This window comes from Furipterus horrens, unplaced genomic scaffold, assembly GCF_987537825.1.
Source record: "Furipterus horrens unplaced genomic scaffold, mFurHor1.1.pri manual_scaffold_3, whole genome shotgun sequence".
Classification (NCBI taxonomy): domain Eukaryota; kingdom Metazoa; phylum Chordata; class Mammalia; order Chiroptera; family Furipteridae; genus Furipterus; species Furipterus horrens.
The window spans coordinates 171,125,594-171,269,555 of record NW_028327173.1 but is presented as its reverse complement, the minus strand read 5'-3'; the positions used below and the strand labels follow the sequence as shown (position 1 = coordinate 171,269,555).

The 143,962-nt window shown below is 38.1% G+C and overlaps 2 protein-coding genes and 2 pseudogenes across 2 annotated transcripts; 2 read left to right on the top strand and 2 right to left on the bottom strand.

Annotated features, from left to right (window-relative positions):
• Positions 1-22,592: 22,592 nt before the first annotated feature.
• On the bottom strand, positions 22,593-128,814 carry GLCE (glucuronic acid epimerase). Its single transcript, XM_090270835.1, has 4 exons — positions 128,633-128,814; positions 31,241-31,836; positions 28,979-29,224; positions 22,593-23,956 (listed from the first exon to the last, which is right to left on the bottom strand). Exons 2-4 carry the CDS (start codon positions 31,821-31,823, stop codon positions 22,932-22,934), a joined length of 1,854 nt encoding a protein of 617 aa, XP_090126961.1. The 5' UTR covers positions 31,824-31,836; positions 128,633-128,814; the 3' UTR covers positions 22,593-22,931.
• LOC150016718 (uncharacterized) lies at positions 64,208-65,971 on the bottom strand. Its single transcript, XM_090270834.1, has one exon. It carries the CDS (start codon positions 65,550-65,552, stop codon positions 64,884-64,886), a length of 669 nt encoding a protein of 222 aa, XP_090126960.1. The 5' UTR covers positions 65,553-65,971; the 3' UTR covers positions 64,208-64,883.
• Positions 71,487-72,699, top strand: LOC150016717 (glyceraldehyde-3-phosphate dehydrogenase-like; annotated as a pseudogene).
• Positions 93,594-94,699, top strand: LOC150016716 (COP9 signalosome complex subunit 4-like; annotated as a pseudogene).
• Positions 128,815-143,962: the final 15,148 nt, after the last annotated feature.

Genomic DNA, 143,962 nt, shown 5'->3' with positions numbered 1-143,962 from the left:
GAACTTGAAGTAACCTAAATGTCCAGCTCCAGAGCACTGATATGTAGCAACCCACCCATTTTAAAAGCTAATTATGAAGACCAGTGCAACATGGGAAAATGCTGATGAGTTGATTTTGGGTGCAAAATTGCATTGGGCAGGAGTCCAGCTGTGAAAAAAGTTATATATGTGCATATATAAGAACTGGAGGGGAATTGGGGAGAAAAAGAAAACCAAAATTCCCATTCACTAGGTCTGAGATTGTGAGTGATTCATTTTCTGATTTCTGGTATTGTGGTAATCGTCGGCAGCCGTCCGTCTCGAGAGACGATGGTGTAGCTTCTTAAGAGTCTATCTGCACCCCCGAGAATGGTTGTGCAGTCCGACTCGGGAGTGACACGGTATCTGTCTCCTCCCGTGTTGAATCGACATCTTGCGATGACGCTGGGGTGTCCTCTCCAGTGAAGCTGAAGCTACAGAGCCTGGGCAGGGTGATATGGAGGGTCTGCTGTTGCCCATGCAGCAGACCCCCCCTCTCTTCGCAGCTGAAGGGTCCAAGGGAAAGACGGAGTCAATACAGCTTGGCTTCAGGTGCGCCGCAGGAGTTGCCGGTGTTGACTACAACGTCAAACCGCCTTAGGGACTCCGGCTCCGGATTTTCTGTCGGGGTTTACTCCCTTAGCCTTTCCCCTGAAGAGGTATGCCGCAAGGCAGCGGAGGTTTTTTGGAGTCAGAGTTTTCCTTCTCTGATGTGCCCTGACTGGAAGATCGAACCAGCGACACTTAGCTCACAGGCCGACGCTCAATCCACTGAGCCAAACCAGCCAGGGCTAATATTGTGGTAATAAGTATGCAATAAGTAGTGTGTGATAGTAATTATTACTAGTCTTGCCTTCAGGGGAGGTTCTTGAACACACCTGTTCAAGCTCAGGTGTAAATGAGCACAGGTCCTCCTGTGGGCTGCCTCTGTGGAGTATTCACATTTGAAAGAAGCGAAAGGTTCGGACAAACTGTGGCACTCAGGCCAGGCTGGCAGAGCACCTTTACAGGTGGGGTAAGCCCTGTGGATGAGCCCTCCTCTCCATGCTCCCGCCCCCTTGGTCCTCAGGGCTCAGTGTGCCTACCTCATCCGGGCAGCAGAGGGAGAGCTCTCGGGTAACAGCCTCGGAGCCTCACTGGCCCTGCACATTATTTTATTGATTAAAAAGAGTATCTGTGGAGTCAGACAGGGACACTGACTAGGTAAGAAAGGTGCTGAGGGTCCACAGCTAGCACAGGCAAGGCTGACATCTGAACCCAGGTGGGATTTAGCCATGAGCAAGGACCTTCTCCCCTCTGTCTCTGGGGCTTCCCCCGAGGTGGGGGTTAGGGGGGGTGATCCTGTGCTATCCAGAGCCTCGTCAGCAGCAGCCTGTTTGTCCAAGGGCACTTCTAGAAACAGGGCTGAGACAGAGTGCTGACCCCAGGAAGAGGGGGCTGGCGCTGGGCCTAAGGCTTCCTTAAAGTCTGGGTGTGGACCTTTTGAAGTTGTGCTCTCAGGAAAGGCTGGAGGAAGTCTCGCTGTGCTCTGGGTCCACTCCCAGCGCAGGAGCGGTTAGCGGCTGAGGCAGGAGCGCTGCCTGCTGCTCTCCCGGGGCCTGGCTGGGAGGGCCGCTCAGGCTCCGATGGACACTGTGACATAGCCAGTCTGCTTGAGGTGTGGAAATCCAGATTTACACAAAACACGCAGCCGGGCAGGAAGGCTGCATTTTAACAAGAGGATTTAAAGGGATAATCACAACCAGTGTTTACCAAGCTCTTCTTAGAGGCTAGTCGCGGTATCGCTCTCAGTGCTCACCAGTCCCCATTGCCTGTCATTATCCCCGATTCATGGATGGAATGTTGAGGCAGTGACTCGTACAAGGTCACACAGTTGGGATTCATTTCAGAACCGGTCCAAAGTTCGTGCTCTCTACTGCTGTGCTGTACTGCCTTTCTTATTAATCAGAGGGCACATTTCAAAGTCCAAACATTAAATATGTATATAATTTTTCCTGGAACGTGTCTTTACCGCAACATGTGTTCTATAGCTAATGGTCAAAATATGACTCTAGTTCACATGAGCCAGCCAATCTTGAGGCGTTATCAGGATCAAGCCTTTCAGAAATTGTCCACTTACGGGAAATATGGAGAACTTATAGTCAATTTCATACGTTAGAATATAGGGAGGTAAAGATCTATTAACTATTCCAGGAAAATTAGATCCCAAAAGGGCAAGTGACTTGTCTGCCGTCATTCCATGAATTAAAGGCTGAAACTGCATTAGATTGCCAGCTGTTTTGCTGGGCTTTCTTCCTCCTCAAAAATTCTTGTGCAATCATTTTCGGGGTGGCTTCTGACATGTATACTAGAAAGTCCCTTCTGGTCCTGTCTGTGTTATATCAGCCTACACAGTTTATTTAGTTTGCCTTTGAAAGATCCAAGTGAAATGTCTTTCTTCCATCACAGAGTTCTGAGCAAGCCCAGTGGCTTGTCCTGCCTCCAGTGAAAGCCGCAGCAACTAGGAATCTGCTACAAACCGTGGTCACAGTCTTGCTCGCTGTCCAGTCCCTTTCTGACCTGTAGCTGGGTTTGACAATGCTTTTGAAATCCCTGCTAAATAGTTTAGCATGGGGAGGGAGTTGCTAAAGAGAGGGAGAAGATAGTTGAAGGCTGTGTAAATATTTAATTTAGCCCCAAGCTGGTATCCTTAATTATAGAACATTAATGTCTTGATCATAATATTCCTGAGTCCAACAATGGCAAACGGCCTTTCTCAGGCTCACGTCAAACCCCTGGTCAGAAGACCCCCAGACTGAGCCTCTTTTTGTTACTTGAACGCTCTGTTCCCTCCATCCTCCCAGCCCACACCCATGTTACCCTTCGCATCCCTGGCACGGTCCTCACCACCAAGGGCCGAGGGAGAGGTGGGACAGACTGTGTCATCCCTGCTTACGGATAAGGAAACTGAAGCTTCAAGGGTCAGGCAAGCTGGCACATGCTGAGCCCATGTTTCTTCCACCCAGATTCTGAGCATTTCCTGCCCACTTTGGGGTCCACAGGAAGGCCCCACCACCCACGGAACATGGGCCCCTATGACTCCTCTCTTCTTGGAGTTCAGTTCCTCTGTAATGAATGCTAAAAAGAGTCAGCAAATCACACAAAGGGCTATGTAAGACCTAAAGCCTAGTTCACGCCCAGGACTGTCAGGGCTGGCAGCAGGGGCCTCAGGGCGGGGGCTAATTCCTGGCTACGCAGTCAGAGTGAGTACCAGCCCCACCTCACCAGCCCAGGCCCCACTCCACCTCCCCCGTTCACCTCTTCATCCCTGGCCCCAACTACCACCCAGGGCCTAGACTTCATTCCTTTTCTCTAGTTCTCATGACACCCTGGTAAGGCTGATGTCAGCAGTCCACCTGGCAGATGAAGTCACTGAAAAGGAAGAGTTGCAGAGGGGTTAAAAGCCTTATTCAGGCTCATGAACTTGGCAAATGGCTGAACCAGGACTTGAATCCAAAGTGCATGTTCTCTTGACCCCAGATACCCAGTTCGCCCAGCTGGCACCCCAATGTTCCCCTCACAGCCAACCTTCGATCATCAATCAGCCTGCCCCAGCACTTGGTGAGTGCCACCTGCCAGGCTCTGTCCTGGCTCATAGAGCCTCAGTTTTGGGCCTACCTTTCTAGTGCACATGGCACCTGTCCACTTGAACTGAAGGGCCATTGTGGGGTCTCATCACCTCAGGACCAGGTCAAAAGCCCACAGGTGAGCCTGGGCTCATGGAGTGGGGAAGGGTAGGCTTCATCTGGCCCCTGACTTCTTTCTTCCTTCTCTCACTCATTCGTACTTTATAGAGATCCTTACTGAGCACCTGCTCTGTGACAGATGCTGTGGTAAGCTAAGAAATGTCATATGCTGACTTCAGATCCTGTGACTATGTTACCTACACGGTGAACAGGATTTTGCAGATGTGATTAACTGAAGGATCTTGAGATGAGATGATTATCCTGGATTATCAGAATGGGCCCTTTGTAGTGGCAAGGGTTCTTGTAAGAGAAAAGGCAGGAGGGCCAGAGGTCAGAGAAAGGAGTATGATGACGGAAACAGAGGTCAGAGTGATGCAGCCATGAGCAGGCTTTAGAAGCTGGAAAAGGCAAGGAAATGGATTCTCCCCTAGAGCTTCCAGAAGGAACGCAGCCCTACCAACACCTTGCTTTGGCCCAGTGACTCTGATTTTAGACTTCTGATCTCCAGAACTGAAAGATAATAAATTTGTGTTGTTTTAAGCCACTTTGTGCTAATTTGTTAGAGCTGCAATAGGAAACTAGTACAGGTATCAGGATAAATGGGATGTGGTCCCTAACCTTGAGGAGCCCTTTATGGGGCCATGTAAGATCCCCGAAGGGCTGTTAGACTCCAACCCTGGACCTCACCCACAGGCTTTCAGATTCAGTAGGTCTGAGCTGATAGTTTGCATTCTAATGAGCTCCCAGGAGTTGCCAGGGCTGCTGTCTGGGAGGCTACACTTTGAGAACCACTGGTGTAGAGTGGTGGTTCCGAAGTTTTAATGTGCACTCAATGTCCCAGGGATCTCGTTAACACATAAGTTCTGCAGTTATTTGCTCATTTGTTTGTTGCTGTGCTTATTGCCTGAACCCTGTGCTAGAATGTCAGGGCTGTGAAAGCAGTGCCTTTGCTGTTGCTGCTAGAGCTGCGCCTGGCAATAAGACAGATTCACAGTGAACATCTGATGAATGGATGGGTGAGTGAGCAAGGGTTTGGAGCTGGTGGGAACCGTTTAGGGGGGGATGCGGTGACCTGGGTGACCTGCGTGCCCTTGCTGATGCCACAGAGTGAGTGAAGTTCTACAGGGACAGAATGAAGATCAGTGAGGAAAAGGTGGTAGAGTGGGGCAGCAGGAGTATCCACAAAAGAGGAGCAGCTGGAGGAAAGTGGAGAATGGGGACAATGCTGGGGGCGGGGCTGTTCCCAGAAGGACAGGAAGTCAGCAATGCCAAGAGCAGAGCTCCAAAAAGGACCTCTGCATAAGATTGTCAGTGGTGGGGTGGCATCGTCTCTGTCAAGAACTGAATGATGAGGGACAGTTAGGGGTACAGACATATACCCAGTTTTTCCCTCTTGACTTAATTAGACAATTTATAAAAGCAACATGTATATGTAGGGAAATATTTTGAAGAATTCTGATAACTATAAGGAAGAGAACTGAAACCTATAATTGCCATACTCAGAAATAAGCTGGAGTTATATTTTTATGTATTTCAGTCTATCTAATGAAAGTATTTAACATGCATACACAGAAAATTATCCTTCAAATTGAGGTAACACTTTTTAATATCTTTAATGCTTACTTAATATATGGTTCTATAAGTATTTTTATGTTATTTTGAAGAGCAAAATATAATTTTTGAAAGGTAGATAATATATTTTTGTAGAAAAGTACCAAAGTTTAACTATATCCTTACAGCTATCTCCCCTCATCCATAGCTTTGCTTTCTGCAGTTTCAGTTAGCCATGGTCAACCTCAGTCTGAAACTATTAAATGGAAAATTCCAGAAATAAACAATTCAAAACTTTAAAGTTATGCACTGTTTTAATTAACATGATAAAATCTCGCACTGTCCTGCTACACTCAGGTTCCCCTCCCATTAGTCACTTAGTAACCTACTCAGTTATCAGAGAGAGAGAGAGAGAGACCACATCCAGGTAACTTTTATTACAGTATGTTGTTATAATTGTTCTACTTTCTTATTATTGTTGTTAATCTCTTACTGTGCCTACTTTATAAATGAAACCTTGTCATAGGTATGTATGCACAGGAGAAAACATAGTACAGTATATATATGGTCCAGTTAATATCTGTGGTTTTAGACATCCGCTGGGGGTATTGGAATGTATCCCCTGCATATAAGGGGAAACTATGGTATTTTTGAATATTTGAGCTCTTTCATTGTGGTTTTGATTTATGTTATGCTCAGACAAATGATGTTTGGCATTTTTCACATGCCATTCTTATTTCTTCTTTGGTAAGCTATCACTTGAAATCCTCTGCCTATTTTTAATTGGGTTATTTCTTATTGCTGACTTTTAAAAAAATAAATATTCTGAGTGTAAGTTCTTTGTCAGATATGATTTGTAAATATTTTCCCAGTCTGCTTTCCTTTCGCTTAGCAAAAGTTTTTAATATTGATAGAGCCTAATTTATTATCAATTTTTTCTTTTACAGATTATACTTTTGGTATCTAAGAATTTTTTGCTGAAAATGAAGTCTCAAATATTTTTCTCCTGTATTGTTTAGAAGTTTTTGTAAGTTTGTATCTTACATCTAAGACTGTGATCTCATCCTGACTGGTGTGGCTCCCTTGGTTGGGCAGCATTCTGGGCTGGTTCAATTCCCAGTCTGGGCACATGCCTGGGTTGTGGGTTTGGTCCCTGGTCTGGTGCATTTGGAAGACAACCAATTGATGTTTCTCTCTCACATCCATGTTTCTCTCCGTCTCTTTCTTCCTTTCCCTCCCTCTAAAAATAAATAAATGAATAAAAAATAAAGTCTTTAAAAAAAGACTATGATCTATTTTGGGCTAAATTTTTGTATAAGATGTGGGGTAGGAGAGAGGTCTATTTTTTGTCTTGCAAAAATGGGTCTAGTTGTCCCAGTTACTCATGTACTTGCGCAAAGCACGTGAGCGTGCACCCTGGGGCTAGATGCTCACATGAGCACAACCCCATTTACACACAGAATAGACACAGGAATTCACCTTTACACCACACTCCTTTCCCACAAGGGGAGACAGTGCTTGGTGAGTAGTGCCCTAGGCTTGGGATCAGATCTCTACTTGTTTCTGGCCTGTCCCTGATTCTCTAGAACAAGCCATGCCATCTGCCCAGGCCTCAGTTTCATCATCTGAAAATAGTGGTAATGATTTTGATCTCACCAAGTTATCCTGAAGGCTATGGAGGTGTAATCTTGTAGCAGGAGTCTAAATGCACACACAAACTGAGGAGACGGGCCAGATGCAGAGTTGTAGATGGAGGGGCCAGGTTGACTTGAGTGGGACAGGAACTCCTGATGCATTTCCACGGAGCTGTATCTCCTGAAACCATAGGAAGCAGCTGCAAAGACTGCTTAGTCTTGCTCTGTTTCTTTGCAGTGAAAGGCCTTCCTTATAAGGGATTGAAGTTAGACATTAGGAAGAACTTCCCTTCTGTCAGAGGAAGAAGTGAAAAGGGATAACTAAGTTAATGGTGGGGAGAATAGCGTGGGTCTTACCTGGCTGCATTTGTCTGAGCTTCCTTCCTTCTCACGGGGTCCACCGTGGGTCTGAACCAGCCAGGCCTCTTCATGCTCAGTTCTTGCTCTGATGCCAGCGGGCTTGCTTGGGAAGGGCCCCTACTGTTCTGTAGGTGGCGCCCTCGTGCCGGCTCAGGAGGTGGCACTGATTTGCTCTTGCTCTGCAGCAGCTGTGACCCGCGGCCAGATGTTTGGTCTCTAACCTTCACTACACAGAGCCTCAAGTTAGGGGCTGCAGGATTCCAGACCTCTGGCAGAAGGGGCCAAAAGTAGCTGCTGTGGCATTAGTGTGAAGGCAGAGAAAACTCTGGGTTTGGGGGCTGCCCATCTGCCCGAAACTGTTCAAGGGCCCTGTCCTCTGGGTTTTAGCTAGGGTGGTCCTCAGTGTGTGGTGAGTCAGGTCCGGGTGCTGCCCCTCACTGGCTGATGACACTGGACAAGTCCTAAATTTCTCTGTTTTCCCACCCTAAAAACATGAGTAACCCCTCCTACTTCCACACAATAAGCACTTAATAAATGTTAGCAATCCTGTTATTCAGCGCACGGGCTGCGTCAGAGTCAGCAAAGGATATATTATTGCCAATGAGGTGGACGTTGAATGCTAGGATCACGAGTGGTTTTATTTCTATAAACTAATTAAGGAATAATTATAATTTAAAAAATTAAATAGAGAATTCCAGGTTTAAGTCATTTTGATTTTGAGTTTTGATAGTCTACTTATAATTTGTATTTGGCCTCTAAAATTTAATAGATGCGTTTTAACATTTTAGAAAAAAAATTGTTTTTCACATACCTTTTATAAAAAGGTCATTTTTTTACAATAGATTTAATTTACACTGCTATGATGAAAACATTCACATTTTATACTCATGATGTAATTGATTTTATTGTTAATCCTATGGATCATTGAGAATGAGTGCAACTAGAGATCATGATAAAAAGAGCATTACGAACGTGGAGCTGAGATGAAAGAGGTGAAAAGAAATAGAAAACCTAAAAAATTTAAAACTGCCAACAGAAGTGAACAGATTTTACCTATTCCCCTAAAGGACATTCATACGATTACTTGAAACAAAAAAGGAGCTGACTAAGAAATAGCCAAGTGTGGACAGTTTTCAGCAAAAAAAGTAAACACCAGTAGGGAACATTGATGGGATGTTCTCAGAGAATCAAATGATATGCCCTGTATTTAGCCAAACAGAAAGTTGTGTTTGGGGTAGGGAGAGGCACTACTGATGGAATACATACAGAAAACAAAATAATGAAGCCTGGGTTTAGTAGAAATGACTTTAAATCTTCATGCTAAAATAGGCAGACATGTAAGATGGAATTTTAAGAAGTGAAGCATAATTATCTAGGATGCAGAGTTCAAAATGAGATAATTTGGAGGGTAAAAAGTGAGAGAAGAAATTGAACATAAAATTTAAAAAAACAAATATTACTCCATTAATTAAGTTGTATCAGAGACAAAAGCTACATCAGATGACTAATATTTATTCTATAAGCTTTGAACTACAGAAAAAAAAGTCAAAATTAAGGAGTATTTCATTTATTTTTTCCTTTATGAAAAGTATAGGTTTTGATTAAAGTGACAAACTGAATACAGTAACAGCTTTCAATTATAGGCATTACTTTTAAATATTTTCCAAGGGTAAACCTCTGATGATGCCACTAATGTGACCAAAAATGAAGACTCATCCTCTGTGCTGGGAACAAACAGCTCATGGTTTCTGTTCACACCAGGAGAGGTGGCTTCTGTGGTGCCGATGCGACAGCACTCTTCGGGTGTTCAGCAATTACATCTGGATCTGGTGTTTTCTGGATCTGTCCCAAGATAGAACATCTCTATGAAACACGTATCAAATCTGACCTTACAACCACTCACAGACACTTGTTGGAAGACCAGCAAATGCTCTTAAAGGAATCAGAAGTAATTTGGACAAGATACAATATGATTAGGAAACAGCAGAAGATCATCAAAGAGCAAATCATGGTGCTTGAGAGAAAATGAAATTAATTTAAAATTTGTGCTGCCCATAATTATTTGGTATAAACTGTTGGTTGTCAATAATGTTAGCAAAAGGTTATTAAAAAAGAACAAACTAAATTGTCTTAAAGGACTGAAAATACTTTTTTAATGTTTAGAGAAAATTTTTAAGTAAACAAAACAAACGTTCATATAAAATATGCAATAAAAGTGTTATACGAATAAAACATAAGGAAATTAGGAAACACAAATAAAATGCTCACATGACTATAAAGAAGATTCACATTCAAACAGTCCAAATATAGAGACTATTTTCTGGTCATTATAGGTGAAGGTAAAGTCTCAACTGAAGAGTGATTTGCACAAATGAACAAAATACTGGAATGTTTGGTTTTCTTTACAATAACTGTGTTGAAAAATGTGAAAGAACTTAAGAAATGCCACATGGAATCTTCATGCTAATTAAGAAATGTAAATCAACATACTGCTTTCTTCATCAGGAAGGTCTTTTTGTGATTTAAAGAGTGAGTCTTTCACAGCCTCCTTAGCTCATCACAGAGCAGCAACAAACATTTCAGACAATGGAGTCTGTATAGCACCAAGCTAGGCACTGCTTCAAGAGAGGCTGAATCTGTAAGTGATAGAAATTTGTGTGGAAAATTAGAATATTATGTAATGTTTCCTGTAATAATAAGTTATCATATAAAAGCTCATTACAGTGTTTGAACATGATGTGCAAAATTTATGGTTCACTTCAGAATCTAATTACTGCTTTTAGGAGTATATTGATAATTTCATTTCCTGTTGTTTCAGAAAACTGAAGTATCTCCATACAGAATTTAAAACAACACTGTCTGAGAACTCAAGAAAATTGTCTAATTTGGCATTTCTGCCAATTGAACAAAACCTTTATAAAAATCCTCATTGCAGCCCCTGGCTGCTGTGGCTCAGTGGATTGAGCGTCGGCCTGCGAGCCAAGTGTTGCTGGTTTGATTCCCAGTCAGGGCACATGACCAGGTTGCATGTCAGGTCCCCAGTTGGGGGTGCGAGTGAGAGGCAACCACACAGTGATGTTTTTCTCCCTCTCTTTCTCCTTTCCCCTCTCTATACAAATAAATAAACAAACATCAATTAATTTAAAAAAATCCTCATCGCAACAATGTAATTAGTAATTTTGTTGGAATAAAGAGAAAAATGTTATGAAATAAATAATGATAACTTATGTTATTTTATTATTCTTTCAAACATTGCTAGCTCATCAACAGAACACTCAGACATACCTAGTACTGATGAAATGCTGTCATCTTTGATATTTTACTAATTTTACTAACTTTCAGCCATATAAAAGCCAGTCTTCAGTCATATGAAAAACACTATTTTTCTTAAAATTTTTTAAAAATCCTCACCTAAGGACACATTTTTATTGATTTTAAGAAGGGGTGTATATATATGTGTGTGTTTATATATATATATATATATATATATATAGAGAGAGAGAGAGAGAGAGAGAGAGAGAGAGACATATCAGTTGGCTGTCTCCTACATGCACCCCGGGGATTGAACCTGCAACCCAGATATGTGCCCTGACTGGGGATTGAACCCACAGCCCACAGCCCTTTGGCACACGGAACAGCGCTCCAACCACCTTGAGCCACCCAGCCAGGGCCAAAACCCCCTATTTTTCAATTTTGTGATTATTAAGGTATTATTTGTCAAGGTAAGAGGAGGAAAAAAATTTCTTTTAAGGGCTTGTGAGCCTGATTAATAACTTTTACATATTTAGACATAAGATAGGGGGCCTCCAATTGTACTCTTCGGGCCCCAGAAGTGTCAGGAGCCAGCCTGAAGACCTCTGCAGATTGTGATGTGTTATGCAGATGACTCACTCATCTTCTTTTCACGGGCTGTGAGGCATAATGGGGAGTCCTGGGTTTGAAACCAGGGGACCCACCTTACTCGCCTTATTTTCCTTCATCATCTGTAAATCAAAGGTGATACTGCCTGCCCCACGCGCTGTTTAGAAATCATGTGAAATAACACATGAGGAAGTGCTCCGTGACATGGACAGAGAGAACTGTCCAAACGGAAACTCTTCTGCCGGCAGCCCGAGCCCCCTGGTTACTCTGCCTCACCTCCTGCATCACCCTTTCTCTGCATCTCCTAGATGGAGTCACTATTTTCTTGTGGTTTAAGCTGAGGAATAGTTATAAACTCTAAAGTCTTTTATCCAATGCACAGAAAATCTTAGATGGCTCAATAAGGTGATTATCTACTAGAATTCATGAAAGAATCAAATGTTCTTGACAACATTTAGATTGAAATGCAACCCCAGAATATGGACTTGGTAACAGTAAAGGTTACAAGAGAAAAAAACCTGCTGTGACAGAAGCTATCATCAGTGAAATTTGATATTGACAAAAGTTTCATCTATGAACCAAATTTCTGATATAAAATTTAAGTGAAAAAAGAATTGGTCCCAATGAAAATAGTTTCAGTCAACTCAAAATGAAAAAGTGAAAAAATTGAAAATAGCTTAACTGAGCTTTATAGAAAATTGATCAGGGAATTAAATTGACTTAATGCAGTCCATTCCGGAAAACCCTTTTCCAAGGAAAATTAATCAAAGTCAGTGTACTTCCTAGTTACATGTTTGTATTCAGAATGTCCACAGTTGATTCTCTGTGGGGTTTTCATTAGGAAACAAGGGGCAGTGGTCCGTGGTAGGAGTTGCCCCTAAGAGGTCACAGTGTAGAGGCACTGGGAGGGGGTGATGGGCGGTGCCTTTGGGAGTGGCCCCCATCTTTTTATAAAAATATAGTATTACATGTCATGTGACTGCACTGGTATAGAGATTAATATAATCCAGGCTAGATTCATTATTTTATATTCATTATTGTTATATTCTTTGTTCTTCTGATTTTAAAAGAAATTAAAATTAAAACATTTTTTGTGGACCCTAGGCACTTTGACTAACAAATAAGTTGACCCTGATAGGAACGCAGGTCAAAGGTAAGCAGGATCCTCTAGATCAGTGGTTCTCAACCTGTGGGTCGCGACCCCTTTGGGTGTTGAACGACCCTTTTACAGGGGTCACCTAAGACCATCGGAAAACACATATATAATTACATATTGTTTTTGTGATTAACCACTATGCTTTAATTATGTTCAATTTGTAACAATGAAAATACATCCTGCATAACAGATATTTACATTATGATTCATAACAGTAGCAAAAGTACAGTTATGAAGTAGCAACAAAAATAATTTTATGGTTTGGGGTCACCACAACATGAGGAACTGTATTAAAGGGTCGCGGCATTAGGAAGGTTGAGAACCACTGCTCTAGATGGAGCTGGGGGAGAGGTGGGGTGGGATGAAGAGAAGAGACATGGCAGCTTTATCTGTGTCCTCTGAATGGAAGTTGCCAAGGTGACAGCTCCCAGCCCAGCCTTCCTGTGGCCACCCTGCTTTGTCCAAGGCCTGGGCTTCCATTCACATCTCTCTTCACAGTGAGTGCTCCACCGCTCAAGGAGCCCTGGGTGTAATCTGCTCTTGCAACCTAAAGCACCCAATTAAACACACAATTCTAATGCTCCCTCCCCAAACTCATGAAACCCCTCTCAGCAAACTCACTTCATGGTTGTCAGCCTTGGTGGAGTTGTCTGTGTAGAGGAGAGCCATGTGCACGGGTCCGCCTTCCCGACTCAGCTGTGTGCTATTTGGGCTGAGCTGGGATCTTTCTCTGTCTGAGGCCCACCCCCTAGGTGTTCCGCCTCATCAGCAGGCCTGAGTTGAGTTCCTACTGTGTGCCAGATGCTGTGTCATCAGCCCCAGGAGCATGGCATTAACCCAAGACCCAGTCCTGCCCTCAAGGAGCTCATTCAGGGCCGCTCACAACCAGGTTTCTCAACCTCAGCAGTGTTGACATTTGGACCAAATAATCTTTGTTGCGGGGCTGTCCTGTGCACTGTAGAATGTTTAGCAGTATCCCTGGCCTCTCCTTACTAGATGCCAGCAGTACCTCTCCCCAAACAGCAACCATTGAAAATGTCTCCAGACATTACCAAATGTGCCCTAGGGGTCAAAACTCCCCTGGTTGAGGACCACTGGCTTTGGGAAGCGGGGTTTACCACTGAGTCAGACAGGACTCAGGAAGCACACTGTAGCTCTGGCTGTCTGGCTGCTCCACAGCTGAGGTGCTGTTGAACTTGGGCCTTGGAACTGAACAGAGGCCTGAAAGAACTGGCAACTGCACAGAGGAAAACGGAGAACTCTTACCAGGTAAGACTGGGGAAAAAGAGGTTAGATAATGGGTAGATTCCATTATCAGTTGGAGGGGAAGGTAGGTATAAACACCTGAAAAATCCTAAAACAATACAAAGTTTATCCATGAGTTAAATCTAAAGATAGATTTGGTCCATCTAGTAATAATTTAATTTTTGAAATTCAATTTGAGGTTTTAAATGCTTAATTTTAGCCACAGTCCCCACCATTCCTTATCACACACTGACCCAGTTATTCATTTACAATATTTTAACTGCCAGGTTTCTGAAGGCCTGTGAGTTTATATTTTTAAATATAAAAAAATACAGTGATTTTCCAATTGGGTTTCATGAATCCTCTCCAGATCTTTGTATAAAATTCAGGGCACTGGGAGGCTCCACAATTGTGAGCAGGAACCATGAGGCCTGAAATGTATCTAAGATTCTTTGAGGATTTTTCTGATGAGAGAGTCCCTGGTTACCGAAGGGTCTCCCGCTTTTTCCTGAAAGAGGCCTCGCTAGGTTGGGGTGGGGAGGTCTCTGTGGTCCCTGGAGAAATTTTGTGCCATCAGCAAAGGAGACACCCAGGGCTGAGTTCTGCTCACCTTTTCCTCTCAGTGGGTTTTAACTCAGCTGGTAATTAAAAATATTAATGCACTGTGAGATCTGCTTAGAGCACAGGCAGGCACTGTGGCTGTCACCAGAGGGCTGGGCACACTGATTTAAGGCAGCCAGGCAAAGTGTGTGACTGTGAACCAGAGAGAAAGCCTTCAGTTAATGACTTCCTCCCCCCATTAAAAAGGCTGCTTTGAAGGACACAGAGCCTGAGAAGGAGACGGGCATTGTAGCTTGGAGGCCGCAGTCAGCCAGGGACAAGGCCAGGCCAGGCCGTGTGGGCCACACTAGGTCTCTCCCACCCTGGCCCCAGGGCCCCCTGGCTGTGCTGCCTCCCAGCAAACCACTCTTAAAAAAGGACCCAGTTACTCCATTTACACCTGCAGGTAGATGTTGAAGACAGTTTACTCTGCATTTTGAATGGAGTCATAGTTCAGCCACAGGGCTGAGTCTGATTTCCCAGAGGCTTGCTGGGGTTGAGGTAGGGTGGAGGACAACTTTGGATGGAGCCTGTGAGGTGGACCTGGGGGAGGGACAGAAGTCCCCATCCTCACACCCAAATCCCTTTTCTTCATCTGAGAACTGGAATTGTTCTTTGAGACCTGAGCACAGCCCGGCATTTTTTCATGGGTGGTTCTAGCATGGCACAGACTCTCCTTTCCATTGAAATGACAGCCGTTGGGTGGGATTTTTCTGATTTCTCCTGGTTTTCTGTAAATCCAGCCTCCTTGAAACTTTTGACCAGAGGATCTGTGGGTGGAGCTCTGGATGCCCCAAGAAGATTGGCAGAGTGCTTGCTGTGTGCACATGCCCGTGTATCCACACGTGGGTCTGGGGCTCACCCTATTCCTGACCCACCAGAGGACTCTGTGCTGAGAACTCAGGGGAACTGGCTTGTTTAAGGGGGTTGGAGAAAATGAAAAGCCTTAGGGAGGTCTCTCTCTGATCGGGGTTTGCACCCCTGCCTGGGTGATGCTCTAGTCTGATGTAGCAGCCACAGCCCTCTATTCAGAGACCTCCTTTCAGAGGAAGAAAGCAGGGCCCAGAGCAACTTAGGAACTGAGAGAAATGTGCACAAATATAACTAATAAGGCCAACACGTGCCCTGCCAAAGAGTGAGCCAAAGACAGGGAGGCAATCACACATTTCCCTTCCTCTTCCCACCCCATGGGATTCAAGCCTTACCCCTGCCTGTTACTCGAGCTTTGGAAAGGACACCAGACACTTGCTACTTTTCCACCTTGGCTGCACATTATAATCAGCAGCACAGTCCAGTCCACACCAAGACAGATGAGTTCAGAATCACTGAGGACAGGGGCCCAGGCATCAGTGTTTTGTATAACTCCCAGGGGATTCCAATGTGCCAGCAAGTCTGAGATCCCTGCACTAGGAAGTGCTTCTGAAACTTCAATGTGCACATCCAGTACCCGGGGACACTGATATAGTGCTGACCCCGATTCAGTGGGTTTGGGATGGAGCCTGAGGATTCTTCATTTCCAGGAAGCTCCTGGCTGATGCTCACGCTGATGCTGAAGGGCATAGAGAACTCTGTCAGAGTGCTGTGGCGAGAAAGCGAGCTCCCAGGCCCATTCTTTCTTTGGAAGCTTTCATTACCTAATTAATGAAACATCGGCCTTTTACTGAGCTCATTCTATGGGTGGAGCTCTGTGCTAGGTGCTAGGTATAAGGCAGGACCAGAGAGCAAAGCTCTTGCTCTCAAGGAGGTTGCATTCTGTGGGGAAGGCAGGGTTCCGCACAGGTAAACCGACACGGGAACAAGACCAGTTCTGTTGGGGAGAAAGACCAAGCAAACACAGAAAGCAAGGTACTGTGATAACAGGCCCCCAGGAGGCTGCCTTAGCTGGGTGTCCGAGGGGCCTCACCATGGGGCTGACATTGGAGTTGATGACTGAATGAGGAGAAGCCGGCCTCCTGAAAGATCAGGAAACAGAGTCCCAAGCAGAGGGAGTGGCAGTGCAGAGTCCCAGGGTGGAGCTTGGCTGTCCTCAGTGCTGAGCCCAGGGAGTGATGGGGAGAGGCTAGGAAGGAGGGCCAGGCTGGGTGAGGCAGTGCTGGCTTCCTGGGAGCTGCCAGCTTGCTGGTGAGATCGGATTCTGTTTTTGGGCAATGGAAAGCCATTGGAAAGTTTTAAGCATCTGATTTTTATTCTAAAAGTGTCTCTGCTTGCTACGTGAACACAGGATTAGAGAGAGGCAGGAATGAAATCCTATCAGTGAATAAGGAGATGCAGCGCGCGCACACACACACACACACACACACACACACACACACACACCCCTACATTCTCTTTCCTCCTCAAACCTTCAAATACCCTTGGAAAAGGCACTGCTGTTAGGCTCAGAAGGGGACCCAGTCTTTAGAAGACCCCTGTTCGAACATCCAGCCTTCCCGTCTCAGCCAGTGGCCCTTCTCGCCCTTGATCCCTTGTTATTCCTCGCCCTGCACAGCCAGCCCATAGCTCTGCCCTATAGCCTTAATGCAACCACATCTCACCACCTCACTTCAGTCCTGGCCGCCCGTCCTCTCACTGGAGCCCCTGCAACAATCACCCCACTTCCACTCCGGCCCCTGCAACCCTGTGTCCACTCACAGCTGGAAGAGTCACTGAGGTATGGAGAGGTATGGAGTGTTTCTTTTTCTCACCTGCCTCCAGACTCAGGCTTCAAGTCATGGTGAGTTATAAATGGGATTTAATTTGGGGAAACTCCTACAGTGGCCCTGGTTCCTTCTTCATATTCCCAAAGAAGCCCCAACCCAGAACCATAGTTTGCTCTACCCAGACACTAAGAACTCTGAATATTTATTCAAGCTTATAAAATTTTTTCTGGATAATATCTTGCAGTGGATATCTCCAGATGAAGCTAGTGCCTCTCTCGGTTGCCTTTTGGAGTTGAGATGATGCGCTCTTGTCCTGATTACCTTGCCGTGTCATTGATCGGATTTGAGAATTAGTTTGGGACTCCCACTCTCTATTCAACTGAATTGCACAGATTTAATTTCACCGGGGTTAAAAGAGACAGGATAACAGGTATTAAATTAAAAGCATGTACTTTTGCCAAGACCCTTACCCCTATCTAGGTATTTACTTTCTTCTCTAGACCCCAGAGATTAGCCCTCTTTACTAGCTTTTCTAAACTGAAAGGGGACAGCCATTTTTATCTCAGTGATTTCACTAGGCGCTGATGAGAACAGCACAGAATCCCAGAAAGGCACTGGACCTTCCAGGTGGTGATCCTGGATGCAGTGAACTTGGGGCTGCTGAATAATATCCTATCTAAAGTGTTTACCATTAGTTCATGAGCTGCTCTATTTCTCCTTCTCTCTCTCTCTCCCAGAGAGACACACACTTTACATATTTATTCATTCTTATATTTTTAGACATGAAAATATATTCCTAATACACATATACAAGGGCTGCTCTATTTCTGATTTTTCACAGGGCCTTTTTCTTCCCCTTTTGTTGTTCACTTTGCTACAGCTCCTTGACGATTTGCTTTGTGGTCCTGTCATTTCACAAGAGCCTGGAAAAGGATGAGCAGAATTACACAGTGTTGCTGCTACTTAACATTCAGGAAATGCAGTGTACACACACAAGTTACCAATCATGCTTACCAGATGGTAAATGTATGTCGTTTCATCAGAAAGTGAGCAGCAGCAAACATTCAATTTCATCACCAATACAATGTTTAAATTCACATCCATTTTCAATTTGATATCCCTAATGAGTTGGCAAAATAAAAATCAATATTTTATCTCTATATTAATAGTTTATCAGTTACAGTAACACAGCCTTGAGATTTAAAAAATTGTCATTACACAAATCTAACAACTTGCTATTTTGACATATCCTGTATCTCTATTTTTTTAATACCTCAGTTCTGTATTCAGAATGGACTAATGGAAATGGCACATGGACAGAAGAATGATGTTGGTGTCTGTATATATATTTTAGCACCACTGTTTAAGTTTAGAGGTTTCCTTTTGTTAGTTTATAAAGAAAAGTGTAAGATCAATTACCTCTCCCTATTGGACTGCCTGGTGAGGCAATGGAAGCCTGTGGGGTAGATGAAGTTCCCGATGCTATGATGGCAGAGCCAGGGAGCCCCATCTCCTGAGTCCCAAGTCTAGATTTCTGCCCACCAAATAGTCCCTAAATATCTGAGTTTTAGCCTTAACTGGTTATCAACAAATTGAATGGCAGCCCTGGCTAGTTCAGTTTCTGTGCACTTGAGAGTGAAGAGTGGTTATTATGGGCTTAATTGTGTCCCCCCAATCCATGTTGAAGCCCTGACTCCTAGGATCTCAGATTGTGACTGTATTTAGAGATAGGATTTTAAAGAGGTAAAATAAGGTTATATAAATGAGCCCCAATTCAGTATGACTGATGTCATTACGAGAAGAGATTAGGACAAAGACAACACATGAAGGACACAGGAAGAAGGTAGCCATCTGCAACCCAAAGGAAGAGGCCTCGGAAGGAATCAAACCTGCCAACACCTTGATTTTGGACTTTTAGCCTCTGGAACTGTGAGAAAATAAATTTTCTGTGATTTAAGCCACCCAGTCTGTGTTATTTTGTTATGGCAGCTCTAGAAGATACAGTGGTTCAGATAGAAGGAAAATGTAGAATTTACATAATATTTTTCTCCATAATGGAGATACTCATTAATTAGGGTTCATTAGTTATAAGTAACAGAAATCAAGTCCAGTCAACTTAGTGCACAGAGGAATTTACCCTAAGGATACAGTGGTATCTAGTGGCACCAGAGTGGGATGCTGCTGGCCTCAGAAATGCATTGGATCCAGGGTCTAGAGCACTGTCAAAATTCTCTTCTCATCTCTTCTTTTTCACTGTGAATCTTGTTCAGTTTTTTAAAAAAATCCACCCCAATTTTGGATTCTGGGGGAAGACACTCTTTGGCCCAGCTTGAGTTAGGGACTCACCCCTGGTTTAATAGTCATGCCCAGAAGAGGCAGGGTCACATAGCACACAGTGACCGTCAGAGCCCTGTGGATGTGAAGGAGGCGACTTCAGGAAAGGAGAACTCAACAGACTGTGAAATAAGTCCTCTGTGGCATGGAGTGTCTGTCCCCTCTCAAAGGCAGTGGGGAGACAGATTATGTGTTCAGTGTGCTATAGCAGAATGGCTAATGTATTAACAGTTTGGCTATAAATGGCAAAATCAAAGCAAGGGCAGCCTGACACCTCATCCAGACCACCAACTGCTTGCCCTCTTGTGGCTGTTTCCCAACTGAGGATGACAGAAAAGGAAGCGAGGAAGCCAAGAATGTGGTTGAGCAGCCTGTCAAACTAGATGTACCCATTATCTGGAAAATGCTGCTTGGTGATCAATTGGAATTTCATTATATAAATGCAGAGTGTTTGTAACCCCCCCAAATTATATGCAATGAAACATAATATGAAGCCAGACTGGTCTATGATTTTATATGTATTTGGGAGCCTAAATTACTTATTAATCTCTGATGGGGGGGTGGGGGGGGGTGGAGATTGAATAATGTTTATTGTTTTGGAGAAAAGACAACTATTAAAAACTAAAGGACCAACTTCCCAATAAATCTAAATCAGATATAAATAGTTACCAGCCTGAATTAGCCTGGGAAGGGCATCCTCCCAGGGCATGGCAGCCTGGTTTTGCCCATGTTACCTTATCCTCCTCTTCGACCTGGTACCCAGGCCTGGAGCCCCTGCTTAGACTCTGTCTCCTCCACAACACCTTCTCTGGCTGACCACACAACTCAGCATTTTATTTTTCTGAAACTGTTTTGCGGACATTGTGTACCCTCCATAAACTAGACCTCCCGGTTAAGGCCCATGTGATATACTCCTCCCCATATGTCTTAAAGGGTCTGATACACCTTTTAATAAACATTTGTTGTCCGACTAGCTGTCACAGGCTGAACAGAAAATGACGGTCAGCAATCTGCTTGCTGGGATCAAATAATCTTAGAATAATTAAAGAAGAAAGAGAAATGTCCAGGTATATTCCTTTTAAGATAAAAACTTTATTTTACAATTTTATAAAGCAGCTTTACATTAAGCACAAACAATCCATTTACTTTGTATAGAAACAAAATACCTTTCCATCTGCAAAAAATCAAGTTTTGCTGTATATAAAACTAACATGTGCACATTGTGCTTAAACTGCAAAGTCTGTACAGCTTTACAAAGGACTACCCTTCAGAAGGGCATCCAGTAAACACTTTATTGCATATTTAACACATGGTATATAACCCACATGTACAATGGAGGAAAACAAGAAAAACAATTTCAAGGAGGATGCAAATAGCAGCTTTCAGTGGAAGTTTGCACACTGACAAAGGAAAAGGACTGCCACATCTGGAGACTTGTGCTTGTGTGTCATTTTTGTATCTGCTCACATACACTGGATGGTTTTTGGACGAAGCCTTTATGTACAGTAACTGCTAAAGGGTCAAACTTGACCTGTATCTGAAACTTTTGGCTGGTTTTAAAACTGAAGTGGCAATAAGATTTAACATAACATCAAAGCTAATTCAAGATAAGCGTAAACTAATATCCATAATCTTGAAACAAAGACAAATTTAAAGAAATAAACTAAAACTTTAAAACACCTCCCCCATTCTAAGCTTAGAATAAGTAAACATTTTACAGGATTTAAAACCTTAGAAAACTCCATAGGTGTTTAGGAACAAAAAAGCAATGGATGGTCTTGGGCAGTGTTCCTCCATGTATGCCCCCAGATCACCTGCATCAGAATCATCTGAATGCCTGTTAAAAATTCAGGTTACCGTGGTTCACAGGCAGATTTACTGAATACCTGGAATATGTATTTAAATAAGTTTCCAAGTGGTTCTGAGATGTCCTAAAGTTTGAGAACCATTAGTTTGTAAAGACAGTGCTGCTACAGGTTTAATTCACTCTCTTAGAAAATTCTGGGATCACAAGACAATGTGGAAGGCAGTGTGAAACCAACAGCAGTGAAATAGCAATGCCATTTCTAGATCAAAATGTCTTTCCTTTTTCAGTGGAAAAGGACAGACACGTTGTTAAGGCACTGATATTTGTCACAGAAGCAGTACCGTACTGTTTTCATTGAGTCCCTTAATTTGAAATACCAGTATGCAAACACAAGGCAGAAGTCAGACTATTCTAAAATAATAAGAAATATGATGAAGTAAAAGGGTTCCAGACTGGAGAGTTTATTTTTGAGCACTGAAATAAAAAAATGAAGGCATCCAGATATTCTTGTTGAGATATTAATGTGTAAGAACTACAAAGGCCAAAAGCTATGGGGAAACCTAGTAACCCACAACTATTTTAATGTGCGCAAAATACAGTTGTGATGTGCATTTAATATAGGTCATAGACAAACTGCACTGTTTGTGTCTGGCCCCTGAGAATGTGGGGTCTCATATTCCCAATCTGTTAAGTTATAGTATTGCTTTAGTGCACTAAAGCAAAAGACAGCAAAATCAGCCTCCCTTGGTTCTGACCTAATGCTTGAAGCTCTACAGCAGACACTGCCCAGAATACGTGGGCTAAGAAACCTACAGGTACAGTGAGATATAAAAGCTAAATAAAGTCTGATTACACACATACAACAAATGCAGTAGCTTCACTTCTATCCAACAGCTCAAATAATTTAAAATTAAAATTGCAAAGGAAAAACAATTATGCGCAGTCAATGGTTTGAAAGGTAATGACCAAGAATGATATAAGTAGGAAAAAAACCTGCTGTGATTCTTGTATATAATATCTGACCTAGTATTCTTCCTTAAGGAGAAAAAAATTCTAAAAGGGTAGTGGTGGTGGACTTATCAAAATTACTAGCTCCTCCCCAAATTTAGGTTTATAATAAAATTTCCCAAATAATGTCCTCCCAAATGTCCCCTCAAATAGAAAACTCTTGAGTGTAGTCTGAAATGAAATACAAAATTCTAGATAGTGACAAAAGAAATCATCACAATGGGGATAGGGAAGGGATAGATTGATTATCAAACCTTTACTGATTGTAGATCAAGTTTCATAAAACAGGTAACATTTTTATAATTTCTTGTGCAGTCAGTATGTTTCATTTTAAGTTGTGCTTACATTACATAACTGAAGCCTGAACACTGACTGTGCTTTTAATTTACACACCAAGAAAACCATAAATTCAAAATATTCTCCATATATAACAAATTGAACAAATGCAACAAATGGTCATTTGCCCCCAAGAAGTTAATCTAGAAAAAAACAACAACATCATTTAAAAAATTTGCACACAGTTCACTATTCAGGCTACAAGTAAATATTTACTGTATTACAGCACATTTTTAAAAAGTCTGTTTTCAACATAAACATAAATAATCACATTTTAAAAGCACCCCATACCAAGTTTTCAGGTAAGTGATAGACAGACAGTTGGCCAGTTACAGCGACCTACCATTCATTTCCCCAAGCCAAGAAGGACTGGGCTACCTGTGGAACTGTACAGGGTGATAAGCAAGGCCAGGTTAAACATCTTTGTTCAGCCCACTGACTAAATGCTTTCCGGCTCTAAATGCCACCAACAATTTTAAACACCCAACCCATGGAATGCAGTTACCTCAGAAGACTGGTTTTAAGGATCATTTATCACTTTGATGTCATCCACAAAACCTAGCGTAGGACCTTTTAACATGCGCCTATGCTCTGCTGAGACAGGGCCCAGAGCTTTTGTGCACAGCAGAGGTTGAAATAGGATTTTGGTTGTGAGCTCTAGTTGTGCTTTGCCCTGCTGCCTTTAAGGTAGCTTTTCCACCTCTTGACAAATTCTTTGAAGATTGGGGACTCATCAATGGTGCTGAGGAGCTGCAGTTGATTGATATGAGTGGTGTGATAGTCCCAACGGGCCAGATTGGGGGCGATGCCAAGCATGAAGTGCCGGAGGTCATAGATGGTTCCTGAGCCAGTGTCATACAAGGGGAGCATGGCTTTCAGGGATTCCATGCCGTGCTCATACAGGGACTTCGCTTCTTTCCCAAGTTTTTCTCCTGCAGTTTCTTTTAAGTCATACAGCCCAATTAAAGAATACATAAAGCCATTTAAAACAAAAGAGCTAGGTGTGGTTGGGTACTCTTCATACCAGTCATGTTTATTCATAAACACAGCTTTAACTCCATGCTGCTCTGATAGAAACTTGTAAGGGGCTGTTGCCCTTAAAGCTGAATTGAGGAATATATGGTCTTTTGTTAATAGATAGGCCCTGACTAATGTAGAAATGGCTTGCCCCTGGGCCATGGCCGAGTACCACCCCGGCTCTAAAGACTTGAACCCTTCCCCTAACTTACGGGTTACCATGATTGGCCAGCCACCTTTCTCATCCTGGTTCCTTACCAGCCAATCACTGGCAGCGAAGAATGCGGCCATGTGCGCTGTTGTTGAGATGGTGATGTTATCAAGGAATCCTTTCCCTTTTGCAATCAGCCGCACCACCTTCTTGGGCATTATTTTGGTTGGCTTGACAGCTTTTGTGTTGGAAAGACCCACTCCTTTCCTGAGGTCAGTGACCAGGTCCCGGGTAATCGTGCTCCATGTAGTTCTGGGCCCAATGCCGTAGTATATATCTCTTTCTTTAAAAGCGATTAGCTGGGTATTCGAGACATAATGTACAGTGAAGAGCTGATTCTTTTCTGTAGTCTCCAGTACCACGGACACACTCCCATTTGTCAAGAACTTGAGGTCAAGTGAAATAATAAAATCTTTTGTGTTCCCCAGTTGCAAAGATACACCTTCACTGGTCTCTGTAGGGGATAAAATATACCAACAAAGACTGATTAGGATAAAACCTCTTTGTATTTAAAAGTTAACGGCTATTCATTCTTGACAACCACTGACTATACAAAATTAATACTTCAATATTTTGTGTCAGATCATTATTATTATTGTTGGTCTTATTATTATTTTTACTAAATTAACCACAAATGATATGTGAGTCCATGATGGCTTATGAGCATCAGGCTATAAAGCTCCTATCTTGTGGCCTGTGTGGTTTACATTAGAGGGTTAAGAGTAAATGGCTAAGGTATTGTTGATCAAACTACTCTTTATAGATCAAAAGCTCGCTGATCAACAGTCAGTGACTATTCTAGCATACCCATTCTACAAAAAGAAAAAAACAGCCAAAAGCTAGCTGAACCCCGTTGGTCAGGCTCCACAATACATGCTCTCAGTCACTGGTTGAGATTAAATATGATAGGTCTGCTTTCATATATTTGCTGGAATTGTGAATAAAATTTCTGGTAATTAAGGGATAGGTTCATGTAGTCAACAAAAAGTGAGGAATACAGAAGGAGGTAGAAGGGGAAGTACAGGCTTTGGAGTTAAAAAGAAAAAACTGCCTTGTATGATTTCTTACTCTACCACTTACTAGCTTTGAGATATTCAATAACTACACCTCTTTGAGTACTCAGTTTCTTCACAGGTTAAACAGAGATAATATTACTCTGCAAGTTAATTGTGAGAATTTAAAAAAGATTGTGGCTTTGACCGTAATAAAAAAAGATAGCAATTATTATTATTATTCTGAAGCCATTGGCTTCAGAAACTAATAAAATAGTAGAAGCTGTTCAATCTGGCAAATTATCAAGTAGAAAATTTCTCTTGAATATCTGTAGTACAATAATAACTGATTTCCCAAAAGATGACTTCCTGTATACTGCTGTGCTAGATCTACCACTTAAAGAAATTAAGCACATTAAGTCAGACAGCAGCAGCAATAGCAGCAGTAAGAAAAACAAACAAAAAAGTCATACAAATTTTATAATATTAAAGGTAAATATAAATATCTTGATCTTTATAGAGCTTTATATTCAAAACGCATTCACATGCATTATCTCATTTGATCCTTACAATAACCTACTGAGGCCGGTAAAGCAAGAATTACCACTTCTGTTTAGGAGATGAAGACATAGAGGCTTTGCAAGGTTAAAAGGTCTGCCCAAAGCCAAATGCTAATTAGTGGTGGAGTAGGGACTAGACACCAGGATTCCTGAACCCAAATTCAAAGACTTTGAAAGAGAAATGGTATTGGAAGTGGCATTCTCATGAGCATAATCAGTGGAAGAGTTATTTACCTTAAATATAACCAGAGAATCAGATCTGCTTTGAGTTGTCCTTCAGGAAATCTTTAGTGTGTCACCAGGAACAAAGATTAGAAATGTGAACTGATGACAGTGTAAGTGTGATTAGTTTGGAGAGTATTAACATGCTGAGTTCATCATTAACTCTCCTATCACTGAACTTTACCAGCGTGGATATAATTGACCCAAGGCTCTTAATTACTTCATTTGATGGACAATTATAAAAATTGTATTAAGAATGAGAACATCACGACAGACTTATGCATCAAATGATGCTCAGTGATTTTTTAAGAACTGATTTCAGAAGTCTACTTGTTTAGTAAAAATCCATTTAATCTGGAAAATGTCAACATGTACTCTCTCTTAACTAGCATTTTTTTGAATCAATAGTAAAATGGAATCTGATGCTCAGTACATCCCTGAAACATTACAGAATTCTGTTGACTTTGAATCACTCAAGATTGAATTATATTCAGCAAAGCAGACAATTCTGAGTGCTACTTATTTTTTCATTCTTAGGGTAATGCCTCATTAATTAGCCAAGAGTATTAATTATGATATCCACTTTCACCAAAATGGGTAACAATGACCCGTCTTTAGAAGTCCAAATAGGAGGAAACTGAAGAAGTACCCATTTTTCTCCCAGAATTCCATTTTGATTTTCACTTTATGTATACAAATACAGTGAAATGATATAGTTCAATCAATCACCTCATGTCTCAATATAACAGATTAGTTCAAAGAACTCAGTAATGAATGATGTCATGGTACGTAACCTTTAAAAAAAAAAACACTATTAATTTTCTTAAAACCTCACACCACCACAGCAGATTATTGAGCCATGCAGGAGAAGTGACAGAGAAGTCACAAGCCCCAATTTAAATCAATCTACCAACAATCATAATCTTTATGGCAATTTCATGAGATAGTTCTTTTAATTCCCATTTTACAGATGTACAGAAAAGTTAAATAACCTGCCGACATAATTCAGAAGGATGTGAATGGTAGAAAATGCAATGTGACTACGGTTGTGGCAACCACAGTGCTTTACATTTACTAATAGAAAGCTCTGAGTTTCCTAATTGTTTGAAAACCATGACCTCTTCTCTCTCTGAGCAATTACTCCCAGGAGTCCCAACAACTGTCTATTTTTAATATATGTGTACACATACTTTAGGCAACAAAGAATGATAAACATTTAAGAGTAGTCTTTAAATCAATGTTTTCACATAAAACACAAACTGTTATAACTCATTCATTTAATCAACAGGTTTACTATGTGGAATGAGAAGAGGCCCTTCTCAAAACCTCCAGGAACACTGACAAGTAAGGGTCAGGAAGAAGAAGAGATGCTCACAAGAAGCCAGAGAAAGAATGGCTACAGAGTGAGGGAAAAGTGAGGCCATGGAAATGAAGTAAAGAGGGTGCTTTCGGAAAGAAAAAGCTAATCAAATTTTTAAAAAAGATTTCATTTATTTAATTATAGAGTGAGAGGAAGGAAATGAGGAAGAAAGGGAGAAAAACATCAGTGTTAAAGAAAAACATCGATAAGTTGCCTCTGGCTCTAGCCAGGGTCCCTGGACCACAACCCAGGCATGCGCCCTGACCGGGAATTGAACTGGCGAGTTTTTACTTTGCAGGATGATGCTTGACCAACTGAGCCACAAGAGTCAGGACAAAAACTAATTTAATTTAATAGGTATAAAGTTTCAGTTCATTCCATTTTAAAATTAAGAAGAGAAACAAAACATTATTCAACAAATAAAACAATAAAAAAGATGCTGCAGACTCATGTTATGATTCTTTCCTCTAAATGATTTTGTATCTTTTCAGGTGAAAAAATCCCAGCAAGGTCAAAAAAGAAAAAATAAAAGGCCAACAGCATTCAGGCCGTGGTTCTCCAGAGCTTCATCTCACCTAGGCCTATGCTTTTATGTACAAGTCCCAATTTTTCCTCAACAGTGATTCTCTGAACGTCTCTCCCACGAGGCCTATATTTTCTAAAAAGCCTCATCTCCCATACCAATGCCTTACTAAAGCAGACTCGCCTCTGGGATTTCTCTCCTGCTCTAAGCAACAACTGCCATGTAACTCCAACACACTCTCCCTCCAACACTTGTATCCGATGCAACACCAGGCACACCCAGGCTATCAAAACAAGCACTCCACCCCCAGCAAGCACATTCTCACCATGAGGGAGTTCCAACTGTAGCTTGTGCCCTCCTGGCAGAGTTACTCTCACAGAGTTCCCTCCTCCACATGCTTAAAATCACCTTAGGAAGCACTTGTATTCCCAGCTACTGGCTGCAGAAAGAAGGGCTAAACTAATGGTCCCTCACTTTGTATAAGGGGACCTACCTTTTGTATTACCCAGGGCATCCAAAGTGCACTGTGAAATCTATTGCTCTAAATAGGATAGCTTTCAAAAGACTGTTCTAGAAAAATTCCCAGCACTTAAGGAGATCAAGATGAGAGCTGCTGTTTTCCACCTTTACCCAGACAACATTATTAATTAGTGCAAAAATAAGTGTCTTTGGTGCAGCCCAAACCAAGTATCCTTTTGCTTAGTCTAATCATTTCCTGCTGCAATAACCTCTTAGGTATCACAAGCTAAATATTCTTAAAACATTTCCACATACTTTCTCATCCAGCCAAACTTGCTGTTTTACAATAAGCAAAGATGTCCCATGTACTGGGATATCACCGAATGCCACAGGAGGAAAGAAGTTCTAGTCACAATAAAAATGAAAGGTCATTCATTATTTGCACTGCATTAAGCACTCATAAATCCATTACTTAAGGCCATTCAGAATGAGTAGATTTGTATTGTGGCTTTCAAGGTCTGTGAATTACACAGTCATCAATAAAGGACAAGGAAAGAATACAGAAGTCATATAATCTTTTCTCTTTCTGTTTCCCGACTGCAAAGTTGGCGGGACAGTGGAATGACTTCTGTTCTTGACGACATTTCCCCATAGAGAATTTAAGCCTGAGGTGCTAACTAAAATTATTTCATTGTCTTTTTAAATAATGGACTCATTAATTCTCATGGATATTGATTACTAGAGAAAAATGCATTACATCCTAATTAATGAGACTGTCTTAGTAAAAGGGGAAATGTTGCATAAAGTTAATTTGATTTTATAAATGATTTTATTAATGAGATGGCTTTATATAAAGTTTGAGACAATACAGTACATTAACAAAACTCAATATGGGAAGCAGGCCTAGTTGGTTATGCTGTCTTATCTTGAAAAAAATTAAAAGCTACTGGTAAAAAAATAGGCAAAGGAAAGAATGGCTTTTTCTATAAAGGGAAACTTCTACCTTAATGCAAAATAATAAAAAAATTAAAGAATAAATATTGTACTGAAATATTAAAATAAACAAGAAACTTCATTCTTATGGGATATAGATCCCTGGAAGGAAATGTGCACCATGCAGTAACCTGGGTCTAAATATTCAATCTATAGCTTGGCCCTTCGCACAGTAAATATGCCTTTTATAACCTTGAATTTTAAGCTGTTTCTTTATTAGGGATTTTTTTCACTTGAGTGACACCATTTGTTTCTTTATATACGTAATATAAAGTCTGATGCGTTTTTTAAAACAAAAAAAAATATTCAAGAGAGACTCATGTCATAAATCTACATAAAATTAGCAGACACACAATACATCACTTACCTGGAGCAATGAACTGTTTAACATTGGTGAATCTAGACTTATCAGCGACATTAGCCATAAAGCAGCCCTTGGGCACGGTCCAGTCACTGGGCTTGCTGGTTTTGTCCCTGTCTTCTGCTGTTTCATATACCTCTATGTGAGGAGGTTTCTCAGTTAGATTCTTGCTGTAATGACTTAACCCATACTGTGCAATTTGGATTGGGTAGAAATAGCCTTGAGGTCCCCATTGTGTAGATAAAGGTACACCTATAAAACAGAGAAACAAAATAAATAACCATGTCCAGATAGTTATAAGTTTGTTCTGAACACCACTCTGCACTGCTTTACTTCTGGGGATATTATAAGGTTATCAGCAAAATCTGAGCTTCCTTATTATACTGTCTTCATACTTAACTAAAAAATAGTACCAAATTACCAGATATGAAAAACAAAATTAAGTGTTCATTCACTTTCATTCATTATTCATGGACAGACAGCAATGTGATATTGTACATAATCTTTTAAGGACTGACTTTTCATGTAACTTTTGCTCATAGCTACAGATGTCCTGTTTCATATACTCAAGTTTTGCACAATTTAAATACATGTAGATAATGTTACCATAGTTTTATTATAGAATATCAATCCTAAAATTTTCTTAAACATTTATATTTAATAATCAATTTAATTGCATATTTTTCTCTCCCTCCAATGTCAAGATGTGTTCTCATAAGTATATAATTTGATGGTTAAAGCATTTGCTTAAGAACCCAGTTATGATTAGGCAACTTAAAGTATAAACAAGCTTGCAACTCTTTTTCATATCCTTCATATCAAAATGTAATTCTTGAGAAAAAGGAATGTTTTTTTAAGTGAATTAAAGATGTATGTGTAAACATAGATTCTTGAAATAATTCATTAATGGATTACCTCTTGTAAAGTTCTCGAAGTCAGTATTTACTTTAGTAATTCCTACATGGGAAAGACAATCATACCGCACTGCGCAGATTATTGTATTGTTGCATCATTGTGTATGTGGTGAGAGATAAACTCCTGTAGTTACAGTCCTAGGAGAAACTGGGAACCTATAAAACTGTATGTGTTCTGATGCAGTTTCAACACAGTTTAAGAAATTAGGGGCCAAAGAGGCTAAGAAACCTAGGCTAAAAATAAGCTTTTTAACTTCTGAATTCTTTCTCCAAGGGGAGGTTTACTTTTTCAAAATTCAAACAGAATTACTTTCATTAAATAAAAGGGCTTATACAATCCCATTAAAGATGGGTGATAACTATTTTTAATAATGTACAATTCGTCTAAGAACTGATAGACTTGATCAATAGAATACTGAGCCAGAAACATACTCTAGTATTCAAAATATTTTAGTATAATGATAAAACTTGCATCATGAATTAGTGAGGAAAAGAGAAGATTATTCAATACATGTTAGGAAAAAAAGTCTAAAGTAAGACCCAAACCTTTTACTGTTTACCGAAGCATTAAACAATTTAGTTGGATTAAAAAGTTAAATGTAAAAAAGCCAAACCATACAACTGTTTCAGAGAAAGTACAGAGGAATAGCTGATTATGGTGTGGCAAATGACTTTCTAAGCACAAAAGAAGTAAAAAAAAATAAAATAAAATCCCTAAATTTAGTAAATAGAACTGAAAACTTCTTAACATTAATAAATCAAATAAATGAAAAGTCAAATTCAATGTGTATTTCTGATCAATCCTAGGTTTGAAATATAAATTTCAAATTGTACTAATACACTGATAAGAAACACCCACTGCTCCAAGTTTGAAAGATAATATGCAATAGACTATAGCAGTTCAGAGTAAGTTGAGAGAAAATGGTATCTATCTACTGTCTAGTTCGGAGGACTTGAAACCTCCATCCAGAGATGATACCTGGCTAATCTGGTAACAAGACTATATTGGGATGTTGATGGGTTCATTCAATGGTCTCTGTCCTTTCCCATCTCCTCTCATAGGATAATTGTATATTTTAACCAAATTTTCTGGAGATCCCGTGCCTTGGCTTGACTGGTAAAAACTTTAAATTCTGAGGCAGATTAATGGAATAATCCTATTTGATCAGGCATAAATTACACCATCTAGAAAGCTGCCCTAGGTTCAGAATTGTTTCTTTCTGCTAAGTCAGAGTGATGAAAGGTCCCTTGATAGTAAGCTATGTATGTACTTGCTATATAATGAAAACCTACGGTTTCTTATTCCTCAACACAATCAGGATAGAAAAATGCAGTGCAGCAGAGATATACTAACCTTCAACCCCACTTATGCACTTGACTCTGTCTCGGACTTCCACATTGTAGCCTTCAAAGGACATAAACACACCATCAGGGTGATAAGGAGCTCTCTGTGCATAGACTTTGGAATAGCTATGAGAGAATTCAAACCTATCATAGCCATCATACTGAACCACCTTTCCATAAACGTCAAAATATTTCTCTACCCAAGTGAATGGAAGAAAGATTTCATTCCCCTCTCGTCTCCCTTTAATTGTGTGGTCATCATTTATGAGACAGTCAATTTCTTCATATTTGAGCCCTAACACCTTGCTTCCCCCATTGCTATTGAAGCCCCCAGAGACAGGGGGTGCTTTCTGCTGTTCTGGAGGAAATGCCTCCTCTGAATGTCTGGCCAGATGATTCACATAGTTGTTACTCTCAGATGCTGCTGCTCTTTTTTCTAATCCATCCGCTCTGAAGCCACTACTCAAGTGCCGTGGAAACTGGATCGCTTTGTCGCTGGAACACTTATTCCACAAAAGTACTGTAACCAAAGTGAAGAGTGCGCAGATGATGATCAAAGTCTTATAGTTGACCCGAGCCGCCAAGCAACGCATATTCAGACCATACCTATGGAGTCAAGAAGAAAAATTCATGCAAAGAGGTACTACCAACATTTCACAAGATCAGGTTGTATTTTTATGTTCAATAACCACACTTGGGAAATTTTATTAATTGCAAGTAATTTAATCAGATTTAAAATTACTAACTCAAACTTTTCACCAGAGACGAAGCCAAGACAAGGGGTGCTTTCCCCTCTCATTGGCTAGCCAAAACGTTTGTTTAGTTTTTTCCTTAAGATGGCTCTAGTAGTGTTTAGTTGTCTTTAGCTTCATTTGAAACAATTTTGTTATACTGTATTGTGATAGCTGTCATATCAGCGTTTGTTTAAAAAAAACATCAAAATTGGTGAATTTTTGTGCAGCCATTTTAGTACAAGGAGATGGAAGAAAATATGCAGTATTTTTGGCATATTATGCTTTATTATTTCAAGAAAGGTAAAAATGCAACTGAAATGCAAAAAATGATTTGTGCAGTGTATGGAGAAGGTGCTGGGACTGATCAAACATGTCAAAAGTGGTTTGCGAAGTTCCGTGCTGGAGGTTTCTTACCAGATGATGCTCCCTGGTCGGGTCGACCAGTTGAAGTTGATAGCGATCAAATTGAGGCATCATTTTAAAACAATGAATGTTCTACCATGCAGGAGATAGCCAACATACTCAAAAATATACAAATCAATAAAGTTATTGGTGAAAATGAAAAATGTGTCTTTTAGTTTACAGAAAAAACTAAACAGACTTTTTTGCTCAGTTGGCATGATCCTATAAAGCAGATTCCCAAACTTTCTCAGTTGGTGTCTCCATTTGTACCTTAGTAATTTTTTCACAACGCTCATAGGCTCAAAGAAACTTCTAATAGTTACATTTATTAAGTAGTTGGGCCTAAACAACTTAATACATATTTTTATCTTCACAACTTAGCAGCTGTTTAAAACAACATAACAGGTCTTGTTAAGGGAAACAGTGACACAAGCCCCCCAGTGAATGTTTAGTGCTCATCCTACTTGACCTCTTAGCAGTATAAAGTAGTCAATGACTCCTTGTTGAAACACTTTCTCCCCATGGCTTCTAGGGCACCATTCTGTCTTGGTTCTTCTCCTCAATCATCTTGGATCATCCCTTCTCATTTCCCTGAATCTCAAATAGTGGAGTACCACAGTCCTCAGACCTCTCGAGTTTTTATCTCTTTTATTTCCCAAAATTCTATCTCCAGGCCAGACTGTTCTTCAGAACTGCAGACACATATATCTAAGTGCCAATCCAAGGAACTGACATCTTTACTTAGAGGTCAGATGGACTTCTGAAATATAACACCCAAAACTTAACTCCTAATCTTTCCCCTCAACCTGTTTTTCATTTCTAACTGCTTAGACCAGAAATCTTGACTCCTTTCTTGCTCATCCCATGTCCAAGCAATTAGGAGATCCTATTGCTCTACCTTCCAATTATACTCAGAATCTGACCTCTTTTCTGTCACCTCTATTACCACCATATCAGAGCCACCGTCATCTTTCACTTGGAATGCAGCAATGATGTCCAAACTGATCCGTGCTTCTATCCTTGCACTACCATTCTACCCCCAAGTCTACTTTCAACACACCAGTCAGAATGATGCTTTTAAATATAAGTTAGATCATGCCATTCCAGTCTTGATGGGAGAAGAATTAGATGCTATTGTCCCTGCTGGGCCATATGATGTACCAGCCAGTGTGATTGCATGTAAGCAGTCCCAGTTGCCTGATGCTGGGGTCATCGAGAAATATGAAAAATTATGGGTTATATGTACAATATATGGAATATTTCATCCTGCTGAGAGGAAAGGGAATAGTCTCCCTGCTGTTTGCTATAGTAGCTCTATAATTTATTTTGTGCTATAAATCCACAATTACTTTTTGAAGATTTTATTTATTTATTGCTAAAGAGAGGGGAAAGGAAGGCGAAAGAGAGGGAGAGAAACATTGATGTTAGAGAGGAACATCGATCAGTTACCTCTTGTACATGGCCCCATTAAAGATTGAACCTATAACTCAGGCATCTGCCCTGACCAGGAATTGAACTGGCAACCTTTTGCTTTGCCGGAGGATGCCCGACCAAGTCACACCAGTTAGGGCAGCACAACTAATCTTATTATTTGTAACCCTCCTTCCCCATTTCCTCTCAATAATCCCTTTTAGCGCCAATAAGATTTTTTAAAAATCAAAGCCCAAATGAAAATGTTTAATGAAAAATTACACAATAATTTTTTTTTTCAAGAAGATCAATGATGATGTGTAATCCATTCATTTAATTCCAAGAGAAGGTAAACTTTGAGTCCTTGATTGCCTGAAAACAACTTTACTATGCTCTTACCTTTGAGTAATAGTTTGGTAGGATATAGGATCCTTGGATGCACAGTATTTTCTTTCAAAATGTTGTAGGCAATATTTTACTGTCTTAAAGATTTAAAGTTTCCTGATAAGATGTTTGATTTCAGACTGATACCTCTCACTTTGTACATGAATTTTCTCTGGATCTTTTATCCTAGGAATTCTGCAGTTTCACAAGTGCATTACAATATGATATCTGATTCGCTATTTCAGTACTTGGTGGATCCTTTCAATATGAAAACTTGTGTTCTCTCACTCTTGTTTAATGGATATAGTATCTTCTTGCAGCTCTGAGTATATTAAAGAGTTCCTTTTTTGTAAGGTTCTCTCTGGTTACCTCTGTTTTTTCCAGTGGCATTTTTTTCTTATTATTTTAGTATTTCATATCATTAGTTTTCCTCACATGCCTAGTAATCACTGGTTACTCATTCATATTTAGGCATGAATGACTCATTAGACAACATAGATTTTCTCTGTTACTATCAAGATGGTCTGTTTTTTTATTAGATTGCTCTCCTGAGGGGGCCTCTGTGTAGGCTAGGTATACAGTGTTCCTTTAGGGTGTGTAGGAGGGGAGCCAGCAGGCCCTCTAAATGCCAAAATAAAGATGGCTTTTCCTTTTGTTCTGGGGACATAACTTATACTCTAGAAGCCTTAGTTTTTCCCAATTTCTCTAAAGAAAATCTGCCTGCTGTTTTGCCTGGGTTCATTTCATGCCAGCTATCTGTAGTCCGAGTGTAGGGGTGAGAGAGGTATGGGGGAGGTGAGAAGAGGGTGCCTTCTAGTACTCAAAAAGAGATCCAGAAATCTGTTCCATTATTGCTCTTGGGTAATCTTCCTATTTATTGTTTTTGGCTTCTTCATTTCTTATCTCTATACATTTTATTTCAGTGGGGCACCAGGAGGAAAAGGAAGCAAAGACATGGATTTGGAAATCATACAGATTTTACGAGCTAGAATCCAATACCATTTTATCATCTGCATTATTACTATGAGAAAGTGTGTTGAATGCTAAAAAACCAAAGTGTGGTATAAGTAAACCTTCAGAGGATTTCCTTATATTATAATATTTTGTTGAGGATTTTAGCATCTATGTTAATCAGGGATACTGGCCTGCAATTTTCTTTTTTTATAGTGTCTTTATCTGGTTTTGGAATTAGGATAATGCTGGCCTCATAAAATGAGCTTGGGAGCCTTCCCTCCTCTTGAATTTTTTGAAATAGGCTGAGAAGGGGAGGTGTTAGTTCTTTTCAGAATGTTTGGTAAAATTGACCTGTGAAGCCATCTGGTCCAGGGGTTTTGTCTGTTGGGAGTTTTTTGATTACTGCTTCAATTTCACTAGGTATATTCTGCATATTCAGATTCTCTGATTCTTTCTGATTTATTTTTGGAAGAATGTATGTATCTAGGAACTTATCCATTTCATCCAGGTTGTCCAGTTTGTTGGCATATAGTTGTTCATAATATTTTCTTACAGTCCTTTGTATTTCTTTGGTGTCAATTGTTATTTCTCCTCTTTCATTTCTGATTTTATTTATTTGGGCTCTCTCTCTCTTTTTGTCCAGATAAGTTCGGTTAAAGTTTGTCAATCTTGCTTATCTTTTCAAAGAACCAGTTCTTGTATTCATTGATTCTTTGTATCATTTTTTTTAGACTCTGTTTCATTTATTTCTGCTCTGATCTGTATTATTTCCTTCTTTCTACTCACCTTGGGCTTTGTTGTTCTTTTTCAAGTTCCTTTAAGTGTAAAATTAGATTGCTTCTGAGATAGGCCTGTATTGCTATAAATTGCCCTCTTAGGACTGCTTTCCCTGTGTCTCACAGATTTTGGATTGCTATGTTCTCATTTTCATTTATTTCAAGGTATCTTTTGATTGATCTCATTGTCAACCCATTCATTGTTTAATAGTATGTCACTTAGCTTCCATATCTTTGTGTGTCTTTCGGTGTTCTTCTTGTGATTGATTTCTAGCTTTATCATATTGTGGTCAATCTTTTTAAATTTATTGAGACTTCCTTTGTGTCCTAACATGTTGTATATCCTAGAAAACATTCCACATGCACTTGAAAAGTATGTATATTCTGCTGCTTTAGGGTGAAATGCTCTGAAAATATTAATTAAATCCATTTGGCCTAGTGTATCATTTAAGGCCGCTGTCTCCTTATTGATTTTCTGTCTGGAAGAGTTATCCATTGAAGTCAAAGGGGTGTTAAACTCCTCGACTATGGCTGTATTTCTTTTGATCTCTCCCTTTATGTCCATCAAGATTTGTCTTACATATTTAGGTGCTCCTGTGTTGGGTTCATAAATGTTTACTAGAGTTATATCCTCTTATTGGACTGTTTCCTTTACCATTATGTAGTGTCCTTCTTTGTTTCTTACTACAGCTTTGGTTTTAAAGTCTATTTTTGTCAGATGTAAGTACTGTTGCCTTAGCCTTTTTTTCCTTTTCATTTGCATGAAGTATCTTGTTCCATCCTTTTACTTTTAGTCTGTGTGTATCTTTTGATCTGAGGTGGGTCTCTTGGAGACAGCATATATGTGGGTCTTGTTTTCTTATCCATTCAACTACCCTATGTCTTTTGGTTGGAGCATTTAAGCCATTTACATTTAAGGTGTTTATTGATAGATATGTATTTAGTGCCCTTTTATGTTAAGACTATTTTCCTGTTTTTTTTCCTTATTTTTTCTTTCTTTCTCTTTTTCTTCTTCTTGTTCTTCAAGCAAGTCCCTTAACATTTGTTGTAGTGCTGGTTTGGTATTAACAAACTCCTTTAGCTTTTTCTTGTCTGGAAAGCTCCCTATTTCTCCTCCGATTTTAAATGATAGCCTTGCTGAGCAAAGTAGCCTGGGTTGTAGGTCCTTGCTTTTCATCACCTTGAATATTTCATGCCACTCCCTTCTGGTCTGAAATGTTTTTGTTGAGAAATAAGATGACAGTCTAATTGGTGCTCCCCTGTATGTAACTACCTGTTCTTCTCTTGTGGCTTTTTGGATTCTCTCCTTGTCTTTAAGCCTTGACATTTTAATTATGATGTGTCTCTGTTTAGGCTTCTCTGGATCCAACTTGTTTGGGACTCCTGGACTTGTGTGTCTTTTTCCTTCACTAGATTGGGGAAGTTTTCAGTCATTATTTCTTCAAATAGGTTCTTGATCCCTTGCTCACTTTCTTCTCCTTCTGCTATTTCCGTGATGTGGATGTTATTATGCTTCATGTTGTCTAAAATGTTTCTTAAGCTCTCATTTAAAAAAATTCTTTAGTCTTTTTGCTGCTCTGCTTGGGTGCTTTTTCTACCTTGTCTTCCAAATCAGTGATTCGGTCCTCTGCTTCATCTAACCTACTGTTTATTCCTTCCAGTGTATTATTTATTTCAGATATTGCATTCTTTATTTCTAACAGCTTCTTTTTTATGGTTTATATGTTTTCTTTTTCATGCCATTGAGTATCCTTATAATCATTACTCTAAACTATCTATCTGATAAATTGCTTGCCTCTATTTCATCTAGTTCTTCTGGAGAATACACTTGTTCTTTCATTTGGGGTCTGTTTCTTTATCTTCCCATTTTGGCTGCTTTCTTTGTATTTGTTTCTATGTATTAGGTAGATCTGCAAGACTCCAGTGAACACCTACGTCAAACCCTGCCTATGACTGGCCTGGGCAACCTGTTTGGAGCTATCAGGATCCACAGTGTGTGTGGCTCCCTCTGCTGGGCCTGGGTGTGTGCAGAGACAATGAGGCTGTACACCAAGGCCGGCTTTTACCAGGCCTGGGGGCAGGTCAGCTGATTCCTCAGAACTCCCAGCAATCTGCCTCTGCCTGAAGATTTTCTGTAGGGTTAACCAGTGAATGTCTTCCAGCTGTACTCCTCAGAAGAGGGTTTAAGCACCACAGGGTAGGGCAGAGTAATTCCTGTGGGTGGGGCTATTGCTTCCCCTCAAGCTATGGCATTTAAAGAAGAATGCTCTGCCTGAGAAAGATGGCTCCCGCAGTATGGGGAATGACTTAGCACAGGGATCCTGGTACTGTTCCTTCAGCTCTCTCCCCAGAGCCACCAGCCCTAGACTCTCCTCAAGCACCTCTATTCCACTCTGTCCTTCCTCTGCCAGAGCCCAGGGTAAGCAGTAGTCACGTTGTAGTGATTTGGCTTCTTCCGTCTGTCTGTGATTATAAGGCTTCTCTCCATCTAGTGTTCAGTCGGTTATTCAGGATAATTTTTTTAAAATATATTTTTAAATAAGTTATTTATTTGTTGTTTTGTTCACTTATTTACTTTTAGAGAGAGGGGAAAGGAGAAAGAGAGGGCGAGAAACATCACTGTGTGGTTGTCTCTCACTTGCGCCCCTAACTGGGGACCTGACGTCCAACCGAGTCATGTGCCCTGACTGGGAATCGAACCAGCAACACTTGGCTCGCAGGCCGACGCTCAATCCACTGAGCCACAGCAGCCAGGGCTATTCAGGATGATTTTTCTATAATTTATTTGTAAGTCCACATTGGTCCTGGGAGGTGGGTGATGTAGCTTCTACTTATTCCTCCACCATCTTGGGTTTCAAAAATTTTTTTATAAAAAGTCAGAAAATTAGCATTATGGACTCCCTCATGAAGTTATTAATTTAGGCAAGTATTACAGTCAGGTACCTGTTTGATAGAGACCTAGAGATACATACTGTGCAAAGAAACACCAAATATATTATTTTCTAGTCATAGGGAGAAAAAGATAAAACTCTACAGTAAAAGAATTGAATGGCCATTACCCTAATTCAGTGGTCAAATTCAGTCTTATTAATGTTGACTCACCCAGATACTGTGTTTCTTGAAGAGATAAAATAAAAAGTACATAACCTATCACATAGCCCAACCCAAATTGTTTAACTTAAATCTCTAAGGCCTAAGATTTAACTTCTAGTTAACAGGAAATACAAGGTATAGAGGACCAACTTAAATGTGGGAGCAACCAGATACATTTAGAAGGTAAGACATCCAGCAGGAGATTTGGCCCTGTCTCCTCAATAATTGGTGGTATATAAAGAAAAAGGGGACTGGATGAGATTTTTAAAAAGAGATGTAAGGAATATAACAACCAGATGTGAAAATCTGTCCTACACTGGGAAATTTGACTATAGACTTGATAATAAGGGAAGATGGAAGTACATATGGAGATTGTTAATTTTAAAAAGGTAATAAAACAGTAATATAGTATGATCTCACTTTAGTAAACAATGCATACATATACAGGTCTTTTTTTTCTAAGTTTCATGATTATATTTGCTGTTTTTTAACCATAAAAATTGACAATTAAAAAAGTCAAAGTTAATGTTAAAATATTAAAAGAAAGAAATGTATATTTTAAGTTAAAAAATGTCTGTATGTGCTTAATTTTTAAAATAGACTCTGATATTTTCAGGGGTAAGGAGAGAGATCAGGGAGATAGAAAGATGATGGAGAAAAAGAAAACCCTGAATATTGGCACATGGTATTAACTACCAAATTAGGCTTATCTAAAGGTAAATGCAAATATTTTATTATAATATTGCTCAAATGGTAAAAAACTGACAATAGAAATTTTCAAATTTCAAAAGTAGATTGCATTGACACTTTGCTAAGTATAAATGATACTAACTTTAAGATCTAAAATGAGGGTTTTCTGCTGAGTGGTGATAAACTTCCCATTTACTTTAAAGCTTTTGTCACATCCATGAACTAGATTAACCTTTCAAGTTACAAAAAAAAAAAAAAAATAAAAGGTTAAAACCCCCCATAAATTCAAAAGCCTTGGAACTTCATCTATTGATGACCCTAAAAATCTATTGTGTTAGAAACATAATGCAATAAAAATTGGCTTTAGTAAGTTCGGAGATCTTAAACAGAAAATAACATTCAGTAAGATTGTATAGAAACTGGAAAACCTTTGCAGAAATAGATAAAAATTAGGAAAAGCAAAATATAACAAGTTTTTCTTTGGGAGAGCAAACTGTTCTCTTCTAAAATGACCTTCAATTCAAACAACTCTTCTGTGATATCTTTTTATTTTACTAACCAAATATTTCAAATGACCATTAGAGTAATTCAGTAAACATTAAAACTGTGAATATCACCATGAATTTATAAAATATGAAGGTAATATTTCAGTTAAGAACAATCTTTAAATAAATTTGTAAGATATTTCACTGAAAGAAATTATTGCTTTTTTCTGTCCTCTGAATAATGAAGACCAAGGCTGCTTGCTCATTCTTTTCTCTTACTTATTTATATTTCTAACAATTTAATTTGCTATAATTCTTTGGTACCAAGTAGTAGAAGGAACAGGAGTTGCTCAAAAATCAAACTGACTATATATATAGAAAATAATGTTATGAGACAAAAACTGTAAAAAGGTTACATAAATTTGGTATGAAACACAAAGAAGGAAGCCCATAACTCTCTCATAATTTTTTAAGATACTGAGGAAAGCTTCAAGGTGAAATGAGTAGAAGATTAACGGTCAAGTATGCTCACAACTCAGGGTATTTGCATTTGTTATTCCCTCTGTCTGGTACTGTTTCCCCAAGTATCCACTGGCTGGTTTCCTTCTTCATTCTTCAGGTCCTTGCTTAAAGGTCAATATATCAAAGGGGACTTTTCTGACCACCCTATCTAAAACAGCAGTTCTCACCCTGTCATTCTGCAGGTCCTTACTCATTTTTATTTTTCTTCCTTTTATTACCACTTGATATTATGTATACATATTTAGATTATTAGCCACCTCTAATCCACTAGAATTTAAATTCCACAACGACTGGGATTTCATTTCTCCTGGATCCCCAGTGGCTAAAAATGTGCCTGGTTCACAGTAGGCATTCACTATAGATTCGGTGAATGAACAAACAATGTTAAGTATGCAATTAAAATTAAAAAAAGACACTTAAAATAGACAACTTTGCTTTTTCCCCATATTTGGGTGTTCTGAAATCATAATCCAAATAAAAATGAACATAATGGATACAACAGAACATGGATTGTGATGCTGTGCACTGGTCAACTCTTTGAAACAGATTTACAATTTAACTATTGCTCTTAGTTATGTTCCTTCTATTTAATGTTTGATAGACCAAGATTTAAATTATACAGGCAAATAGTTGAGTATTCTGTGATAGCTCTAATTCAAGGAGAACTGCCTAATATTTCTGGTGGTCAGTCTCTTCCAGTAATGTGAATAAGCAATATTCTCTGGCAATTACAATAAAGGACAAATTGAGAAGATAATTTTGCTAGTCCAATTTTTAAAATAACAAAGTTAAAGTAATCTTTGACACATCTGGCTCAATGCATCAAATAACATTATATTTCTAAGTAAACATCCCAAAGAAACTGAGCAGGGGGTATATGGTATATTATATTATTTACATTTCAGAGGTGAAGAGAATAAGGTATAACAGTCCACAAGAGCGTCACTAAAGAAGAGGACAGGGACAAAGCCAAGATAAATGAGAATTTAAACTGATTAAAAATTGTATTTCCCCTATTTTACAGATGATAAAACTGAGACTATGTAATGTTAAGTAATTTATCCTACCTAGGTCACAAGATTATTTGATAGTTCACTTGAGATCTGAACTCAAGTTTATTTGTCTGACTCCAAACGTTGTGTTCTGACACATCATAGAGTATCTTTGAGCAGATATATATTCCATTTCTGAAGCTGAAATATCTTCCTCAGGAGATATTCTAATTTATAATAGGTTACCAGTTGTGAATTGAACTCAAACATTAACATATCTTATTCTAGACAAAGTTGAATTCTGATGCTGAATCAATAGTTTTGCAAAGGTAATAGTTTTGCAAAGGTAAAATACAATTTTAGGAAAAGTTATCTAGCTATTCTAAAATTTCATTAGTACTTCTGAATAAAGCTACTGGAATTTTTGAATTTTCTTCAAATTCAACAGTGTAATTATATGCCATATTAATATAAGAAAAGAGTTGAGGGACAACTGTAATTGAAAAACCAAAAAATAAAAAATAAATTAAAAAAACAAAAAAACAAACAGAAAAAGAGTTGAAATGAGCAATAATTATGAATATTTATGTATATACAGTACAATAAAGCCCTTGAAAATAGGATCCCCACTGGTCCCACAAATCCAGCAACAACTTACAAATGCATTACAAAGCTTCATTTCTGCTAATAATTATAATAATGTTCTAGGATAGCTTGTTAAAGCAAAACCTTTCTCCAGAGATAGAACGGGAGCATAATAACAGTTTCATCAGTTCGTGCTAATTTGAGGCTTTGAAAATAATGTGCTAGCGTTCTGAAAATCCCAAGGTGGCAGTATTTATAAGGAAAGTAACTAGCATTAGTATAAAAAGTTAGGGTGCAAAAAGTATAAATCTTAAGATAAAAATATTTTTATTTCATGATTGTCTTTAATTAGACATGACCAAGAAACAAAATAAAACAACAAAGAACACAACCAAGAATATAAATGTTTTAACCTTTTTGTCTATTTAGTTTAATTTCTGGCAAGAATATATAATCTTGGATATAGATTGCCTATATTACCTTCAGAATGAAAATTATCTGTGATATCAAAGCTCAGATTATCTGCTTAGTTTCTCAACACAAATCTGCTTTGAAGCAGCTTAACCCAATACCTTTGGTTTCTCTGCCATTCCCCTATAAACATATTCATTGTCACAAAAGGAAAAACAAAAACAAAAAACTTCTAACTACAGAAATAAAGGAGAATCATTTAATAAAGAATATGTTAACTGTATAAATAAACACTAAAAATGAAACTCAGGAGTTGATACACTTGTTGTCCTGTACTGTATCTGCAAGGAGAGCAGAGACCACCTGCTGTCTTCTATTACACCAGAGTGTGGACGCTCACTTTCTTTTTTCCCCCCCAATTAAAAAAATCTGTGGTACTATACACATAAAAATTATCATCTTAACCATTTTAAGTGTACAATTAAGTGGTATTAAATACATTTGTAATGTGCTACCATTACTACCATTTATCTCTGTAACTCTCTTCATTGTGTAAAACTGAAGCTCATCAACCAATAACTCCCGATTCCTCTCACCCCACCAGCCCATGGCAGCCACCAACCTACTTTCTGCATTTATGATTTTGACTAAGTATGTGATATAAGTGAAATCATATGTGTCTTTTTGTGATTGCCCTATTTCACTTAGTATAATGACCTCAAGTTTAATCCACCTTTTACAATGCCCAAATTTTCTTCCTTTTTAAAAGCTAATTAATATTTGATTGTATGTATATACCACATTTTGCTTATTTATTCATCAACTGATGGGTACTTGGATTGTTTCCATCTCTTGGCTATTGCAAATAATGCTGCTATAAACATGACTGTATAAATATCTTTTTGAGATTGTTTTCAATTCTTTTAGATATACAATAGTCCCTCTCTATATTGTGGTTCACTTATCACGGCCTCATTGTATCGCGGGATTTTAAAAAATACTATATTTAATTATTTATCGTGGATTTTTCGCTATATGGCAGAATTTTGCGGTACTGTATACATATGTTGTTAAAGTTACATAAGTTTAAGAGTGTAGAATATGTTTAAGAACATAAGTAGTGTTTATACAAGTGTGGAAAAGGTTAATAAGGGAGTGGGGAAGGTTAATAAGGGACTGGGAATGGTTTATAAGTGTGTGGGAAGGGTTTATAAAGCCTTAAAATATATATAAATACTAAAATAAATGTAAGGTTCGTACTTTGCGGATTTTCACCTATCGTGGGGGGGGGGGGGGTCTAGAACATAATACCCGTGATTAGTGAGGGAATACTGTACTGAAAGTGACACCCCCGTGAAGTAGGAACCTTACATTTATTCTACACTCTTAAACCTACGTAACTTTAACAACATACGTATACAGTACCGCAAAATCCTGCAATATAGTGAAAAATCCACAATAAATAATTAAATATAATATTTTAAAAAATCCCGCGATACAGTGAGGCCATGATAAGTGAACTGTGATATTGAGCGGGACTATTGAATACCCAGAAGTGAAATTGCTAGATCATATGGTAATTCTATTTTTAAGCTTTTGAGTAACCACCATTCTCTTTTTCATAGTGGCTGTAACATATTACGTTTCTGCCAAAAGTGCACATCCTCACCAACACTTGTTATTTTCTGTTTGTTTGTTTTTGTAATAATAGCCATCACAATGTATATGAGGTAGCATCTCATTGTGGTTATGATTTGCATTTCCCTAATGATTAGTGATGTTGGGCATCTTTCCACATACTTATTGGCCACTCATATATCTTCTTTGAAGAAATGCCTATTCAATTCCTTTGCCCACTTTCGAATTGGAGTGCTTTTTTTGTTTTTAAGTTTTAGGAGTTCTCCATATATTCTGAATGTTAATCCCTTATTAGATTTATGACATGTAAATATTTTCTCCCATTCTGTGGGTTGCCTTTTTACTGTTGATGTTGCTCTTTGATATATACAAAATTTAATTTTCATGAAGTACAGCTTGTCTATTTTTTCTTTTGTTGCCTATGCCTTTGGTGTCATATTCAAGAAATCATTGCCAATCTAATATAAAGCTTTTGTTCAATGTTTTCTTATAAGAATTTATAGTTTTAGGTCTTACATTTAGGTCTTTGATCCATTTTTGAGTTAATTTTTGCATGTATTGTGAGATAGGGGTCCAACTTTGTTCTTTTGCATGTGGACACCCAGTTTTCCCAGCAACAATTGTTGAAGAAAGCTGTCCTTCCTCTCTGACCCCCCATCCCCCCAGCCATGGCTTGGTACTTTTGTCAAAAATCATTGGACCATATATATCAGGGCTTATTTCTGGGTTCTCTATTCAATTTCACTTATTTGTATGTCTTGTTATGACAGTACCAGACTATTTTGATTACTGTGGTTTTTGTACTAGTAAGTTTTAAAATTAGAAATGTGAGTCTTCTGGTTTTTTTCTTCTTTTTAAAGATTGCTTTGGCTATTTGGGGTCCCTTAAGATATGAATTTTAGGTGGACTTTTCTATTTCCGTAAAAAGATACTGAAATTCTGATAGGGACTGCCTTGAATCTGTACACCACTTTGTGTAGCACTGACACCTTACTATTAAGTCTTCTAATCCATGAACATGGGATGTATTTCCATTTATTTATGCCTTCTTTAACATGGAAATTCGTATTCTAAGCCTACTCAGGTCTTCTACATGACACACTTACTTCTGTAGGAAAATCTTAGTGTGCCAATAAACCACTAAAGCAATTCCAGTTTTTAAGCATGCAACGACAAAATGTAAAATGTTTGAAATTATTAAAACATTTGTTAAATAATTTTAAGCAGCGAAGTACAGGCATTGATTAGTGCCATATTAGCCACCTGTCCATACTAATAAAAAGAAAGAAGCTCTTTTTACACAAAAACATTAAATTAATGAAGTAAAAAAGGAAACCCTTATCAATTCCTATAGCACTAGTTATGACAATGAGCTAGTGAATGGACTAAATTCAGTAAACTATTTTACCTAGTATTACTATGTATATAGTTTGACCTAAGATTTGACACTGAGGAAAATATAAAATGTTCATGTACAATCCCTGCTCTCAAATGATTTACAACCTCAAAGAGTCAAGACTTGAACATACATGAAACAAGTGAAAAAATCATGTTGAAAGGGTATAAAATAAACATAATAGTTGAATTTGCAAGTTAAGTAAAAAGTAATGTGGCAGGTAGTTAGGAAAGGAAAAGATGCCTTAAAGGTATGCATGGGGAAAACATTTACTGAACAGATGGTGTATATTGGTCTACAACAGAACATTAACAATCATTATGTGAGTCCCTTTTCAAAAACAGAATGATATACACTTATGGCTATGGATTTCCTTAGCTATACTGCAAAATACTTTTTTATTCATTTCTTCATTTAACTTCTGCAACAATCCAATGAAATGGGTAGGAAAATGAATTTTATTTTACAAGAGAGAAAACTGAGGCTCAGCAACAGTAAGTAGATTGTGGAGTGAAGTACAGAAATGAGGTCTTCTGATTTTAAGCTCACTTATACCATTGATTCCCAAACACAAAAAATTAAGTCTCATCTGGGCTGGGAAGAGATGTTTGAAGGTGTTCCCAGGTGATTCTGATGATTCATTAGGTATGAGTGACAATATACTATACCAGCAGTTCTTAAATTTTACTGGGCATCAGAATTATCTGAAAGGCTCATTCATACACAGATTGCTAGGCCCGACACCTAGGGCTTCTGATTCACTAAATCTGGGTAAAGACCCAATAATTTGGCATTTCAGGTGAGAAATATATGCTGTTGGACCACGCTTTGAGAATCACTATAATATACAGTATGCACTAAGTATATTTAACTAGTAGGCACTATTTACTGCCCGAACTCAGAATCATTTCTGGCAATTCTGTAGATGAAGGTCAATTAATGCAATGATTTTTACAAAATAATTAATCCATACTCCATTGAGAATTACTTCAGTTAATGTCCTTGCCTTCTAAATTAACAAAGCAATGATTCAATAGCGAGCCAAACCCGAAGCATGAAGTCATACTTAGAAAAAAGTTGCTAGTTGTGTCTTTCGCCTGTATGTTGAAGAATCTCTCAGTAAGCAAGAACATATTTTGAAATAATTTTTTCAGAAGGGTAAGTGGGTGGCATACACTTTGAAGCCTTGTGGAATTGTAAATATGTGTTGCTTCTTAGTCAAATAACTTGGCTGGATTTAGAATTTTGGGGTCTAAATTGTACACAGAACTCTGTAAACACTGCTCAATTGTTTCCTGATGTTTAATTGTAAGAGAATCTAAGGCTAGTTTGCCTTTTTTACCTTTGTGAGTAACTTTTGTGTGTTTGTTTTTCCCCTTCCCTAGAAGCCTGATTATTTTTAACAAGAAGCACAAAGTTTTACCAGAAAAGGTTTAGTTGTTAGTTTAATTAAATTTTCCTAGTATTTGGAAACAAGTCTGTTTGAATTATAGACTATGGTCATCCTTCAACTCAGGAAAATGCTTTTCCTACAGTGTGTTTAATAATTGCCGCTGTTCAATTGGTTCTGGTCTCTTATAAAATGTCAATTATCTCTATGTTGGATCTCTTTTACTCTTTTATTTATGTCTGTCATCTTTTTCTTCACATTTTCTTTTTCTCTCTCTTTTGTCCTGTTCCTTTGCATTCTGGTAAAGCTTCTCAAATTTGTATTCCATATCATTGAAGCAATTTTCTGGTTTCTTATCTGCTCTCTATGGTTTCTGCTGTATAATTTAATTTGGATGCTGCACATCTAGTTACAATTCTATTGTTTCTTATTTGGATACTGCATCTTTAGTTTTCAACCTACTGTTTCTTTTTTCACCCAATACCCTTTTAATTTATGTTTCCCAACATATTAGCTAGCCCCCTTTCATCTCAGTCTACTGTCTTATAACCTCATTTCCCATGTTTTACTCCAAGGACTCCACAATTTTTAAAAATTTCAAGTATTTTTTAAAATTTATTTGTTTGTTTATTTTATTTTTAGAGAGAAGGGAAAGGAGAAAGAGAGGGAGAGAAACATCACTGTGTGGTTGCCTCTCACTCGCACCCCCAACTGGGGACCTGACGTGCAACCTAGTCATGTGCCCTGACTAGGAATCGAAACAGCGACACTTGGCTCAAGTATTTTAAAAAGCTTCTGAACATTCTCTTGTTATTAAAAGTAATTTCTAGTACTGTGGACAAAAAAGGGGCCACATGCTAAATCTGATAAGCTCAGGGGAGGCCTGCATGGTGGGCCTTGCAAACTCAGAGACTGAGAGAAACCACTTTGGATGGTCTGAATATAAAGTTCGTAACTAAAAGCAGGACATGGTGGTAGTCACTTCCTAGGCCCGTCGCTTCCCTGACAAAGGTCAATCTTCACCTTAAGTGAGCCTGTCTATAGTTTTTTTTGCACCTACAATAACATACCTTTGAAGTGCCAGAGTAATCCCTTTTCCAGACCCATCAGGGCACAGCCTCTGCACGACAGCAGGAGACCATGGAACCTTGTTATCTTGTTCCCCATAGACCATCTCTATGTGCTATAAATGGTAATTATTAACTATCCTGTACCCACTAATATAAAAGAAATACATGTGTCTCCATTTTACTTGTTATCTAATCCCAGAATTTCCCCACTTTGCTTTTCCCTGCCCCCCTGAATCTATCATCAATGGATTTCATGTAACCCTCCTCACATCTCCTTTTATTCTAATGTATAAAAAATAAGCTGCAAAACTGCCATTCTCCAGAGCATGTTCTCAGTCCATTGAGATGTTGCTTTATGGTAATTGTCATCAGTTTGGCTCAAATAAACTCACAAAAATTCTCTACAGGTCTGGCTGTTTCTTCTGTCAACAGTATCAAGAGTATGCTTTTGCCCTGTATTAAGTGCCATATTCCTCCTTTTTAATGGCTGCAGAGTCTTATCTCAGGTTCCATTCTGAGTATTTTCTGTAAACAAGTAGCTGCATCCACAGCTTGATAAAAGTAGGGTTTGATTTTTCAGCATGACACTTTAAGGTAGAGGTGTGAACTTTCATCAGGAAGTATATAATATCTGATAGTTTCTCTTTTTGTTGTGCTAGGATTAATCTTGTATGTTTAGGTGTTGTTAGACTGATCTAGCCATTATAAAGTTCTCCATTAGCAGTCCATCTAATAGTTTTAGCTATCACTGATAATTGTTTCAGGCGTAACAAAATGGTGCTATTCTAATTCTATCAGCTCTTCTTCCTGTATTAGCTGAAATACTTCTACAAGTCAAATATTACCCTTGCCCTCTATTTGGTTATTCTGAGGTATATAGTTTGTATAGGAAATGCAGAATTAATGCTTGACTCTTTCCTTTTACTTACCAATTTAAAAAATAATGAATTGGCTCCCTAAAAACCTCCTCAAATAAGAATACATGGTTTTAGTAATATATGAACTCACAAATTTTAAACATATCCATTGCAGTTATTACTTTTTGATGCTCGAATTACCCCATCTTTCATCAGCGCAAATTTTTCAAGTTGGCTCCTAAGTCTTTTTGACACAACTCAGGTAGTTTCTGATAGCTTTCCTGCTTCCTTGTATGATAAGATATCCCAGGTTCATCATGTACACTTCCTGCCAAAGACTTGAAACAGCCGTTCTTCAGAGTTCTAGTTACTTTCAATAGAATATCTAGATTATTTCTAACAGAAATTTCTTGACATTTCTGTATTTCAGGTATACAAACAACTCCTTCCCATCTTTCAGTGCTGGTGTACTATTTTTAGATATATTAGTCATTTCAATAGTGACTAGAGGTGGGGTTACAGGGACTCAAATGCCTGTGCCTAAACTGCTACCTGAATCTGTTAGGATTAGGTTCTGCTGCTACTAGCAGACACCAGAAAAAAATCCTTATATATTCTAGCCATTGTTATTTTTCACAACAGTAAGAGAAGTTGTTGACCCTGAGAAGAATGTTACCTGTCAAAGAGGACTCCTCAGTTAACGGAACTTAAATTCATAACGGGAGTCTAACAGCCATTATTTACAGAGATTTCTCACACACACTGCATTTCAGGGAAAAGCCACGGACTGGGCTGTCAAGCCTCCGGCATCATGTACCTGCTTTCTGAGACAACCCTTATAAGAGAGCTTCTAGGATTGTGTTTCAACCAATAGGACTGAGACTTTCCCTGTCCAATGGGAGCTGTACAACTATATCTTCATTTGCATCTTCACCAACCAATCAGAGTCACTCCATTCTGACCAATTAGGACAGTGCTTTTGCACTACTATCTACCAAAGACTGTGTTTCCCCAGGTGGAGCTGTAACATCAGAGCTGGATCTGTCCTTGCCTGAGCTGTTGCACAGCCATGCTGTTCCAAACCGTGCTGTATCACTACTGAGCTGTCTCACAGCGGTGCTGTCCCACAGCTGAGCTATAGCACAGTTGAAATATTTGTGCTGAATAAAGTTTCTCTTCCTTCACTGCACTTCACACTGGGGACTCCTGTTGCTGTTGAACTGTCAACAACACTTTCAGTTGACGAAACTCAGGAGTAGTAGGCACTACTGCTAGAGCTAATACATACCTACATCATCAAGGCTCTAGGCACTTCCTATCTTTTTACATCACCCTATGGCCCAGGAAAGCTGCTGAAGCCTCAGCCATGATGTTTGTGTTGTAGCCCAAAAAGGAGCGACAGAGGGCATAATAGCAAATCATCTCTCAGTACAATGTCTTATCCATTGTAGGTACTCCTCAAATATTAAATTGGAATGTGCCTTATTCAGCCATACTGAAGTCTGTATCTAGTCACAATGTTTATAGTCATGTATATTTTTAAATTAACTTATTGGCTTGTGCTACCTAATATGGCAACCTAGTCTTCCCACAGTCCAGAGCTTGTGCTGCACATGGCCCCCAGCACTCCTTGCCTTTATCTGTCCTCAAACCTGCATGAGACGTATTTAGGTTTTTAAAAAACTACCTAATCACATTTGAATGATAACATTTTTTTCTGGAGGGGACAGGAGGAAAGTTACAAGGAAAGGAAACATTTAATGGGTAGTTTTACCACATGCCAGGTGCTATACATACTTTCAGTTACTGAAATCAAGCCCTAAGAAGGAGCTCTTATCACTAGCATGGCTGAAAAACTGAGTAGTTTTAACTCTGCTGGAAAAAAAAAAAAATTTAACAAGCACGCATTGGGATTCAAACCTAGTATTTATCTGGCTTCAAAGTATAGGTTTTTATTCAGACCACAATAGCATATTACCTGGCTCCAAGTCACCACTGACTTTCTCACCAACTAGACCAGAGCACAATGATTTGCCCTTGGTTTGGGCAGACATCTTAAACTACTAGCATAATACAGCAACTCCTGAAACTAAAATGTTTCTGAAAAGAGCTTCTAAATGTATTCAGCTTAATTCTCTCTCACATTGAAAGCAATAATATGAAGAACTAGGACAGGAATGTTTTTTAAAGAGCAGCTTTGTATCCAGAAAAGCTAAATAATAATAGTGTAGCTAAAATGTTCTTTGAAGTATTGTATAGTACTTAACTAAAAAAGGTTTTTGCTTCTTCTAAGCGACATGTCAAATTAAGCATATCGTCGGCAGCCGTCCGTCTCGAGAGACGATGGTGTAGCTTCTTAAGTGTCTATCTGCACCGCCGAGAATGGCTGTGCAGTCCGACTCGGGAGTGACACGGCATCTGTCTCCTCCCGTGTTGAATCGACATCTTGCGATGACGCTGGAGTGTCCTCTCCAGTGGAGCTGAAGCTACAGAGCCTGGGCAGGGTGATATGGAGGGTCTGCTGTTGCCCATGCAGCAGACCCCCCCTCTCTTCGCAGCTGAAGGATCCAAGGGAAAGACGGAGTCAATACAGCTTGGCTTCAGGTGCGCCGCAGGACTTGGCGGTGTTGACTACAACGTCAAACCGCCTTAGGGACTCCGGCTCCGGATTTTCTGTCGGGGTTTACTCCCTTAGCCTTTCCCCTGAAGAGGTATGCCGCAAGGCAGCGGAGGTTTTTTGGAGTCAGAGTTTTCCTTCTCTGCAAATTAAGCATATGCTAATGTAAATAAATCAGTTCAGAAAGGAGTTCAAGGCTTCTCCAGCTGCGTGAGATTTCTCCCCTCATTAGAAAAGTCAGGAGAAGGAAAACCTAATGATCTGTTTACTCTGCATGACTCATGGACTGGAGGATTTACAATACAAATTGGTAGAACCATCCTAAGAAATTCTACAAAATAGCTGCTGATAGTGTTTTATCAAGTTTGGTGCAATCCTGCAAAACAAGATTGACAAAAGGGGAAGGTCCATCAAGTTGCTCGCTTACAGTAATTTTAAACAATCATAAGGCATAAAGAGTCTTGGCCAGTGAGAGCTGTATGTGGAAGAAATCAGGGCTGATTTTTAAATGTGAGAAGTTAGTTACTGAGTTAATTTTTGACACAGAAGTAGTAGATGCAGTTCTAAGCTATTTCATAAAGCAATGCAGAAAGCATCACATTGGAAAAAAAATAACTGAGAATGTGCTAACAGAAATCACGTGAGAACAATCTGTCAGGTTGCTGGATTATACTGTGAAGTCTATTTGCTAGTTGACCTACTGTTTTTCTAATATTTATGATAAAAAGAAAATTCTAATATACCAGTCTTCTGATACTATATAATCTTTTGCAATTAAGAAGAGATAAGGTTAGCACCCACATTTTAGATTGCTCTTAATAACAATTAACAGAATAGGACAGGAGACAGAGAAAAAGGGACCTTTGTAAAAAGGAAAGGAAGAGACTACCAGTTCTGAGTCTTTATTAATGTAATCACATATAATTCTCATAACTATTCAGTGCGTATTACTGTAGTACCTCTAAATTTTGAAGTCAATATGTTTTTCATCCCCAATTTCTAATAGAGAGCTCAGAGCTCTCAGTGAGGAGTCTCGTTTTCGACTACCTAAGACTAAGGGATCTAGGATCTAGTCATTAAGGAGAATGCCCTACTAGCCTAGAAATTCTAAAACTAAACAGGCTATACACATAAATGTTTATAGTTTATTCATAATAATTCCAAACTGGAAAAAACCCAAATGTCCATCAACTGGTGACTGGATAAATAAACTGCGGTTGTTCATTCATACAATGAAATACAACTTAGCAATAAATTGATACCTGATATCTACAGCAACATGGATAAATCCTAAAAGGATTTTGCTAAGTGAAAGAAGCCAGACACAAAAGGTTACTTAACATGTGATTCCATTTATGTGATATTCTGGAAAAAGCAAAACTATAGGGATAAAAGATCAGTGGTGACAAGAAGGGATTGACTATAAAGGGGCACAAGGAACCTGGGTGGGGGAGAGTAATGAAAATGTTTCAGATTTTTATTGTTGTGGTACAGGTTACATGACTGTATATGCTTGTCAAAAGTCATCTAACTGTACACTTTAAAAGAAGTGCACTTTATTGTATGTAAATTATACCTCAATAAACCTGACTTTGAAAACAACTTGTAAAATTAGTCAAGAATAAATACATTTCTATAGGATTTGAGTAATAAAGGCGATGAAAATATAGAAGAAACTAATAAAACAGGTCACATAAACAAAAGGAGATAGTATATTCTAGAAAAAACTTGAGTTCTTGAGTTTGATAAACCTAAATTTGAATATTGGTGAGCTACACAATCTTGGACAAGTTAGGTTACCTTTCCAAATCTTGATTCCTCATCTGTAAAGCTGTGTAAGACCTTCTACTTTATAAAGTAGTTGTAAGATTAAATGAACACTTAATTTGGTTCCCACCACATAGTAGTCAAACAAAAGAAAGTGTCTATGGATGAAGTGATGTCTCTTTTTTTAAGTCAATAAAGGAGTAGTTATTTATCGGTATCAGTTAATTTAATCTATAGGGGTGGGCAAAAGTACATTTACAGTTGTGAGTAGGTAAAAATAGTTTATTCTTGTATCATTATTTATTACTGTGTTATTTTCCATACAAACAACTGTAAACCTACTTTTGCCCCAGCCCTGTATTATTTGCTACACACCTATTATATAAGGGGGGACTGCCCCCCCAAAAACTGGAATTATCTTCTGGAGGGTGGGCCTCTTGTAGTACAGGCTGCCCCCACTAGGTGAGTGTTCTAGGAACCCATCTGTATCAATGTACCAGCTGGCGTTGTTGTGAGAGGTTGTGTTCAGCTCCTGTAAAAATTTTTTGAAGACTCAGCATTTGCCCATTTCATGACGGGTGATTTACGAGCACACCTGCCCAAACCACACTGAGTGTTCAGCAGTTTTTGACCAAAAACTGCATGACCCCTGTGCCCCACCCTCCCCATTCATCTGAACTCACCCCAAGCAACTTTTTTTGGTTGTTGTTTCCCTGGATGAAAAAAGTCCTCAAAGAGAAACACTTTGCTGATGTGGAAGAGGTGAAACAAAAAAACAGCAGAAGCACTAAATGGCATCAAAATCGAAGAATTCAAAAACTGTTTTGAGCATTAGAAAAACGTCTTGATAGGTGTACTGCATAAAGTGAAGAGTACTTCGAGGTGACTGAAGTTTAAACATATAAGAATAAATACACATTTTTTAATAAATAAATTCTGTTTTTTGGGTCCCCCGCTTGTATGGTATGTTAACATTTTCCAATTAGGCAATCTGAAAAAAGAGAGAAGTACACTACCCACGTCTCCCTAAAAAAGAACACCTTTCTCTGAGCGTCTGTAATTTTTATTCTGTCATAAAAGTTGATAAGAACAGCAATCAAGAAACATACAATCTGCCTTTCCCAAGAATGATATATTGGTATGGAGCATAAACTTTATCAGCAATAAATGTAAATTAAGTAAGATTTAGGCTAAGATTTCCCAGATGTACAATTTCCTAAGCAAACAGGAAGGTTACTAAATTGAATTAACTTTAGCACTGTAAGAATTTTCATTTAACTCCTACTTAAGACCTTACTGCATGCTGAACAAAGGATATAGATACTTTTTGTTGGTTTTTAAATTTGAGACAAATGTAAATTATAACACAAATTCCATTTACCTAAACAAATAAGGTGACTGAAGTAGAAATGAAATTTATCCAAAACAGTATTTCTTAAAGTATAGAAATATATTTCTATATATTTTCTAAGGGTTGAAACTAAGTTTTCACCGACATTTACATAAACAGTCTCAGATCTTGGCACTGGGATTATTTACAAAGATGAGATTTTAATTATAAATATTTGGCAAAGAGAAAATTATGTCTTCTGTTTCTCTCCATAAAAGAATTTATGGAAATTCTTTTTTCCATAAATGTGTGTGTTATGTATGTTCCTGCAACAAGCCTCACCATACAGCCCACACACTGCTCCATGTTTTTTAAAAATTGCTCCTTCAAAATAGAATTTAAAAGCATTATCTCACATCTTAGAAGCTTTAGGCTTTGAACTGTGGAAAATATCGATTAAGGAATAATAAATTAAGATGATACACAAATCTTACCTTCTCTATTAAAAGCCAGCTACAAAGCAGCTAGGAGCTCCAAACAATCCAACAGGAATCTCTGTTATTAACTGAGTTTCTCTTATGCTCTATGACGCAAATTTGTAATAAAGGATAGAGATCATTTTTCTTTGTTAGTATTAAAACTCCATCTCTAGGAAGTAAAGTGAATTTAAAAAGAAGTTTAACATTATACATTGAATTTGAAGACATGACACTATTGTTTTCTACCTCCTTGCTACTGCCTGAGGTAGGGAAGGAAAAGGGTATTCAAGTGTGTTATTGTTTATTCTTTGACTGAAAATTAAATTCTTCTAGCAGTTTTTTGGTGTAAATGTACATAGCCTGAATGCAGAAATAAAACGAGGACTTTATTTATAGGCTAAACACAAGCAGGTCATAGGGAGGTTGGTGGTTTCAAGACTTTTGGGGTTCACATAGACGGTTTTCATGTACTTCAGACCTGACACTCTGGGAGGTTCTAGAGCACTCTAAAGTTAATTATGCATAACTTACACATACTTTTCTGCAAGGACCTCCTTAAGATGACTCATAAAATTCTAAGCCAGTATACCTTCCTTCAGCCTTTCCAGGCAAATGAGAAATCACCCTAAAATGCCCAAATATGGATATTCTATCATCTTTAGTAATGTCAAATAAGTTATTTCTTTACATTACTAGAAAATTATTTCTCATTTGTATATTCTCTGCCTCATTTCTTCTGGTTGCTGCTCTCCCCAAATAGCACATCCTCCACTCAAACACAAACACTCTCAATTAGTCTTAGGATTTAAACCTTGCAACTCTCCAAGGATGAATTTCTTACACCTCCTTGCTGTTGCGTTTATATTAGAAAATAAATTCCTTAAAGCGAGAAATCATGTGTAAATGGATTATTTACCCCCTCTCAAAATGCCTAGGGTAATGCAGTTTTGTTCTCCTTCCATATAATGGTCTAATTATTCCTGGAATACATTTGAATAAATTCCTATGAATATAATTTCCACTTCATATTCTGCTTTGCTATCTTAAACACTGAGTTGCATCTTCCCTGTAAGGAGGAGTAGCCAGTGAAACCCATCTTGGACTTCTGACTTCCAAAACTGTAAGATAATGAATTTGTCTGTTTTAAGCGACTAACTTTGTGGTAATTTGTTACAACAGCAATAGGAAGCTAATACACCTACCAATTAGTAAGCCCCAATATTTACTATTTTAACTGATCTTGGTTGTAGATACTTATATAGAATCTTCACCTTTAATACTACTTCTATAATCAGGTTTGGCAGGCTTAATCTTTTGGCTAATGAACTAATTAGGGAGAAAACATTAAAACTAAAATACAGTTTCCAACTATAATTGTGTATTTGTCTATTTCTCCTTTCAGTTCTACTAATTTTCCTTCATCTACTTTAAAGCTCTGTTATTAGATACCTACCCATTATGGACTAGCTCATATTTCTTCCTCTGAAATCCACATTTCTGATATCAATATAGGATGCATTGTATATCATTTCTCATCTGTTTACTTTTAACCTGTATATTTATGTTCAAAGTGTGTTTCTTGTAGACAGTACATAATTGAGTCTTTCTTTTTTAAAAATATCTAATCAAACAATCTCTTTTAATAAGGGTATTTAGGCCATTTATATTTAATATGATTATTGATATGGTTGGATTTAAATCTCTATCTTTCTATTTGTCTATTTATATTTCTTTTCTTTTCTTTTTCTCCTACCATCTACTGGTATTTTTTATAATTCTATTTTATCTCCACCACTGAATTATTAGCTATATGTTTTAATTTTTTTACTTCTACTTATGTTATAGATACAGTATATTTTTATTCTTATAAGCAATTCTCAAAAAAAAACCTTTTGTTTTAAATACTGAACTCATTAAAAAAATAATTTTAACAAGAGTTTATTATTTATTTCTATAGACGGGGAGGGAGGCAGAAAGAGGGGGAGAGAAACATTGATTGGTTGCTTCTAGCATGCCCCCAACCAGAGATCTGGTCTGTAACCCAGGCATGTGCACCGACAGGGAATTGAACTGGTGACCTTTTGGTTTGTAGCCTGGCATTCAATCCACTGAACCACACCAGCCAGGGCAAGAAAAAAATCTTAAATGAAGGAAAAATGGCGTTCATATCTACCCATACATTTACTGTTTCCAGTGCTCTTCATTTCTTTTTGTGGATGCAAATTTCTATCTGATACCATTTTCTTTTTGCCTGAAGAACTACTTTGAATATTTCTTGTAGTGCAGGTTTGCTGTTGACAAATTCTCTCGTTTTTTTTTTTTTTTTTTCTTTTTTTTTAAATTCAATAAGTCTTTATTTTTACCGTCGTTTTGGGAAGATCTTTCTTGCCAGGGACAGAGTTGTAGGTTGAGTGTTCTTCTTCTTACAGTACTTTTAAAATGTTACTTCACTGTCCTCTGACATGCATAGTTTCTGACAAGAAGTCTACATCAATTTTTACATATCTGTTCATCTGTTATTTAAGGTGATACTTTTTCCTCTGGCTACTTTTAAGATAATTTTCAAGATTTTTGTCATTTGGTTTTTACAATTTCTACAATTTGATTATCTTGCCTTGTTCTTCTGCTTGGAGATTTGTGAAATTCTATAATCTGTGGGTTTATAGTTTTTATCAAACTTGGTAAATCTCTGACCACTATTTCTTAAAATATTTTTTTCTGCTTTCCCATCTTCTTGTGAAACTTGCTTATCTTATGTAAACTGCGTAGTATTGTCTGTTGACTCACTGAAGTGTTTTTTTCCAAGGACTTTCCTCTTTTATCTTTTTAGATGGTTGTTACTGCTGTCTTCAGGTTTTAACTAATTTTCTTCTCTTTCAATGTCTAATCTGCTCATCTTATTTGCTGTATTTTCCATTTCAGATATTGTATTTTTCATTGGTAGAAGTTCTATTGGGGTCTCTCTCTTTTAAAAACAACTTCTATTTCTCTCCTTGGCACATTCATGTTTTCCTCTACCCTCCTGAACATATGGAGTATATCTGTAATTTCTGCCTTACTGTTCTTGTCTGCTAATTCAATCAGATGACATTTCTTTCTCTCCTTCTATTGGTTGATTTTTGTCCTGATGATGGGTCATATTTTCCTTCTTCTTTGCATGTTGGTGATTTTTAGGATGCAGAACATTTAAGAATTTTACATTGTTGGGTACTGGACATTTTTTTCCAATTTGTTATGGATATGTATTTATCTTTTGTTCTTAAGCTTCATTATACAAATATATTGCAAATTTTTTATTTTAAATATTTTTATATTGCATATTTTTTTAAAAAGCAGAAAATATTACTTATAAAAATAAGTGGGCAAATAAATTTGTACAATTTGTTTACCTTCCACAAATTTTTAAGTGTACAGTACAGTACTGTTAGCTGCAAGCACAATGTTATACAGCAAAGCTCTAGAACTTTTTCATCTTGCATAGCTGAAACTTTACACCCATTGAACAGAAACTCCTCATTCCTCCTTCCCTCTAGCACCTACCAACCACTATTCTTCTTTCTGCATCTATGAGTTTGACTGCTTTAGATACCTTAAAAAAGTGGAATCATGCAGTATTGGTTCTTTTTGTGACTACATTATTTTACTTAGTACAAGGTCCTCAAACTTCATTCATATTGTTGCATGACAGAATTCCTTCTTTTTCATTATATGTATATACCACATTTTCTTTATTCATTTACTTTGCTTCCACACTTCGGCTTTTTGAATAATGCTTTAATGAACAGAGAACTGCAAATATCTCTTCAAGATCCTGATTTTAATTATTTTGAATAGCTAGATGTGGGACTGCTGGATCATATGTTATGGGTTTTTGTATCACTTAAAGTGTTTCTGAGCTTTGTTCTCGGTGTCGTTAAGTTACCTGGCAACAGTTTGATCATGTCAAGGCTTACTTGTAAATTTTGTCAGGTGGGACCAGAGTAGATTTTAGTCTAGGGCAGTGATTTTCAATTGGTGTGCTGCAAGAATTTTTAAAACAGGCAACATCTGACTATTTTGTCAGGTGTACTGACCTCTTTTCCTTTAGACTGTCAAAAAAAAAAAAAAAAAAAAAAAGACAACAGCCAACACAATAGCCATCCAGTGTGGATGCCCTGTCTAGAACCATAAATCTATAAGCCATATAATAGAACTGCATCTTATTGGTTATGTTGAATAATAAGGTTGCCTCTGATCGATTAAATCTTGGTACCAGAAATCCTTATATGCAAGTACAGACACCTGATTTTTGAAAAAGTCACTTTGGACCCTGGCTGGGTAGCTCAGCTGGTTAGAGCATCATCCTGATACTCCAAGGTTGCAGGTTTGATCCTTGGTCTGGACACATAAGAATTAACCAATGAATTAATAATTAAGTGAAACAACAAATTGTTTTCTTTTTTTTCTCTCTCTTCCTCTCTCTAAAACCAGTAAGTGTTTAAAAAATTTAAAAAGTCACTTCGGAGCAAAATGGGTAGGTAATTACTATTTTTTTTTTTTTTTTTTTGGTAAATGAACTGTACCTATCTTTTGGTCAGATTGGCAAAATGTGTACTTTTTGGTGTGCCACAGAATTTTAGTTATTAGTTATGTGTGCCATGAGATGAAAAGGGTTGAAAATTGGTGGTCTAGGGCAATTTCCTTCTTAAGACTTTACCCAATGCCTCTCCATTAGGAGGTCTTTCCATTCTGATTGGGAGGACTCCCTACTCTCTGTGATCTCTAAGGCAGAAGGTCCCAACCCCCCAGGCCATGGACTGGGCTGCACAGCAGGAGGTGAGCGGTAGGAGGACTAGTGAGGCTTCATCTGTTATTTCCAGCAGCTCCCCATCACGGTATTAGCGCCTGAGCTCCGCCTTCTGTCAGATCAGCAGTGGCATTCGATTTTCATAGAAGCATAAATCCTACTGGAACTGTGCATGCGAGGGATCTAGGCTGCATGCTCCTTATGAGAACCTAACACCTGATGATCTGAGGCGAAGCTGACTGAGGTGGTGATGCCAGCGCTGGGGAGTGGCTGCAAATACAGATTATCATTAGCAGAGAGGTTTGACTGCATAGAGACCACAATAAATCAGTCGCCTGCAGACTCATATCAAAACCCTATCAGTGAGTGGCAAGTGACAATTAAGCTGCATCTGGTGGCAGGCTATAAAGCCATGCCCTCCTATCCCTGGTCCATGGAAAAATTGTCTTCCATGAAACCAGTCCCCTGTGCCAAAACGGTTGGGGACTGCTGCTCTAAGGACTTTTCTTCCTACTCCTGCCAGCGGTTCTTTTCCTTGTGCTGAGTAGTTACTTGATGTGTATGCACAGATTGATACTGAGGCAAGTACGTACTCGAACGTGCCCTCTGCAGGTCTCTGGAGCTCTCCATTTGTGCAGCCCTCTCCTTTCCAATATTGTGCCCTCAAAATTTAGGCTTCCTTCTCATCTGTGAACCCCAGACTCATTACTGTGAGACTCCTGGGATATTTACGTTTCTTCTCCCTGAGCTGTGGCTTAGAAACACAGTGGGCTCACTTCATTCATTTTTCTTCTCTCAGAGATCATTATCCTAGATTGACTTTTATCCAAGTCTGAAAATCCACAATTAGGGAAAGAGAAGTAAAGTTGAGGGTCAATTCTTACCATTAATAAGTTTCATTTTATTATTATGCTATTGTGTTGCTGCAACTTAAAAAGCCTTACTGACTTCACAGGGTTAATTACTGAACTGTCTCTAAAATTTTATTCTTTTACTGAGCTCATTCGAAGTCAAGCATGACTGAGGATATGCTTCTGTGGAAATTAAATTTTTCTTTGTATCTTCTTGTCCTATAAAACCAAACATGTAAATTTTTGACTAACTCTCAAATTATCCTTTTAATTCTTTTAAATTAAGAAATTTAAACAAATATTTTTATCACAGTATAATATACATAGTGTATACATTGATTAATTTTCACAAAGTGAACACACCTGAGTAACCAGTGCCCAGATCAATACTATAAGAACACAAGGTTGGTTTCACATTCAGAATTCAAAGTAACACAAAAAGAGAGAAAAATCACATACACTATCTCAATAGGTTTTATCTAATAGAAGCTTTTGATAAAATTTATTCCCCCCCCCGATTTTATTAAATGCTTCTAGCAAACTATCAGTAGAACAGAACTTCCTTAACCAGCCACACAAGATACATTCATGTTATTTCTCTGTCAAAACCCTTCCTACAAAGGACCAACTCTCCTGACTTTATTACAATAAATTGGTTTTGCCTGTTCTTAAACTTCATATAACTGAAATCATACAATTGGGTGTTTTTTTATGACTGGCTTTTTCCATGAACAATATCTTCCTGAGATTCATCTATGTGGTTAAGTACTGAAACAGTTCATTTATTCTCATTGCTGCATGGCATTACATAGTATATATAAATACATAACTACTTAGTTATCCAATTTGCTATTGTTGAACACTTTGGATTGTTTTCAGTTTTTGGCTCAGTGAATATTGCTCTGTGAACACTCTTACACATGTGTTTTAGTAAACAAATGTTTGCATTTCTGTTGGATATATGGGGAAGCAAAAATAGATTCACTGTGCCATTGTGGCATTCTTTTGAATTAATAAAGCTATTTATAATAATCATAACCTGTATGTCTTTTTCCATAGGAACAATTGTAAACCTCCTTTTGCCTACCTCTGTACACCGAAGACTAGAATTTTAAGATCATGTGGTATCTCATTATGGGTTTAACCTGTACTTTGCAGATTACTAATAAGACTGAGGATCTTTTAATATGTATTTGCTTTTTAAATATCTTCTGGGAAGTGACCATTTAAGTGTACTGCCCATTTTTCCATTGGGTTGTCTGTCTTCCTTATTGCTGAATAGGAATTTTTAAAATATTCTGGCTGAGTTCTTTGTCAGGTAAATGTAATGCAAATTGCAAATATCTTTTCCTCACTCTGTGGCTTGCCTTTTCATTCTTAATGGTGTCTGTTAATGAATGGCATTTCTTAATTTCAATGTAGTCCAAGTTATAATTTTTTCTTTTATTGTTAATGTTTTATGTATTCTGTTTAAGGATCTTTTCCTACCTCAGGGTCATGAAGATACTGTTTACTTCTAGAAGCTTTATTTTACTTTTCATATCTATAATTCACCTATAATTAATGTGTTTATATGGTTTGAGGTTGAGATCAAGATTCATCTTTTCTTTTCACATGGATATCTAATTGACCTAACACAATTTATTGAAAAGAATATCCTTTCTTCTCTGCACTACAATGTTATCTTCACTATAGATCAGGTAATTATGTATGTGTGCATCTGTTGGCTCTATTTTGTTTCCATGCTTTGTCTTTTCTTGTACCAGAACTATGCTGTCTTTATTACTACAGCTTTATAGTAAGTTTTGATATCTTGTAGTATAAATCCACTTGTTTTATTATTCTTCAAGACTATCTTAGCTATTGTTGGCCCTTTGATTTCCATAATAATTTAAGAAATCAGCCTGTCAATTTCAAAGAACAAACAAATCTTTTGTTTGAGATTGCACTGAATTTATATGAAGAGAAAGAACATCTTTATAACACTAAGTCTTTCAATCCATGAACTAACATATTCCTCTCTTTATATCTCTTCTAGTTTCTTTCAGTAATTTCTTAAAATGTTCAGTATTGCCCTGACTGGTGTGACTCAGTGGGTTGCACATTGTCCTGCAGAACTTTGCAAACCAAAAAGTTGCTGGTTTGATTCCCATTCATGGCACATGCCTGGGTTGGGGATGAGCAAGATGTTTCTCTGGCACATCGATGTTTCTCTTTCTCTCTTTCTCCCTCTCTTCCCCTCTCTCTAAAAATAAATTTAAAAAAAAATTTAAAGTTCAGTATAGAGGTCTTTTCTTAGAGCAATTTTGGGTATTTCATATTTTTGATATACTGATATCACTTTTTAAATTTCATTTTTTGTTTGTTGCTGGTGGTATACAAGCCTAAAATTGATTTATGTATATCAATTATGTACCTGGCAACATTGCTAAATTCACTTTTCAATTCTATTGTTTGTAGATTTTTAAAAAAAATTCTTTTTAACAATCATGTTATCTGTAAATAATTGCAGTTTTATTTCTCTCTTCCTAATCATTATGCTTCCTTCCTTACTGCTGTCCAAAAGAACTTTCTGTGATAATAGATATGTTCTACATTTGTAATATATGGTAGCCACTAGCCATATCATGTGCCTAGTGAGCACCTGATATGTGGCCAGAGTGACTGATGACCTATAATTTTAAAATCCTATACTTCTAGTTGATAAAAATCTATTAAGATAATGTTATTCTCTCTTTTTCTGTTAATTTGGTCAGTTACAATGACTGAGTTCTGAATGTTAAGCCAAACTTGTGCTCCTATAATAAAGGCAACTTGCTCATGACATCTACCTATATCTGTCTATCTAGATTTGATTTACTAATATTTTTGGAATCTATTCATCTATATTCACAAGTGAAATGGACTTGAAATTTTCCTCTTATAATGTCCTTACCAGGTGTTGATGTTAAGGTTATGCAAATCTCAAAACAGGTTGGGAAATAATTTCCTTTTGTTGTCTGAAAGAGTTTTAGTAATATTGATATTATTTCTTTTGAAAATTCTTGGAAGAATTTATTAGTGAAGCCATCTGGGCCTGGAAACTTCTTCACGGAAAAGTTCCAAACTATAGACTCAATTTCATTAGTTAAATATGGAACTATTCAGATTTTTTACATTCAAATTTGTCAAAATTTCCAAATCTATTGACGTAAATTTAAAAATCCTCTTATCTTTTAAAAAATGTCTGTATATCTAAGATATCCTTTTTTCATTCCTGAAATTGAAAATTTATGTCTTTTCCTTTTTTTTTTTTTTGAATTTTGAGATTTTTTTCATTTGAAGGTATATCTTAATTCTATTAAAGTCACAAATATGCTAATTTAAATACCCAATTCTATTTATCTAAAACACAATGCAAACATACAAGTATCTATTCTCTCCACATGTTAGAGCCCATTCATTTTATGGTTTGGAAACGGGGAGAATAGATTCCCCTTAAACTGCAAGTCAGCAGGTGTTTCTTTACAGTTAACTTTAGCAAAATTCATACAAAAGTGATTAACAATGATCTTCTTTACTTGTTAACTCACAAGGAAACACCTTCAAAACTGCATTTTGTTAAATTTTCTGTACTAAAATGTAGAAAAACTGAACTACACAAATATTGAAAAGTTAAAAATTCCTTAATTTTTTATTCCTGGTACCACTACCACAATTTACAGGGCAATATACCTGATGTAATGAAAAGAAAAAGAAAAAGACAAAGCTACAACAGATAAAAGACCTCAGGAATGTACATCTAATTGACACTACATTGCATTAATCAATAGCTGCACTTTTTGCAAACTGTGGCTATGACAGTCCTGAACAAGAAGGGTTTCCTGTTTAAGCTGCAGTAACTTTTCTGACTATGGATCATCGTTCCTTCTGTGGCAGATTTTTACAGTTCCTCTAATGCATTTGGGACGACTGTCTCAAAGTAACCTGCAGCTTTCCTGACAACTCCTCGCTCTCTCTCCTGCTAAGAACTGTAGCCCTTTTCTGCTGAGTTTTTAGAACCTTCTGCTACCATATCCACCACTTCCACCACCAGATCCATAACCACCACCATATGGGCTGCCCGAGCTTCTTCCACCAAAACTGCCCCCACCTTTCATGGGTCCATAATTTGATTGCTGTTGTCCACTGTAATTTCCAAAATCATTATAGTTCCCACCACCACCATAGTTACCACCAAAATTTCCCCCTTCATTGTAACCATCATATCCTCCTCCTCCACCACCACCGCCATATCCACCACCTTGGTTTCCGTATCCTGGTCCACCACCACCATAGCCTCCTCTACTACTATAACCAGGACCACCGCCATAGTTACCACCATCACCTCCAAATCCATTATATCCACCATCACCTCCTCCATAACTACCTCTGCTACCACCTCCACCATAGCCTCCTCTTCCACCAAAGTTTCCACCACGGCCAAAGTTACCACCACCACCTCCAAAGTTTCCTCCACGACCCATAAAGCTGCCAGATCCACCCCCACGGCCTCTTTGCGATCCAGCAGACTGCATTTCTTGTTTAGAAAGAGCCTTTTTCACTTCACAATTATGCCCATTAATAGTGTGGTATTTCTGAACGACAATTTTATCAACTGTATCATGATCATCAAAAGTTACAAAAGCAAATCCTCTTTTTTTCCCACTCTGCCTATCTTCCATAACTTCTATGGTTTCAATCTTGCCAAATTTTTCAAAGTAGTCTCTCAAATTATATTCTTCTGTATCTTCTTTAATACCACCAACAAAAATTTTCTTCACTGTTAGATGGGCACCAGGCTTTACAGAATCCTCTCTAGAAACAGCTCTCTTTGGTTCCACTACACGCCCATCAACCTTGTGTGGTCAAGCACACATTGCTGCATCCTCCTCTTCAACACAAGAGTAAGTCACAAAACCAAAGCCCCGGGAACGTTTTGTTTGGGGGTCTCTCATCACCACACAATCTGTGAGTGTGCCCCATTTCTCAAAATGTTCTCTTAAACTATCATCTGTAGTTTCAAAGCTCAAACCACCAATAAACAGTTTTCTCAACTGCTCTGGTTCCTTTGGATCATGGCCCTCCATTTTGAGACTGGACTCGCCTCTTCCACCTCGAGTTCAATCTGTCTTTTCCTTTTTTATTTCACCCATCCTCCTGGAGGTTTATTATTTTTATTAAATGTACTGATTTCGTTGAGTGTCTCTGTTTTTCACTTCATTAATTTTGGCTTTAACTTTTATTTTCCATCTTCTACATTTTTTGTAGAAGAATGTTTCTTGCAAGGCTTATGTCTGGGCCAAATCTTTGCTCAGAAAAGATTATCCCCCTTTTTTTACTGTTATGTAAAAAAATTATCTGATGACTCCTCTTAGTTATCTAACAGTTCACTCTCCTGAATGCTGTGTTTTTAAAAGCTTCCTCTGACATACCTACTCTAATATAATCTGTATAATGAGAAGATAATATTCAAGACTAGTGACCAAGGTTGTTATAGGGCTTCACTAATACCAATGTTATCTCTCCAAAGTATCCTTTTATATAAATAGGGGTCATCTCTAATGATTAATTGAATACCCTTACTGTAAAACATACAAATTAGTCTAGTCAGGATAATCAAAGCCTGGGGCAGTAACAAATATTCCCCACACTCTTAGTGACTTAGCAAACAAATTTATTTCTTGTTCACACATGATCCACTGCCTCAAATTCAAATTACATTTAAACAATTAATCACCATTGATTTAACTCACTATTGATTTAATTAGGCGATAATTTTGTGTGTGTGTTTCTACTGACATCTACTCAAGATTATACTACTTAGCAGGCTTATTCTGGCTGAAGACATAAAATCTATATTAAAAGCCCTGATTTACAGATTAGAAACAATATGAATTCACATGAAGTCCTTATAATGTTTCCATGCAGCCATGTTTTGATTTTCACTAAGAGGTTGGTATTCATTTTAGTATGAACTTTTCTGCTGAGCCATTCAGGATTACTCTGAAGACTCCATTCAGTATTCCTATGCTATTTTGCAATAAACACTTATGGACAAAGTAAAAATGCTACATTTAAAAAGTGAATAACTGGCTACATTATTGCCTCAGACTTTCCTATCTTCTGCATTTGTACATTTGTGAGACAGGCAGGGTTTATATAGACCAGGAAGTTTGTGAAATCTTTATAACAATATATCATTTGCATTGTCTACTCATCTTTAATAGAGTATCCAGCAGTGTTTGGAACTTTGCCAAAATCACGTTTATTAATTATAAAATAGTTCTAAATTGTTAATAATTTGGAACAAAAGTGATATCTGTGTCAAAGACCTAATCCTTTTCAACTCATCTAAAGACATGCAGTTTAGCAACAGAAAATTCTAGGATCATAAGACAGTCTAATCACTACATCTAATAAGAATTGAAATAGGTGTGTGCGTGCATGCACACACTTAGCAAGTGAGTTTGATGAATTTAGAGCCTCAGTCAACAAAAATATGAACCTTCACACATATAACTTTAGGAAGCTATACAGAATAGTAGTTAAGAATGTAGGCCTCTAACTGTTCCTTCTGGGTTTGAATCCTGGCTCTATCACTTATTAACTCTGTGTCTTTAAGACATTTATTTAACTTGTTTACACCTCAGTTTCCTCATAAACCTATGGGTTTCAAGAATAGGGTAGGAGTAAATGAGTTAAGTATGTAAGTTGTTTAGATCAATGCTAGGCATGTAGAAAGTACTTAATAAATGTCAGTAAATACCACTACCACTACCACATTTTTTAAAAAGTGAATCTTTAATGATTAAAAATATAAGCCAAAGTTAAAAATTTTTAATTTAAAAGTATTTCACAGGAAGTTGTATATACTTTCCCCTTCCTCACATACAGCGCCACAGCATAGTAAAATGGATCACCCTGTACTGATAAATACCTAAGGCTCCGTCCCTTACAACGTAAGAGGAGTGACAGTTCTACCTAAGACACAGAGGCAAACAAACACAGGAGCCTGTCAAGATGAGGAGACAGAGAAGTAGGGCCTAAAAGGGGGAACAAATCAAGGTTCCAGTGGGAGAACTAAGGGACAGGAAGATAGGCAACCTAACAGATGAAGAGCTCAAAACACTGGTGATAAAGATGCTCACAGGCTTGACAGATATACTTCAGTACAGCAAATGCATAAGGGAAGACAAGAACGCTATGCTAAATGAAACAAAGGAAAATCCACACAAAGCCAATGGTGAAGGGAAGGAAGCTGGGGTTCAAATCAATGATTTGGAACATAAGGAGGAAAACAACAGTCAACCAGTATAGAATGAGGAAATAAGAATTGAGAAAAATGAGAAGAGGCTTAGGAACCTCTGGGACAACTTTAAACATATCAACATCCGAACCATAGGAGTGCCAGAAGAAGAGGAAGAGCAAGAAATTGAAAACTTATGTGAGAAAATAATGAGGAAAAACTCCCCATATTTGGCGAAGGAAATAGACATACAAAGCCAGGAAGCACAGAGAGTTCCAAACAAGTTAGACCCAAAAAGAACCAAACCAAGACACATCATAATCAAAATGCCAAAGGTTAAAGATAAAGAAAAAATCTTAAAAGCAGCAAGAGAAAAGCAGATAGTTACCTACAAAGGGGGGCCATCAGACACCTAATTTCTCAAAAGAAACTCTGCAGGCAAGAAGTGACTGGCGAGAAGTATTCAAGGCGCTGAAGAGCAAGGACATACAATCAAGACTACCCTATCCATCAAAGCTATCGTTTAGTATGGAAGGGCAGAGAAAGTGCTTCCCAGACAAGGTAAAGTTAAAGGAGTTCATCATCACCAAGCCATTATTATATGAAATGTCAAAGGGACTTACTTAAGAAAAAGAAAATCAAAATTATGAACATTAAAATGACAACAAACTTACAACTATCATCAACAACTGAACCTAAAAAACAAGAACAAAATCCAACTAAGCAAACCAGAATAGGAACAGAATCATAGGTATGGGGATCATTTGAAGGGTTATCAGCTGGGAGGGGGAATGGGGAGAAATGGGGAAATGGCACAGGGATTAAGAAGCATAATTGGTAAATACAATATAGACAGGAGGAAGTTAAGAATAATATAGGAAAAGGTGAAGCCAAAGAACGTATATGCACAACCCACGGACATGGACTGGAGGGAAGGGGGTATTGGGCAGAGTGGAGCAAAGGGGGGAAAAATTGAAACTACTGTAACAACATAATCAATAAAATATACTTAAAAAACAAAAACAAAACAAAATATAAATAAATAAAAACTTCCTACTGGAGATGGAAAGTATGTCTATTTCTGTTTGGGGCAATTGAAAATAAATGGCAGTACATGAGAGATGCCACACAGACCCTCCCATCTCCAAATGAGGTTTTGTTTATTAATCTGCATAGTTTCTCCTTTTGATCAAGATTGTTTTCTGAAAACATCACTATTATGAGTCAGGTTTTTCCAGATTCGTGGCCTTTTGTCCCCTGATGCCAGGAAGGACCTTTGCTGAGTGTTTTGTCCCACATCAAACAAACAAACAAACAAACAAAAGACACAGATTGAAAACCTGTAGTGGTCATACATGAGTAACATGGAAGGGTGTGAACTCTCAAGCATTTCCCATCTAAAGTCTGTGTCTGAGAATAGCTAAAGATGGCAAAAGTACACTCAGGACTGAAAAAGTTAAACAAGCAGTTTGGGATGACACAATATAGGAATAAAACATGAAGCAATTAAATAGTGTTGTTATCTCAAAAGAAACTGGAACTGGGTGTCTTACTGATAATACAGCCTATAGGTTGCAAATTCAGAAAAAAATTTTTTTTACATTTAAACATATTTCACAGGAAGTTGTACATACTTTCAACCTAATATTTACCCAAATTTCAAAACCTTTACTACTCTACAAAACAATATTATTCCTTATACATGATGACCCAATAGACAAGTGTTTATTGAAAATCTACTAGGTTGACACTGGGATATAAAAACAAGAGGTAAAAGAACTGCCCCTCAGAACCTTATAATCATTATTAACAAATTATTTAGTACTACAGCCATACATAATTAATGCTGATCTTGTGGAAAAGAACATATATTTTATCTATAACAACAGGGAATTCCATCAGGGCTGATGCAAGAATGCCTAATGTATTGCAGGCATTTCCAGATCTAAGGCCTGACTCTGTATTATGCCAAGCCTAGAGAGAACCAAATAATCTAACCCTTCCCTACCTGGGGGGAAAGCTTTAAAAATATTTGACTAATGTTTTAGTCTTTTATTCCTAATGGCAAGAATCATACTTTTTTACATGTACTGTATTAGTGCAGGTATATATAGTACTATAAGCACTTAAATTCACCAGCACAGTTGCGTTGAGCTGCCAATTCTAAAAACAAGCACAAACAAAAAACTCACAAAAGTCCCTATTTATTGGTTAAGAACCAGAAAAGAAAAGTAGAACAACTGTGTCTTCTATGTCAGGTTTAGTACTGATGTAACTTTTGGCATAAGAATCATAGAACTGGGAATAATCTTGGAAACCATCGTCCAATTACTTTATTTATAGACAAAAAGTTAAAATCTAGAGAAGTTGAATGACTTGTCTGAAGTCACACAACTAGTATTGGCTGCACTAACATTAGACCTCAACTGTACTAATTTCTAAGGCTGTGCTTTCTATTTCAACTTATTTCCTTTATTGATTTACTTGCACCAAAATAAATAAATAATAAAGTAAATAAATAGACTCAGGTAATGCTTTAAAATTCTGAATTCTGAGCCCTGGCTGCTGTGACTCAGTGGATTGAGTGTCGGCCTGTAAGCCAAGTGTTGCTGGTTCGATTCCCAGGCAGGGCACATGACTAGGTTGCACGTCAGGTCCCCAGTTAGGGGCGCAAGTGAGAGGCAACTACACAGTGGTGTTTCTCTCCCTCTCTTTCTCCTTTGCCCTCTCTCTAAAAATAAATAAATAAACAAGCAAATAAATAAATAAATTATTTTTAAAAAATTCTGAATTCTGGACTTTTTCCTTATCAAATGCCAACTGACATTTAGCACTTTTAAACAAAAAGTCTATAGTTTGACTGCTTATATATACTGAAACAATTTCCCATAAAATTTTATCACATTTGAAATACTTTTTATATTTAGTCATTTGAGAATTTTAGTATGCTAGAAATAAATACTAAATAACTAGTAACAGGCCTATAGATAAATTAAGTGTACAATAAGATTACAAATGGAACGAAAACGTTAAGAAAAAACTCTTACAACCAACAATTCTACATGTAATCGTTAATTTTGACAGCATAACGTTACTACAGAATAAAATACCATTAAGATAAAGAAGGTCTAATCACTGTGCAAATGGAATCTATTGATCTACCATAAAATGAGTTTATTGACAAAACAATTGAAAGCATTATTTGCAGTTATACAAGAGTTTGTTTTGCAAATGTTACATCACGTATCATTCCTAGAGTTTAATTAGACTATTAAAAAGTTACTGCAAAGGCTCTCTGCTCCTTCTGTTGGACAGACAGCTGTATCTTCCTGCGCAGTGCCAGCCTCAACCCTGAGACATGATGGTGAAGGTTGGAATGAATGGATTTAGCTGTTTTGGGCACCTGGGCATCAGGGCTGCTTTAACTATGGCAAAGTGAATATTGTGGCCATCAATGATCCCTTCATTGTCCTCAACTACATGGTCTACATATTCTAGTATGACTCTAATCACGGCAAGTTCAAAGGGTGAGCCAAGGCTGAGAACGGGAAGCATTTCATCAACAGAAAATCCATCTCCATCTTCCAGGAGTGAAGTCCCGCCAACATCAAATGGGGTGAGGCTGCTGCTGAATATGTTGTGGAGTGCACTGGTGTCTTCACTACCTTGGAGAAGGTTGGGGCTCCCCTAAAGGGGGGAGCCAAGAGGGTCATCATCTCTGCCCCTTCTGTGGATGCCCCCATGTTTGTGATGGGTGTGAACCATGCCAAGTATGACAACTCCCTCAAGATTGTCAGCAATGCCTCCTGCACCACCAACTGCTCAGCCTCCCTGTCCAAGTTCCTCCATGACAACTTTGGCATGGTGGAGGGACTGATGCCCACAGTCCATGCCATCACTGCCACCCAGAAGACCATAGATGGCCCCTCTGGGAAGCTGTGGCGTGACGGCTGAGGGGCTGCCCAGAACATCATCCCTGCCTCTATTTGTGCTGCCAAGGCTGTGGGCAAGGTCATCCCTGAGTTGAATGGGAAGTTCTCTGGCATGGCTTTCCATGTCCCCACCCCCAATGTGTCAGTTATCGACCTGACCTGCCACCGGACAAAGCTGCCAAATACAATGACATCAAGAAAGTAGTGAATCCCTGGCCGGTGGTTAAGTTAGTTGGAGCATCATCCCATACACAAAAAGGTTGTGGGTTCAATTCCTGGTCAGGGCACATACCTAGGTAACAGGTTCAGCTCCTAGTCAGGGCACCTATGGGAGACAATTGATCAATGTTTCTCTCTCTTTCTTCCTCTCTCTAAAATCACTGGATATGTCCTCAGGTGAGGACTTAAAAAAAAAAGAGAGAGTAATGAAGTAGGCATCAGAGGGCCCCCTCAAGGACATTTTGGTCTATAATGAGGACCAGGTTGTCTCCTGCAACTTTTAACAGTGACACTTATTCCTCCACCTTCGACGCTGAGGCTGGCATAGCCCTCAATGACCACTATGGCAAGCTCATTTCCTGGTATGACAATGAATTTGGCTACAGCAGCCAGGGAGTGGACCTTATGGTTCACATGACCTCTAAGGAATAAGAGCTGCCTGGACCAGCCTCAGCAAGAGGAAGAGAGGCCCTCAGCAGCTGGGGAGTCCTTGTCCCAGATCAGTCCCCCAACACACTGAGAATCTCCTGACCTCCAGTTTCCATCCCAGACCCCCTGAAGAAGAAGAGTTTAGGGAGCCCTACCCTGTGATGCACCATCAATAAATTTCACTGTACTCCCCCCACCCACCCCAAAAAATTACTGCAAATGTGCTAAATTTTTTGGATATGTTGACTGCTAACAGGAACGTAGACATGTATGAGTTCTGAAAATAGATGACTTTTATTTTCAAGAAACCTACCAGTTATCACTAATATCATTAAAGAATCCTTTCTAAGACATCAATTGGAGACTCATATAATTAGTATTAATGAGTACTATGCTGGCTGTTCCCTCATATAACATGTATAAAATAGGTTTTCCAAAAGTGACACCCCTTAAAGGTGAAGAAAATACTACATGAGGTTGAGATAACCTCAGTCTTATCTAATTATTACTTTCCCTCCTAGGGGTTTAAAAGTTTAGAGATTTTCTAATGATTTTCATTACTTTTAAAATCTTAGGATAAGCAGTGTAGTATAGTAGATAAGAGTATACTTTTAGGTAAGAAAACAAAGATTCAGCCCTGACCAGTCTGGGTCAGTTGGTTGGGCATTGTTACACAAAGGGAAAGGTTGCTAGTTTGATTCCCAGTCAGGGCACATGCCTCGGTTATCGGTTCGGTCCCCGGTTGGGGGCGTAGGAGAGGCAATTGATCCATGTTTCTCTCTCACATCGATGTTTCTCTCCTTCTCTCTCTCCCTCTCTTCCCCTCTCTCTAAAATTACATAAATATTTAAAAATTCAGAAAAAAAGAAAACAAAGGTTCAAATCCTGGCTTTTGCCAATACTACTGTTACCTCGGATAAATTTTCTTGTAAAATGTGGGTAACTGTACATACCATGTAGGCTAATTGTGAGGATTATGTTAAATAACATGCAAAACAAAGTGCCCAACTTGGAGTTAATCAAAAAACAGTTGCTCAAAAGAAGTTAGACTTCATCCTTCTTCAATTCCCCAATTTTAGAAATGCTTGTTTCAACACTGTCAGGTAACACTGTCAACTGTCATACTAGCACAATTGTTTGTAACTGCCACTTTATTAGTCTTGGGCTCTACAGAATACTCAACTGAAGTCACAAACTCATCTTCCGAGTCTTCCACAAATAAGGAAGCAGGCTGCCATGAAGACCTTAAATAAAACCCCACACTTCCCTTTTTTATCCCTACTGTTCAGGAAAAGGGAAATAAAATATATATTTATAATATAAATATACATGTATATAGTCCCCTCCCCCTCCACAAGGCTAGGAAAACAGTCTTATTTATATCATATTTACAAAGAGAGCCTGACAAAGTAAGACAGTATAAGCTATGTTATGTACAGTGACCAGAACAGCCTGTACAGAAAGGTTTGCAACTTCCAATTTAAAACCTGCTGGCTTAAATTCAAAGACTGTCATCAGCATATCTACAACAAACCTGGGTTTAGCCACTAGAAATATCAGTGACATATCACACTATCAAATAGGATGCTAAAAGAGATATGCTCATTTTGAAGTACACAAGATATCTCTCCATTTGTAATGACTTCTATAGACATTAACATTTTCAGAATATGAATAACATTTTCAGAATCTGAGTATGTAAATAAAATAGTTTTGGCTTTCTCCTACTGAAATAAGGAATTAATGCACCTAATTAGCTAGAATCTGTATCAAGGGAATCAATCATAATTACCCAAAGGATGTAATAGGAATGCTATCCTTTATGCCATATAGTTTTCCAATTTAAGCATACATTTTATGTGATATATTAAGTTCTTGAAAGGACTTTATACAGCAAAAACAAAAAACAAAAGAGAAAAATCTATTTAAATAACGTGGTATCCCTACACATATTCTAACAGATTAAATATAGGTCTTCACACACACAAAAAGTAAAGTCGTCGGCAGCCGTCCGTCTCGAGAGACGATGGTGTAGCTTCTTAAGAGTCTATCTGCACCGCCGAGAATGGCTATGCAGTCCGACTTGGGAGTGACACGGTATCTGTCTCCTCCCGTGTTGAATCGACATCTTGCGATGACGCTGGAGTGTCCTCTCCAGTGAAGCTGAAGCTACAGAGCCTGGGCGGGGTGATATGGAGGGTCTGCTGTTGCCCATGCAGCAGACCCCCCCTCTCTTCGCAGCTGAAGGGTCCAAGGGAAAGACGGAGTCAATACAGCTTGGCTTCAGGTGCGCCGCAGGAGTTGCCGGTGATGACTACAACGTCAAACCGCCTTAGGGACTCTGGCTCCGGATTTTCTGTCGGGGTTTACTCCCCTAGCCTTTCCCCTGAAGAGGTATGCCGCAAAGCAGCGGAGGTTTTTTGGAGTCAGAGTTTTCCTTCTCTGATGTGCCCTGACTGGAAGATCGAACCAGCGACACTTAGCTCGCAGGCCGACGCTCAATCCACTGAGCCAAACCAGCCAGGGGGAAAAAGTAAAGTAGGTAATGAGTATTCCATACATTTTTGTTAATTCAGCTAAATGAAGCAATATAGTAAAGTGTTTTTAACCTGTCAGTCAATTTAAATGTTTACATAAAAAGGCCCAAGTTTAAAAACATTCATTTGTAATCTTTTTCATCTAATATTAACTGATTAGTTATAAGAGCATATCAAAGGCAGCATATATTGAATAGACATCAAAAGAAAGTATCAGGTTTCCTTTTTCATTTGATAGTCAAAGGGGAAAAGATCTTACCTAAGACCCTAAAATTTCTTTTTCTAAAGTGACATTTGTAAATTCAATGCCAACCTTTAGCACTAGCAGAATTTATTACATTTTACCTTGTCTTACATGTCTTTTCAGCCCAAGATGTAGTTTATGAATAGGTTCTTATAAAGCAATCAAGTTTTGGACAACAATGAAGTTATCATTCAAATAGTCAGCTATATAAAAACTATATATTCATTCTATTGCAATAAGCACAGAAAACTGAAACTCATATATGGAAACGCATATTCTTATTATAAAATATAGCCAAGCATTTAGAGATGATGGCCAACTTGTTTGATCAAAAAGATATTGAACAAAAAACCTTTATCTATTTAGTTGATCATAAAAGGAGAATATTAAGAGAAATAAAAGGGACCAGCTGCTCCTTCAGAAATATATAGATGGCATATCAACATCATCTTTGGGAAACGCAAGTTAAAACCACAAGATACCACTACACATATAGCAGAACAGCTAAAAGACAAAAATAAACTGACAAATGGTAAAAACTATGAAGGACAACAGAAACTCTCGTACAATGGGGGTAGGGAAAATTGTACAGCCACTTGGAAAAAAGTAAAGTTAAATGTACAGTTACAATTACACTAAGGTACATAATCTCACTGTAGGTATTTCCTCAAATGAAATAAAGACATAAATAAATAAATAAATAAATAAATAAATAAATAAAACACACACAAAAATACAAAACACCTTTATGTAAATGTTTGTAGTAGCTTATTCATAACTACCCAAAGCTGGAAACAATCCAGATGTCCCTCAAAAGGTAAATGGATAAACAAGCTGGTAATACAATGGAATGGTACTTGGCAATAAAAAAAAAAAAAAGGAACAAACTAATGACTTATGCAACAGATGGATGAATATTAAATGAATTTCATTAAGTGAAAGAAGCCAGTGATTCCATTTATATGAAATTCTGGAAAAAACTAACTAAAGGCATGGAAAATGCATCAGTGGTTGCTAGGGTTTGAGGAAGAAAGAGGAGCTGACTATAAAGGGGCAACACAAGGGAATTTAGGGGGTGATGGAATTGTTGGTAAAGACATGACTCTATGCATTTCTCAAAACCCACAACTGCAACAGAAAGAGTGAATTTTACAGGATACAACTTTAAACAAACCACAGTATCAGGGAAACCGAAGATGGAATGCAAACTGTGACAAATGAATCTGTGTTACAAGTGAGTGACATAGCGGACTGAAGGAGATATGGCAGAAAAGACCTGACTTAAGTAACTTTGGAAAAGAGTATTTTGGCTGGATAATGTGAGAATAAAGATAAAAAAGACTTTACAAACACTCTATTCTGTTTGGTAAATTTGATTCTCACAGAAGTATGGGCTAGGAATTTTAAAACTACTGTCTATACATGTATAGCAAATATGTAAATGTAGTTACAAATAAGCAAAAGAGAAGTGCTAGAATAATCCCTATGGCACTGGACTGGACTCAGAGGTATCAGTATAAAGTAACTTGTTTTTTGTATATACAGATAGATAGTGTATACAGACATAAACAAAGATGTGTATATATACAGAGTAAGGTAAAAACAGGTTTACAGTTGTGAGGCTGCAAAACACAGTTTATTCTTGTATTATTATTTATTAATTATTGTATTATTTTCCATACAAACAACTCCCTTTTCCCCACCCTGTATATGTATGGATTAGTATATAAGCATACATTTCCTAGCTCTGACTGCCAAAACACAACATACAAAACATGTTGAAAGGACACAGCAGCAAACTTCAAAGGGCTCCCTGTGGCCAAAACTCGAACAATCTGAGCAACAAAACAAATAACAGTAGCATCGACTCTACTCCAGAGAATAAAACAAATACCCAGCAGGGTGCACTGATATAAAAACAGGATTATACCTGAAGAATCCCAAAACCCCAATCCAAAAGAACTTATGCACCCCTACGTTCATAGCAGCGCTATTTACAATAGCCAAGTGCTGGAAACAGCCTAAGTGCCCATCTGTAGATGAGTGGGTCAAAAAACTATGGTACATTTACACAATGGAATACTATGCAGCAGAAGGAAAAAAGAAACTCCTACTATTTGCGATAACATGGATGGAACTAGAGAGAATTATGCTTAGCAAAATAAGCCAGGCAGTGAAAGAAAAATACCATATGATATCACATAATACAGAAAACTAATGAACAACACAAACAAATGAGCAAAATGGAACCAAAGGCATGTAAACAAGGAACAGACTAACAGTTACCAGGGGGGAGGGAGAGAAGGAGGGTAAGTAGGGGAAGGGTTTAGTAAAGGAACTAGCATAAATAACCCATGGACATGTACAATGAGGTGTGGATGACTGTGGGAGAAGTGGTGGGCTGAGTTGGGGGAGAGTCATGGGGGAAAAAGTGGGACAACTATAATAGAAAAACAATAAATAAATTAAAAAAAGATAAAAACATGATTAGATAAAATAAATGTGGGGAGGGACAATTCTTTCTTACAGATAAATTATAATTAATAAATGTAGAAGGAAGGCATGGAATAGAAAATCACCATTAGAATATCAGAGTAGTAATTACTGTAGGCAAGACCCACCAGTTAATGCTAAAATTAGTGGCCAAAAATTTAAGGAGAAACAAGATTATTTGTGTAACCACAAAGTATTGTCCCCAAATATTTATTAATTAAGGGAAACCAGTAACTTTACAGTGAGAAATCTGGCAGACATCACCAAAATCAAGTGATCAAGATTAATATCACTAGGAATGAGTCATACTGACATCATGTAATCCCTGATATCATGTGCTGAGAAGGACGCATCACTTTTCTGGTATTCTTTCCCAAAATCTGTGAGTTCAAGCTAACTATGAGAAAACAACAGAGAAAACCAAATTGAATGGCATTCTACAAAATATCTGACTAGCAGGCTTCCAAAGTGTGAAGGTAATGAAATATAAGGAAAGGCTGAGGAACTGTCATAATTGGAGGAGATGACGGAAATATGACAAATAAATGTAATGTGGGATCCTGGAAAAAGAACAATAGTGGAAAAATTGGTGAAATCCTAATAAAGTCTGTACTTTCGTAGTGATTTTTGATTCTTTAGTTCTGATCATTGTGCTAAGGTTATATAAGATGTTAACATTAGGGGAAGCTGAGTAAAGAATATACAAAAGCTCTGTACTTTAGAATTTATTTGTATATCTTTAGAGCTTATTTTTATATCTAAAAATATTCCAAAATGAAATTTTTTTAAAAGTAAGCTTTAAGCCAGCTGTGAAAGACAAATACCATGTGGTCTCACTTATAAGAGGACTCTAAATCTAATGAACAAAATAAACAAATGAGCAAAATAGAACCAAAGACATGGAAACATGGAACAGACTGACAGCAGCCAGAGGGGGAGGGGAGGGTAAAAATGGTGAAAAGAAGGGGAAAGGCCTAGTCAAAGAACATGTATGAATGACCCACGGACATGGACAACAGTTGGGGAATGCCTGTGGGAGCCGGGGACATACTGGGTGGAGAAGAGAAAGGGGGGGAAATTGGGACAACTGTAATACAATAACAATTAAAAGAAAGAAAAAATAAAGTAAGCTGTAAAAAATTAGACTTTATCACTCTCATTCAAATGTGTGTACATATACCTTTCTTGATAGTAAATTCTGTGAATAAAATTGTTTTTATTCTAAAAAATTTATTTTGGTAGAAAATGAAATGACTATGTATAAAGGAAAGCTGTAAAGAAGATACTACTTAAAGTTTTTAAAAGAAAACCCCATAGTGGTCAATTAAAGTTAGATGTTTTTACATTATCTCCTGTGGGGATAAAGCTTGGAGGTTCATTTCCAAACTAGTTTTTTCATTGACCTAAGGCAATACAATGGCATTGACCAAGGTCTAGAAAATTAAAAAGTTGACTGCTATAGACTGAATGTTGGTGTCACCCCCAAAATTCACATTAAATCCCAAACTCTCAATGTGATGGTATTTGAAGGAGGGACCTTAGGGAGGTGATTAGGTCCCTCCCTCATAAATGGAATTGGTGCCCTTGTAAAAGAGGCCGTAGAGAGCTCCCTCACCTCTTCCACCATGGGAGCACAAAGCAAAAGAACAGTCATCTATGAACCAGAAAGTGGGTCCTCACTAGACACCAAATTTGCTGGCACCTGATCTTGAACTTCCCAGTGTCCAAAACTGTGAGAAATAAATTTCCAAGGTTTTTAAGTTACCCAGTTATGCTATTTTGTTAGAGCAGCCTGAATAGACTACAACATTGATTCTTTCTTAGTCTGAAAAGCATCAAAGGTATGAACAGAAAAAATTCTAAAACAAGTCCACCCAAACCTTTTCTTACCAGTCATACAAACAACAAGCAGCCTATTCTATTTAAAGAAATTCTGCCCCTGTCTTTAACACACACTTATCTAATTTCAATGACACTGTCAAACTGGCAATGACTCAGTATTTTATTTTTAAAATAAAATAGTTTATGTTGACTTAGAAAAGTAAGATTGTATAGAGGATTAAATGGAAAAAAATATCAAATTGTGAACTTTTCTGTAAGTTTGTATTTACTTCTTTTACTTTTAAGTACAATACTGAAATATAAAATCAGGAACAATTTTTTAAAGATGTCTTAAGATATGATTTTGACAGAGGCAAAAATCTTTAGCAGTACTTTCTCATAACATCTATATCATTTATTATTTAAAATAAAATTCTTGCTCTGCCTGGGTGGCCCAGTTGGTTGGAGCATCATTCCATACACCAAAAGGCTGTGAGTTTAATCCCCAGACAGGGCACATACCTAGATTGTGGGTTTGATCCCCTACTGGGGCATGTACGGGAGGCAACCAATCAATGTTTCTCTCTCACATTGATGTTTCTTTCTCTTTCTCCCCCTTTCTCTCTCTCTAAAATCAATAAACATATGCTTGGGTAAGGATTTTAAAAATAAACTAAAAATAAAAATAAAAGGGAATTCTTATGCGTAAGTCTCAGTCTATGAATCAGATAGGTACTTTACAAATGCAATTCAGTTTAGACAATAACACACAAAATACTAAGGTGGCATCATTCACGTATTCACCCTATCAAGATTCCTATTGATTCTTTGGCAGCTTAATTTTATCCATCTTTCATAATTCATATGTATAAGTACTCTAATTCTAAATCTATACTGATTTAAATATAAAATGTATGATGGTATAAAACTATGCAAAAGATATTCTCACAGATAAATTCATACATTTCCCCCTTTTAAAAAGTAATTTTTAAAAAATTTAAAATTTGCTTTTTAGAACACAAGCAAAGATACCTCACAGGAGTCTGTTAGGAATCCAAATATATCTCAGCTTACACATGACATATTAGAGGGTGTTTTTCAAATCATTTGATTCTTAAAAGATGAGTATTTCAAAAACTTATTTTATTTTGTTAAAATTACCCAGAACTAGCAAAAAAATGCCTTTTAAAGATTTTGGTTTCCAAAACAAATGAAAAACAAGAGAAATTTATTTCACTTGATACTACACTTAATTTGATATTGCTTAGAAATTCTAACTTATATGTCATGTTTAAAAAATATGTTTTTTTCTTCAGCCAAGAGATTCCTGAGAAGCCAAGCAAACATTTTATAGATTCTCTAGGGTCAAATTTTAATTTCTCCTTCTATCTTATGTTTTTTTTTAAACACTGATACTCTTAGGAATCACAAATAGGTATAAATGATTCAATATAAACTTCAGAGATAAATATAATTACAACTTTAACCACTAAACACAGTTTTAAATCAGAATGTTTTCATTTAAAATTTCATATAATCTAAAGCATTATGTTACCAAAACAGATATTTAAAAACACATAATGATTATTCTCAAAATATTACTACTTCTGTTTAAATTTACCAGGAAAGACAAGCTATAATTAAATACAGTGGGGTGAAAAATTTTTTTAGTGTAGGAACAAGCTTGACGTTTTTCGTATAGACTTTTATTTTTAAAAATCTAAGCAAAATAAAGGCTTCTTTCTACTCAGAAACAAGCACTTGGCCTTTAGCTGCTCACGGCACTGTTTTATTTTTGAAATCAATTATTTCAGAAAATTAATTCCTCTTCCTAAGAAATAATACAGACCCTTCACTTCAAGAAGTATGGCTTGGGGTAGGAGCACATTTACTCATATGCGCATTCAAATCTTCAAGTAGTTTTCATATTTGACAGCACTTACTGACAAAAATTGGTTAGCTACACTTCACATATTATAATTATACAGTATAGAAAGACAACCTGATTTAATCATCTAGGCCAAGGGCCAGCAAAATTTTCTAAAAGGGCCAGATTTTAGGCTTACAGGCCGTACACCTGTTGTAACTAATAAATTCTAACCACTGTAATACTAAGGCAGCTATAGACAACATGTAATTAATGGGTGAACTATATTCCAATAAACCTTTATTTACCAAAACAGGTGACTGACCTGTAGGCCACAGCTTGCCAACTCCTGCACTAGGCAAACAGATCTGATTATCAACACACAACCCCTTCAGTAAACATATAATCACATGTTCCCCTCATACCTGAAAGTTGTTCCATGGAACATTAACTATTCAAATCATTAAGAAAACATGAAAATATTTTCTGAGGTCAGAATCTCAGATAGACTGAAGAGTTAAAATGTGTTAATAAAGCACACATTAAAACATAAGTTTGAAAATGTATAGTAAGGGTATGATTAAGTTTTATTAAACAATCTTATCTTAATCAAATAAAAGAATCTAAACTCTAATACATGTCTGGTTTCAAATTCAAAATATGTTTTGATCAAAACTTCAGTTTCTTGTCAAATTCCTAGAGAAACAAAATTAAAAACTTTTAAGTCAGATTCCAGTACTAGATAAAAATGGGGCAATCACACACCATTTTGTGAGTGTAGCTACAAGATCTGTAGACTACACGGAGCACCTACGTGAGGACTCTGAAAGGTAAACAGTAGTAAGCAGATTAGGTAAGAAGACCAGAATCTCTGGCCAAGATGGAGGCCTAGACTGACACACTCTGTCTCCTTCCACAACTAAGAAGGACCACAACTACTGCAAAACCAGAAATATTCAGAAGTTCCAGAAAATAAAGCTACATGGAAGTCCAACATATGATGTTATAAACAAGTGGTGCTCATCCAAATGGGTAGGAGGGGCAAAACTGGGGTAGAGATATCAAGCTGTGCTGCCGGTGGCAGCTGCAGTGACAAGCGGCGGGACTGTGATAAGCAGACAGCTGTATTTAAGGGGAGGCAAGAAGCGCCAGGGGATCATCCCCGGCTGCAGTCCAAACCTGTCAGCTCGCGACTCCAACGCTGGGGAAGGAAGACCGCCATTGCCTCGGACTGTGAGGCCCAAAGGGTGCAGCGACGGAGGAGGAGGCTCCCAGTCTCTCAGCAGAGAGTAACAGTAGTAATCCATCTTGGACCCTCACCGCCACACAAAATGCCACAGCGTGGTGAGAAGGGTCACTCAGTAGTGATGAGTGAACAGGGCTCCCCACCCCGGATAGCGTAAGAGGTGTGACAGCCCTGCCCAAGAAAGAAAGATAAACGAAAACGGTCAGGATGGCAGGAATCATGATTGAAATACCAATCGCGCAGCTGACCAAAAAGCAAATATGTGAATTAACCAATGAACAAATAGATAAATCGAGCTATAGTCATAACGCAGCTTACAGAATTAACAAAAGATATTGAACAAGATGGGGAAGGAATGAAGGCTAGTCATGCTGAAATGAATGAAAACATATATGAGACAAGCGGTGAGGAAAGGAAAACTAGGGATCAAATCAACAAATCAGAACATAGGGAAGGAACAGTCAACCAGTGCAGAAAGAGGAAATGAAAAGTGAGGAATATGAGGAGAGGCTCAGAAACCTCTGGGACAGCTATAAGCGAACAAACATCCAAATTACAGGGTTGCCAGAAGGTGAAGAAGAAGAACTAGAAATTGAAAAATTATGTGAAAAAATAATGAAGCAGAACTTCCCTAAGTTGGGGAAGAAAATAGACATACAGGTCCAGGAACCACAGAGAGTCCCAGAAAAACTGGACCCAGGGAGAGCCACACCAAGACACATTAGAATCAAAATGTCAAAAATTAAAGATAAAGAGAGAATCTTAAAAGCAGCAAGAGAGAAGAAAAGAATTATGTACAAAGGGGTCCCAATTAGACTATCAGCTGATTTCTCAAAGGAGACTCTGCAGGCAAGAAGGGACTGGCAAGAAATATTCAAAATAATGAAAAGCAAAACCTACAGCCACAATTACTCTATTCAGTGAAGCTGTCATTCAGAATAGAAGGGCCGAGAAAGTGCTTCCAGGACAAAGTAAAACGGAAGGAGTTCATTAGATCCAAACCACTGTTATATGAGATGTTAAAGGGACTTCTTTAGGAGAAAGAGGATCAAAACTATGTACATTAAAATGAAAACTATCACAACAACCAACAACAGAAGCTAGGGAATTGAAACAAAGGCAAACTAAGTAGGGAGGTCAGAGGAGAGGGGGAAGGGGGAAAAGGGAGGGAGATGGTGCAGGAATTAAGAAGCATAGTAGGAGGGAATGGAGTAAACAGGAAGATGTTGAGAAAAACTATATGAACAACCAATGGGCATGGACTAAGGATGGGCGGGGGGAACTGGAGGGAGGAGGAGTCGCTGGGTGGAGGGGAGCAGAGGGAAAAGAAATCGGGATAACTGTAACAGCATAATCAATAAAACATATTTAAAAAAAAACAAAAAGACCAGAATCTGAAGTATTATTGAAAGAGTATTTTCTTTCCCACTGATTTCTTCCAGCCTGAACTTAATATAACCCCACCCAGAAAGTGACCATTAGCACATAGAAAGCTTCAGAAGCCATCCAGTGGGGGTCTCTAGGAAAAGGAAAGGGATCTCTTAACAAGAAAGTGTGGAAATACCTCTCCACATTTTTCTCCATTCTCTTGAGCTTAGACACCTGTGGCAGCTGTGGTAATAGAAGCCATCAGGACCCTAAGACTGATGGAGAGGAACACCTTCCTCTCTGATCAGAGTGTCTGTGGCCCCAAAAGGTTGTGGTGAATCCCTGTTGCTTTTCTTCTCTCCCTCTGTCCTCCTGCCACTTGGCTCTAGATATGGGCACAGTTGTAGGTAATGCACATTAGAGAGGGATAAATAAATCCCTACCTTTCTGGTCAGAGAATGGAAAAGAGGAGCCCCAGGGAATCAGAAATTACTGGGAGACCCAAAGGAAGACCTTGGGAAAGTAATACTTCAAAGTTGTTTATGAACTCCTGGGCTTACCCTCAAGCAGCACATGTGTGGATCTGACCCAAACAAGCATACATAGACTTGGAGACTTGAACCAATGGGACAGACCACCACCAAGTTCCAGAATGGCTAATGGGTGGTGCACACATGGGACAGATCCAAATCCAAACAGCATGCCGAAGTCTTTGAAAATTGAACTTTGAAAATTAATGTTGTAACTATACGCACAGGAACTTGCAGTTTGAACCTAACAGGGCTGATTGCCTACTAAACAAATATGTATATCAACATTCTGCATAGGGTTTAAACAAGACCCAAAGTTTCACAACGTAAGGGTCAAAATGCCCAGGATATAATCCAAAATTACTTGATAAAAAAAGAACCACGAAAATTTCAACTTGCATGGGAAAAGATACTTACACCAAGAAAACACAGATACTGGGATTATCTGAGGAAGATATAAAAAATGCTAAACCAACTATTTAAAATATTTCACCAAGTAAGATCAAACATTCTTAAGACACGTGGAAAAACAGAAACGCTCAGAAAGGAAACTGAAGATATAAAGAACCAGATGTAAATCTTAGAACTAGAGAAATATCAAAAACCAAAATTAAAAACTCACTAGATGAGCTCAGTAGAATTAAGATGACAAAAGAAAAAGTCAGTGAACTTAATATAGATGAATAGAAACTATCTAATGTGAACAATAGAGAGAAAATGGCTGAAAAAAAGAAGAGTGACTTAGATTCACTCTGTGTGACACTAGACTCCTGGCAAGAGAGAAGAGTTCAGTGTAATAAAAATAGCTGAAAATATTTCCCAAACTTGTTGAAAGACATAACTTACAGATTCAAGAAGCTCAGCAGACCCCCAAACAGAATACATACAAAGGAATCCGTGATCAGACACATACTAATTAGACTTTAGAAAACTGAAGACAAAAAATTTGTGAAATGGAAGATGAAGATGCAATAAAAACAGTTTTAGATGAAAAAACAAACAAACAAGAAAATGTGTTGACAGCAGAAGTGCTTTAGAAAAATTGCTAGAGGAAGTTCTTCCAACAGATGATAAAGGGTATCATAAGGAAACCTTGATACACCAGGAATGAAGAAAGAGCAGCATAGTTGTTAAATATCTGAGTAAATATAATAGACTATTGTTATCTTCTTGAGGTCTTTAAAATAAGTTTGTAGTTGAAAGCAAAAATGTATAGTGTTGTCTGATGGGAGTTTCCAATGTATATATTTTAATATGTATGTAATACAATATAATATGTAAGACAACTACAGCATAAGAGGGTGAGTAAAGTGACTTCAATGGTGGTACACTTCTTTCTTTTTGTTCATCTTTATGGTAATTATCAGAGGTAAATAGGGTGGGGGAATGTAGAAGAGGGTATAGTGGGGATAAATGGTGATGGAAGGAGACTTGACTTGGGGTGGTGAACAAACAATACAGTATAGAGATTATATATTTTAGAATTATACATGTGAAACCTATATAATTTTTATTAACCAATGTCACTTCAATAAATTAAATAAAAAAGAATGATGATACATTTCTATGTGCCACTTGATGCAGTAAAATATTTACTCTAAGGAGACTGTGAAAAATTAAGTACATTTTACTTCTTAGAATTATGACTGAAAAAAACCCCACATAAGTATAGTTTAAAGCACAATCAATAAATTATAATGGAATACCCAACCAAAAACAAAACAAAAATACCCCTCAATCCAAATGAAGGCAGGGGAGGGAAAACATAGAAACAAAAAACAGAGGCAACAATAAGAAAGGAAGGAAGGAAGGAAGGAAGGAAGGAAGGAAGGAAGGAAGGAAGGAAGGAAATGGTAGGTACAGATCCAAATAAATTAATAATTACATAAATGTAAAAGATCTACAAACACCAATTCTTCAATTATAATGCCATAGGTAATGAGGCCATTGCTGAAAGGGGTCATGAGCCAAGGGAAAGTGAACACCTCTAGAAGGTGGAAAGGACAAAAAAATTCTCCTGTAGAGTCTCCAGAAAGAAATGCAGTCTTGCTGACACCTGGAATTTAGCCCAGTGAAACTGGTCTCAAACTTGACTTCCAGAACTGTAAGACAATAAATTTGGGCTGTTTAAGCCACTGTTTATAGTAGTTTTTAAAAATTTTCACACAGTTATAAAAACCAATACAATGGTGCATAAAACATACCTTTACAAACTGAAAAAAACTTAAATCACAGAAAGGATATTATCTGACCATAATAAAATCAGACTAGATATCAATAATAGAAAAATAACAGAACAGCCTCCAAAGAGTAGCAAATTAAAAAATCCACTTTTAAGCAATCCATGGGTCAAAGAGGAAGTTTCAAAGGGAAACAGAAAATATTTTTAACTAAAGAAAATGCACGACAACATATCAAAATCATGGCATGCAGCCAAAGCAGTATCTAGAGGATAATTATAGCATTAAATGCTTATATTAGAAAAATGAAAAGTCTAAAATTAATAAGCATTACTTTTAAGAAATTAGAAAGTGACCAAATTAAAAAGCAAGTAGAAGAAAATTATAAACAGGAGAAATCAATGAAATTGAAACAAGAAATATAATACAGAAAATCAGTAAAACCCAAACTGGCTCTTTGAAAAGTTCAATACAAGAAAGACTGACAAAAGCAAAAAGGGAGAAGACACCAATTCTCAATATCAGTATGCGTGAGAAGATTTTGCCATAGATCCTACAAACATTTAAGGAATAATAAGAAAATGCTGTGAACAACCTTATGCACATAAATCTGACAACTTAGATTATATGGACCAATTCTCTAAAACTGCAAACTACCAACATTCACCCACAGTGATATAGGTAAGTTACAGTCCCATAACTATTATATTACTTGAATAGAATTTGTAAAGACTTTCAAAAAAAAAAGGAACTCTCCAGTCCAAGATATTTCACTAACTTACCAAACATTTAAAAAAGAAGTAACTGTAGCGCCTGGCCGGCCAGTGGCTCGGCTGAAGCATCATCCCATACACCAAAAGGCTTTGGAATCCATCCCCTGTCAGGACACATACCAAGTTCGCAGGTTCAATCCCCAGTCGGAGCACAAATGGGAGGCAACCTACTGATCTCTCTCTCTCTCAAATCAATAAACATATCCTTGGGTAAGAATTTTTTTTAATTTAAAAAGAAATAACTGTAGACTAGTAAGACTAGTAAGAAATAAAACTGTCCCATCTTCAAGTGAGATGATTGTCTACATAGAAAATTCCAAGGAATACAAACAAAAAACCCTCCTGGAAGCAATATATGAATTTACTGACATAAAAACATATGGTCAATATCAATTATATTAATGTATACTTAACAATGGACAATTTGAAACCTAAAAATTTTTAAATAATGCCATTCAACATAGCTCCATAAAAACAAAATACTTAGGTATAAATCTGATAAAATACATATAGGATCTACATGCTAAAAACCACAAAATGCTGATGAAGTATGGCAAAGAAGACCTAAGTAAATAGAAAGATAGATTGTGATCACAGACTACAAAATTCAAAATAATAAAGATGCCAATTCTCTCCCAAAATGATCTACAGATTTAATGCAAATTCAATCAAAATCCCAGGATCTTTTGACATTATAGACAATCTAATTTAAAAAAAATTAATATAGAAAGGAAAAATAACAAAAGTAACCAAAACCATAAAAAATAAACTAAAAAAGAAAGAAAGATGGAGGAATCACCCTATTCAATTTTTTTTTAATTATTTATTTATTTATTTTATTTTTAGAGAGAGGGGAAAGGAGAAAGAGAGGGAGAGAAACATCACTGTGTGGTTGCCTCTCACTTGTGTCCCCAACTGGGGACCTGACATGCAACCTTGTAATGTGCCCTGACTGGGAATCGAACCAGCGATACTTGGCTCACGGGCCGATGCTTAATCCACTGAGCCACAGCAGCTAGGGCTACCCTATTCAATTTTAAGGGTTTAAGTTACTGTAGTTATCAAGGCAGTGTGATCCATATGCAAAGAAAATAAACTTTGACCTAAACCTCTCACTATATAAAAATTAACTCAAAAACAGATCATAAACCTAAATATAAAATATAAAACTTCAGCTAAGATGGAGGCCTAGAAAGACATGCTGCATCTCCCTCCACAGCTAAGAAGGAATACAACTACCTCAAAACTAGAGACAACCAGAAGTTCCAGGAAATCGAACTGCATGGAAGTCCAACCAACAAAGATATAAAGAAAAAATACTCATCCAGACAGATATGAAAACGCTACCTAAGACACAGAGGCAAACAATCCAGAAGCTTGCCAAGATGAGGAGACAGAGAAGTAAGGTCCAAAAGAGGGAACAGATCAATGTTCCAGTGGGAGAACTAAGTGACGAGGAGAGAGTCAACCTAATAGATAAGGAGACAGCCAACCTAACAGACATAGAGTTCAAAACACTGATAAAGATGCTCACAGTCTTGACAGATATGCTTAAGTACGGCAAATGCATAAGGGAAGAAGTAAAGGCTACGCTAACTGAAATGAAGGAAAATCCACACAAAACAAATGGTGAAGGGAAAGACACCGGGGTTCAAATCAATGATTTGGAACATAAAAAAGAAAAAAACAGTCAACCAGTACAGAATGAGGAAACAAGAATTGAAAAAGATGAGGAGAGACTTAGGAACCTCTGGGACAACTTTAAATGTTCCAACATCTGAATCACAGGGGTGCTAGAAGGAGAAGAGGAAGAGCAAGAAATTGAAAGCTTATGTGAAAAAATAATGAAGAAAAACTTCCCAAATTTGGTGAAGGAAATAGACATACAAGTCCTGGAAGCACAGAGTCCCAAATAAGCTAGACCCAAAGAGGAACACACCAAGACACATCATCATTAAAATGCCAGAGGTGAAAGATAAAGAGAGAATCTTAAAAGCAGCAAGAGAAAAGCAGAGTTACCTACAAAGGGGTGCCTATAAGACTTTCAGCTGATTTCTCAAAAGAAACTTTGCAGGCAAGAAGGGACTGGAAAGTATTCAATGCGATGAAAAGCAAGGACCTACAACCAAGATTACCCTATCCAGCAAAGCTATCATTTAGAATGGAAGGGCAGAGAAAGTGCTTCCCAGACAAGGTAAAGCTAAAGGAATTCATCATCACCAAGCCATTATTATATGAAATGTCAAAGGGACTTATTTAAGAAAAAGAAGATCAAAACTGTGAACATTAAAATGACAACAAACTCACAACTATCAACAACTGAATCTAAAAAATAAAAACAAAATCCAGCTAAGCAAACTAGAATAGGAACAGAATCATAGGTATGGGGATCATTTGGAGGGTTATCAACTGGGAAGGGGAATGGGGAGAAATGGGGAAATGGTGCAGGGATTAAGAAGCATAATTGGTTGGTACAAACTAGACAGGAGGGAGTTAAGAATAATATAGGAAAGGGTGAAGCCAAAGAACTTATATGTATGACCTATGGACATGAACTAACTACAGGGGGTGGGACTGCTGGAGGGAAGCGGGGTACTGGGCGAAGGGGAGCCAAGGGGAAAAAATTGGGACAACTTTAACAACATAATCAATAAAATATACTTTAAAACAAGAAAGAAAAAAAAGAAACAAAATCTTCGTTACCTAAGGATAGGCAAAGGGTTCTTAAATATGACACCAAAGTAAAAATTAAGAAGTGATGCATTGGACTTTATCAAAATTAAAAACTCTTGCTCTGTGGAGATAGCTAAGATAATATAAAGACAAGCTACAAATAGGGAGATAATATTTGCAGATTAGGTATCCAACAAAGGTCTTATACTCAGAATACGAGGGGGGACCCCAAAAGCCAGAAATATCTTCTGAAGGTCGGGCCTCTTATAGTACAGGCTTCCCCCACTAGGTTCTAGAAATCCAACTGTACCAGTGTACTAACTGGTGTTGTTGTGAGAGGCTGCGTCCGGCTTTGGTGAATTATTTTTTGAAGACTCTTTGAATATGTTTGCCCATTTAATGATGGGTGATTTATGAGCACACCTGACCACACAACAATGAATGTTTAGCAGTTTTTGACTGAAAAGGTATGACCCCCATGCCTCACCCTCCCAATTCACCTGATCTTGCCCCAGCAACATTTTTTTGTTTCCCTGAATGAATAAAGTCCTCAAAGGAAAACATTTTGCTGATGTGGGAGAGATGAAATAAAAAACAGCAGAAGCACGAAAAGCCATCGAAATGAGTATGTTCAAAAACTGTTTTGAGCAGTGGAAAAAATGCCTCGATAGGTGTATTGCATCAAATGGGGAGTATTTTGAAGTTGACTTAAGTTTAAACATATAAGAATAAATACACAATTTTTTATAAATAAATTCTAGGTTTTTTCTCTTTTTTTGATACCCCCTCCTATACAAAGAACTCCCAAAACTCAACAATAAGAAACAATCAATTTACATGAAAGGAAAAGCACACCAATTAAAATGGCTAGAATCCAAAACACTGGGTAATACCAAATGCTACCAAAGATGTAGGGCGATAGAACTCTCATTCATTGCTTGTGAGAATGAAAAAATTGCACAGGCACTTTGAAAAACAATTTGATAGTTTCTTATAAATATACACTTTCATACAACCCAACAAATGACCTCCTAGATATTTACTCAAGTGAACTAAAAACTTATATTGAAGCAAAAATCTGTACACGATTGTTTAACTGAAGCTTTACTCATAATTACCAAAACCTGGAAGGAACCAATTTGTCCTTCAACAGGTTGTTAAAACGACTAAAGAAAACAATGTATCTGATATAAACTTACTTAACACTTCATGAAGTGAACAGTTTCCATTCAGAGAACTGCAAAATAGGGCAGAAGACAGGAATTTTTTTTAAAGATAAAGAATAAAGAACAAGAAACAAATAGAAACTACCTGATTGGCTGCAGCCACACAGTTTGGGGTGAGAAGGCGCAGAGTTGACTTGGCATTTGGGGATTGGCTGAGTAGATTACTGCATTTCTGGTCAAGTGGAGTATTTACAAGCACACAGTAAGTTTTGGTTTTTCATTTCTGATAAAACAAAACTAAAATGACAGAGTGGTTGTCATGAATTATTGACAGGGTGGGGAAGGTACAACCACAAAGAGATTGGAATACCATGAGGAGTTTTATGAATTAATCCAACTCTCTGGATACTGACTGGAAGATGGTTACATGAATCTACAGACATGTTAAAATTCATCAACTGCACAGAAAGAGCCAATTGCATACCTCATGTTCATTTTAAAAATAAATGTATGATATAAAAACAAATAACCTTTAAATCAGCAAGGCTTTTCCAGGATATTTAGTTTGGATTTTATAGTCTATAAAAATTCTCTTGTTTATTTTGGCTACTTTTAAGATAGAGCAGTGACAAATATCACAGCTCAGCCCTGACATGTAGAATCACTGGGAGATCAATAGCCTAAATGTCAGTTCCTCTAGGTAGTGCATCACCTGCAAAGGAATCTAATCTGCTAACAATCACAATCCTACCTAATTGAAGAGTAAATCCTGACATCTACTTAATGGCATCATAAAAGAACTTCCATTAAAGTTGAAGAATACTGATTTATAGTTAGAGAATTCTAGGGAGGGGAAAATGTTTGTGTTTAATTCTACTTCAAATGCACAGAAAGCATTCTAAAAAACAATAATTTATTTCCAATTTTATTATCAGGGAAAAAAAGTAGTTGTTTTATTTGAATAAGTAGGACAAGGTGAAACAAAAATGTAAAACAGATAACATATATACTATAATTACATATCAGATAATGTATATATTATACATACACTTGGCACAAAACATTCAAATCCATATACTATAGGAATTAATCTAAATTTAAAAAGCGTAAGTATAAAGGTGCTACCTTTCCTAAACACCATTATCATATTATTTAATCTATTTGATTCCAATTTTTAAGAAGCATATTCAGCCAAATACTTGTATTTAAGTCAAACTCAATGAATAATTGTTTTTTAAGGATACAATCATTCTTAGTTGTGCTAGTAAATTCAGCAACAATTTCACACTGCTATACTTTATTTAAAAGAATCAGATTTTTAAAAAATAAAAAGGCCAATCTACAATTGTACTAACTTCAAATGAAAACCAAAACCTTCTGTAAGAAAGTTTTTGCTTTAAGGCCTTTTATTTTCCTAATATTACATTTGATTAGAAGTGAAATGGCTTGCTTCAAGATTTTAGGATTATTTTGCCCAGAAACACATTTCGAAAAATACATGACTTACATCTGGAACCTCATCCTTTCTAACTGAAGCCATTTGTGTATAGTCACTCTAATAGTTCACTAAGGCCATTTTAGTTTCAACACCCATTAAAACATGCTTATTCCTCCATGTAATCTTCTCAGATGTTCAATTTACTACACAAAGGCTGCTTTAATAATTCAAATATTACTTCTAAAGATGTAATGCACCTATCAGAAGACTTCAATAAGACAGTGAATTTCATGTCTCTCTGTGGCATTGCATGTATTTAAGTTACTCCTTTACTTTTATGTCCATAACCACAAAGAGGTTTTTCTCTCTCTTTTCAAAAGAATCGAGAACCTCAGTCATTTTTATCATTGTGCCACTCACTGATATATTATACTTCCAGATTCTTCAAAAGTTTCCATTGAATAAGAATTTTTACATATGAACTAAAAAAAGCAGGATGCTACACTTTCCTAGACACAGATATCAAAAAAATTCACAGAGCTCAGCTGAGTTGGAAGAAAGATGGTGGCAGCCATGTGACAAGATTTGGCCCAGCTCAGGAATTCGAACAGCTCTCATAAAGAACTGGTGGGCAAGTATAGTCAAGTCCTAGAAAATACCATTCAGTTATCTGGGGCAGAACTCGAAGCTTTGAAAGCTTTTGTGGAAGCAATGGTAAACGGAAACGTCAGCCTCATGATCTCTCGACAGTTGCTGACTGATTCCTGCACATATCTCCCTAATTTCCTTGATAGCACAGCCGAAGAAAAAAATTTTTTTTTCACTTTGGAAAAGATCCAGCCTAGAGTAATTTCATTTGAGGAGCAGGTTGCTTCCATAAGACAGCATCTTGCATCCACATATGAGAAAAAAGATTGGAGAAATGCAGCCCAAGTATTGGTAGGAATTCCTTTGGAAACAGTTAAAAAAAAAAAAAAAAAAAAGCACAGTGTGGATTATAAACTGGAGATATACCTGAAAATTGCTAGGCTACATCTATAGGATGATGATTCAGTCCAGGCAGAGGCTGACATAAATCAGGTATCATTGCTTCAGAATAAATCAACCAATGAACACTTACAGATACATTATAAGGTATGCTATGCATGTGTTTTAGATTATAGAAGAAAATTCATTGAAGCTACACAAAGAAAGGTACAGTGAGCTCTCTTGCACAAAAATGAAAGACTAGAGGGCTTATCACATGTTATGCGCTGCATCATCTTAGCTAGCTACTCTTCTTAAGGATGAAAGGTGCCAGCAACTTGCTGCTTATGGGATCCTAGAGAAAATTACCTGAACAGGATCATCAGAGGAAATCAACTTGAAGAATTTGCTGCCATGCTGACGTCTCACCAAAAAGGAACTACAGCTGATGGTTCCAGCATCTTGGGCAGAACTGTTAGTGAACACAATTTGTTGTCCACAAGTAGATGATGTAATACTTTTTAAGAACTTGGAGCTCTTTTAGAGATCCCTGCAGCTAAGCAGAATAGACAGCATCACAATGATAACAGAAAGATGTATGAATAAATTTATTGACCAGATTGGTGGTATAGTTCATTTTGAAACATGAGAGGCCCTGCCAACATGGGACAAACAGATCTGATTGCTTTATTTCCAAGTAAATAACCTTTTGGAGAAAATTAGCACCAGAATAAACAGTACAAGCCTTGGAAGGCCAGATGTGGCTCTGTGAGGGGAGGGCTCAGAAAAGGAACAACGGCCTTTGCCAGCACTTCCTTGCAGAATTTCTGTGCAAACTACATCTTTTGTCATGTTGTACAGACTAATTTCACTATCTGCAAAGAATTTGCATCATGACCTTATATATTTCGATCCCTTTTTTGCTGATTCTATTTAAAGAAGGCATTATTAGAGCAGAGGTACAAACATTCAAAAATAGGTAGTTCCCTCTTCCAGTCAAGATGGCAGTGTAGGTAAACACAACTCACCTCCTCATACAACCACGTCAAAATTACAACTAAGCTATGGAACAACCATCATTCAGAACTGTCATAAGTTGAGCTGAATGGAAGTCCTACAACTACAAAATTAAAGAAGAAACCACATCAAGTCTGGTGGAAGGGGCGGAGACACTGACCAGGCTGGTCGCAAACCCATGCATAGCAGAGAAAAATTGGGAAGGATATCTCAGGACCAAGGGATCCCAGCCCCACACCAGGCCCACAAGCCCAGGCTTCCAGTGCCAGGAAGATAAGTCTTCATAACTTCTGGAGTCCTTGGTAGTTCCTCTTAAAGGGCCCACACATAGACTTACTTGGACTCACTCCCACTGAGCTCCAGCATGTATGCAGCAGATTGAAAGGCATCAGAGACATACAGGGAGGAACTGACAGAAGTGCTGGCAAAGGCCATTGTTCCTTTTCAGAGATCTCCACCCACAGAGTCACAGGGCTGGCAGGTGGACACCGTATTTGATATTCCATTAACCTGGCTCACACTGTTTGCTCCACACTGGTCATTTCCAGAGGCCCCTCCCCACCCAACTTTCAGGCCCACCCAAGCTGTTTCCAGTGGCTGTTCCATACCAATGGCTTGTCTTGGCTCACGCTTCAGATTTTCCTAAGTTCTCTCAAAAAAGCAGCATCTGGTTTCAGCGAGCCCCGTACCTCTTGCTAAGGGGCCTTACACCAGGCACTAGCAGGAGCTGGCCTTAGTTCACAGCTTGGCCTTGCCAGGGCACTTCTGAGCCCTGTACAAGTACTAGCCATCTGCAAATTGCTTTGTTGCTTTTTCTGTGTGACCATGGACAGAGCACAGGTAGTAGCTGACTTTGAATGTGACGAAAGAAATCAAGGCCCAACTATAAGAGGAGAGTGTATACACAGTGGGTGCACTGTGAGTGCCCAGCTTGGGTAATAGGGGAGGCTGTGCCACTGGACCCTACAGGACACCTAATACATGAAGCCTGGGAGACACAGCAGCTCTACCTGATACATAGAAACAAACACAGGGCGGCTGCCTAAATGAGGAGACAAACATGGCCCAAATGAAAGAACAGAACACAAAACCCCAGAAAAAGAACTAAACAAAATGGAGATGAGCAATCTACTAGATGAAGAGTTCAAAACACTGGTTATAAGGATGCTCAATGAGCTTAGTGAGGGCCTCAACAGCATAAAAAAGATTCAGTCAGAAATGAAGATGTACTAATTGAAAAAGAGAACAATTTACAGGGAATCAACAGTAGAGTGGATGAAGCTGGGAATCAAATCAGCGATCTGGACTATAAGGAAGCAAAAAACTCCTAAAACAGAACAGCAAGAAGGAAAAAGAATCCAGAAAAGTGAGGCTAGTGTAAGGAGCCTCTGGGACAACTTCAAGTATACCAACATGGCAACATGGGGATGCCAGAAGGAGAAGAGAGAGCGCAAGAAATTGGAAACCTATTTGAAAAAATGAAAGAAAATTTATCTAACTTGGTGAAGCAAATAGACATAAAAGTCCAGGAAGCACAGAGAGTCCCAAACAAGATGAACCCAAAGAGGACACACCAAGACACATCATAATTAAAATGCCGAAGGTTCAAGATAAAGAGAGATTCTTAAAAACAGCAAGAAAAAAGCAGTTAGTTACCTACAGGGGAGCTTCCATAAGACTGTCAGTTGATTTCTCAAAAGAAATTTAGCAAGCTACAAGAGATTGGCGAGAAATATTCAAAGTGATGAAAAGTAAAGATTTACAACCAAGATTACTCTACCTAGCAAAGCTATCATTTAGAATGAAAGGGCAGATAAATAGCTTCCCAGATAAGAAAAAGCTAGAGGAGTTCATCACCACCAAACCAGTATTATATGAAATGTTAAAGGGTCTTCTTTAAGAAGAAGATCAAAGATATGAACAATAAAATGGCAATAAATACATACCTTTCGACAATTAAATCTAAAAAAACAAAATAAACAAACTAGCAGTATAGAAACAGAATCATAGATACAAAGAATGTTTTAATGGCTGCCAAATAGGAGAGTAGTCGTGGGATGGGCAAAAATGGAGAAGTGATTCAGAAGTACAAATTGGTAGTCACAGAATAGTCATGGGGATGTGAAGTACAGCACAGGGAACAGTGTAGTCAAGGAACATATATGCATGGCCCATAGACATGGACAATGGTTGGGTATTGCCTGAAGAATTGGGGAAGGCTGGGTGGAGGAGCAAAGGAGGAAAAATTGAAGCAACTGTAATAGCATAAACAATAAAGTATAATTTTAAAAAATAAATAAAAATATAGAGTTCCCATATATTCAGCGTCTCTCTGTATCAGGCTAACTCAGATGTTTTGAAAGCTTTTATTCTTTAAAGAGTAAGTGAGATATCTGTGGTTAAAAAGTTTGGGATTTGTGATAACTTTGTAGTCATATAAAACTTAAATGCTTTGAACCTCTCCAAAAGTGGTTATTCTAATAGATGGAAAAGTGAGCTAAAGAATTTTTTTTCATAGTAATCAACATTATCTAGAAACATTTTAAAGATTATAACACATTAATCCATCTTTATAAACTGTAAGTAGCTATTACCTTCCTTCCCCCAAGTTAGTATCATCCAAAGTTACTATGACAACAGTCATCTTTCCATAAGCAAATCCACTGAATTTTCTATCCACTATCCCAAAAGTTCTTTTTTCAGAAATGAAATTTCATATAAACATATTTAGGTTACTTGTTTGGAGAGAAAAAGAGTCATATTGATAAGAAATTATCCACAAGTAATGCTAAATTGACAGAGAATCATGAAGGAATTTTGGATAGAGAACTCAGTATGTATTAAGGTGGCCTAAGAACCCATGTGACAGTTACACTTCGTGGCCCAAACCTGTGTTACAAGTACATTTAGCTACTCACTAGTAGTTCCAATTAAAAAAAAAAAAAAAGACCTCTGTAATAGTCAAGTTTAAAATTAATGCCAGAGTAGATTATACCTATACTTACTCCAGTCCATCAATTACTAAAATTTCACACTGCAGCTTTGGGAAACTACATAAGAACTGTAACCTTGACAATCTCTGAAAAAATGAAGAATAACTGTCTCTAGAAGTCTTTGAAAACTCGATAAGAATCCTGTAGTTTTTCCATAAAGAGTGGACTGACAGTACATAGTGGGAGCATAATAGGGAATTGTATATGAGGAAGGCAGAAGCTCTAAGAGAAGTAAACAAAAAATAGTAAATCTATTTAATTATTTTAAAAGTCTACCCATTCACAGAAAAGCCGTATTGGGAAGTTTGTTTTAATGTGCTTCTGGAAGTAAACCTTTGTTAACAATATCTGTTGAGTGTCTAGTCTAGTATATAAGACTTGTAGTGGCTGGGTGAGGAAAGGGCCAAAACAGAAAACACTAGACTAGTTACCTGCTTTCAATGAACTTTCATAAACATAAAATACACAAAGAATTCTTTATAAAGCATTGCTCTATCAATTTTGCTTGTTTTTTATAAGTATACTGCTATATACATAATGGCAGGGACCATGCCTTGTCTAGTTCACTACAATAACCTCAGTGCCTATTGTAATACCTAGCGCAAAGTAGTCAAAAACTACTTGTTGGATAAAGGAAGACTTTCAACACTTATGTCAATATTGACACCTGGCTTCCTGGACTCGAGGAACCTACCATCTTAGGCAGAATAATGGCCTCCAAAGATATCCCTGCCCTTCTCCCCTAATCCCCAGCCTAGTTTTCCTTACATGGCAAAAAGAACTCTCAGTTATAATTAAAGTTAAGGACACTGAGATGGGGAGATTATCCTGGATTATCCAAGTGGACCCAATTTAATCACGAGTCCTTTAAGGTGAAAGAGAAAACGAGATGATGGGTCAGGGAGATGAGACTAAAGAAAGAGGAGATACTGGAAGTCTTAAAGAGACTTGACCCGTTGTTCTGGCTTTTGAAATGGAAGAAGGCAGGCCACAAAGGAAGGAATGAGGGTGGTTTCTAGGAACTGGGAAGAGCTTCATCTAACAGCTTGCAAGACAACTGGGATTTAAGCCCTACAACTTTAAGGAAAACAATCCTGCCCTACAGCCTCCAGAAGAGAATACTGCCATGTTGAAATTTGGTTTTAGCCTTGTGAGACCCCAGTGTTGCCCTAATGACCCACAGAATATAAGATAAAGTTTTGTTGTTTAAACCAGTAAGTTTGTAGTGCTGTGCTATGGCAGAAATGGAAGACTAATACATTCCCTTTAACCTCTATTCTAACAACCCCAATATATAGCTTTTTGTCATCATTCTGTCACTACTACAATAAAAGCTCTAAAATCCTTAAATGCTTCAATCTGATCACAATCTCCTATTCTTATTAACTCTTCTACCTGACACTTCTCCCACGTGCCATTATTAAGGAAAAATCTTGTTTAAAAGAACAGATATCTTGAAACAAAAAGAATTAGTATTTTCTAGTTTCAATGTTTGGTCAGCATTGTGCCAAAGAGTAAATGACAGCTCTGTAGAATAGTTACAATAACAAACTGCAAATTTCACATTCTTTGCAACATACAGTACAAGAGCATACATGAAAATGTGTTATTAAACAACCCAGTGTGTCAAATCCTGATTAACTTACTTTCAAAGGAAAGGCCTTTGTTTTTAAATTTGGAACCACTTCTTTGCTTCTTTATATTTATACATTTGCTCTAAAATATTAAAAACAACCTCATAAACAATCTGTTTGACCGTAATTAGAATTTTATCTAGTTAAAACAACAGCAGAACGTGCCACAACACAGATGGCAGAAGACTTTCTCCTTTCCTCATCAGTGTCAAAGAACTGTTCTCCTATTTCATGAGTAAGAAGAATCTTGTTGCATAGTTAGGAGTGGAAGAGCAGCTTTATTAAGAAAGCCTTTGTTCAGTAGAGCTCTTGGCTATTTCTCAATGTAAAGATTTTTCTTAATGCCCAGAAAAAATGCCTAGCCAAATATATGATTAAGGAATCAGAACGGTTGGAAGTCTGTACTATTGATTTTACCCTGATTCCAAGTCCTTAAGTACACTAATACCTTTATGGAACAGGTTCCCAAACTTGGAGCTTTAAAAAATCCCAATGCTCAAGTTCCACCCCATATCAATTAAATCAGAATGTCTGGGTATAGGACAGGCATCAGTATTTTTAAAGATCCTTGAGTGGTTCCTATATGGTTTATTATTAGCAAATGTGACATGGTACAGTGCACTGAACGGAATCGGGAGGTCTGGGATCTGACATTAGCTCTACGCAAATCTTGCTACGTCACAGGGCAGTAATTTCTTCATTATAAAATGATATGGTTGGACAAGTCATTTCTAATATCTAACATGTTAGTAGTCTAGGATGATATTTCTTAGTTCTCTTCTAAAGATTTAACTACCTCAATATTTAAACTATGTAAAAAATTAAAAAATTAAAAGTACATGATCTAATCCATATTACAGCCTATTAAAAGCTTATTTTTGTAAGGAAAGATTATCTCACAGTAGAAGTTTACCTATACTTCAATTACACAGATTTCGATATATCATTATGTCTCTCCAGGTCATAAAATGAAATATGTGTTGGGAATGACAGGAAAGCTTGAATTATCTCAAAAATATAGCCTGCTATTAGACTATTTCTTGAATTTATTGCATATATTCTGATTTTCTTAACTAGCATTCCTGGTTTCACTTAGGTCCTAAAGATATAAAATGGTTTTGACTTTTACCAATATTAACTTATTTCATTAAAGCAAATCATTAATGACACCAGGATCATGGGTTGAAAGAACCCCTAAGTAGCAAGTTATTATTTGACAGTCTCAAATTGAATTTGTACCCTTGGCCAGCCCTCTTACAAAGAAATGCTACCAGCTAGGAGGGCACATGTGAAGAAGTTAATTCATTCAACAAGTTAAGCATTTTATAGTACCAGGATTTGGGGATCAGGTGGCAGACTTCTAAGATGCACCATCAATGATCTCTGCCTCCTGGTATTCACATGTTTGTGGTATGTCCTGCTCCTCTGAGTGTGGGCTGGGCCTAGTGACTTCCCTCTCAAAAAGAGAATATGGCAAAAGTGATGGGAGTCACTTTCCTGATTATGTTATAAAAGACTGTGGTATCCTTTTTTAAAAAAAAAAAAATTATTTATTTTTAGAGAGAGGGACAAGAGAGGGAAAGAGAGGGAGAGAAACATTCATGTGTGGTTGCCTCTCAGAAGCCCCCAACTTGAGACCTGGCCCACAACCCAGGCATGTGCCCTGACTGGGAATTGAACAGGCGACCCTTTGGTTTGCAGGCCGGCACCCAATCCACTGAGCCACACCAGCCAGAGCTGTGGTGTCCTTTTTGCTGGCAATTTTTTTTGCCCTTTTGCTTACTTGCTCTGATCTCTTGACTGCTTATTCTGAGAACGATGCTCTATGAAAAGGTCCATATGGCAAGAAACCAAGGGCTGGCCAAGCCCAAAAAGGAAATAAATCCTACCAATAACCATGTTAGTGAGGTAGGAAGTGGATCCTTCCACAGTAAGCTTTTAGATGGATGGGCTGCATGCCCAGTCAATTCATTGATTGTAGCCTTGTAAGAGACCAACCTAAGCTGTTCCTGCATTCCTGACCTACTGTGAGATATAAATGTTGTTTTGAGCTACTAAATTTTGAGATAATTTACTATGCAGCAATAGATAACTAATACAGGCACATAGCAGTGAATAAAAACACTGTACTTGTGGAACCAAGAGTGGAATAATGAATAGGTACCATCAATCCAGTAATGAGTGAGACATGTAAATACAATAGTGAACACTGTATTACTATTTGTTTAATGAATGACTGGCCCAACCAAGAGGATTCTCTCATTGACTCAGTAATCTAAAATATTTCAAAGGTACCAAATTTTACATTCATATTTTAACCACTGTGATTTATGTTCTGACCAATTTAAACTTCTTAATTATACTCATATTGGGCTTATATTAAATTAGTTTGCATTCTCCTCAGTGCATACTAATTAGGAGGGGAAAAGTAGTCCAGAATCATCCTAGACAATAAGGAGGAACCAGACTGATTTTAAAAAGTAATTTTTGATAGATGATGCACAGTGAAAAATCCACATGCAATATTTCATAAAATATAACTGTTAAGAATTTTCAAAGTCTAGGAGTAGAAGAGAAGATGAGTAAAAATTTCAATAAAAATTTTGCTAGTATAAAAAAAGCCCAAAATACCTTAAGGAGATTTTATAAAATTTTTAGAGGTTACTTATAATCTTTGCCTAAGATAATATCATGTGCTTCCCATCCATTTTCCAACCTACACAGACTTCATTTCCTTTTTTGAAACACTGTCAGTGATAAAAGAAATAAACTACTTAGGTGAAGCAATATTTAAACAGTTTCTCAAAGATAAGAACAGGATTTGATTGAGCTGAGAAAGTAATTCTATAAATATTGTTTTTACATTTGTATTTGTATAGTGTTTTACATATTTTCCACAGTGCTATTATATCTTTATCTATTATGATCTTCATATTGACATGCACTTAAATAAGCAGGCAGATATAATCACATTCCCCCCACCTCTAATATACTTATACACACTTTACAAATGGAAAAAATTGAGTCAAAGAGATTGACTTGCTCAAGATCAATAAGCTATAAGTGGTTCAGCCTGTACTACAATAGTTCTTTCAAATCTAAGTCCACTGTTTTCTTTTTCATGACATATTACTGCACCCAGAGATTACAGAAAAGTATCACTGCATAAATCTACAAAGACTTGACTGTAAAGATGTCTGCCTTCAGGATTGGGGTGTTTTACATTTTAATCTATTATAAAAAGTGTTCCGCAGATGTTACAAATGTTCTAATATTCTTATAGAAAACAAGAAGAAAAAAATCCAAGAAGTAAAAATCAGCTAGAGAAAACTTAATATCCAAAGCAATATTCTCTGTACACAAGAGAAATGTTTTAGAACCTTTAAACTATTAAACAGATCTCTAATACCACTGTAGTCAGTGGTCACAGACAGTCCTTATAGCTGACTGAGCTGAATAAATCCCTCCCGTTGACTTACCAACCACAATCAAGGCTCAACTACAAGAGGAGGACATACTCAGTCCACATGAAGGTCACACCTCAAGTACCCAGCTTGGGTGATAGGGTAGGCTGTCCACTGGAGCCCACAAGACACCTACTACGTTAGGCCATGCTACCAAGACAGAGAGTCATAGCAGCTCTACCTGATACATAGAAACAAACACAGGGAGGATGCCAAAATGAGAAGACAAAGAAACGTGGCTCAAATGAAAGAACAGATTAAAACTCCAGAAAAAGAGCTAAACAAAATAAAGATAAGCAACCTATCATATGTAGAGTTCAACACACTGATTATTAGGATGCTCAAGGAACTCAGTGAGGACCTCAACAGCATAAAATAATCCAGTCAGAAACAAAGGATACACTAATTGAAATAAAGAAAAGTTTACAGGGAAACAATAGTAGAGTGGATGAAGCCAAGAATCAAATCAATGATTTGGAAGAGAAAGAAGCAAAAAACAACCAACCAGAACAACAAGAGGAAAAAGGAATTCAAAAAAATGAGGATAGTAGAAGCAGCCTCTGGACAACTTCAAGAGGTCCAACATTAGCATCATAGGGGTGCCAGAAGGAGAAGAGAAACAGCAAAAAATTGGAAATATATTTGAAAAAACAATAAAAGAAAACTTCCCTGATTTAGTGGAGGAAATAGACATGCAAGTCCAGGAAGCACAGAGTCCCAAAAAGATGGATGCAAAGAGGCCCACTCCAAGGTACATCATAATTAAAATGCCAAAGGTTAAAGATAAAGAGAGAATCTTAAAAGCAGCAAGAGAAAAAAAGTTTGTTACCTACAGGGGAGTTCCCCAAGACTGTCAGCTGATATCTTAAAAGAAACTTTGTAGGCTAAAGGGATTGGCAAGAAATATTCGAAGTCATGAAAAGCAGGGACTTTCAACCAAGATGGCTCTACTCAGCAAAGCTATCACTTAAAATCAAAGGGCAGATAAAGGAGTTCATCATCACCAAACTATTATTATGCAAAATGTTAAAGGGACTTAAGAAAAAGAAGATCAAAACTATGAACAATAAAATGGCAATAAATATATATCTATCAACAATTGAATCTAAAAATCAAACTAAGCAAACAAGAAGAACAGAGACAGAATCATGGATATGGAGAGCCTTTTGATATTTGCCAGATGGGGGGCTGTGGTATGGAGGAATGGGTGAAGATGTGAGTGGATTAGGAAGTACAAATAGGTAGTTACAGAACAGCCAAGGGGATGTAAAATATGGTATAGGAAATGGAGTAGCCAAAGAATCTACACATGATCCACAGACATGAACAATGGTGTGGAGATTGCCTGAAGTAGTGTGGGGTGTTCGGTGGAGGGGGGAAAAGTGGGAAAAGTTGGGACAACTGCAATAACATAATTGATAAAATACAAAAAGAAATAAGGAAATGTTATATTTCCATCAATAAATTTAACTCAGACAAAATAGACAAATTACTTGAAAGACAAACTACCAAAATTTACTTAAGAAGAAATAGATAACCGGACTTCCGGCCAAGATGGAGGCTTAGACGGACACGCTAGGTCTCCCTCTACAACTAGAGAGGAATACAACTACTTCAAAACAAAGGATAACTAGAAATTCCAGAAAATAAAACTACACGGAAGTCCAACATATGAAGTTATAAGCCAGCGGTGCCATTTGGGCAGGTAAGAGTTAAAGAGGGCAGTGCTGTTTGCGGTCGCACCCGGAGCTGCTGGCGGCGAGGAATCCCAGCTGCGCAAGCCCCTGGCGGTGCGCGACTCCGGCGCTGGGGAGAGTGGCCGCCGCATCGCCTTGAACAGTGAGGCCCAGGGGGACGGGAGGACGGATCCCGGTCTCCTAGCTGAATAACTGTGTGAATCCATCTTGGACCCCCGCCCCCAAAGAAAGCACCACAGGGCTGCGAAATAGGTCGCGGACAGGCAGACGCCGGTCGCTGATTTGTGACGCCAAACGGCGCCCACCGGTCGCTGGGTCATTACGAGTACACAGGCACTGCCCCCGACAGCCGGCCCAAGAAAACAAAACGCATCTGTCAAAATGAGGCAGACAACTATAGAAATACCGGTGACACAACTCACCAGACAGCAGATAGAGAACCTGACAGATGAACAGATAAGAAACCTGTCAGAGGCTCAGTTCTGGGCCATTGTTATCAGGTGGCTTACAGAATTCACAAAAGAGCAGGAAAAAGATAAGAAAGAAGCGAAAAAATTTCATAACGAAAGGAACAAAACCGCATACGAGATAGAAGGTGAGAAAAAATCCAGAGTTCATTTCAACAAACTGGAATATGGAGAAGGAACAAGCAGTCAACCAATGCAGGGAGAGGAAATGGGAAGCAACAATGAGAGGATCAGAAACCTCTGGGACAGCTATAAAAGGCCCAACATAAGAATCATTGGTTTGCCAGAGAATGAGGAAGATGAACTAGAACTTGAAAAATTGAGTGAAAATATAATAAAGGAGAACTTCCCAGACTTGGGGAAGGGAATAGACTTGCAGGTCCAGGAAGCAAAGAGAGTTCCCAAGAGACTGGACCCAGGGAGAACCACGCCAAGACACATTATAATCAAAATGTCAAAAATTAAAGATAAAGAGAGAATCTTAAAAGCAGCAAGAGAGAAGAAAAGAATTATGTACAAAGGGGTCCCAATTAGACTATCAGCTGACTTCTCAAGGGAGACCCTACAGGCAAGAAGGGACTGGCAAGAAATATTCAAAGTAATGAAAATCCAAAACCTACAACCACGAATACTCTATCCAGCGAAATTGTCATTCAGAATAGAAGGACAGAGAAAGTGTTTCCAGGACAAAATAAAACTGAAAGAGTTCATTAGATCCAAACCACTGTTATATGAGATGTTAAAGGGACTGGTTTAAAAAAACAGAAGCTAGGGAGATGAAACAAAGGCAAACTAAACAGGCAACGAGAGTGGAAAAGGAACTATGGGTACGGGAAGCATATTGGGGGGAGGTCAACAGGGAGGGGGAATGGGGAAAGGGAGGGAGATGATATAGGAATTGGGGATCAAGGTAGGAGGGAATGGAATAGACGGAGAGAGGTTGGGAGGAACTGTATGCACAACTAATGGACATAATCTAAAAGGGGGGGACAACTGGAGGGAGGGGGGCCACCGGGTGGAGGGGAGCAGAGAGAAGGGAAATTGGCACAAATGTAATATTTTAATCAATAAAACACATTAAATCTGAAAAAAAAAAAAAAAAAAAGAAGAAATAGATAACCAGAACAATTCTATAACTATCAAAGATATTGGAACTACAGTGGTACCTTGGTACTCATCATTAATTCATTCTGCAATTCGTGACAAGTGCTGAAACTGAAAAATACCAAACGATGAAGCATTTCCTCTTGCAGGGCAGAGTTGTGACTCATACAAGTTCTAGCAAGTGGGACAAGTCCTGAACAAACACCAAGTTTTGAAATATTTTTTCTCATCAATATCCAACAAGTACAGGATCTGAAGAGTTTTGAAGTTGATGAGTACCAAGGTATGACTGTATAGTTAAAAATCTTTCCATAAAAAGAACTCTAGGCCCACTGATTTCACTGATGAATTCTTCAAAAATTTAAGGAATAAATAATACCAATTCTAAAAACCAAACAGAAAACTAAAGAGGAGGGAACACTTTTCAACTCATTGTATAAGGCCAAATCTCCCATAGATGTAGATGCAAAAATTCTTAACATTTCCATAAAAAATCCAACAATAAATAAAATATATAATATATTATGACCAAGTGGTGCTTTTACCAGAAAAGCAAAATTCGTTCAAGATTTGAAAATGAATCAATGTTAAAAAGATAATTTTTATATAAGATTCTATTCCTTAACGTGATATGCATGTTCTTATTTTCTTACTCTTAAACTGTACACTTCTGTTAATTCTTTTCTTCATTTGAAGAATAAAATAACATCTTCCTCAAGAGGAGTTGTAGTAATTAAATGATAGGCATGAAAAATGTAATGAAAGTAGGAGGGAGAGAGGGAGAGTGGGATTCCTCTATTAGAGTAATTTTGAGTTTACTTAATCTCTAAATTTACATGTTTCTTTCGTAAAATGGGGATACCAATACTCTCCTATTAGGCTGGAGGAAAATAAAGTGACATAAATGTTAGGTACTTGGTATGTCTGTACACAGTAGCAGAGTCAACAAATTAGTTCTCCCTTCCCTTCAATGCCTATAAATAAAGTCTCCAATACAACAGAAAAAGACATACTCTAAGATCAATATTCTCATTTAGAAAAGGGTAATACCCTAAATCCAACACAATAACAGCAACTAGCTCAAAACCAAAAGGTAAATGATAATCAATTCAAAAAGCATATATGCTTTGATTCACCAATTATTATTGGTACAGAGCAAAACTATACTTAATATTCTATAGTTTATTAACATATTCAGACTCAATATCTACATCAACTGAAGACATGATGAATATATTAAATAATATTTTAAAAGTCAAATTTTTTAGTGTCAACTTTATTTCATTCAACTGCAAATACAAAGTTTTGCTCTTTAGTTCTCAGCAGTGAAATGTGTTATCCCATTTGGTAATAACAACCAAATTCCAACCCCATTTCTGTGTGAAACTCCAGGGTTCTTTAAGAAAATAATATTCCAAGAAAGGAAGAATAGAGTGTATATGAGAACAGTCAATAACTAAAATAAATAAATGTATCCATCATACCCTGAAAGCCTATAAAGCATTATGTTTTACATTTCCTCCATACTTGTTATCTTCAAAAACAGCTTTAGGCAGAAAACCAGGGCAAAAATTGGAAGAAAAAATAATTCTGGGGAACACTTGAAAATTAGCTACTAGGTTATACTAACTAGAATCAAGCCTTCAAATAGATATTTTATAAAAGATCTTTCTTCTATTCCTTAACCAATTAATTTTTAAAAATCTGGACATATCTTTATTTTCTACACATATATTTTTTAAAGAATATTTTATTGATTATGTCGTTACAGTAGTCCCAATTTTTCCCCTTTGCTCCCCTCTGCCCAGTACCCCCCTTCCCTCCAGCAATCCCACCATCCATAGTTCATGTCCATGGGTTGTACATATAAGTTCTTTGGCTTCACCCTTTCCTATATTATTCTTAACTTTCCCCTGTCTAGTATGTACCAACCAATTATGCTTCTTAATCTCTCCACCATTTCCCCATTTTTCCCCCTTCCTCCCCTCAGCTGATACCCTCCAAATGATCCCTATACTTATGATTCTGTTCCTATTCTGGTTTGCTTAGCTGGATTTTGTTTTTATTTTTTAGATTCAGTTGTTGATAGTTGTGAATTTGTTGTCATTTTACTGTTCACAGTTTTGATCTTCTTTTTCTTAAATAAGTCCCTTTAACATTTCATACAGTAATGGCTTGGTGATAATGAAGTCTTTCAGCTTTACCTTGTCTGGGAAGTACTTTATCTGCCCTACCATTCTAAATGACAGCTTTGCTGGATAGAATAATCTTGGCTGTAGGTCCTTGCTTTTCATCACATTGAATACTTCTTGCCAGTCCCTTCTTGCCCGCAAAGTTTCTTTTGAGAAATCAGTTGAAAGTCTTATAGGCACCCCTTGGTAGGTAATCTCTCTGCTTTTCTCTTGCTGCTTTTAAGGTTTTCTCTTTATCTTTTACGTTTAGCATTTTAATTATGATGTGTCTTGGTGTGGTCCTCTTGGGTCTAGCTTGTTTGAGACTCTCTGTGCTTCCAGGACTTGTATGTCTATTTCCTTCACCAGATTTGGGAAGTTTTCCTTCATTATTTTTTTCACATAAGCTTTCAATTTCTTGCCCTTTCTCTTCTCCTGGCACCCCTCTGATTCGAATGTTGGCACATTTAAAGTTGTCCCAGAGGTTCCTAAGCCTCTCCTCATTTCTTTCAGTTCTTGTTTCCTCATTCTGTACTGGTTGACTGTTTTTTTCTTACTTATGTTCCAAAGCATTGATTTGAACTCCAGTTTCCTTCCCTTCACCATTGGTTTTGTGTGGATTCTCCTTCGTTTCACTTAGCATAGCCTTCACTTCTTCCCTTACTCATTTGCTATACTCAAGCATATCTGTCAAGCCTGTAAGCATATTTACCACCAGTGTTTTGAACTCTACGTGTTAGGTTGGCTATCTCCCCATTGCTTAGTGCTTCCACTGAAACCTTGATCCATTTCCCCTTTTGGGCCCTACTTCTCTATCTCCTCATCTTGATGGACGCCTGTGTTTGCTTGCTTCTGTGTCTTAGGTAGAGCTGTCACTCCTGTTACATTGTAAGGGGCGGAGCCTTAGGTATTTGTCAGTGCAGGGAGACCCATTTCGCCACGTTGTGGCACTGTGTCGGGGGAAGGGGTCAGAGAGGGAACAATGCCGCTTGCTCAGCACTTACCCCTTTTCCAGGCACGTCTATCACTTTCATATGGGACTGGCGCCTCTCTAGCTCTAGCCCTGGCTATCGTTCCCAGAGTGGGTGGGTCTGTGGATGTTCTAGGACCATGGGGGCCCTACCAAGTGGACTCTGAAGAAAGACCAGCAGTTTCTTCCTCCGCCCCAATCCTCACTGGTTTGCACAGTCAGAATCAATGAGGCCTGATATTCCCTGGCGCTGGGACTGTGAGCTGCATGGTATGGTCAGGAGCTGGGAATGCTCCCCAGGTATCCCTCCTCACTTTTTAAAATGTGTGACTGTGCTTTCTGCAGGCCTGCCACTGCAGCCACTGCCGCTGCTGCTGCCATGAACACACCGCATCCTGTCCGCCATGGCTCTGCCCCTCCTTCCTGTCTGGATGAGTATTTCTTCTTTATATCTTTGTTTGCTGGACTTCCATGAAGCTCAATTTTCTGGAACTTCTGGGTGTCTCTAGTTTTGAGTTAGTTGTATTCCTTCTTAGTTGTAGAGTGAGATGCAGCGTGTCTTTCTAGGCTTCCATCTTGGTCGGAAGTCTCTACTGAAATATTTTGAATACTCAGAATCTAAGATCAATTATTTATTTTTTAGGAACAGGATCTCCCATGTTTTAGGTTTCCTCCTTTTAACTGCCTACTCTTTGATTAGTGAATATTAAGACAATTTAAAACTGTGTGCCACTCTATACTTTTCACATTTCTTTGACATTACTTTATTTAACTCCCAAAAATACAATTTAGTGAGAAGATAGGTAGTATTATCTCAGCCTATAGAAAAGATGGTTGAAGATCTGAGAGATAAAGTGACTGCTCTTGACCACATATAACTGGAAGACAGTGAAGCTAGAATTAATTAGAACCTTAATCATAACCCAGCTCACTTTCTACTTTATCACAATGCTTTAGGCAACTTGGAGAAAGGATATACAAATGAAATCACTAGTCTCTATGTAAATGGTAGCTAAGTTAATTATCTAGATGTAAAAGTAGTTAAAAATTACTGGTTACAAAGAGATACAGCTTCAAATTTGCCAACTATTCCAATCTTTTCACTACTCAAACATTCTTTTTAAAGAAAGGAATGCTTAATAAGTGCTATATTGCTTTATTTGACAGAAAGCTCTGAAAATGGGTAATTAAACAAATAAAACATAACTGAGCATATTTTGACTCATTATGAAAATATAACAACGACAACAACAACAACAAAAAAGGAGGAGGAAAAAAACCTCACAGGACACAACCAAAGCAGACATTGTGACTGCCTGTTTCAATAACCATTCCACAACTCTAAGTGTCAGCAACTTAGGGAACTAAGGGTGAGCCTATCATGGCCAGAAATTGATTCAGAAATGAAGAATCATGCCAATGAGCTACGAAAAGGTTTTCCGGTAGCTTCTGGTTATGTTTGTCCTTTCTCCTAAGAGGATGCCAGACTTTTTCTTCCTTGTAGAACATGTGGTTACTTCCTGGGAACCATCATACAACTATATGGAAAGTCTGCCTTATAGTTGTATATAAAGTCAGCATTATGGATTGAACAATGCAAAGAATCTGAATTTTTGCTCTCTTCATTAAAGTACTGACCAACTAATCCTGAAGCGTACTGTGCCCCTGACTTTCAGTTAGGTTAAGCTAATAAATTTCCTTATTGTATAAGGAAGGCTGTTTGAATTGGGCTTTCTGACACTTACAGATGGAAGGGGCCTAACTGAAGCAGTCATAGAAGGAATACATGTAGCTGATGGACAACAAAAATTGCCTTAGAACCAAAATGAGCTCTTGAATTTTTAAAAAGATTTTTCAGAACAGTTATTCTTTCAGTGGGTGATTTAGATATAGTAATATAAAATAGATGAAACAAATTATAGAACAACTTTAAAAAAGAAATGGAACACATCTATTCTTAATTTTTATAATTAATATTTTTCTCTGGATTGGATATTCCTTCAGACTTGGAGGGAGTGGAGTTCATGAGAAAGGAGAGGTGTCATTATTCTGCACTGCAAGACTTGCATAATGAAAGTGACAAAATATTGTTAAAAGACATTCAAGATCTAAATAAATGGAAAGACATCCCATGTTCATGAGTGGGAAGGCTTAAAATGGTTATGATGGCAATATGCCCCAAAGTGATCTACTGACTCAATGCACTCCCTAACAAAATCTTGACAGCTGTCTTGCAGAAACAGAAAAGGTGATCCTAAAATTTATATGGAAGTAAAAATTGGAAGTTCAGAAATAAACCCATCCACCTATGATGAACTGATTTTTGACAAGGGTGCCAAGACCATCAATAGAAAAAGAATAGTCTTTTCAACAAATGTTGCTGGGATAACTGAATTTCCACATGAAAAAGAATTTGGACCTCTACCTCACACTATACAGAAAAGTTAACTCAGAATGAAGCAAAGGAGACTTCCAGCCAAGATGGAGGTATACACAGACACATGTCTCCCTCCACAACTAAGAAGGAATACAACTACCTCAAAACTAGAAAAATCCAGAAGTTCCAGAAAATCAACCTGCATGGAAGTCCAGCAAACGAAGATATAAAGAAGAAATACTCATCCAGACAGGTAGAAGGGGCAGAGCCTGAGTGGAGAGGACGCAGTGTGGTGGCAGCGGCAGCGACAGGCCAGCAGAAAGTGCAGTCACACGTTTTAAAAAGTCAGGAGGGACACCTGGGGAGTGTTCCCAGCTCCTCATTGGACCTAGCAGCTCACGGTCCCAACACCGGGGAAAATCAAGCCTCATTGCTCCTGACTGTGCAGACCAGTGGGGGTTGGGTTAGAGGCAGAAACTGCCAGTTTCTCAGCAGAGTTCGCTTGTTTAAAGGGCCCCCACGGTCCTAGAATGCCCGCAGACCCACCCACTCTGGGAACAACGGCCAGGGCAGCAGCTAGAGGGGTACCAGTCCGGTGCCAAAGTGGGAGAGGTGCCTGGAAAAGGGGTGAGTGCTGGATGGGCGGCATTGTTCCCTCTCAGGCCCCTCCCCCACATACAGCACCATAATGGTGGTGAAACAGGTCGCCCTGTACTGACGAATGCCTAAGACTCCACCCCTTACAATGTAACAGGAGCAACAGCTCTACCTGGAACGTGGAGGCAAACAAACACAGGAGCCTGTCAGAATGAGGAGACAGAGAAGTATGGCCCAAAAGGGGGAACAGATCAAGGTTTCAGTGGGAGAACTAAGCAACGAGGAGATAGCCAACCTAACAGATGAGGAGACAGTCTAACAGACACAGAATTCAAAACACTGCTGATAAAGATGCTCACAGGCTTGATAGATATGCTTGAGTATGGCAAACGCATAAGAGAAGAAGTGAAGGCTATGCTAAGTAAAATGAAGGAAAATTCACACAAAACCAATGGTGAAGGGAAGGAAACCGGGGTTCAAATCAATGGTTTGGAACATAAGGAAGAAAAAAAGTCAACCAGTGCAAAGTGAGGAAGCAAGAATTGAAAAAAATGAGGAAAACTTCCCAAATTTTGTGAAGGATATGGACATACACGTCTGGGAAGCATGGAGGGTCCAGGTGAGCTTGACCCAGAGGGGACCACACCAGGTCACATCATGATTGGGATTCCAAAGGTGAAAGATAAAGAGAGAGTCCTGGGGGCAGCAAGAGAGAGGCGGAGAGCTGCCTACAGGGCGGTGCCTGTAGGACTATCAGCTGATTTCTCAAAGGACACTTTGCAGGCAAGAAGGGACTGGCAAGCAGTACTCAATGTGATGAAAGGCAACCTGCAACCAGGACTACTCTATCCAGCAAGACTATCATTTGGAATGGAAGGGCAGGTGAAGTGCTTCCCAGACAAGGTAAAGCTAAAGAATTTCATCACCACCAAGCCATTATTATATGAAATGTCAAAGGGACTTAATTAAGAAAAAGAAGATCAATACTATGAACATTAAAATGACAACAAACTTACAACTATCAACAACTGAATCTAAAAAATAAAAACAAAATCCAACTAAGCAAACCAGAATAGGAACAGAATCATAGGTATGGGGATCATTTGGAGGGTTATCAGCTGGGATGGGGGAGGGGGAGAAATGGGGATATGGTGCAGGGATTAAGAAGCATAATCGGTTGATACAAAATAGAGAGGGGGGAAGTTAAGAATAATATAGGAAAGGGTGAAACCAAAGAGCTTATATGTACGACCCATGGACATGAACTAAGGGGGTTGGGATTGCTGGAGAGAAGGGGGGTACTGGGCAGAGGGGATCAAAGGGGAAAAAGCTTGGAACTACTGTAACAACATAATCAATAAAATATACTTCAAAAAAATGAAGCAAAGGCCTAAATATAACACCTAAAACCACAAAAATCCAAAAGACAACATAGGGTAAATCTGCATGATCTTGAATTGAGAATGGCTTCTTATATATGACATCAAAAGCATAGGCCACAAAAGGAAGAGAAAAAGCATCAGTTGGAGTTTACCACAATTAAATTTTGTGGCTCAAAAGATACTGAGAAAGCTAAAAGGAAACCTACAGAATGGGAGAAAATATTTGCAAATCATGTCTGACAAGGATCTAGTATTCAGAATATATAAACAACTCTTAAAACTTAACAAAAAGACAAGCCTATTAAAATTTAGGCAAAAGACCTGAATTAATAACTCTCCAAAGATATACAAATGGACAAAAGTACAACACATGAAAAGATGCTCTGCATTACTAGTTATTAGTGAAATTCAAATCAAAACTACAATGAAATGCCACTTCATACCTAGTAGGATAGCCATAATTTTTTTTTTTTTAATTAATGTCAAGGATGTAAAGAAAGTGGAGCCATCACACACTGCTGGTAGGAAGGTAAAATCTTATAGCTGCTATGGAAAATGGTACGGGGTGGGCAAAGGTAGGTTTACAGTAGTAATATAAATAAATAATAAATAATAATACAAAAATAAACTGTTTTATATGCCCACAACTGTAAACCTACTTTTTTCCACCCTTGTATAGTAATTCCTCAATAAGTTGATCATATAATTTCTATATTATACAGCAATTTTGTTCCTAGGTAGATATATCCAAACAGGTGTTTAAACAAAGAATTTTACACAAATGTTCACAGTAGCAATATTCATTATAGCCAAAAAGTGGAAACAACCCAAAAGTTCATCAATGAAAGAATAAACAAAATATGTAATATCCACACTGGGAAGTATTATTCAGCCATTAGAAGGAATGAAGTAGTGCTACATGCTACAACATGAATGAACCTTGAAAACAATATAAGTAAAAGAAGCAAGACACTAAAGGGCACATATTGCTTGATTCCACTAAATGAAATATCCAGAATTGGCAAATTCACGGAGACAAATAGAAGATTAACTGTTGGGGGGGGCGGGGGTTGGCAGTGAGAAGAAAAGAAGAGTGGGGAATGATTAGTTTAATGGGTACAAGTTTCTTTTTTGAGCGATGAAATATTCTGGAACTAGATAGTGATGATAGTTACACATTATTAATGTACTAAATATTTTGCTATAGTTTAAATTTGCATAATAATATTTTATTACTAACACTTGCTATTATATGAAACCATTAGGTGTTGAGAACAAGTAATGTACCTAACAAAGTTTTGCTATGGAGAATTATAATCAATCAATAATTTATTTTTTAAAAGTTGCAGCTGAAAAAGTCCATAGAGAATAGCTTGATTAAACTGTTCAATACATACTTTAATGCCTCAATGACAGAATGTCTACTCTATTTTCATTACAATTGTTAAAAACATTGTTATGTACCAATATTTCCCTTCCTCTTTCATTCATTGTTCTTAGTTCTATTCTCTGGGGGTGCAAAAGGAAGTTTAATTCCTCTTCCACATGCCATTCCTTCCTGTGTTTCACAGAACTGCAGATTAGACAGGAAGAATTTGAAAGATCATTCAATTACTCAATTTTAAAAGAACTCCCCACTAAAGTCTCCTTTTTTTCCAGGCTGAAAATCTTAAATGTTTCAATTATTTTACAAGTCTCTGTTTCAAGACACTGCGCTTCATACTGATTACTCTCCTCTGAATACATTGTTTATCAATGCCCTCCTTAAAATGTGACAAATGGAAGTGAGAACACTAAGCTAAATGCAAAGTACAAAAGGATAATCAACTATGTTTAGACAACATGCTTCAAAATAATGTTGTTTTTAGTGGCTGTTAGCCTTTGGGGCAATTATAATAAACCACTGACTCATCAACTTCAGAGAAATAAAAAGACACACCCAGGCACCTACCTGCTTTATAAAAAACAAACAAATGACAAAAAAACACCTACTGCTGTTAGGTCTCCAAGTCTCCAACTCTGTATTTGTGCAGAGTTTTGTTTGTTCCTATCTACTATGTACACATAAAATATAAAATTATTATAACAAACGATTTCTTAGATATAGTCTTTCATTCTAATTATTAAAAATAAGAGGGTATGGGGGTTCAGGGAGGATCCTGATTCTGTCACATAACAAACTTACTACTAGCACTCCCCCCTCACAATTTTAAGAGTAACTGGGGGAAAAAAAAAAACATTTTAAATAGGACATAGGGGAAGATAGCATCTTGAAGAACACCACTAGGAATAAACTGTAGTTTATTTTTAACATTGGCCCATTAATCAATTACAATCCACCTACCTGTGTAATTATTCAGACTACATTTCTCTTGTCTACATAGATACCTTAAAAGGCTGTCACATGTATAACTGTATAACCTTGGGGTCCCTTTCCTAATTTATGAAACAGGACTAAATGAGGCCATCTATGTTAACAGTGAATAGCACAAAATTTAAAATGCCAATAAATGTAGCTATAATTTTAAATAGACTATAGATGGAGTATCTCCTGGGGTATCTATCTACCAGTTTACTTACCCTGTAAGAAAAGATGTGAGGCTAGTATGGCATGCCTTGTTCTCTGAACCCATGCTGGCTCCTAGTGACCGATGTCTTACTTTTTAAGTACCAACAACACATGTGTTAAATAATCTGAGAATCTGTTCAGGAATGACACCAAGGTTACCAGTTTATTATAATTACCTGCAACGTTTACTTCCTTTCCATTATTGTACATACTTAAGGAAAATGATGAATTTTATTTGCAATTAATTCAAGCTCAAACTATTACTGTTAAGCAGAAAAGTAATGAAAATTTTGCTAAAACTGTAACCATCAAGCAAAGAAATCCTAAAATACCTAAGAATAAAGTATCTTTCCCCTAAATGTTCTCTTAAATGCCTCCAAATAGCTTTTATACTTTAAAAGGAGTTTCTTTCAGGTACCAACTATCTAATTTTCAAAAACTTGGCTTTCCATTTTGGAACAGTTTTAGAGAATCAGTACTACAAACAGAAGTGCTATTGTCAAGGAATCAATCCAATAATAAAAAGAGCTAAGGCTACTTGTCTTATAGAAAATTACTGCCACATACTGCCAGACCCTGCTTTTCTTCCTTCTGGGCCAGTAGCCAGATACTAATCATTTTTAGACCCTTTCTAATTTTTACTACACAATTTAGTACACAATACCACAGCTGAACTAGATACAGTATTTTTATGAATGTGCGCCATAATTCGTCTAATGTTCCCTCCCCTACCCCCACCCCCCCACCAGATATACAATACCTCTGGAAGTATACAGAAGGAACTGACAACAGTGATTGCCTCTGGGGCAACTGTTTGGGTTTTTATAATAACTATTCAAAAAATTAATTTACCTATTCAAAGGGAAAACTACAATAAAACATTAATTCTATTTAAAATATTTCACCTTAAAAATAATGTATGAGAAAAAAATAATGTATGAGGCATTATCTTTTAAAATATGTTATATGCAATTGTTTTAAAAACAATTTACAGTGCTTTACTTATAATCAAATAAATACAAATTACAGTAAAATCATTTTTGCTTATCAAATTAGAAAAGGTTTTTAAAACTAATATTGAATATCAGCATATAAATTGACATAGCCTTTCTAGAAAGCAATGTGTCAATATCTATAATTTTTTAGGTTTTTATCTTTCGATTAAACATTTTTATTCCTGTCCTAAGAAAATAATCAAGTATGGAGAAACATTTATGCACAAAGATTTTCAACAACATTATCATCAGAGGAATAAAACATTCAATAATTACAAATAATTAAATCATTATATATCCACTCAATAGAATATATTATGCTGAAATTAAAATTAGGGTTTTTAAATTATTTTATTTTATTTTAGAGAGAGAGGGGAAGAGGAGAAAGAGAGAATGAGACATGAATTTGTTATTTCACTTATTTATGCATTCATTGGTTGATTCTTGTATGTGCCCTGACCAGAAATGGAACCTGCAACCTTAGCATATGGGGGTGGGGATGCTCTAACCAGCTAGCTACCTGGCCATGGCCTAAAAATTAGGTTTTGAAGCATTTTTCTAACTCTCACCCAATAATTTTTTTTTCCTTTTCTTTTCAGAGATAGTAAGGGAGCGGGGAAGGAAGAAAAACATCAATGGGAAAGAGAAGCATCGATTCATTGCCTCCCAGAGGTGCCTGGACGGAGGCTTGCATACTCCTGGACTGAGGACCAAACCAACAACCTAGGCATGTGCCCTGACAGGGAGTCAAACCACACTCTTTTGGTTACAGGACAATGCTCCAATCAACTGAGCCACACCGGCCAGGGCAGGCTTTGAAACAATTTTGACGAAGTAGAAAAATCTTCAAGATTTACTGCTTGCTAGGGGGGATAAACATTATACAAATAAATAAATAATATTCACAGGACGAGGAAGAATACTTGCATATACCATAATATTAGCAATGTTTATATCTGGGTTGAGGCATCAGATTTTTGTCCTTTGTGTTTCTCCAAGTTTTTAAAAAGAGTCCTAAAATTATGAAATCAGGGGGAAATATTATGTATATATTACATATATATAGACCACACATAGACTTTTAAGTTTATCATATTGCCAAATTGATGTGGTATTTAAACAGCTGAAATAAATTAAGTTCAAACTTTCTAAATAATAACATTTATGGAAGCCAATGACAAACTACCCATGTACTATGTATAATCAAGATGATTCGTACCACACAATAAGCACTCCCATCGAGCTTACTTTTAAATCAATACAATAAAAAAGAAAACTTTAGACTATCATATGATTATGGACAAAATTAAACCCCCAACAGGGTTAATAATATAATTAAGAGTTAAATTATAATACTTATTAGGATAAATAATACTCCTGGAAGGAACTGATTAAACTAACATATAACACCTAAATTAATAAATATAACCAAACTTTTCCTTTAAATGGGCTGAGTCTGCTACTGGGAGAAACAATAGTTATCCATATAGTTTCAAATGTAGATGCAGTTTAACCCTTAAGATTATTTCTACCACTAGTTGCCTAACTAGGAAATCACAAATCTCACAGTCACTATTATGCTTAGCATCTGTCAGTGGGTTACCATTGCTTTAAACACAAAGTCTCTACATTGGTTATGAGAGCCTTCATGCCTTGCTTTCTTTCACTCCCTACTCCGTCATTCTCACTTGCATCCAATGCTCTAGCAAAGTGTGATCCTTGAACCAGCAACATCTCTATCACCTGTTAACATGTTAGAACTCCAAATTCATGAATCTACTACCAGGAGATTCATATGCACATTATAGCTGGAAATCCACTGCTTTAGTCCTCCTGAATTGCCTGCAGATCCCCAAAGGTGCCCTGCTCTCTCTCTGCATATGCAGTTCCCTACCTATAGTGTGCTTTTCCCCACCTCATTCCCTACCAGGTATCCCACTCACCTTGTTTCCTATTCATCTTTCAAGACTTAGCTTAGGAATGGGGGGGGGGTGTAAGGGGGGTAAATGATAATGGAAAAAATACAATTAAAAAAATATTTAAACTTAGCTTAGGAATCACTTCAAAAGGGAACTGAAATTTTTTGCAGAATGAGAAAAATATGTCTCAAGATTTTTTCTATTATTGTGGGGCCTCTCATTTGCATTCTTCACCAACTAAAGCCATTTCTAAAATGACTTAAGGTCACCAAAGAAAGTCTTTGTTTGACATATCCCCAAACATGCTATTAACACACGAAAGAAATAAAAAACATATTCATAGTTCTTCTACCAATTGATTTCAAACTACAGAATAGTAGAAAAATATAATTATGATAAAACCAAACTGTCAAAAAGAAATGACTCTTATTGTAGAAAAAAATATAAGAAAATAGCCAATAAGGTCTGAAATTCACATTTTGAAATTAATTTGATGTTTCTCTTCTATACACATATTTCTTCCTTCTTGAATGTAATAAAGACTATGTTTTTTTTAAAGGCTAAGCAAGAGGAAAGAGAAATGTGTAAGGACTTTTCTCCAATATTTTAAATAAATTTGAGATAATCTCACAGTACATGACTAGTTAATAATTTATCTTCAATCATTCAATGACCATCTAGCATGTGCTAAGAACAATGTAGGATTAAGAATTATGTGTATCTATCTATCTAGAGAGAAAGAGATGAGGTCAATTCTTAGTTATTTAGCCAAGAAATGAATCCTTATGCCCACTGAAATAGAAGTATAAAATTGTTCATAGCAGCTTTGCTCCTTAGAGCTGAAAACAGGAAATGGCTCAAATGTTTATCAACAGTAAAATAGAAAAACATTTACTCATAAAACAAAATAGTACACAGTAATAAAAAATAAGCTACTACTAACTAAAACATGAATCTCATACACATAAATCTGAACAAAGGAAACCATATATAAAAGAATGATTTGATTCCATTTATATGAAGTTGAGGAATAAGCAAAACTAATCTATTGTAATGGAGGTCAGAATAGTGGTTACCTTTGGGAAGTAGGAGAGAGCATGAGAAAGGCTTCTGGGGTCTTAGAAGTATTCTGTATCTTGATCTGGTTGGTGAGTACATGTTTTTATGCGTAGAAATACATGGAGTTGTTCATGACTTCTGTATATAATTTTTCTAAGTCCTATAAAATTTTTTTTAAATGGAATAAAAAGTTCCTCCTCCTCTATGCCAGCCAGAAGGGAGGGAAGAAATGGAAGAAAGTAAGGAAGAAAGGAAGGAGGGAAGGAAGGGGTGGGAGGATAGATCAAATGATCTTCACATTTCTGCTTTAAAGTTCAATTGTCTTATTCACTCAACAAAAATTTGAGTACCTACTTTGTAACAGGTACTGTTCTGGGTGCTGGGTATATAGTACTGAATAAAATGTGTAAAAATCCCTGCCCTAATGGACCTTACATTATAGTAGGAATAAAAAGACAATAAAAATATAGAGTATTTTAGATAGCAAAAAGGCACAAAAAAGAGGCCTCACAGAAGGGGTGATACTATAATTAAGACCTGAAGAAAGCCCTAGCCAGGTGGCTTGGTTGGTTGGAACATCATCCCGTACACAAAAATGTTGCGGGTTTGATTCCAGATCAGGGCACATGCTTAGGTTGAGGGTTGAATTCATAGTCAAGGAGTATACAGGAGGCAACTGATCGATGTTTCTCTCTCACATCGATGTTTCTTTCTCTCCCTTTCCCTCTCCCTAAAATCATTAAACATATCCTTGGGTGAGGATTAAAAAAAAAAAAAAAGCCGAAGGGAGTAGGGAAGGAGACATATGGCTTTCTGGAAGAACATGTTTTAGGGCTTCTGAAAAAACAAGGTCACTGTGACTGAAAGGGAGTGAGCAAGGGTAAGATTTAAAAAAAAAATAGTGAGAGGTTCTTTCCCCAGTGTTTTCCTCCTTTCACACCGCTCCAACTCTTCATTTAAAGACTAACTTAAGATAAACCATTTATACACAGAAACTTCTGTAACCGCTAGCCACGCTACACTTACCTAATCTTTTCTGCTTCTAGATCTGTATTATTCATGGCATCTCTATATACTATCTGCAATTAAATACAGGAGTGGGCAAAAGTAGGTTTACAGTTGTTCATAATAATATGATTAATAAATAAATAATAATACCAGAATGAACTCTGTGTTTCTCATACTCATAACTGTAAAGCTACTTCCAACAACCCCTGTGTATACTGCTTCCCACTCCCAGATAAACCAAGCCTCTGCAGTGCAGTGACTAGATTTTATGCTTTTTGGTATTCCTAGTACTTGGCCCATGGTTGGCACTGAAATGGTTACTGGTCAAGGCCAATGCTAATAATAACATCAGGCAAAGATTTGTAAACTTTGGATAGATTTTTAAAAATAAAAAAAGAGGAAGGAATGAAACCAAGACTAGGAACTGTTGGGTTGGCCAAAAAGCCAGTTACATTCTTCCATAAAATAAAAGACACATTTTTCATTTTCACCAATAACTTTATTGATTTGGATATTTTGTATATGTCGGCTATCTCCCATTATTGGCTTCTAGTGGGCAGAGGACAGAGGTGCTGCTAAACATCTTCCAATGCATAAGACAGCCCCACAGCAAAGAATTATTTGGCCAAAATGTGAATAGTACCAAGAAACTTCACAAACCACTTTTGACACGTTTGATCAGTCACAGCACCTTCTCCATACACTGCATAAATTATTCTTTGTGTTTTAGTTGTGTTTTCACCTTTCTTGAAATAATAAAGCATAATATGCCAAAAATGTTGCATATTTTCTTCCATCTTCAATATTAAAATGGCTGCACAAAAATTCACCTATTTTGGTAAGTTTTTTTTAGTGCATGTTGATATGACAGCTGTCACAATACAATCTAACAAAATTCTCTCAAATGAAGTTAAAGACAACTAAGCTCTACTAGAGCCATCATATGGGGAAAAAAATAACAGACTTTTTGGCCAGCCTAACACATGAGTAAAGGTACTGAGGTGTCTCCATATGCCATGATCCCAAGTCAGGATTATCTCTGAGCCATGTCCTCAAGACTGAAATCCTCAACATCACTTATCTAAAGGCCACTCTAAGCTTTTTTTCCTTGGTGGTAGGGGTGGGGGGTGGGGAATCCGGCATCTGGTATTTCTTTCAAATAATGGTTTTATAACATCAATGTTGACAACTAACAACTCTTAACCAGCTAGCTGAGTGATCCTGAGGCAGTCATTCAACTTCTCTTGCCTACGTAAATTCCCTTACATGCCAGATGAGGGAGTTGGATTAAATAGTCTCTAAAGTCCAATTTCAAATTCTCTACTTTAGTTTTTTATCAAAAACCTGAATGAATAAACCTTACAATCTACTTCTTCAATTTATAAAATGAGTAAAGTCTTTATTAATAATTTTAAATACTCTGAATAAGCAGTCATATTCAGGAAGCAATGTAGTATTTTGAAAAATCATAGAATCTGGAGTAAGACAGACCTGGATTTAGTCAAAGCCCATTTCTTAGTAGATAATGAACCTGAGTAACTTATTAAATCTACAGGACTTGTTTTAAAAATTAAAGGCAATGTATGTAAAGCAATTATTAAGCCAATATAAAAAACCAACACACATTGGCAACAATAATTTCCCATACAGAAAGCGGCCAAATCACGGATATCCAAGACCTAAAATATCCAAACTACTTCATAATTTTCTTAGCAATTTTAGATACAGGGATTAGTGGTTGCCTCAAAATTCAGCAAGACTTTTCTGCAAGTTTAACAGAGTAACCCTTAACTTCTATAATTCTGGGGAGTCTCACATCTTAAATGAAGAAAAGAACTACAGATCTATCAGTTCGAGGTCATTGACACAAGAGAATAAGATAATTTAGAAAGACCCAAATTTTAGAAAAATAGGACAAGACTGAGATTTGGAGTTAACTCATCTCAGATATCATGAAGACATTAATCTTGACATTGAGAGTTCCAAACACATAATGAGACCTAACAGTGTAAAATAAGCAATAGAGTTTTAAAAAGTAATAAGACAAATATAAACCTGCCTTTGAGTCCAGGAGGAGACAGACATAAACAATTATAGCAGATGAAGACATGTAAGAGAATGAATGAACAAGACAAGAGAGAGAATAACCTAGTGGGTGGGAAGAGGAAGGACCAAAGGACACATAAGACTTAAAAAGATGATAGTGCTTAAGCTGTATCTTGTAAAATCAGTAGCTCTTCACAGCAAGATGGGAGAAGAAAAAGCATTCCAAGCAGAGAATACATGAAAAGACTCCAAATCAGGAAACAGTGTGGCTCTTTCAGTGAACTGATTTTATTAGCACAGTTAGAGCTTGAGGTTTATGGTGGGGCATTGGCAAGAGATGAGTCAGATGATGAAGGCCCTTGTAATGATAAATAGTTTGGACTAAATACTGTAGGTAAGGAAGAAGTATGGGTTTTAATAAAGAGGCACTGGACAGATCTGCATTTTAGAAAAATCAGCTTGGCAGTAGTGTAAAGAATGGATACAAGGAGGTCAACCACTAGAGACCTTATTCTACAATCAGAGTTAAATAAGGACATTAGATTATCATATAGATATTCTACTGTAAAACCAGGAATCAGAAATAAAAGCAACAATGCTTTAACAGATAAAGCTAAATTATCAAAAGGAAATCACCTACCCTTATGAATGTATACTCTTGAATTAAGTATTTCCTATATATTTTTAAAATGAAGAGGCTTCTAAAATTAGGTGTGATATGTAAAAATTAAATGAAACTAGTTGTATACTGAGAACTAGCTACTCTTATGGAATTTATCTCTTTTTCTACATATAATAATACCGCAGATCTGCGCTCAACTTCACTAGCCATCAGAGAGATACAAACTAAAACCATAATGAGATACCACCTCACACAGGTCAGAATGGCCTTCATTAACACAGGTCAGAATAGCCTTCATTAACAAATCAACAAACAAGTGTTGGTGAGGATGCAGAGAAAAGGGAACCCTAGTGCACTGTTGGTGGGAATGCAGACTGGTGCAGCCACTGTGGAAAACAGCACAGAATTTCCTCAAAAAACTAAAAATGGAAGTGCCTTTTGATCCAGTGATTCCACTGTTGGGATTATACTTGAAGAATCCTGAAACACCAATTCAAAAGAACTTATGCACCCCTATGTTCATAGCAGCGCTATTTACAATAGCTAAGTGCAGGAAAGAGCCTAAGGGTCCATCGGTGAATGAGTAGATGAAAAAAAACTGTGGCACATTTACACAATGGAATACTATGCAGCAGAAAGAAAGAAGGAACTCCTACCTTTTGCGACAGCATGGATGGAACTGGAGAGTGTTATTCTAAGTGAAATAGGCCAAGTGGCGAAAGACAAATACCATATGATATCACCTAATACAGGAACCTACTGAACAAAACAAACAAATGAGCAAAATAGAACCAGAGTCATGGAAACAAGGGACAGAATGACAGTGACCAGAGGGGAGGGGGAAGGTGGACAAGAGGAAAAAGAAGGGAAGGGGCTAGTCAAGGGACTAGTATAAATGACCCCTGGACATGAACAACAGGGCAGGAATTGACTGTGGGAGAAGAGGGGTGGGAAGGACAGGGGAGAACAATGGGGGAAAAATTGGATAACTGTAATAGAACAATTAAAATTTTAAAGAAAAAAAGAGAGTAAGAAAGAGAAAGAAAGACAGGTTAGGTTGGACTGTGACAGGCTTCATGTGCCAAGGCAATGTGCTTGGATCACGTCTCTAGATTTGTGATCTCTAGATTTTGTGGGTGGCAAAAGATGATCCATAGGATGAAGGAAGGGAATAATAAAATGTCTATATATTTATTTTTACATAATTAAATACCAAATAAATTAAGCTTTATGAATAAAAAAAAATATTGCAGATCTGCAACATAAAAACCAATGCAATAGAATCCTTGGAATTGGAACTTATTTTGATTAATTACAGAGACTTCTTTTGCTTTAATTTTATATGTGCAGAAACTGAGGCCCTGAGAGACTAAGGTATTACCTAAGGTCATATGGCTAGTTGCACAATGAAGAATGGAATTCATGCCTTATGATTTCCTTTCTAGAAACTGCCTTAGTATAACATTTACAATTCTAGAATGTTGAATGATAATCCAAAAGACACTCTAGTATTGTAATTTTCAGCAGTGTAATAATGAACTATAAAGCTATTTTTATGTTTCATATGCCTCACAAGAAAAGCATATTAGATCTGCATATATTTGACAAAAAGAACTCTCTTCCTGAAGTCTGCTTTAATAAGATTTCCTCCCTCTGCCATAAAAACACACCCTATTCTTCTGTAGGGAATCTAAAAACATCCTTTGTCAAACTTAGGACACAATCAAATTCAAAAGAAGAAAGGCCTAAGACTAATTTATTTTTATATGATTAAATTTCCAATATCTTTAACACATTTTAACATTTTACTTAGGTCTCAGTCTTTTTCTTATTTTTCTGTGCTCCCCACTCCACCTTTATAATTTTGAGATCCTGAAATATATATTTTCCTTCACTAGTACACACAAGTAGAAGTGACAACACTAACACAAAGTCTGATAAATACTGTACTTGTCATAAATTTGCACAATGACCAAAATGTTTTAATTTTTTTACTTCTCTAATTTACACTTAAGTAATGTCTGCTCATTGAAATCGATTCAAATAATAAAAAAACAAAGTTAATAGCTGTCTTGTGCCTTTGCAATTTTCTCTTGAAGAATCCCCCAGACACTGATAAATTTGATGTGTGTCCTTATAGACTTTTTTATGCTTACATAACAAAAGGTGTTACTCCTCAAAGAGACAATACATATTTAACACCCAAACTCTACTTATCATAATTTAATATTTAATAATTCAGAAGGTAGATCATTATCTTGCATGGTGTCTAGTTACCACAATAGACATTAATTATATTATCATTCAGGGATGTGAGCTAAATCCTGAGTATGCTGTTTATTTCTTCCTTATCAGCATCTCAATTACTTTATGTATTTATTTGTTGTCTTTCTCTTTCTCCATGTAGGTTACATGAGAGCTGGAATTATTGTACCTCCAGTGCTTGACACCTAGAAGATAATCAAATACATGTTGACTAATAAGTATGTTTACTTAGAAATTAGAAAAGCTGCTTTCTAAAAACGTTATTGAAATCTGCTTAATTTATCATTTGTCTTTCCAAAGTGAGGGGGAAAATGTTTGCTTATGTTTGGGGGGCTTTTTTTTTTTTTCCTTTTGGTTGTAGTTCCAAACAAATATCTGCTCAACTGATCAGTATTAATAGCTGTAAAAGTCAATCAGGTATTTTCATTTGAATCATAACAAAAACAACCTAAGCTCTGCAAAGAGTTAAATATTGCTGTGTAGGGTTCCATTATTTTTTTAAATGATTGTAAGATTCAAGGATTAAATACATTATCATTAGTATTTCAGGTCCTAAGACCAAAAGAAAAAGACTAAGGCATGCAAAATTCTTTGCTTTGACATATTCACATTTGTCTATTCACCTAAATTACTATTAGTACAGGCTCCATTGCCTGCCACATTACACTTCATTTACAGGCCTCTATCATAAAAAGTCAGGCAAATGCACAAACTTTCTGACCTACAGATTTTTTTTAAACCTCATACACATATATACAGATCATTTTACTTTAATTCCACCTTGATCTGGGCTAGTTACCTAGAACTCTGCGTAAGTTTCACCGCGAACTGTACCTTTACAATAAAACCGATAAGCAAGATTATTCTCTAAAAGAGCTGTTAGTCACCCTTACAGGTCTCAAATGACGCTGGTGCAGAGTTCTAGCTTAGGGACTTCAAATTCCAGTATGTTACTTGGAGGCTAAACTTAAAAGTTATCCCTCTCCACAAATGCTTTTCAAAGGAGAGAGAGACTCCAGAACACACTCCCAGCACGACCTGCCTCTGCCTAACATTCAGGCAAGACTTTAGTACAGATCTACAGTATCAGCAAAGCAGACCACCTCTGGAAAGAAAGCACAAACCACTGAAACTACACATTCTTCCCCATTCTTAGCGTCTTCCGCACCCAACCTGAGAATACTCGCCTCCTAAAGAACCTACAGTCTACACCCCCACCCCCACCCCCACCCCCAAGTGGCTGCCGCTCTTGTTCCCAGAGCAGCGAGCCCAGCACGCCCCACAGGGATCCTGGGACAGAGAGAAGAAAACTGCAAAACAAACCCACTGTCTCTCCAACTCGGCAACAAAACGGATCAACCCTCCAACTAAGCACTGAGTACATTCTCCTCTCGAAAGAAAGACCGGTTCCAGGATGCTGATCAGCCACAGGCTGTCTACTGGGCCGACTCAGGATGCCACTTAAAGCCCCTCTCGCTGCTGAGCCGCGCCCTCCATTCAAGATAACCCGGGGACCCACTAACTCGCCCTGTCGCCCCCCAAAAGACTGGAGACCAAGCCAAGTTACCGCCCCCCTCTGGGCAAAGCAAAAACCCCAATAAAGACAGTGATCTCTGCGGTACACCCTTCCACCCCGAGCAGCACACCAAGGCGGCCCGGCCCCTGCAGGACGCAGATACATCGCACTCTAGCCCGGAGACCCAGATACACAGATCCCTTTCCCCGGAACCCTAATAAACTGCTTCTCCGTCCCAGGAATGCGAAACAGACACCCACTCCCGCTCAAAGGACCCCTCCAGACCCCAATGATCTGCCCCTTCGAGAAACCTAGCACCTTGCTAAACTGAATCTTCTGCCCCCTAAGAGCCTAAGACCCCGATAAAGGAACCCCTTGTCCCGGAACCCCGCTACACTACCTGAAGGAACCTCAAGACCACGGTAAATCTATCTTGATCCCAAAGACCCGGCACCCTCTACACCGCACCCACCTCCACCCACCCCCACCCCAAGCCAGAAGAGCCCTAGGACCCCCAGTAAACCGCCCTCTCACCCGGGGAGCCCTGGCACCGGCTACACCGCCCTTGGGCGCCTGCACCCGATCCCAGCACACCGCCTCCCCACCCTCCGCACTGGAGAACCCCGCCAAAGCCTTGCGCCCACTAGGCAGCGCCACGCTGCCCCGGGAGCCGCCCCCAGAGCCGCCCCCGTCGGGAGCCCGCCTGCCCTGGCTGCTCCGTGTCCCTGCTCCTCGGCAGAGACGCGCTCCGGGCTCTCTTACCTGGGCAGCGTTGGAGGGCGAACGGACCGGGGAGCCCTGAGGAAGAGGAGGCGACAGAGAAGCGGTGGCTCAGGCCTGCGGCTGCCGCAGCTCCAACCTCTCCGCGAGGAAGCGCTTGTGTGAGGAGAGCCCTCCCGCTCCCCGCGCAAGCAAGAGACCCAGCCACAGCCGTGCCCGCAGCTCTTCCCGCGAGATCCCTGCCACGGCGAGGGGCGGGGCCACGGCGAGGGGAGGTGGCGGTGGCTCGAGCGACGGCGCCCGGAGCCTGTCGGCAGCGGCGAAGGAGGCGTGACTCAGTTTCTATTAGGACCAATTGTAAAATAGGAAAGGCGATTCACCCCGCCCACCGCTTCTTTCCCTCCTCCGCCCCTCATTAATAAATTAGGGACATAGGTAACTGTGACCTGAAGTAGTTAGAGGCGGTGGACGTTCGCGGGAAAGTAACTTGGATAGCGAGTTTGGCTTGTCTCTGGACCTGCACAGCCTTCGCAGATACCCCTGGTTTGGGGAAGAATCTGGTCTTCACACCTGTGTAGGAGCACAGGCTCTGTTACCCCTGGTTACAGCGCTGCCTCAAGTGTGCAAAAGGTTCGCATCTCCCAAGTTGAAGGCACACCCTCTTTGGTTACCCGGTCTAAACTACCTTTCCCCCATCTCAGCCTCTCCTCCCTCTCCATTTCAAGCATGGTGCCATTGTTGAGATGCTCGTGTTTTCCAAACCCCGACTCAGGACACCTGGTCTGACAAAGGACTCTTCTGATTCATGCACTTATTTCTACTTAAAGCCTTCTAGAAAAGTGAAAAGTAATTCCTCCTTGAGTAACCAATACAGCAGATTACATGAGAAGTCATGTCTCTGTGGACCCATAGGACACTGAATAAATGTGAAAGGAATGAATGAAGAATGTGATATTTAAATATATGAAATCTGATCCACCCCCCAAAATTCTGGATCTCCTAGCCTGTTCTCTACATTGACAGCCACACCCTTAAATCCAGTCTCTTCATGTTATGCCTGTCCTGTAGCCTTCTTTCATGGTCCCCTCCTCATTGCCTTATATACAGCATCAAGAAGTGTCCTTCTTTCTCACCAAGGTTAACCTCAGCACCTGTGCACTGGATCTCAGCCATTCCCAGATTTTGTTTAATCAACTATCTTTTCTTTCCTCATCAGTTTTCCCCCTCTAATCTAGCTCTTTTCTTCCACAAACATACTCAATCTCCTCCATATTTTGAACAGAACAAAATCACCCTCTCAATCTCCTTCTTCTTTCTTTTCAGAATCATACTTTTTGAGAAACATTAAAATATATTTGCTATCTCTAGTTTCTCATCACCATTTTTTTTCCATTACAGTGTTGCTTTTGCCCATACAATCTGCTGTTCTCTCAAAGATCACAAAGGACCTCTTTCCTAATGGACAATGGCTTATTTGGGGACATCTTTCTCAATGATCTCTCTGAAGCCTTTAGATAATACTGACCATCTTCACATTTGGTACCTAACCGCTTTCTCCTGATTCTCTAGCTTTTCTTCTGACATTTTTAAAATTAAATCTCCTTTCCTGGTTTGAAAACTGTTGCATATTGATGTCTCCTTATCTTATAGCCACACATTGTGTGTAATAAGAAAAATGACTACATACAGCTGTACACTTTGAGTGCCAATAAGTGGCTCAGACAAAAGCCGTTAGCAGAGTCCAAAGGAAGGAGACATGACTATGAGGCTGGATCTTAAAACAGTAGCTTGGCCTTTCCAAATGCAGGACAGAAATGGAGGCTTTCAGAGAAAACGTGTGAACCTGAGCACAGAGAAAATGATGTGGGCAGAGCTACAGGTAAATCAGTTTGATGGAGGGGAGATTCCTACAGAAGAGCAGTGGAAGGGAAGATTAGAGAGAAGCCAACAGGAAAAGGCTTTAAAAAACCAGGCAAGCTGATTCAACTTGCTTCTGTATTAAATAGGGAAACAGAACCAACCACAACATTTGTGGGACACACAAAAAGGTTACACATGAAGGCCCGCATGTCAAATGTCTAAATATGTAAAAGTTATCAAACAAGCCAACAATATATGAAATTTAAAAATTGGAAGACCAGTTTTGTACTCAGAATTCTGGGACTTCTCAGAGTTCCCTGCTGAAATAGTTGGGCAGAGCTGGTCCTACAAAGAGCTGTCTTCCCCTCTTTGCTTCCCACAGCCAATTCAGCCCCACACTGCAAGGTTCTACACATTCCCTGGGCACTCCAAACCACACGTCCAAACTTCGTTCCCACGTTTCCCTCTATAAAACTGTCATTTCTTGGCCACTCTATAGGTCCAGGTGTGATATTTCAGGATCTAGGGGGGAGGCCCATATGGGCCCTGGATGCAGGCTTAAGGCCCTTTGGGCAAAAAATTCTGGCTTCTGACTACCTGGAGCAAGGTCTAAAGGGGTCAAGTCAGCTCCAGACAGGCACATTTTTTTCCACTTGATGATCTCCTGTTCAGTAGGTAAGAGTATAGCTGGAGCAGGGCCAGAGCTGATCCCCTTAAAGGCAGGTCTCTCTCGCATGTGTCTATAGGTAGTACCAGGAAACCACTGAATTTCTTTAATAGGATAATGACATGTATAGTTGATCTGTATCTTGAAGTATAAATCACTGTGTTTTCTGTGTTTCCCACCTTCTTTGCTCTTGCACTAGTATCTTAATGGCAGGAGTATACTGGATAAAAAACTTATTCTTCACTCTACTTTGTCTTTTTCTTAAAGTATATTTTATTGATTATGTTGTTACAGTTGTCCCAATTTCCCCTCTTTTCCCCCCTTCACCCAGTACCCCCCTTCCCTCCAGCAATCCCTGCCACTTTAGTTCATGTCCATGGGTAGTGTATATAAGTTCTTTGGCTTCTCCATTTCCTACACTATTTTTAACAACCCCTTGTCTATTTTGTACCTACCAATTATGCTTCTTAATTGCTGTACCTTTTCCCCCATCCTCCTGTTCCCCCTCCTCTCTGATAACCCTCCAGGTAATCTCCATATCTATGATTCTGTTCCTGTTCTAGTTGTTTGCTTAGTTTGTTTTTTAAGTTCAGTTGTTGATAGTTGTGAGTTTGTTGTCATTTTAATGCTCATAACTTTGGTCTTCTTTTTCTTAAATAAGTCCCTTTAATTTTTCATATAATAAGAGCTTGGTGATGATGAACTCCTTTAACTTTACCATGTCTGGGAAGCACTTTATCTGCCCTTCCATTCTAAAGAATAGCTTTGCTGGATAGAGTATTCTTGGTTGTAGGTTCTTGCTTTTCATGACTTTGAATACTTCTTGCCAGTCCCTTTTTGCCTGCAAAGTTGCTTTTGAGAAATCAGCTGATAGTCTTATGGAAACTCCTTTGTAGGTAACTGTTCTTTTTTTCTTGCTGCTTTTAAGATTCTCTCTTTATCCTTTAGCATTTGAATTATGTTGTGTCTTGGTGTGGTCTTCTTTGGGTCCAACTTGTTTAGGACTCTCTATGCTTCCTGGACTTGTATATCTATTTCCTTCACCAAATTAGGGTTTGGTTTTTTTTTTTTTTCATTATTTTTTCAAATAATTTTTAAATTTCTTTATCTTCCTCTTCTCCTTCTGGCATCCCCTATGATTCAAATTTTGGCACTTTTGGAGACATCCTAGAGTCTTCTTATTCTCTCTTTGTTTTTTGGTTTTTTCTTCATTCTGTTCTGGTTGACTGTTTATTTCTTCCTTATGTTTCAAATCATTGATTTGAACCCCAACTCCCTTCCCTGAACTGTTGGTTCCCTGTGGATTTTTATTTATTTCACTTAGTGTAGCCTTCATTTCTTCTCTTATGCTTTTGATGTACTCAATGAGTTCTCTGGTCATCCTTATCACCAGTGTTTTGAACTCTGCATCTTATAGGTTTGCTATCTCCATTTCACTTAGTTATTTTTCTGGGGTTTTGTTCTGTTCTTTGATTTGGACCATATTTCTTTGTCTCCTCAATTTGACAGCCTCCTTGTGTTTGTTTCTGTATACTAGGTAGAGCTGCTTTGACTGCCTGTCTTAGTGCACTTGTTAAATTGTATGGGGCAGAGCCTTAGGTAATTGCCAGGGCAGGCCAGCTTGCTTCACCACACTGTGGCTCTGTATGTGGGGGAGGGGTGGGACAGTGGACAGTGCTACTGCCTGGCTGCTGGAGACTTGCTTGGCACTTGCCCTGTGTCTAGTCACTTCACCCCCTTCTGGTATGCTACTGGCATTCTTCTAGCTGTTTCCGTGGTGGTGTTAGTGATGGTTCCCAGAGTGGGTGGTTTTGCATACTTTCTAAGACCGACCAGCCCTTTGAATGAACTCTACTAAGAGACAGTTTCTTCTGCCACCCCAACCCCTACCGGTTTTTACAGCCAGAAATTATGAGACTTTATTTTCCCCAATGCTGGAACCCTGGGCTGCACGGTCTGGCCTGGGGCTGGGATCACTCGCTCCCAAGGTGTCCCTCCCGAGTTTTATCCACCACATGTGAATGTGGGACCACCTGTTTTGCCGGTTGCCACCTCTGCCACCTCGCCACTACTGTGGCCTTGCTTCAGCCACACTGTGTCCTCTATAGGCTCTGCATCTCTGCCCCTCCTACCTGTATAGGTATTCCTTAAATCCTTGGTTGTTGGACTTCCATACATTTTAATTTTCTGGCAGTCCTGGGTGTTTTTGGTTTTGAGGTTAGTTGTGATCCTTCCTATGGCTGTGTGAGGAGGTGAAACATATTACCTATGCCTCCATTTTAACTGGAAGTTCTCACCTCTGCTTTGTCTTTATAGAGCTACCTCTTTGCTTGGTTTCATAAATTACACCATTCTATGATTGGCTTATTAGAGTATCAGAAACCTGGGTGTCTCTATATGTGAGAAAAAAGAAAAGCCATGAAGTGCTCTTAGCCTGGACTAGAGCTTGGAATACTTATATTTGACTTCTAATTTAAAATGCTTCAGAAGTAGAAGCTCTTGAAGAGTCCCTATGTGAAGGGTACACAGGCAGGATAAGTGCTGAAGAGGCAGTAAGCCACCACAGACGGGGGCCTCTCTCTCACCATCTGTCTTTATGGCATGATGCTTCACTTTGTGGTCTGACAGTCACGCTCTGTTCTTGCAACCTCTCCATCTGGTAGCAAGTGCTCCTTTCCTCACATCCTGCAATAAAAGCCAGAACTGCCATGGTTTCTGTTTTTGAGATCCAAGCCTAGAATTCCTCCCATGGATTCTGTTCATCCCTCAGTGGTGCTGCAGATAATTTCAGCAGTAGGCTTTGGCACTTGCTTGATCCCAAGAGTCGATTCTACTCCTAGTCTCACTCTCACCATCTGTGGCTGATCTTTGCCAATCAGCAGCAGAACAGAACCAGCTAACTCCTTACTCAGGTCTTACCATCTGCTGCCTATATCTGACCTATTAGTTCAGGCAAGTACAACCAAACACAAATACATCTATCCCTGTTCATCATTCATCCTTATTGCTGTCCCACTCTGTGCATACCTTGGGAAGAGCTACCTCCTAGCCACTGCATGTTCACAAGGGACATAGAAAACAGTATTATTTGAAAAGCTGAAAGAAGAAATCTGGCTATCTTAGACCCAACCTCCACTCATCCTTTTAGAATTTTGGTGGAGCACCTCTTTGGTTAGGTTGGAAAGCTGAAATTCTGTACAACTTACCCCAAGATTGAGGGAGCAGTATTCATCTGTCCATTTGATGACCACAAACCTCTGACTTTGGTTTGTTTTCTGCAAATACCCTATAACAAAGGGAGAAATCAATGTCTACAAATTCTCAATATACTTCCCTTCAAGAGGTGGAGCTTAATTTTCTTCTCCCCGAGTTTAGACTAGACTGGTGGTTCATTTATAATAAAGAGAATATGGCAAAAGTGACAGTATATAATTTCTGAGTCTTGGTTGTAAGAGGCATTGCAGCTTCTTCCTTGGTCTCCTTCTTTGACTACTCACTCTGGAGGAAGCCAGCTACTGTCTTAGGGACATTCAAGCAGAGGCACACATGGGAAGAAATGTAGGCCTCCAGCCAATTGCTGTGTGAGTGAGCCATCTTGGAAACCCCAGCCCAGCCTTCAGAGACCTGCAGCCCCAGGCCAATGCCTTGGTATACCCTTGTGAGAGGACCTTAGCCAAAACCACCCAGGTAAGCCTCTCCCATTCCACCCAGAAACTGTGTGAGATGATGTATGTCTATTGTTTTAAGCTACTTCCTTTTGAAATAATTTATTATGCAGCCATAGCTAGCTATTATGAGAATCTTGAGAATAGTTCAGTCCACTCCTACTCCTGGAAAAAAACCTAAAATCTCACATCCTAGTAATCATCAGGCACTAACTTGCCCTGAAGAGCAAAGAACAATGGATTTGTTGCCATAACTTGCTACATCTAAAAGTCAAGTGGTGCTACACCAAAAGAAAGTGGAAAAAAACATTTCTTGGTGGGAACAAAGATCCCTGTGCCCTACAGACTATTAAGAGCATCATAGCATTTGAAGATAACACAACCCAGGAGGGCATTTGGAAGCAGTTAATAATAGGTTTTGAGCAGTACCGATACTTTTCACTCTCAAAAACTTGGAGTGCTATATGAACATATTTCTGTCATCCAATCTTATGGGAAAGTGCAGAGAGGAAAAACACCTCAAACATCCTCTTACCCATCCATATTAACTAAGAATAAAAAATTGAAAATTCCATCTATGGGGGCTGTGTCAAAATTAAACTGACATCCTGACCCTATTAAGTGTCCATGTGAGAGCAGCGTATGTTTGACAGTAACAAGATTGAAATTCTTTCTGAATATAAAACAGTATTTCTAAAGTCTCAACATTGTGAATTAAGATTCAGTCAAAGTGCAATTTTCCTATTACATAAAAAATGGGGAAAAGCCACGTAAAAAGGAGACCAGTTAGCTAAGTTACATACATTGCCTGTCTAAATTCATTTTACATTTGTCAGAGTCATATAGATGGGCCATACATACAGAGTCAAATAATTTACAAATTACCCAGGAGATAAGTTACAGCTAAGAAGAGATATTTGAGATTCATTTACATCTCCATGATTTAAATGACCATAGCACAGATGTGGTGATCTTTTATTCCTTTAACAGTGAGTGCAAAAATTAAATCTTTGAACCACAAGATCTTAGAAAAACTGAATTTTACACCCTTCTCTCAACCCTTCACCATCAAATTGAAAAAAATCAACAAATACTTATTGGATGACTACTAAGTGCATAAGCCACAGTTTCTGCCATTAAAAAAAAAAAGTCATGTGAACTAGGTGAGAATCAGAAACACACAGTGCCTTGAATATAGTACATTCTCAATTGCTAGCAGATAAGTTGATGACAAGGCATCCCAGGCAGTCACTCCTGATTACCTAGCCAACAGCAAGAACCCCATCCCCTCTTTCCTTCTAACAGAATCCTGCTTGAGTTCAGCAAAGTCCTCACTCCAGGAATGAATCTTGTTTGAGCTAATCCAATCTCCACTATTCCATTCCTGTTCATCAGCAATCCCCAGAGGTTTTGTTTAAACATCCATATTAAATCATTATTACCGACCAAGAGTCATCCATACCTATAAACTTTTGTACATATGTTGGGGCAGAAAAATCCGAGAAAAACTGCTTTTGAATAGTTAAGGATGGCTTCTCCTTTTCTTTCCATGCAATGCAAAAGATAAACCTTCCATTTTCTTTGTGCACATTTTCCCATATTCTTACAAGCCCCTGCTGTCAGAATAAAAATATTTCTGGAATAGCTTAGTAAATTCACTGTGTTAGTGATAACTTAACCTTTCACTGATTTCAAATTAACCAACAGGGGAACAATAAGTTGCCATAATTAAAGCATTTCTTCTTCAAAGATTATTAGATGGGTAAGAAAAGGGTTCCCTGAAAACCCATGTGTGTTCTCTGCGTATAACAACCCCAGAATTTTGAGAAAAAAATAATGATTGAAGGGTCCAAAATTAAATTTGATGATTGGATATCTCTGCAAAATATGAACCATGTTAACAATGATTCTTCCTCCCTAGTGTGTTCTAAGGATTGTTTCCATGGCAATCTACATTGTTTTGTATAAATTATTCTTCATGCCATTTTCCCCTCCATCTAGATATTTGTGAAGCACCTATCACTTGAGTATCTCTTCTCTGAACAAGTCCCCAGGAGGGAAAAGAGAATATTTCTTGGAAGAAATGAAAGGCTGACGCTTGTCATAAAGAGCTCAATTTGTGAGATTATGTAGGGCCTGAGGTTCTCTGCAGAGTTCTTGGGATCCATCTTCTGCTCAGGTGGTGGAAAGGCAAAAGCCCTGGTCCACATCTTTAGTCACTTCTAAGTTGTCATCTCAGGAGGTCCACTCCTTTCTAGGCTTTGGACAGAATGATAAACTGGGGCAGGGGAAGTAGGCTAGATTGGAATTTGTACACCAACCATTCCATTTTCTCCTGACACACAGGAAGACTGCATTTTCTAGGTACAGCCAGGTACTAGCTGTAATCAGTGATGAGGGCAGAAGACAGGTCCTGAATGAACAAGTGGTAGACTGTCAAACACTGAAACTGTGTGGTTAGAAATAAACCTGTTTTCTGTTAGGCTACTGAGATTTGGGTTGTCACAGCAGTTGGTCTAATTGATGAGATAGGGAAGTTTTCTGGGCAGACCCAGCAATAGATGACAGCAGAAAGTCCATTGAGGGTAATAAAAAGCAGTGACCAGAGATGAGATGGACAGGAAAAGGGCCAGAGTCCAGATCAGGGTCTTCAGGGTTGTGTTATCATGTCATTAACTGAGCATGACAAGAGGGAATCTTAGGGTCCAAGGACTGCAGATAAGCTCCCACTAGACTCCAGCTCCTGAGGGCCTAGTTTCCACAGTAATGGCAAGATAGGACACTCATTCCAAAGGAATGAAGTGGAGCATTTAGAAAAGAATCAAGCAAAACAGAGGTTCAAGCAAAAATGATAAGACATAAACCTAGTGACTAAGATTGCAGCACCAGGCGGAGGCTTGGACACAGGAGAAAAAGGCAAGAACATCTTCCCTGGCCCAGGGACATTTCAGAGGAACAGATGCAGTAGCCATAGTATGGCTGACTCAATGCTAGTTTTCTGAGTAATAATACTCAGAGAGAGATCTTGTATAGTGGTACTTACAGGAGGGTACAAAGTAACATTGGCATACACAGTCAGAGGACAGCAGAGCATGGAGAAAAAGCTAGTCACACTGTAGAACATCAGGAATCCAGAGCCCAGGAAGAGAGCCAGGAGTCAGGAGACCATCTGTGGGGTCAGGAGGTAAGAGATGGCAGGAAGAAGAGGTTAAAAGAGTAATATGAGAAAAAGCAGCAAGAATGGACCGTGATGATCAGGCAATTGCCTTCTAATACTAGGTCAGGTTGACTTCAAGGATGGCAATAAGTGGGAGATGAAAAGAGGCACTGATGAGCTAGGAGGCCAGGCAGTGCATGACACCAATCAGCAAGGAGAGGAAACCAATCACCCCAAGGAAACATCCTCATTCCTCCCTTGCAGCACTGTGGATGAACTGTGTCAATGTGCTGGTGAGGTCTGGCTTTCCCTGCACATCACTGTAATCCGCATGTTCTCATACAGAGAATCAGTACTCATCTCATTCGGTTAGTAGGAGGTGGCATTAATACTAGCTGCAGGCACTGGACAGTTGCCTGTTACTTAGATACTCATAAAAGAGTTTTTATAGGCAATGAGCTATGAGATTGTCAACATTTACATTCTGTCCCATGCCTAGGAGTTTGGCTCGCTATATGTGAAGGATAAGAGTTCTGCAGTTGATCATGATGGTGTGTATTGTGTTTTATTGGGAGAAGTGGTTAGCAGCTCTTGGGATAATTAAGCTCTCATCCAGAGGCTGAGGGAGCTCAAAATGACTGAGGATAATACAAGTACATTGAATTGGACAACTGGTTAGTTGAGCCCAGGATTCAATGTCTCATGAAGAATGGTAGATGTTTCCCCACAAGATCGGTAAAAAATTTTTTAATTTACAACTTCTTCCAGAGTTCAACTCTTTCCTGAGACTCTACCCTATATCCTATATTCTTTCAGTCTCTCACCTCTCACTTTTCTCATTGGTAAACTGGAAGTGAGTACACTCAAGTGTTGTGAAAATAAATGAAGAAAAAAGTAAATTTCAAGTAGGAACAATCAAAGCAAGAAAAAACCTAGAAAGATTGTTTATATGGGCCTGACTTTGGAAAAGATTTAACATCATTTGTCGATTCATTAAAAAAAAAAATCTTTTTCTAAATACCGGTTATATTCTTAATGCTTGACTAGAAGGTAGCCTTTTAACTTAATTTTAATGGAATGTATATACATTTCCCATTTCAATTTTTTATTGGAGTGTAATGCAAATGCAATATTATATTAGTTTCAGGTATGCAACATAATGATTCAATATTTGTATATATTGCAAAATAACCACCACAATAACATTCTAATTTCCTGAGAATAGATGAGACCAAAATAGTGTATGCGCTAGAAGATATTATTCTTCTGGGCTGATCATGCACTACTATGATGAGAATTAATACTTGAATGGTGCTTTCATTAAATTAATGACCAGTCAATTAAGAAAGATAAAACCCAGAGCCCAAAGTAGCATAGTAAAGTAGAAGGAACTCAAATCTGAAGAAAGTGGCTCATGTCCCAGCTCTGCCCTTAGTATATGTGTCTTAATTTTTTGTCTTTTTCTTCATCTTTCAAATAAAGAGGACTTGGCAGACTTTATTTTCCAATCATGGCCACAACACTATCTCCCATCCCACATATTCTACTTACACAGTGACAATAATTATTGTCCCATCTTGTCCTCTTCCTTGATCATGGGTAAAAGTTTGGGACTGCCTCAACAAGTAGAGTATAGCAGAAGAAACACTCTGTGACTTCTGAGTTTAGATTATTTTTGAAAAGTCGTGTAATTCTGCCTTGCTCTTAGAACACCAGCTCTTTGAACTCAGCTGCAATTGTGTGAGAAAACCCAAACTAGCCCCTGTGACAAGACCACAGAGAAAAGCCATGTTCCAGTCAATAGATAGACATGTGAGTGAAGACACATCTAAATGAGTCCAGCCATTGGCCATTGAATTACCCCCAGCCTTTGCATCTTCCCAGCTGAGAGCCCAGACATCATAAATCAGAGAAAGTATTTCCTGATATGCTTGCCTAAAATTTTGACCCAAGGAATCCATGAACATAATAAAATGGTTGTCCTCACAGGACACCTACTACATAAGGCCACACTCTACCAAGACTGAGAGTCATATTAGATCTATCTAATACATAGAAACAAACACTAAGAGGGAGACAAAATGGGGAGACAAAGAAACATGCCCCAAATAAAAGAACTGTAGAAATCTCCAGATGAGAGCTAAATGAAATAGAGGTAAGCAATTTATCAGATATAGAGTTCAAAGAAATAGTTATAAGGATGCTCATCAGCATCAAAAGGAACTATAAAAAAGAACCAGTCAGAAATGAAGAATATAGTATCTGAAATGAAGAATGGCTAGAAGAAATAAACAGTAGGTTAGATGAAGCAGAGGATCAAATCAGTGATTTGGAAAACAAGGTAGAAAAAAAAAAAACCAATCAGAACAGCAAAAAGAAAAAAAAGAATTTTTAAAAATGAGAATAGTTTAAGGAACCTCTGGGACAACATAAAGTGTAACAACATGTGCATTATAGGGCTACCAGAAGGAGAATAGAGAATGCAAGGGATTGAGAACCTATTGGAAGAAATAATGACTGAAAAGTTCTCTAACGTGGTGAAGAAAAAAAGACACACAAGTACAGGAAGAACAGAGAGTCCCAAACAGGATGAACTCAAAGAGATCAACATGAAGACACATAATAATTAAAATGCCAAAGGTTAAAGACAAAGAGAGGACCTTAATAGCTGCAAGAGAAAAAACAGTTAGTTACCTACCAGGGAGCTCCCATAAGACTGTCAACTGATTTCTAAACAGAAACATTTCAAGCCAGAAGGGATTGCTGTGAAATAGTCAAAGTGATAAAAAGCAAGGATCTCTATAACCAAGACTACTTTAAGCAGCAAGTTTATTATTTAAAATTGAAGGAGAAATAAAGAGCTTCCCAGACAAGGAAAAGCTAAAAGGGCTTGTGACCACCAAACCAGTATTACAACAATTGTCCAAGGGACTTCTTGAAGAAGGAGGAGGAGGAGGAGGAAGAGGAAAGATTTAGAAGCAGCTCAAGTGTTCATCAGTAGATAAGTGGATAAAAAAGCTGTGCTATATTTACACAGTGGAATACTATGTAGCCATAAAAAGAAGGAAATCTTACCCTTTGGGACAGCATGGATGGACCTGGACAGCATTATGCTAAGTGAAATAAGTGAGTCAGAGAAAGATAAATACCATATAATTTCATGCATATGTGGAATCTAAAGAACAAAATAAAGTAACAAAATAGAAACAGACTCAAAGATAGAGAACAGACTGAGCTGTCAGAGGGGAGGGGATTGTGGGGCTGGGCGGAAAAGGTAAATGGATTAAGCAAAGAAAGAAAAAGAAAAAAAAATCTCACACATAACTTTATGGTGATTACCAGAGGGAAAGGGGGTTAGGAGAGGTAGAAGAGGGTACAGGAAGGAAAATGGTGATAGAAGGAGATCTGATTTGGGGTGGTAAACACACAATACAACATATATATGTATGTATAGAATTGTACACTTGAAGCCTATATAATTTTATCAACCAATGTCACCCTAATAAATGAAATGAAATAAAATAAAATAAAATAAAATAGGTGTCTCATGCCATCAAGTTTTGAAGTGGTTTGTTATGCAGCAATAGTAACTGGAATAGATGTTAACATCTGTCTTGACTACCTCACAAAGCTGTGAAGATCAAATGAGGTTAGTATGTAAGACCATGCTCTACATGTTTAAATATTAAAAAATTCAGTAAGCTTATGTGAAGCAGTTGTGCTGGGCACTTACTAACCTCCCAACCTCCCTACCCTTGTAGGTTCTGAGGCACCACTAAGAGACCCTGAGGAACCCAGTTTGGAAACTATTGTTCTCATCCAACCCATTCATTCTAAGGATGAGAAAATATAGGCCCAGAGTGATTTGACCAAAGTCACACAGCTAGCTATGTGCTTGCTCCAATTTGTCATGCTGCCTGCAAAAAGAGGACTATTTAAGGTAGGGCTATCCTTGTCTGAGAGCCAGAAAGTAGCAAGCAGGGACAAGCAAAATCTCTGTGCGATATTTCTTTTCAAGTCTAAAACAGACACTTTTAGCTGTTGCTCAAGCATGCCAAAGACAAGCCTGTTTCATTTCCCTCGTTCCCTCCCCTATACCTCGCCCACTCAGCCTAGTCGCATAGATCATTTTGTTGGGTGAAACAGAAAGACTGAGCTACGTGCTCCATCCACATGGAGCTCTGGAGTCTGTCAGCTCAGTGATGAATGGAGAGCTGAGCTAATGTAATGCAGAGGTCCCTTGGGTTTGGGTGAAGCTCTGATCACCTGTCATTGGCATTCACAGGGAGTTCCTAATTGTCACTTGGTGATGGGGTGCTGCACTGTGGTTAAGTGCATGGGGACCTCTCTCGGTTATTAACCTTTATGTTGCCTCTATAGCAGTGAGGGCAAAGGCAGGCTGGGATTCTGGTCAAGTCATATTTAATGCACTGACTCTTACTCAGCTAATATCGCAACTATTTCAATGAAAGAAAGAAAAAAAAAAAACAAAAAAAAAAACCCTGAAACCAAACCAAGCAGGAAGGATAAAGGTGAAAACTATTGACCCGAGTTCAGTAACAGCTTTCCATCCGATGTGATATGTTCCTATACCTGGAAAAGCCCTGTGGGTATTGATGAAGGACCCCTAATATTCTGAAAGCCACAGGTTCATAAATCATTGAGTTTAAAAAAGGCTTTGGTGCCTGTCCAATGGAATAAGGGTGTCATTCATTTCAGATTTATGGCTCTGGGGAAGGGGACATATCTAAATGGCTACAGAGAACATTAATGGGAGAGTTTAGTGTTTCCAATCCAGTGGGAGCCATGGAGATAGGAACTTTAGATGGGAACCCAGAAATATCAGGTTTAAATGAATTTTCAAAAAAATCTATGAATGCAGGAATTACTGTATAATCATGTGGTTATAATATTAATGTCTGTACACTCGAGAATTAGATAGTGAATTATCTTTAAAGACAAAGCAAAGCATTTATTATAGTGTTTCATGGCAGAATATGGGAAGTTTACATTTTTAAAAGATTTAAAATGAGCATTTTTATTACTGTAAAAGTGCCTGTTTACTGAATAAAACTTGGCATATATAGAAAAGTCTAAGGAAAAAATTAAAGTCCTCATATTCCCACTCTGCAATAATAATCACAGTAATATTCCTGGTGTCTTTCCTTCTAGCCTTTTTATCTGTGTGCATATGTGTACACATATACACAAATACACACAAATTTATATGCACACATATAATTTAAAATTAAAAACTTTTATACAAAAACCTTGCATTCAGCTTCTTTACCTGACATTATGTGATATCATTTCACATTCTTCAAAGTATGTTTTATAGAAGCAACATGACATTCAGTCACATACATGTACTATAATATATTCAACAACTCCTCTATTATTAAACACCTAGTTGTTTCTAGCTTTCATACTGTCTCTGAAATTTTCTTTAGGTAAAAGCCTAGATGTGAGATTCCTGAATCGAAAAGTATATACTTTTTTATAAGGCCCTTGACACAAGTTGCCTTTAGAGTTTCTCAGTCACTTTATTTTCTCTTTTCTTTTGCACTGGGCTACAGGACTACAGCTTGACTTGTTACCCCTGCTCCAAGAATGATCACTGGATGTGTCATTCTCTTTCTCTGCTCCCTAGTCCCACAATTCCACAATTTGGTTGTTTGTCCTTATGTTGTCTTCTCCCATACCTTACCTGGGAATTTGTTTACTCATTGTCCCCGGCACACATGCTGCCTTTGCCACCCACACTCCCTTTGTGCTCTTTTGTCCCCTTCCAAAAACCCTTCCCATTGTCAGGGTCCAGTTAAATCTCTCCTCCCCTACAGAGCTTTCCCAGAGGACTCTATCCACAGGCTACTCTCCTGAACTGCTCCATAATTTATTGTCTTCACACCACTCCTCTGATAATTAATCACCACTTACCAGCTGTATGACCTTCAGTAATCCCAGAAGCTCGTCGTGAGAATTTAATGAGATCAAGCCTATAAAATAAATACCTATCACTGAGT

Bases quoted from the DNA above. Each gene is read 5' to 3' on its own strand.
- GLCE (XM_090270835.1), bottom strand. From the start codon at position 31,823: ATGCGTTGCTTGGCGGCTCGGGTCAACTATAAGACTTTGATCATCATC. The intron at 29,225-31,240 runs GTTAGTATATCT...TCTGTTTTATAG, and splicing joins GTGCATAAGTGGGGTTGAAG to GTGTACCTTTATCTACACAA. The intron at 23,957-28,978 runs GTAAGTGATGTA...TATCCCCTACAG, and splicing joins TAAACAGTTCATTGCTCCAG to AGACCAGTGAAGGTGTATCT.
- LOC150016718 (XM_090270834.1), bottom strand. From the start codon at position 65,552: ATGGAAGATAGGCAGAGTGGGAAAAAAAGAGGATTTGCTTTTGTAACT.